Source organism: Bacillus rossius, chromosome 1 (genome assembly GCF_032445375.1).
Source record: "Bacillus rossius redtenbacheri isolate Brsri chromosome 1, Brsri_v3, whole genome shotgun sequence".
Taxonomy (NCBI): domain Eukaryota; kingdom Metazoa; phylum Arthropoda; class Insecta; order Phasmatodea; family Bacillidae; genus Bacillus; species Bacillus rossius.
This window is the reverse complement of record NC_086330.1, coordinates 366,746,907-366,891,085: the sequence shown is the minus strand read 5'-3', so window position 1 is coordinate 366,891,085 and position 144,179 is coordinate 366,746,907. Positions and strand designations below refer to the sequence as shown.

At 41.4% G+C, this 144,179-nt stretch overlaps 2 protein-coding genes across 2 annotated transcripts; one reads left to right on the top strand and one right to left on the bottom strand.

Moving 5' to 3' along the window:
- Positions 1 to 29,319: 29,319 nt before the first annotated feature.
- Positions 29,320 to 134,476, top strand: LOC134528563 (tachykinin-like peptides receptor 99D; the record flags this gene model as incomplete). Its single annotated transcript, XM_063362299.1, has 6 exons — positions 29,320 to 29,457; positions 31,705 to 31,844; positions 33,545 to 33,760; positions 83,454 to 83,604; positions 105,350 to 105,546; positions 134,323 to 134,476. Coding segments are annotated over exons 1-6 (996 nt in total), but the record flags the coding sequence as incomplete, so codon positions are not given.
- A 580-nt stretch (positions 134,477 to 135,056) lies between these two features.
- On the bottom strand, positions 135,057 to 142,141 carry LOC134528554 (fibroin heavy chain-like). Its single transcript, XM_063362287.1, has 8 exons — positions 142,137 to 142,141; positions 141,358 to 141,525; positions 139,685 to 139,769; positions 136,363 to 136,576; positions 136,267 to 136,319; positions 135,964 to 136,169; positions 135,656 to 135,773; positions 135,057 to 135,299 (listed from the first exon to the last, which is right to left on the bottom strand). The coding sequence occupies exons 1-8, from the start codon at positions 142,139 to 142,141 to the stop codon at positions 135,057 to 135,059; spliced, it is 1,092 nt and encodes a 363-aa protein (XP_063218357.1).
- Positions 142,142 to 144,179: the final 2,038 nt, after the last annotated feature.

The window sequence follows — 144,179 nt, the reverse complement described above, 5'->3', positions numbered from 1 at the left end:
GACAAAAAAAATGAAACTAAATAGATATTATGGATTCATCGATGGGTCCAATCTGTTCGACATAGGCTAATTTAGGCTTCTTCTCTGTGTGATAGTCCCTTCATTTTTTTTTTTTTTTTTCATTCTTTAAAATAGGAAACGAATGGGAGTGTTTCAAGTTTAATGTGCCTCGAAAAAGTCAAATCGATGGTTGTTCCAATCGAGTGGAAGAGAGATAGATGCGGCAAAGCGTACAATGAGCATAACGGGACAAAGTGTAACGGGACAATGAGTCATCCTTTTTCGTGCGTGCAGGCAGCGTTCATCGATTTATTAGACGTTGTCACGTCAGAAACATTTTTGCATTACAAACAGTGCAAAACTGCATCGGCGTGTGTCCAGAGAATTGTATAAAAATGCGTGTGTGTTTTCAGAAAAATTCCAGTTTGTGTTCCGCGAGTGTGGGTTGTGTTGCTGCAAATGGCCGTGCATTGTAATGGGAACCGGACCGGCGCTGGTGGTGTTGGCAGGCCTGTCTCCCCGGGCATGGTCACGTGACGCGCAGCGCCGGGTGTTGGGTTCCGCGGCGCGTCCTTCAGGGCGCGTGAAAACCCCGGTGCCTCGACCTGCACTCCACACCAGGGGATAGTAGAAGAGTCTAGCGGCAGCAATGCTACCTTCCTGCAACTGGCTGCAAATGCCGCACCGCTCACGCTCGTTCTGGGGCCGGCGGCACGATCATATAAATGTCATCTGAAACAGCTAATTATCGAAAATGGCCTTGTGGCTGAGCGCTCGGCGGCTTTTTTTCTAATCGTAAGGTTGACGGTTCAAATCTCAACAGGTGCGAAATTTTTTTAATACTTGTAAAAATAAATACGAGCACGTAAATTTTCAAAATTAATAAATATATTTGAATAATGAATGCAAATAAAAGTACATTAATCAATTAAATTGTAATTTTCAGGTAAAGACATGATAACTAATGGTCAATTAGGTTAGGTTAGCTACATTATAAATACTTTAAAAGTTTGTGGACGGTTGATTTGGTTAGGATAGTTACATTAAAAATACTTGGAAATCATGTAAACGGTTTCCTAGCGCTGGATAGCTACCGATCGGCCAACTTCGGAGAGGATCGGCATTTGCAGCCAGTTGCAGGAAGGTAGCATTGCTGCCGCTAGACTCTTGTGGGGATAGTCACTAGACAGGGCCCACGATGGCTTATTGAAGACTGTGGGAAAGACTTGTGCCAACGTGAGAAAGCTATTTTAAAATGAATAATTTTATAATTTTATGTTGAATAATTTTACTTTGATGAAGGAATCTGATTTTATTTTCGAAGTTTACTTTAGTTTACTTTGTTTTAAATCATTCATGCTAAATACATTATTTCTTTGATATTTTGAATGTAGGTGTTGGTGTCACTGTTCGTTATAGTTTGGATTTGAAACGAATGCAATTTGGTATTACTCTGAGTTATTTAAAATTTTGAGATGGAAAAAGTTAAGAAGAAAACTTTTGGAAGAAGATGTTAGGTACCGCACTGTGAAAATATTAAGCCTAGAAACGATGTGAAAATTTTTAGTTTCCCTAATGATCCTGAAAGGGTTGTTAGGTTATGTGTATTAGTTGGACTTCAGAATAAGTTATTAATTTGATGGATATATGATAACCTAAGTTATTCTCCGAACGATTCTAATTTTAAAAAATGGGGAGGGGGACTGAATAATCTGGAATAAAAATAACACCCTAGATCCTATACAATATGGCGCCCTAGATCCTGCGGTATTGGGACAAACAAAATTACCTTCTTAAACAATATTGAATTGAATTTCTGTACACACATTTAATAAATAAAAAACCGTTCGAAAACTATTTTAAAACCATAATTTAACATTATGCATTAATAAAATACGTATTTAAAATTCATTTTTGCATGGTTTATTTCACGCTGGTTGTTGGTATTAGGTATTAAATTACATAGTGGCGGTTATCCGAAAAAAAATAAGGAAAGAGGTTCAACCTGGGAGTGAAATCTCTCTCTACTTCTATACTCCTTGCTCCACACGTTAACTTTCATTTCATTTACAGATCACTCCGGATTCAACCCCAACCCCACACCCTTTTATTATCTTTCTTTCGTTTTCTCCTGGATAAAGCTAAAAACACGTCGCCTAAACGTACTAGCCAACTATTCTGTGAGTTGCAGGGGGAGTGAATGGTGGAAAATAATGTTTTGATATCTTGAATGATTTTTATAGCGAGATGAGATTTAAAATTATATGTTACGGTAATTTCTATAGCAAAAATTTGCAAGTGTATAATTATCAAATAGTTATAACCATAACTGGATTTTTTTTTATTAATTACAGTATCGTGGTATATATATATTATTTAAATGAAAAGAGTGGTTTAATTTTTGAGGTGTTATTTTATTTGAATATGTTAATATAAATGTGCGAAACGAAGGAGTGTTGAGGGTTGAGAGACATAATTTGGCCCCTGCTGTTGGAGGAACAGCTCTCCCCTCCACAACCCCCTCGTTAGCTGGTCCTGCGTTTACAACGTACGTCGGACTGGATGATGCTGTCGAGGTTGGTTTTTTTTTTTTTTTTTTTTTCCCCACTGGGAAGCTTTAAAAAAAAATGGGGTAGAGTTTATTTTCCGTTGGCCTTGTCACGGTTCAAAGGTTCAAACGCGTACCTCTTCTTTGTTGGTTCGCCGCGGAGCTTCGAGAAATTACGTTTTCCGAGAGCTGACGTGTCGTGTCTTCTGTTCTCTCTCCCCGTTTCCTCCCCGTCTTCCGGTCTTCTGTTTGTCCCCCCCCCCCCCCCCCACCCTGGTTTCCGCTTGGAAACGTGATTTCTACTTCTTTTTTTTTTTTTTTTTTGCGGGGGATCGGAGGGGGCGCGGGCAAACGGAAACCGCTATATTTCAAAAGAGGGCTGAGATAACAAGATTGTGTTGTCTACCTGGCTCGCTCCCGACCTCCGAGGAGGAGGAAAAACAATGGCGCTCCTGGTGGGGCCCGGTCAAAACAAGATTTACCGCCGCCGCGTGGGGTCATGAGACTCGGCGGATCACCAGGTCACGTGGTCGGCGGGGGGGGGGGGGAGGGGGGGGGGAGGAGCAGCACAGGCGACCAAGACTGTGAGGCCTGCGCCGACAGCGAAGTACGTGCGTCGCATCAGCTTCCAGCTTCGTCAATGTTTCCATCTGTCGTGTCAGAACCATTTTATTACAATCGAACAATAAAAATAAACGAAACGTAACTGACAAGAGTCATAAATAAAAATCCAGATAAATAAATTAAATCGAAATGTCTGACAGTGGTTTTCAAATTATTGCATATTAATTTTTTTTTTTTTTTTGCTGCTAGCAAATTACTTACCAAATTAAAATTTAACGTTAATACAAAATTTATAACGCTATTAACTTGTAATTCAAACTAGTTTTACATAGGAAACCCGGAATTAATTTAGTATATATTTTATAGAAAATACTGAAACAGTTTTGAAGATAAGATTTCAAATATATACAACAAAAGTTAATTGCCAAAAATTCCAAACATATCAATAAACTACCCTTTACTGTTAAAAATATTACATGTTACCGTTATTTATGTTTTTTCAATGACAAAGGAACTGACCAAGCGTTGTTTCAGCCATGGGCAACTGAACGTAGCATGTTTGTGTTTGCTCCTGAACCTAAAACCACAAATCTGCTGGGAACGGGCATGAGATCGTGAAGAATTATAGTGAGAAAAAAAAATTGTAAGCTAAATTCTGGATTTTGCTACAACTATATTTTTGCTTCAGCAAGTGGAAGTTCTCACGCTGACAGAATTTGTTTTGTAATTTTATTACAATTCTTCACGATATTATTCCCGCCCACAGCAGATGTCTTTAGCGTCACCCCCCTTGTGTATTTTACTTATAGATTCCTCTCGCCAGGATGAATTAAAAACTATGATTTCTCATTCATAATTCCACATCACACTAAAAAAAATTAACACTAGTGAATAACAGCGTGGAAAAAAACGTGAGCTTGATTGAGCCCTGCCACGAACGACTACTCTTATCTTGAAGGTTGAGACGAGACATAGCTGTTCTTGTAAAGTTAAGTTCACCCTTAAGACAGTGGGTGAGGATGGAGTTAAAAGGCTAAACAAGAAAATGCTACATGATGAAAAAAAAAAAATACAAGTCATAAATGTGAATATGTTAAATAGCTCTAATGATTTCGACAAAAAACTTGAATTAAAGGATACTGAAGGTTTAAGTAAGATGGAAGTGGCATCTCCACGAAAAGCGGGAATAAATTAAAGTCCTTAACAGCAACAAAGAACCGCTACCACCAGGAACGTCGGTGTGCTGACAAACAGTGTGTGCTGACCTCCAACAGTGGCAACTGCGTGACAGAATGGTCGTCCGCATAGCCTCGAGATGTAGGAACATCTTGCTTTAATGTGCCGGTGCTGCTGCTCCAACCGCTGGCAACCCACTGCATCTCCTGCTGCCGGATATGTGAGCATATCCACGATGCTGGACGTCACGAGAAATGTAACTGTGCGCTGAACCTTAATTGCAAAGTGCAGTCTTTCGAGGATTGCGTTAAGGAAATCTCCAGGGCTGACAGTTCGAGAGTCCATGAAACATGGAAATTTTACTGTTTTATTTCTAGAATATATATATAATTTCACTGCATACTCATTAAGTTTATCTATATCATAACAGTAAAATTATACTGTAAACTACCTACTGATTCAAACTAATGAAAGTGGTCGTTGTTTTGACTCACTCATTATGCCCTTAACTGTATATATTCATGGGGCGAGGCAATGCGACTCCCAGTTCGCCTGTTGCTTTGGTTTAGAGTGTAGACTACCTTTCTTCGCTACATAACCTATAATTTGGTTGGTATTAGCGAATCTACATTTTTTTTTTTTAATTTTTTGACCACGATGGACGGTGTACCATCGTCTTGCGAAGACACGTAAGGAAGCAACGACAACATCCATGCAGAACTCGATGGAAGCTGCGCCCATTTTAAATTGTTGTCGCTAAAGAACAGGTTTCCTTACATTTATATAATGCCACGTTTTAGATTTATGGTTCACAGTCTGCTATGGTATTGTCTGTGTGTGTGAGGGGGGGGGGGTTGTGGAAGCTAGTGGTTTTGGATCACAGTGGTGACATCCTAGACGACAGCTGTGACGTCATGTCCATCTACTCAACCGGATGAGAGAGCAGGAGAACTTAAGACTCCAAGATGTCGTTCGGGGAGTTGAGTGCTAGATGGTAATGATCACAATGGAAAACGCAACTCTCGGGAGTGCTTGAATGTGTTGACAGCGAGAGGTCAAGGTCATCTACCATGATTGGTGAGGTCAAGGTCATCCAATATTGTCACTGAAGTTAAGTCATCCAAGATGGTGACCGGATCCAGGATGCCAACGCCTAACCTTGGAGACTTTTTGGAGAGTTTTCAATCCTTTATAAGTGTAGCTAAATGGTAGGTACGCGGATTTACATTTTCTCTTTAAACTAAAGGCAAACATACGGTTTACCCCATGGAAAATTTTAAGACTTTCAATGTGGAAGTTTCAAGCCTTCTGGGTATTTGGAGAATAAAAAACGGAAATTTTCACTCAAAACGGGAATATTTCTCTCGAAATATGAAAATTTATGGACCTTATGGGGACTTTGGAAGTGTTTTCTGGGGTAAAATCGGGAATTTTTGAGGTCGAGATCATTCAAGATGGCCGCCGGGTCCAGGCTTCAAAGCCTGGCTTTGAACTCCCATTTCCCAACTAATCCCGACGTTTCAGCATTATTCGTTACTGCCAAATTCAAGAGTTTCGAAAAAAGCACCCCAGAAACAAAAAAAAAAAAAAAGAAGTGATTGACTGCCACGAAAACCTACGATCCAAACAGATGCAACTGTCATGAATTTAATCTTAGTCTAAGTATTGCAAAATGTTTATTTGATAATCGTATGTTATCACTGGCTGGATTTTATAACAGTAAATTTGTTCCGTGTCGTGCATTGGTTCGCTTGAAGCTAGCTCCTTTGAGCGCCGCGGTGACCTGCTTGAACTCTAATGACTAAACTTCCCTCTGAACCAAACTACAGTCACTTCTTACCTAGTTGCAGTGTCGCTCAAGTTCTGAGCAGACATTATGGATTCTCCTTTGGCGCGTCATGAAACGAACAAGCTTAAAACTTTATATTTGTATAATGTCGATATAGTTGGTTTTAAAACGAGTGAAGTCTCTAGAACTGATTCTTATAGTCAAAATTAAACTCCAAAACATGAAATAAATACATTAAACTCCCTAGGAATTACAACCAAATCATGTAGAGGCATCAATAACATTCTATATATTTGCAGCTTCTAGTGGTCATCTGAAACGAATCTCCTGAAAAACTCGACTTATGTTACACCACATATTTTTGGAAATTTAAATGTTTTAATTCTCACTGTGCAATATTCATGTGTTTGCCGTTTCATAATTAAAAGTACCAGAGTCATTTAAAATAAGGTACTGTTCGTTGTTAGGTGTTCATTGTGCATCGTTTTGAGAGAATAACACGCACTTTACCCTACGTTATAAAAAAAGTATTTTTATGACTTTAGATCTTAAGTACTTAAAACAATATATCTACATATCTTTCATGTTACTGAATACAATTTTGTTTGGCATAAAAAGGGTACTGTAGAAGATAATTTTCCTCTTAAACTGTTATGAGCTATGATTAAGTAAGCCCAAGCTTTAGTTTAACGTACAGATTATTTTTGCAACTAAAAACTAAGTCGATAAATCCAATCCAGGGATTTTGTTATATTTTCATATTTGTTCAGAAATGGTATCTGAATTCAGGGTTTGCAATACATGATTTTGCACAGAAGAGCATGAGACGAATGTATCTTTAAGACTGCATGGTCTTTACATTGAGCGGTAACACGTCCTGGAGACACCAAGAAGAGCAAAGAACTTCGGCAAATGCTGTTGCTCGAAAGTAGTCCTTAAATGCTGATCCCAGCCCAATTTATCTATCTTATATATTTGCTCACTTGGATCTAGAGAATTATTCATCTGATATTTAATCGCTAAAATTTACAAAGAAAAATTCAAAAATTATATTTCAAAATGTAAAAATTAAATTATTATATCATAATTCTCATGAAAACACATAGCCATTTAATTTACTTTTTTGTTATAAGTAAAATTAACTTGTGTTCTAATCAAATACGCGAATTAAAAAAAACATATTTGAATAATATTTTCACATCAGGATTCATAATTTATGTTTCATTATCTAAAATAAAATAAACTAGTGTACAAAATTGATTATTATTAATTTTAAGAAATATGCATTTTAAATTTTATTAATTAAAAGCTATTTATGTTTTTATCACGGAAAAGGAAATATGTTGACTAATCTTTAGATTTTATATGTAAAATGTATATTATTAATAATTGATACAAAATAATCTAAAAATAAACCCTTAATCTTTTATCTATAACTTCGGTTCTAAAAAGCACAGTTCTTAAAGGATTGCGTGGCTTTTACTCCCTGCTTGTATCTTTCTCCCTTGCGTAATCACTTGGTATAGATAATCAAACCAAAATAAATACAAAATATATACTACACAATAAATAATTTTGCAGCATTCATTCCCCAGCAGACCAAAAGAAACCAGTTAGTGCGCGTCCTATGTCATTACATGGTAAACAGTTTTGTGCAATGTAAACTACTACGCAAAAGTATGAAATTAAGACTATGACTTGTCTTCCTTGCCGTTTTTCGAGTTATTAAAACTTTCCCTATCTAGATTGCAATTTTTGCGGTATAGAGACTGAAATGTCTGTCCACGTGGAAATGGCCAGACGTGTTTATGCCTGTTCGGGGACGTCCGTGCAGAACTCTGATAGCGCCCACGGACCGTGCAAGCCAGACCGCAACACCGCCGCCTGAACCCCGCTGAGGGAATGCGGTGCCGTGTTGACATCTGAGCTGCTCCAGAGCTCCATCGCCCAGGCGACCATAGACTGTGCGTCGGCTGGCCGAGGGTCGAGAAACAGCCGGAGGGACAAACAAAAAAAAAAATTGGTTGTCTGTAAAGTCGGTTTACGGACGATAGTTTAACGTGACGTCATAAAAAAACATTGATGAAATGATTGCATACTTTTATGAATAAAATTGAATCATTTTTATTGAATTATCACTATTTTGTATGGATACAAAGGAGTGAAATGAAATATACAATTTGATTGATAAATTTACTTTTATTTGCACTCATTCATTCAAATATGTTTATTACATTAACGAAGAAATTATTTTAAGTATAACTTTTATACATGTTTGCTATTTAACTTCTTCCAATCTGTGTTATTCTGTTAAGGATAGGACGATGATAGGAAAAGTAGGAAACGAATGGGAGTGTGTCAAGGATGATGTGAAGGAAAATGGCTTACCCAACACCAAAATGCAGTCAAAAGTAATATATTTGCGCCACGGACTCTGCAGCAATGCTAGGAGGAACGGGTTAGCAAAGAGCAATGAAAATGTTACATTGAAATTCATGAAAATAGAATTACGCCACGGACTCGGTCGCAATGCTAGGAGGTTCAGGTTAGTGCAGAGCAATATAAAATGAGCGTAACGGGACACAGCGAAACGGGAATATGTGCGTAACAGGACACTTTTTCGTGCGTGCAGCCGGCGTTCATCGATTTATTAGACGTCACGTCAAAAAATATATCGGATTCGCCGGAAAAGGCGAGCAAAATTGCCAACCCGAGCATCGCGAACACACGAGCACCCGTGCGTGGTTCAGTTTAGCCACAATCGCTCCCGACTGCGGAGTCCAGAAGATCTCTCCATACACGTGGGCCTCGTGGCAGTGGTAAGCATGCTTCGCTCAAACATAGACAGACTCCTTGTTTGTTGATTCTTTGGGTTTAGTCTTACGGTCGTGCTACGTGTTACTAAAAAAATTTTAAAATATAATTTCTGATGTCTCGCCGTCTCCACGCGAGAAAGGACGTACACTGTTTCTTCGTCGGCGACACGACTCGAAACAGCGACCCTGTCGTTTCACGGCGATAAGGTAATGGTGAGTGTATATTGCGTTCCTTTATTAACGGTCAATCATTTTTTAAAGGAAGTTTTCACCTCTAAAACTAAGGAAAAGTGTTTCAAAATTTTAAAATAAGCGTGTAAATCAACAAACTATGTTTGTTAATTTCTAGAATTCTATTGGTGTCTTTTCAAGGAGCAATTTTACGGCGCGATACATATAAAAAAAAATGTGTTTATAACTGCAACTTTCATTCCTAATCGGCTAAATGTAAGAATTTTTAAATACGTTTATAACCTAAACAGTTCTGTGGGAAACTTACCACACAGACATGGTACATTTCCTACGCAGTTGACACTGCACCATAGTGATAAAACCTCGTTACGTGTTTAAAAATGTTATCAATAAATTGTTTTTAGAGTGATCGTTTACTAAGTCAATGGAAACGATTTTTGCATGGTGGCTAGCCTATAAATTAGCTGTGGTATGTAGAAATTCATTCAACCGACCAGAGGAGCGAGCAGGAGGTCCCTGAGTCTTGATGAGTGTCTTGGGCGGAGACTTCTAGGCTGGCAGGCAGGTCTTATCCGGAGACGTCTAGGCTGGCAGGCAGGTCTTATCCGGAGACGTCTAGGCTGGCAGGCAGGTCTTGGCCGGAGACATCTAGGATGACAGGCAGGTCTTATCCGGAGACATCTAGGATGACAGGCAGGTCTTATCCGGAGACGTCTAGGCTGGCAGGCATGTCTTATCCGGAGACGTCTAGGCTGGCAGGCAGGTCTTGTCCGGAGACGTCTTGGCAGGCAGGTCTTGGGCGGAGACGTCTAGGATGACAGGCAGGTCTTATCCGGAGACGTCTAGGCTGGCAGGCAGGTCTTGGCCGGAGACGTCTAGGCTGGCAGGCAGGTCTTGGCCGGAGACGTGAAGGCTGGCAGGCAGGTCTTATCCGGAGACGTCTAGGATGACAGGCAGGTCTTATCCGGAGACGTCTAGGCTGGCAGGCAGGTCTTATCCGGAGACGTCTAGGCTGGCAGGCAGGTCTTGGCCGGAGACGTCTAGGATGACAGGCAGGTCTTATCCGGAGACGTCTAGGCTGGCAGGCAGGTCTTATCCGGAGACGTCTAGGATGACAGGCAGGTCTTATCCGGAGACGTCTAGGCTGGCAGGCAGGTGTTATCCGGAGACGTCTAGGCTGGCAGGCAGGTCTTATCCGGAGACGTCTAGGATGACAGGCAGGTCTTATCCGGAGACGTCTAGGCTGGCAGGCAGGTGTTATCCGGAGACGTCTAGGCTGGCAGGCAGGTCTTGGCCGGAGACGTCTTGGCAGGCAGGTCTTGGCCGGAGACGTCTAGGCTGGAAGGTAGGTCTTGGCCGGAGACGTGAAGGCAAAGTGGCGCTGGCAGGTCTCGGATTCAGCTCGGATTGCCGATATCCCAGCAATTACCTCCGCCGGTGTCTTCTCGTGACGGATCTGCGCCGTCCCTCACCATCACCGTGTAATGGCCAGCGCCTCCGGCGGTGATTAGGAGCGCGCTCTCTCGCCACGTCAGGAGGTCGTTCAGACCGGAGCCGGGGAGCAATAAGAGTGGTATATACCCCTTTTTAAAACCAGTTATACATGCGTCCACTACTAGCCTATTTTCTCGAGAATTATGATAGCTACAGCTTCCAGATTATTAATCTGACGAGAAAAGTAATGCAGTTTTTCCAATATAGTTTTATATTTTGAAAATCGTGACGCAAAATATATTTAAAAAAATGGTAAAAACAAGCAATTCGTTGACGAATTTCTAGTTATTCGATGAGAAAAATTAAAATTTGAATCTATATTGGAAAAGATTATATTTTTCTGAACAAAATGGTATATTAAAAGTATAAGGTCACCGCATTAAATATCAGTTTATTTGGTTAGGAAAACTGGCTAATTTGGCATTTTTAGTGTCTACCTTGTGCTGCTCAACGTGAAAGTTGACGCCAAGCTCCGGGAAGACGAGCAGGGTGGGGATGACACTGACACGCCTCAACGTCGCCCGCTGTAGGGGAAGTGCTGATCTGTAACGGTGATAAACCTCCCTCCTCCCTTCAACCTCCTCCCGCTACACAGCAACACCGTTTCTCTGAAGGATTCATAGTCCAGGCATTTTATGAGAAAAAGGGGTCGATTTACGGAAAAATTGCAAGAAAAGGTTTTATTATATCAAAATTTGCAGAAAAATTTGTAGAATAACATATCCAAAATCCACCGAAATCCACTTTATTTTGGTAACGTTTTTTCCGGGATTTGTCCCGGAAAAATGCGGAATAAATTAATAACTGGAAAACGGTGCGTTCTACGAAGAAAGGTAGAGACACTAAAATTAAAGAGAGCCAAATTTACCATAACATACAAAAAATTTACAAAAATACACTAATAACTACTATTTTGTTTTCTGGAATTCGTCACGGAAAAACCTAAAATATTGAAATAAATTGAAAATAGCGCATTTTACAGCAAAATGTTTCAGGACAAAGTTAAAGTACACAACGATTTTCATAATATATTACAAATTAACAAAAATCAACACAAAATAGGTTTTTGGTTTTCCAGAAAATTTCCTGGAAAAAAAAGGACAAATCGAAAACGTATCGTACGTCAAAGAAAGTCGTGACTAAAATTAAAGACTTTTTTTTGTGTTAAATATAATTTAATTTCACCAAAATCTGCTCATATATATAAATGTATATATTTTTATATGTATAGTTTTTTTTGTGACTCGTCCTGGAAAATCTTTAAAAATTCAATAAAACGAAAACGGAACATCGTATTGAAAAAGTTTCGGTGGGACAAACAGAAGCACACAAGATTTCCTTTACCAGATCCTAAATTCACTGAAATCTGGTAAATAGATTTTATTTTGTGATCGGCCACGGAAAAAGTATTGAATATGTAGGCAAAATAACAGAAAGCATTGTATCCCATGTCAAATTGTCAGATCCGAACTATATTCATTTTCCATAATATATATTTAAAGTCACTTAAATTATATTCCTTTTTTCAGTTAGTGATGTGTTAAAACGTTTTTGAAATCTACCAAAATTATATTCCAGAAAACAAAATCAGACTCATTTCAACTGCTTATCGTTTGAAAGAAAAATTCGACACGTCCATTCTCACAAAACATACCATACAATTAAATTTACACAAGATTTCCAGTGACCTGTATCGAGAAGAAATAGAAAAATATACACACATTGGGATGCACTCTAACACACAATACTGAATAAACATGCATTAGGTAACATACATAAGTACTTTAATTTAAAATATAGGTTACCTAAACAAACATTAACGTGATTTTATATTTCTATTAATGTTAACAAACTGATCCAACAATTCGGAAAATTACCTACATATAAGCTCGAAATGTTATTTAACAGAATCATCCTGTTTAAGAGTGGTATATACCCCTTTTTAAAACCAGTTATACATGCGTCCACTACTAGCCTATTTTCTCGAGAATTATGATAGCTACAGCTTCCAGAGTATTAATCTGACGAGAAAAGTAATGCAGTTTTTCCAATATAGTTTTATATTTTGGAAATCGTGACGCAAAATGTATTTAAAAAAATGGTAAAAACAAGCAATTCATTGACGAATTTCTAGTTATTCGATGAGAAAAATGAAAATGTGTAACTATATTGGAAAAGATTATATTTTTCTGAACAAAATGGTATATTAAAAGGTCACAGCATTAAATATCTGTGTATTTGGTTAAGAAAACTGGCTAATTTGCATGGATATGTAGGAACACCCTACCTTAAAAAGCCGTCACAGTAATTGCAGTCCTCGGGAGGTAATTCACGGTTTTTACAGGTTGATCCATGACAGTTTCCACAAGCCGAAGAACATGAGATGCCGTGTTTCCTAGAACTGTAGTTGGATGCACCGCAACCATCTTCCTTGCAAGTGCACCTGATTACCTTAAAAAGGCATTCCGGAACTGTTGGCTTGTCTGTCGAAATTGGCAAGAGAAGGTAGCCACATTTTCTCCATCCCCATTCTTCTGGATTCATCTTAATTCCCTTCCATTCTTGTATCTGATAGAAAACCCTTAAGAAATGGAAACGAGCTGAAGCACTAGTTGGAGGTAATTGTTCTGGTTGTACACATTTGGAACTAGTAGCTGCATTCTCACTAAACACTTTACAACGCAAAGTGTCGAGTGTGTCACTTCTTGACCCATTGTACAGGCGTACTACAGCTGTTCTGCCGATTTTACAGTGTCTTCTTTTGACACACTGGGAATACTATCTGAAATACTTTCGCAAGTTGCCTGAAGGCACTGTCATTCTGGAGCAGATCCAATGTTTTCCCCTTTCCTATACCATAGATGTGTGATGTGTCAAATCCCATGAATGCATGACAGAAAAGAATATTACTACAAATTTCATCACCGAGCTTCAGCTTTAGCTCCTTAATGTGATATGTTTTCTTCTGCCTTTGTTCACTTTTTAAACACAAACAGTTATGTGTTTGTGAGCCAAAGTAGTAGAGTAAAAGGACAAGTAAATCTGTGTCTGTTCCTATAACTATTGTCAACTGTTATTTTGCACATTTTAAAGCTTCTTGGACAATGTAAATATCTGCATCACCTGGTGCTTCAACAACAGGACATTCTGCTTCGCGTAAATGTATTGCTAATAACCTTACAAATTGTCCTTTATTTCGCTCGTTCAAAAGAAACATATCTTTACGGAGTGATAGATGCATTTCTCCTGTGAATTCAACTACGGGTGATGCATTACCTCTTGTTCTTCTCATATGTGCTGTGTCTTTAGTACTGTGAGTTTTCCCATATCCATCAAATACAGTAGTTGCTAATCCATAATTTTTCAAGATGAAACTCACGTACAGCTGAGCGATCTCGTTGTATGTTGCAGTATGGGGCCAAGGTAACTGATGAAGTAAATATCCTCCGTCAATGACATATTTAATTTAATTTTATATATTTTATCGTTTGCAGAGTTATAACACATGGATACATAAAATCACTCAGTACAAGGGAATGGGAATTCAATCGTATAAATAGTAACTACATATACCAGCCAGGACAATAGTACACAAATTTTAAGCACAATTTGATAAAGGTCAATTATATAATGCAATTTTTTTGCCCATAATTTAATTCACGATTTATTTTGAAGTACAGTGCACGATTTCCGTTTTTTTTTGCTTTCGATAACTTTTTACCGGGACATTTCCTGAAAAACAAAAAAAAATTAAATGTTGATCTGTGTTAAATTCTCATATATTATGATAAACATTGTTTACTTTATCTTTTTCCTAAACCATTATGCTGCAAAGTGCACAATTTGCGATTTATTTCATTTTTAATATTTTTTCCGGGACTAATCCCGGAAAACGAAGCAGAATTTATAAGCTGATTTTCTTGAACTTTGGATATGTTATGGAAAAGTTAATCTTCTTTAATTTTTGCCTCTACAGGTTTTGTCGTCACATGCACCGTTTTTGAGTTATTATTTTATTTCGTGTTTTTTCCGGGACAAAACCCGGAAAAAAGTTACCAAAAGAAAGTGGATTTCGGTGGATTTTGGATATGTTATTCTACGAATTTTTCTGCGAATTTTGATGTAAAAAAAACCTTTTCTTGCAATTTGTCCATGTTTTTTTCATATCTTTCCTGGACTATCATGGGACAGACGATTTCCTTGGCGAGTAGCTTGAAAAGAATCTTCACTCGGTAGCAAACTACATTGTAAAAGATTTTTAAGTCTGCTGATTCGTTCAATGGTTCGTTAATGCTGTTTGTGAGCTTTCGCATAATATAAAAAAGACGCAATTATCTGTTAGTCGGTACGCATGGAAAAAAAGCAAGACAAATTAATCGGTAAGTTAGGGCGACTTTATTTAAGTGCGAAACGGAAGAAAAGAAGACCAACGGATCTGATTGAGTACCAGAAACAAAGGTAAGATATAGCGATACCGATATTAATTTTTCTTTTATCAATGTAAAAGAACACCGGAGAATTCCAAAACCGGCTAAAAACTATTTTAAGAAACATATTTTACAACTTAGTTTGTACAATGCATTTAATTTTTTAGAAAAATCCGAAGAGTTGAAGAATATGGTGCAGTTCAAGAGGAAGTCAACAGCACAATAACTGATCCCCAAACAGCTAACTTGACGGCTCATTTTTCTTTACCAGGATCAAGCAACGCAGGGAATGAAAATATGGTTCTGAATCCTGATGAGGAGTAAGTAGCCAGTGTTTTATACTACACAAACTGCGAACTGTATTTAACGATAACATTTATAATTAGCATTTTATTACGTTCAGAGTCTAATGAAAGGCTTAAATTTTTCATATAAATAATTTTCAGTTCAGTAATTGAACTTCTATGGATTTGTTCTTGGAAAAATATATATATAGGCCTAGTGTTACGGACAGATTAAAGAAAAGTTAGATACTCGGTATTACTGTTGTATGCAAGTCATAGGAAGTTATTATGGCTTGACGACCATACATACGTCATCGATTATCAATTTCAATTAGTAATTTTAAAAAGTGAACTAATAGGGCATTTATTCAGTCCAAGAAAAGTCCATGTGACGTGAAAAATACTAGTGCTATTATAAAACAAGCCGAAAGATAATTAAATTAATCAGTATGGGTGAAGTTATGAGGGTGGGGGAATAATTGCGAGAATGGAAGGCAAGCTATTGATAACTCACTGTGTTCGGTTCCAAAAGACAGTTTCTTCATCCCCCACCTCATTTCCCTTGTTTGAGCGTGTCTCAGTTTACAAATGCGTTCGACTATCAACAAATTATTGTGTTACTTGTGGTAGCCGCTAGCTGGAAAAACGCCAGGAATCCTTACTGCTGTATGTTGCAATATTCAAGTGCGTCATTGGGTGATTGTCCATGTTTCCTTATAAAAAATATTGAGTGCGAAAAATTTTCGCCTCGTAGGCTTTCTAGTAAAGGACGATATACAATATGGCTCTCCTGCAAACAAAAAACATTCAGTAAATATATGATGACATAAATTATTATTGTTCCACGTAGCCTTTCCTTTTTTTTGAATGTTACTTCTTTGTATGCAAGTTTGTACGTGCATGCATGTGTATGCCCGTATCTCGTGCTGTACCTACATTCTGGAATTAGACTTGTCATATTAGTGTACAATAAAACTCTCTTACATCATATCCCACATTTACTGATTAGTTTGCGAACAGTGGTAGAGTTTATAGGCAGGATTATAGAATTAACTGAATATTTCACTACCTTTAAAGAGTAATTCATCAACATTTTGAGCGGAACACACAACTATAAAATTGTACTCAAATATGAGAGCCAAAATAGGAAATTTCGTTACTTTTGGAATTTTGATACTCAACATGTCACAAATATATTTTGTTTTAATCTTTGCAGGACAGTCACCAAATCGTACGCCAAACTTCAGCCACCAATCCAACTGCTGGAAACGGAAGCCGGTGTTTTTCATTGGTCCACGGAAGTGTCTGACACCATCATCATAGAAAACATCAACATCGTTGAAAACTTAATAAAATGGCGTATGAAATGAGCAGTGTTCAACAGGAAAGAAAGGTATTTAGAACAAACATTTATTGCTGATTTAGAATTTTTGTAATAAAACGTTTGAACCTATTTGAAGCCAACAACAACCTGCTAGAACCTAGTAAGAGCCATAATATACTCTCATGACATACTTAATGTTCCAGCAGTACAACATGGCAGGCAGTCCGAAGAAATAGTCATCAAACAGCTAGAAGACCAGGAAAAAATTAATATAAGTAAAGCTGGTCTTTTTATTGACCAAGAACACCCATTTCTTGCCGCAACACCCGATGGCCTTGTTGGCGAAGGTCGTCTCGTAGAAATAGTGTCCTGCTTCGGCATATGGAATGGACATAAATGAAGCCATGCGAGAAGGCAAAATAAAGTATTTGAAATATTCTGAAGAAAGTCCTACTGTCATTTCATTTAAAAAAGATCCTGAATATTTCTACCAAGTCCAGGGTCAACTTCACATAACCAGAAGGGATATTTGCTTGTTTGGCATCTGGACTTCGAGCCAAAATAAATTAAAAGTACCTATTGGAAATTTTCAGAGACGACACATTCTGGAAAAAAAAAAAAATGGAACCAAAACTCGTTTTATTTTACACACAATGCGTTCTTCCGGAATTAGTTGATCCTAGACACACAAGAAATATGGAAATTCGGGATCCGCCGCACATAACAGAGGCTATCAGAAGTCATAAGATAAAATGCATGGGAAAACGAAGATCGTCCAAAACAAAACCGAATATTACACCCTGATTACATTAAACGTGAACATTTTTCAAGCTTTTGCAGAACTTTCAAGAAAATGTTGGTCTTGGATAATCATTCAAACTAATTTTTATAGTGACCTGTTTGATTTATCAATCTAAGTCGCCTGCTCACTTTGCTTCATAAACTATCACCTTTCATACTGGAAATTATTCTTGCTCATTGTTTCTAGAACGTTTAACCATGCCAAGCATTTTCATGAACCTTCATTTTTAGTATGCCAGCACCTACGTGTGCATTAGAAAGTATAGCCCGTGTGGTCACGTTCAGTGGATACCTAGAGAATCATTACCGTAATTATTTTGGATATGTAAAAAAATTAAATGTCTTACCTATAATGTAAATTTTAAAGCTGAGTTAAGCTTTCCAGAATGGTTAAATGCTCAAGTGAGCAATGGTGTTTAAAATTATAGAAGACATTGCTTGTTTAGGTGAATAAATACTGAGGTGTTCGTAACTGTTACTTTTGAAGGAAATTAATTCATTTGGCAGCCAATTGAGAAATTTTGTAAAATTTTTAAATGAGAAACAAGAGAATTTCATAAAAAGAGTGTTCGGTATGCATAAACTTCTTGTCTGGTAAGTCCTAACAAAAAGGAGAAACGAAATAAATGTATAATAGCGACCATAAAAATATTTTGCTTCAGTGGTAAGCTGAATTAAATTCTGTGTTTTGTTGTTTTAAAAGTGTGTGTGCATTAAATCGAATAGTATAAATGCCTGTCTAGTTAAAAATATAAAGCTTATGTACATTTTTTGTGCGTCACACGTAAAAACCAATTTGTGTGTAATTCTACTAAACTTGTTTAAATAATCTGTTGTCGTTTACTGTATCGGATTTGTAAAATTATTTCTATTTAAGCATTTGTTTCTCTTAAATACCTCTCTAAAGGCCATCTACATACTTTTAAGATTGTTGGACTTTTCTGCAAACTGTTTTGAAAAAGGTTTTTGTGATGTAAAAATATTTGTGTTTAAAATGTCTATTATACCGTACAGTTTTTTTTTTAATTTGTCTTTCTTGGAAGTAACTCGTGCCCACATTGGTTTAATTTATAGTGCTCTTTTTAAATTTATTTGTCTTTTATAACATAATGAACATTGTATATTGGTGTGAAACAAAATGTATGAATTACGTGTGAAATAAATACATGTTTTATAATGTGGAATTATGTAACGATTTTTTGTATAGTGCCTTTTTAAACCACGTCCAAATAAAATATATGCTACCTGCATGATAACTCATTGCCATGACACAAGTGAAACAATTACAAATGAGATTATTCCATGTTATAAAAACACGAACACTTTTTTTAAAAAAATAGTACATAATATGTATGTATTTCGAAAAGCTTTTACAACTATCATTGACAGATGCGAGTTATAAAAAATACATAACATCGATTCGGAAAATATATTTAACTTCGGCAAGATTTGTTTGCAGAATAAGGTAATTTCATGTTCCTTGGAGGATATGTAACGTTTAATATCCACGTGACTTCGAAAATTACGATGTAATATCACTTTTCCCACTTCATGTAAAAGTTTGTGTTTTTAGCAAAAACATAGTAATCCATTTTATCTTTTTTTTTTTTTTACTTATGAACTACTAAACACGCGTAAAAAAATGCTACCATTACGACAAACATACTTTTCGCGTTATTTGACATTTGTGTTGAATGAAACGTTGTGTGTAGCCACTAGCTCGCGCGGCGCTCCGCTCGTACGGGGAAGGCAGGCAGGCAGGTAGCAATGCTGTCGAGACATCCCGACCCGTACCGCGCCGTCATGAGGAGGGAATGACCATGGAGTGAGGGAGGGTAAACCGAGTCTATCCCCTCCACCGACATCATTTCGCCAGGACGCGCTCCTAGTAGGCCACTCCTCCAAGGCTAAACTCCGCCCAGGCTAGAAGTATTTTGTGCTGCTCGCGCCGGATTCTGAGTAGCCGCTTCTCTATATACCACTCATAAGGGCGACTGCGTCTCGTGCAGCAAGCACGCAAGCGCCTCTGATGACAGCGCATGCGCCTTTCAGGGGGTGCTATCCTGAATAATTACGCTTCTTTTATTTTGTGTTTTGCACATAACTTAAAAACTTATTGATAATATTAATGGTTTTATTTTATAAACAAATGATTATTTAACGTTTATGTCAAACTTTTGTGTCAGTCCTAGCATGTGCGGAGAGCAAAAACAAAAAAAAAACGATGGTATGCAGTTTTGTATTAACCGTTCGAATGTAGCCTTCATTTTAAAATGATTTATTTTTAGTATTACATTGAATCGATAAAAAATTTTGTTTTGGAAAAACTTAATACTAGTTGTTTATTGATGTGATAACGTCTAATAAATGGATGAACGCCGGCTGCACGCACGAAAAAGTGTCCCATTACGCACATGGTTCCGTTACGCTGTGTCCCGTTACGCTCATTTTACGCTTGCGCCCCATCTATCTCTATTCCACTCGATTGGAACAACCATCGATTTGACTTTTTCGAGGCACATTAAACTTGAAACACTCCCATTTGTTTCCTAATTTTCCTATCATCGTCCTATCCTTAAAATAATAACACAGATTGGAAGAATTTAAATAGCAAACATGTAAAAAAGTTATAGTTAAAATAATCTCTTCGTTAAAGTAATAAACATATTTGTATTAATGAGTGCAAATTAAAGCAAATTTATTAATTAAATTGTAGATTTTATTTCACACCTTTTTATATCCATACAAAATAGTGATAATTCAATAAAAATTATTCAATTTTATTCATAAAAGTATGCAATCATTTCATCAATGTTTTGTTATGACGTTGTCACCTTAAATTATCGTCCGTAAACCGACTTTACAGACAACCAATTTTTTCCCCTATAATATAGAATTGAATATTATCAGATGAAACTATTTACTAGATATAACAAGAAAATGTATTTTCATAATACTCATTCCAAAATTTCCTTTGAAATTTATTTTTTTAAGTACTTTTAAAAATATTTCTAAATCATAATGAACTTGTGTGGTGTTTGGGTGTATCTGGTAACATGGCAAGTTGAAACAAAGACAGCTCCGACGGCAGAAGAGAGACAGTAAATGCCCATGCGAACACACACTGCGCATCAAGTGTAAGACAAGCTACAGATGATCGTGGTTCCCAGACTTGAAACCAGAAGGAGCACTTTGCCCGTTGTTTGGTTTTCAAATTCTTTCAATTTGTTGGTGGGAATGATAGAATTTTCATGTGTAAAATCTTAGCTCTCGATATACAGCATTTGGTGGGAGTAATTTCGTGAATGTAACGTTAAGTGGAATGGAACGGAAATGTGTAACCACGGTGCTGCCATCTGTGGCGGATGGCACAACGAAATTTCACTAATCCAAAGAAAAACTTAAAAGTATTAACTGTTTAGTTAATTCGAACAAGATAGACAGTGTTTTTATAAGACCCCTAGTCGAAAATCAGATCCAAAGTCGGGGTTTGATATTTTTAAAAGTCTTTTTGGTTTTTATCAGAGCCGTTTAGTTTGTATTGTTTAAAATTTCGGTCTGCAAGTGGAATTATTCTATTGTCGACGTAGCTGCTCCGCACAACGAATTCTAGCGGCGGGTGCGGAAACTACGAGTGATTTGCGTCAAGCAATGTAGTTCCAAACAAAAAAATTTTCATGTATTTATCACGCTCGGCATTATTTTCAAGAATTCTGTATTATAGTCCGTCTCCGAGTTTCGTAGTAGAAGTGCATTTGCAAAATCCATGAGGTTAGATGTTACTCATGTCTGGGTAGTACTGAGATACTCGCTTTTTTTTTTGACGTGATAACGTCTTATAAATCGATGAACGCCGGCTGCACGCACGAAAAATTGTCACGTTCCGCCTGAGCGTGCAAGAACCGGCCAACCACCGTGCGAGAAAATCTTCTGTAATATCAAACAGATTAAGGCGGGCTTTTTAACTAATTGTTCGTGATTATATTTAAACAAATTATTTAAATTAAATTTGCAAAAAAATGTAAATAATATTTTAAAATTAAAAAAAAATATGCAAATTTATATCAATGTTTTCTTATGACGTTATCACGTAAAATTATCGTCCGTAAACCGACTTTACAGACAACCCCCTTTTCTTTGTTAGTATCACGGAAGGAGGGTGCGGTCCCCGATCGCCCCTGGAGACCAGCGGAGTGGGTCGTGTCGGAGACACGGGAGAGCTGGTGTGCCCTGTCTCTCGGCCTTCGCAGGGGAAGCCTTCTTTTCACAGACGAGAGAGCCACACCCGAAGTTCCCCGAAGTTCATGCTCACTTTTTTTTCCCCCGTTCTATCTCATTGTATAAACCGGTGTGGCATTAAATTTTGCTGTCGATTAGGATAGGTTAGCTACATTATAAATACATTTAAAACATTGTGGATGGTTGGTTATATTAGGTAAGTATAGCTACATTAAAAATACTGTAAAATCATTTTATGGTTGCTTAGCAAATAACTTTTTAATATGTAGCTATCCAGGGCTAGGAAACCGTTTACATGATTTCACAGTATCTTTAATGTAGCTATCCTAACCAAATCGACCGTCCTAAATGTTTAAAGTATTTATAATGTAGCTAACCTAACCTAATTGACCATTAGTTATCATGAGATACAATGAATCAAAAAAAACTGAAGATAACGATCGGTAGACACCGGAAAAATTCGCGCTTTCGGTGGCCTATAGGATAGACTCCACAATCCCCTACACACTTAGGCAAATGCCACCTGCTCATTGGCTACTGACTCGTGACACCTGCCAACTGGGACGCTTGCGATTCGATACTTTTTTTTTTGGTTGAAGGTTTTTCATTGGCTCAAAGTCCTTCAGATAAACAGTAAGCCAATCGCAGAAGCAATATAAAGGTACAGTTGTTTGGAGTCTAGCATATCGTGAAATGAATACGCGAATTTTTCCGGTCTCTAACGATCGGGAGTTTGGCTCTCTCGTCTGTGAAAAGAAGGCTTCTCCCTTCGCAGGCGATCGCAGAGTCGTTGCTCGCGTTCGACTCGCCGCCTCGGAGCGCCATCTGCCCGGGTCTAATTGCGAGTCTCACTCCGACGCTAGCTGCTCCGCGCGAGCCGGTAAGTGCGGCCAGACAAATGGGGCTGCGAGAGAGCGCGTTCAGTTTCGCCCCCGAGGCCGCGGATAGTGCAGCGCAGCCGGCGGAGTGCTTTCATAAATCTCTCCTCCGCGACCGCGGAAGAAGTGTAATGACGTCGCTCGCTGGGGAGAAGAATTGGCCTGAGGGAGTGTTGAGGGGGGGGGGGGGGCGTGGAAGCGGGCACCGTCTCATTCAGTCCCGGACACAAGAGCCGCTTTTAATCCCTCGAATTAATTAGCGGCGGTAATTGATGGGCTTATTTCTACTCCCCTTCCCCTCCCTTCCTTTGAGAGCCCCAACCCACCCACCCCTTCTTCACTTGATATCCTCTGCGCGTGACCTTCTGAATACGACCGCACTCAACTCGAGTTTCGCTTTGTGTTTTCATGTTGCGCCCTCGCAAAGTGTAGGCCCCATACATCATCAGCGCTTAAGGGGCCCGCCTCGTCAGGGGTGTATGTGTGTTAGTGAGGCGGGATGATAAGCGCGACGCTCGCTGGTGCTTCTAGCGCGGTGTCGCCTCTGGACTGGCGCGCAGTCTTCTCGTCGTCACAGGATAACTGTGAAATTTTAGCGGTGACCGTAACATTATATGCAGGAGAAATGAAGATAAAGATGTAATGCAAGACCCTTAAGTGGTTTCAAGAATTTATACCAGTTGTATTACGCCTAAAATTTACTATGAAAACATGCGTTTTAGCCATTTTGGCTCTTCTAAAAATACTGTTTAAAATCTTGACCCAAAATCAAAAGTACTTTTCGGCCCTCAGCGAACTCTTAAATGCTTTTCGTAAGCGGACCCCACTCGGATATATTGAGTAGTTTTGAAATCGCGTGGTTTTTCCTGGAGCTCTGCGCACCGTCGTGTTGAAGGTCCAGCGTCGCTTCAGAATCCCGTGTCGACTCCACGCGCCAGGCATGAACCACGTCATTGCCGCGCCCGTCATCCTGTCAACTCACACACGGGGTATCAGTTCAACCAGGTCACTTCAACATGGGCGGAATATGGTTGAACTGGTTCAAGTACCCGGAGTAGGAATATCAACTGTTCGACGAATCCAACCCCAACTGAAAGCAACCCCGATGCAATGGCCGTTGCCATGGCGACGCAGAAGGTATCAACAATGCAAAAATCCGTTACCATGGATACTTAGCATGAAGAGGTGATTACTAGAGACCTGTAAAATTCGCGATTTCAAATCCCTAAAGGATAGACTCCATGATCCTCTATGCACTCGTGCAAATTACATCTGCTGATTGGTTACCGACTCGTAACACCTGTGGACTGGAATGATCATGATTCGCTAATTCTTCTGTTAAAGATTTTTAATTGGCCCAGAGACCTTCAGATAAACTGTGGCCCAATCACTGAAGCAAAATAATGTCAAAAGTATTTGGACTCTATCCTATTGCGAAATGAATCCGCGAATTTTACAGGTTTCTAGTGATTACAGAATTACACTCCAGATCAATGCCACAGTAACCGTGTATTTTTCCGTGATAAAAAGTAGCCTATGTCACTCTCCGGCCCATATAATATCTCTATGAGAAGAAAAAATTATGTCGATCCGTTGCTCCGTTGCTGCGTGAACAACAAACCAACAAACCAACAAACACACATCAATAATATTAGTAGGATTCACAGAAGAGTTCCAGTAGGGTTAGGTTCACAACATGATATTCTTAAAATTCATAAATGGTTTTAAAACAAAAGTCACTCAAGTCTTCACATTCTATCAAAATAATTAATAAGAAAAAAATACTTTAGTTCACTTTTTATTTTCTTCTAAACATTATATGTGTATCTTTTAGTAGTATTCTTCCCATGTAGTACTCAGCCAGGGTTGACTTCAAACTCCGTCATTCTTGTTTTATATAATCAGTTACTTTGCTAGCAATCTTATAGGCGGAATGATAACAATCCAAAATATAATAAAATATTAATAGATAAATTCATCGGCCTGCGTGAAATTGTGGGACTCAGCATTTATAATTTTTTTAAGTGCGCGATTGATGACGTTTTGCTATACATATCTATAACAACAATTTGTTCTTGAATCTGATTTTTCTGATTTGCAAACCATTATGAAACCAATTGTTTTAACAATTGTTACGTTGTTTTACTACGAAATTCTTTGAAAACTAGGTACTTTTTTTAAATTCTATTTGTGCATCTTTAAATATGGCAGCGTGAACTACACACAATAAGTTCATCTGAACAAGCAGATTTGGCATTTTTCACAGTTATTATGATATGATTTACCTCTAGCACACTTTTGTTACGTCCCACATCAATCAACCTGTTTAAGAAAATGTGAAGTTTTTTTTTCCTCGCAGCGTTACTGTTGCCCGAAAAATTATCCTGTGTCCACTTGAGTGAGCATCGAAGAAACCTACACTCGTGTCAGTATATGAAACTCTTCTTGAATGTTATTTTGATCAATACACAACATCACAATGTCATGTATTTTTTCTGTTAGAGACTGATTAGTGATTGCTAAAGTTCTGCGCGTCCGTTACAACTGCCACAGCAGACGAGATAGTGGGCAGGGCATTTTAAACTATGCGCTGTACCATAAAATAATTTACGTGTGTAATATTTTGTAACTCCTGAATCGTAGTAAATATTTCGATCAGAGTCTTTATGAGAAAAACGAATTCCGTGGTACTTGGCGTAAACGAGAATTGTTCTGGTTCACAGGCAAGTGTTCTAGTTTTCCTTGAATGTTCTGCGTCGCTTCTGAGCACACTCCGCCCGGGATACTGCGACCAGGTGATGGAACCAATCACAGCGGTCATGGACGCGCAGTTGAACGCGTGAACAAGGCTGGTTCAGAGGGAGTTAGGTCTCAGAGGTTGGCAGAGAACATTCCCGCAATGCCGCGCGCGCTTGGGACGCTCGTGAGCACCACGTGACCTCCAGCCAGCGGTTGGGAGGGGAGAGGGGGCAGGCGTGCCTGTCGATACGTGTCCAGAGCGTGTGTGACAAAATGCTCGTTAAGGCCGGTCCACACGCAACGTTTTCAGCAAAGATTTACCTGCGCAGGTCACATCGTTGTAGACAAGACGTAGCGTGTAGACAGGAAAACTGCGCAGTTTTGTGAACTGCGCGGAGACGGAACACGGAGAAGGAAAACTGTGGCCAAGAGCATTTATGTCCGCGCAGTTTAGTCGACCTGCACAGACTTGTCGTAGCGTGTGGACACTTCCTCCGTCTTCTCCGCACACGGGGCTCACTTCTCCCTCGGTATTTGTGCCGGAACAGTGTAATTTGTTCAACGATGACCGATTTGCGACTGTGTTCACGTGAATTTCTAACAGAGTTCATTGTTCTGTACAAGTCCTTTCCGTGTTTGTGGCGGGTCAAATCAAAAGAAAATAGCGATAGGGACAAAAAAAGTCAAGCGTATGAAGCACTTGTGTAAAAATACAAAGAGGTTGACATCGCGGCTAACAGAGATAAAGTCACAAAAAAAAAAAACCATTAATTCTTTGAGGTCGGTATACCGGAAATAATTGGCCAAAGTAAGGAATTCTCGCAACTGATAGGATAAAACTTGGCTGCAAACTGTGTTGTGTGGACACGGCTAAACTGCAACCTTTTGTTTGCGCAGTCAAAACTGTGTACAAAAAACGTTGCGTGTGGACCGGCCTTTACAGTTGGTTCTCGTTTATCCTTTATGAGCTATTAAATCATGTCTTATGGAAAGAATAAATCCCTGCAAATGACCACCCAAAGGTTATACCTCACGCATAACATTGAAATAAAGTGACATATTTGACAATATCAATGCATTGGAAATCTTTGTATTTCTCCAGATACGTTTACTTTGCTGGAGAATTTCTATCCTGAAAATTTTATTTTAAAACATTTTATTTTATTTTTATAATCGTATGGCATGATCAAAAACAAAACTGCTTTGTTCTTTTCATGTGTTGTGAAAGCACAACATTTGTGTATGTGTGTGCATTATCACGCGTTAAATAAATAGATTACACAACGTTACCAGGTTCAGATACACCCAGTCTGTTAGGTACCAATTAAGGAATAATAGTTAAATGTTCAATCCTTTTATTCAAAGTGTAATGTTTGATTTGTTAACCTGGGGAATGGTTTTGTTTAATGTTAGCAGGGAGACTCGCGAAAATTCGGAATCTCCTGTTGACAATCTGACTCTAAATAGTATTACTTTGATTTTCATCTTTCATGTTGATAATTTTTTGGACAATATCACAGTCTGAATCGATAGTAGCGCTTTGACGGATATTTACGACCACCATCCATTTTTAAATAGTTGCAATCACCATATGACGCTTATATTTTTTATTCTATTTTTTTTTTGCATTTTTTTTATTTTAATAGAGTCTTTTATAAGAAAGTTAGCTACTGTTGTGATTTTCCTGATGTTCACCCTTGACGCCATAGTTCCAAACGTAGCTTCCATAGCAACAGAATATAGTTGCGTTGTTTTGCTGGAATTGTGTTTATCTACAGCTATAATACCACGCCGAATTCTCCACCAACTCTGCCACAGTACGTCACGCGGCATACATTGGACAGTTCAGTTATTCGTAGCATGTACTGGTTGTCGCCTACATGCAAGTGTGCAAAGGGGAATACGTGCGATTCGCTATTGGGAAAGTTTAGCGAGGCAACTGCTCTGCATATCAAGTACCAAAGCAGAACAGTGCGCTTCTCTATGCATTGTGGGTTTTCAATAAGTGTGGCTTAACAAAGGAAGGTAGGTCAAATGCTTAATGTGTAAAGGATGGGGAGAGTCTATAAATTAAAGATGATGGGAAGGGAGTCAGTGCATTCGGGTGTAAACCAGTGGAGGGAATGGTTGTGGAATATGTTTTGTGAGACGTTAGTTAAAGGAGGGCAGATGCAGAAAGAGGAGGAAGCTAAAGGAAAGAAATTGAGGTAGGAAATCCTACAGCAGAAAGAAAGGTTAGAAGAGTAGGACAGAAAGAAAAGTAATAGACAGACCTGAGGAAGTCAAGAACTTAAAAAGGGACCTGGCTGAAACGGAATGCAGGTTACAGAGGAGCAAAGTGTAGGTGTCCGAGGAAGGGTAATAGACGAGGAGGTGGTGGGACGAGTGGACAAGGATGGGGACCTACAAAACGAAGTAAGCTAGTTAAGAGCAGAGTTGAAGGTGAGTAATATGAGAGAAAATGCTAGGTTGAAGGAGAATACGGATACGGCGAGGGGGCTAGAGGAAGAGATCAGCCGATTGAAGAGACTAAATGGCATTTTAGAATATTAAGTGAAGGTATGAAAGCATTTGTGGGGAGTGATGGAACAACATTAGTCAGGAAGGAAGGGTAGACGAGACTGAAATACGCAGTAAAGTTTGCGAGAAAGTGGAGGGTAACAAGGAAAGTTGGGCTGAGGTGGCTGGTAAGGAGAGTGTAGACAGGCGAAAATAAAATGACAGGGTACAAGAAGAGACCTACAAAAGGGACGGAACTGGCAGGAAGACGTTAGCAGAGTTCGGGGACTCGATTCTACGGTACATGAAGGTTCTTGGGGCCTACAAGGAGTCATAAGTGGAGAGACAATTGCGGATGTAAAGGGAAGGATAAAGGAGTGTAGTTTGGATGAGGTGAAAAGGGTGGTGGTGGATGTAGCTACAAATGACCTCAACAGGGACACAGGGCCACAAAAATTTGGAAAATATATCAGAGAAGTGCTACATGATACCAGCCGAGTGGGGTGTTACCCAGAAGGGGAATTGATTTAGGAAAACTGAATGCTTGCGGTGGCCATCATGAAGAGACAGTGCCAGATATGGGGAGCAGGTTTTGTGAGTGCCAGGAGTAAGATAAATAGGTGGCATATGGCTGGAGACCAGGTCCATCTAAACAGAGAAGGCGTGGGAATATTAACACAGGTGCTGAGGAGGGGCTGAGAGCAAGAAGTGTAGGGCAGGGAAACTGTCAAGGAGGGGAGTAAAGATGAGGAGGCAGGAGGGAAGGGTAGTAATGAGATGGATTGGTGGAAGAGAGTAGGATATGGGGTAGAGAAGGGCCAACAAACAGAGATGCGGGAAGCTGCATGCTAGAGTCAAGAGGCTAGGAGGAGAAGGGCTAAAAGAAGAGATTAAGGAGCTGAGGGAAAAAAAACTGTATAAAAAGACAAAGGAGGCAAGGAATGCCTACATGGAAATGCTAATGAAGGGGTTAGGGGGAATTGAGTGGATAAGTATCGCTATGTCAGGAGATTAAAGGGAGAGGAGGGGCTGCCATAAATGAGGGGGAGAGTCGGGCAGGATTGTGTGGGGGATCTGGAAAAGACGGAATTACTACATAAACAATACCTGTCTGTTTTTGTGGAGGGAGATGTATGGTATGGGGCACAGGTCAAGAAGCCAAGGGGAGAGAGAGATCTAGAAAAGAGGTGATAAGGGAGGTGGGTAGGCTAAAGGGGAGGAAAGTGGCTGGTCCCAATGGGATAGGAAACAGCCACCGCAATTTAGGAGCGAAGGAGGTCTGTAGATACATACTTGCAAGTACTACACACGCAGTAACTGGAGGGGGGACAGCTGCCAAGGCAATGGAAGGAGGCAGTGTTGGTGCCTATTTTCAAGGGAGGTGGAGTTGAGGAAATACATAAAGTTATAGGCCTATCAGCCTAATATCGAGTGCAGGAAAGTGGTGGAAAAACTGATAGTGATGTATAGGGTAGGTAAAATTGAAGAACTGGAATTGATAAATGAAAGGCAACACTGCTTTAGGAAGGGTTTCTCCTGTTAGACGGAGATGGCTGGACTGCTGGAGGACTTGGCGGAGTCAGTGTATGAGGGAAAACAGGTAGACGCCATTTTTATTGATTTTGAGAAGGTGTTCGATAGGGTGCCACACAAGAAAGTGATAGAAAAGGTTGATAGTCTAATAGAGGTGAGTATATTGGTGAATTGCACAAGGGACTTCCTGAGAGATAGGAAACAGCGGGTGAAGGTGGGAATGGAATTGTCAGAAGAATGGGACGTGACATCAGGAATGCCGCAGGGGAGTGTTATGGAGTCCCTGCTGTTCCTAAACATGATGAACGATGTTGGAGAGGAATTGGATAGGAAACTGAGACTGTTCGTTGATGACTGCGTGGATCTGTGAAACTGTGGGGAAAGTTGCACACCTGCAGGAAGACTTGAAGAAGATGGAAGTTTGGTCGATGGCAAATTGAATGGGGATAAATATCAACAAAACGAAGTTGGTCAGATTCACAAGGAGAAGAAAGATTGTTTAGCAAATATATAGTTGAAAGGGGCAAAAGATTAAGGATGTAAGGTAATACAAGTACCTGGGAGTAACCTTACAGAATGACCTAGGTTGGGGAAAACAGGTGCAGCGGGTGGTGAAGAAGGGGAGGAGGAGGCTGGATCTGATTGGTCGGACACTGATGGGGACAGGATGGAGAGTAAAGAAGAAGCCATATCCAGTGTTGGTGAGGCCAATGCTTGAACATGCAGCAGTATTTTGGGAACTATACCTAGGGATGGAAATTAAGGAACTGTAAAGGGTAAAAAGTAGATCAGCTAGATGGGCGATGGGTATGTGGAGGAGGAGGGAAGGGGCGAAGGGTGAGACGCATAGGCCATCTGTGATGATGAAGGAGCTGGGGTGGAACACACTACACAGAAGGAGGAAAGTAGAGAGATTGGTGAAGTTTTGGGGGTGAAAAAGGGCGAGGGATCTGGGAGACAGGTTGAACAAAAGTGTGTATAGAGGGAGAAGGGATCTTGGGTAGAAGATTCAGAGAGAGTGGAGAAGAACGGAAAGAGGAAGACAAGTATTCCTGGTGAGGATGGGGTGGGAGTGGAATGGGATTGAGGAAAAGATACTTGATGTGAGAAGAGGAAATAACTTGAGGAAGAGGCTTCAGAAATTGGGAGAGAAGGGGTTGGGGACTCCTTGTCACCTGGCGGCAACCCAATTGCAAGTGTATCAATCATTTAAAACGTTTTTTTTTTAATTTTATATACCGCTGTCGATGCAAGAAAGCCACTGGCATTTACAAGGATGAACAAAGCTTTACTACCAAAACAAAGGAAAAAATTGGGCATTGTATTGCGTGATATAGGGTGTTAGAGGTGAAGCATTCAACATGTATAGGAATAAATATGTTCTGAGGACATTATGATTTAACACCGAGGCTAATAAGTAAGTATTTTTCCATGTAATGGAAAACTTCTATCTCGAGAGAGGCTAAAGTTTAACTGCACGGTGTGTTGGAAGCCGTTTTGGAAACCTGCTGCATTTGTAAATAAGATTAAATTAGATCTCCGTTCTTAGACAAACCACAGGAAAAAGATGCATATCCGACCAAAAGTAACAGCGAGGACAAATCAGCCCTTGCACCAGCAAACAATTTTGTGTTTCTCCAACTGAGTGTGTAAATTCGATAACTTTTCTTCACTTACTGTGAATCTTAATACTACTTCAGTGAGACATTTGATAATCGTCCATTTTATTGCATCCACAATACGGTACATAAAATTCAAAAAAGAAGGATTAAATTTTCTTGTTATTGTCATCGTCACATTAAAAAGGTGTTATTTGCCCCAGTCATTGTTTTCTGAACGAAATCCTTAAAACAGGTAATGGTTAACATGTCCTATTTGTACTATAAGTTTTTCAATCATCTGCTTGAAAAATGAAGTTCATCGCCTCGCTTCGCCACACTAGAAATTCAATCAAAATGAAACACCGAGGGTTGACGATCCCCAGTGGGAATCAAGTTAACAAGATAAGAGAATTATTGTGCCCAAACAGCTATATCTTACGGGGACGATACGCCCTGAAACACGTCCCGAGAGACATTGATGACCTTCAGCAAGACAGAAAATCCCCATTTCCATCACGTTTGGGTGATGGACAGTCAACCACTTGTGAAACCAACGTCTAAGACGAACCCGCGTGTGTGTGTGTGTGTGTGTGTGTGTGAAAAGTGGGGAAATGTGAGGGTGGAGGTAGTTGTCCGGTATTCTGGTTGTTGACCGAGAGAGAGAGAGAGAAAAGAGAATAAATACATTTTACGGGGCAACCCCCCCAAGTCACTTTGCCAATTGGTCGCCGCTGCAGGTCATCGGGAATTCCGACGCCTTACGGCCCCGCGTTAACGACAAGCGTCTCTCTTGCCGCGAGACACCGGCTCGTCTGCCGGGGGCAGTAAAGTGCGGCCGGGAGACGGCCGGCCGCCACTCCGCTGATTGGCGGCACGACGAGGCCCCGGGATCCGCCCCCCTGGTGGCCTCACCGGCCCCGCTCGCCGCTCCTGCCGCGGCGTGTGTGTTGCGTTGCAGAATCATCATTTAAACATGAATATTTCAATATAGCAGTTTTATAAAACATACTAAAAGTATAAGAAAATTCTTTTCATACCCATACAGATTTTTAACCCCATACTGATTCCTAACCCCAACCAGATTGTCCTGAAAAATTTTTGATTTTGAATTTTTAGTACTTGTAAGATTTAAACCGAAAACAACTTTGACATGTTAAATAAATAATGGATGCACGAATAGTTAATCTTAATCACTAATTATTGTATTCCACTTGAAATGATATGAACGGTGTGAATTTTCTCAACGACAGCTAATCCCTACACCTCCTCACTATTAGCTAGTGCATGTACAACACCCCTCCCTCCCCCCCCCCCATGTTTTGTGCTTCAAATCTTACAGGTAATTTCATTGATATTAGAAATACACAATCAAAAATTTTCAGGACTATCTGTATGGGGTTAGTAATCATTATGGGGCTATAAATCTGTATGGGGCTAAGAGAAATCATTTTATACTTTTAAAAATTCTTTGAAAAGTTGATATACCAAAAAAAAAATTATGTAAATAGTAATTTCATGCTTTTTTGGTTTCGTGTATGTGAAATTTTTCAATCGTTTTTAAGCATCTTGATGAGATTATGACAGAGACATTTGGCATATTTCAGGTTTATTTTTGTTTCTCTTCACCTGAACATATCTTAAATAAAAATTACACAAACAGTCATGCAAGAATGAAAGTAAATATTGCATTGTCATCCAGTCCTGAGCTATACTTAAAGTTTCAAGTCTCTAGCTCATCGGGAAGTAAGTTTAAAATCGATTGCAAAATTTGTACCGAACAACAGGCAAACAAGAAAACTAGTTAATAAAAACCTTGTTAAAAAGTTTTGACTAGTTTTTCACACAAGACTGCAAGTGAAACATCTCACTACATCCATAAAATTTCTAGCGCCACATACAAAGTTTATGCCATATCTCCGCGTTTATTACAAACATGTAAAAATTATGCTACTTACATTCTAAAATAAAGCGCTAAATTTACACCTTCCACATTTGTAAACTGAAAAACTCTACTTTAAAACCCGACAGAACTTAAAATGTAAATTTACCCAGAAATTTTATACATACAATTTTCAAAAAAAATTATATACACAGTACCATTTTTACTTTACTGAGATGCAAAATAGTGCTTCGCCAACTAAGAATGCAATTGTGTAATAAATTAAATTTATACAGTTGACTTCTTCTGGTAAGTCACGTGCACATTTAACTCTGTATGAACTTTAAACACTGCAGATAGTCAGGGAATATTAAATTTTACGAAAATAAAACGATTCCTATGATTTATAATTGACGGAAAACTAATTATTGAAAGTTTTGTCATGTTTTTTCTAACGATTATTACATTAACAAATTTGAAATAATTAATATAAAAAGTATATATTTCAAGGCACTTAAATCTAAGGAGAATTTGTCATTAAAACACGTGATAAACCTACTTTTTAAATATATTTAAGTCAAACATTAAATTATCCTTTAATAGTGTATTAAAACTGTTTTTACAAAAAGTAAAATTTCTAGAGTGCATTGAACATAAAATATATCTATGCCTAATGTACTCATAATATAGCCTAACGATATTTATGTGCAACCCTGTTAGTGAACAATAAATTCAATGTGTTGTGTGGAAATGTGTCGCAGGTACACGGCCATCATGAACCCGCTGCGGCCTAGGATGGGCCGGCGCACGACGCTGTGCATAGCCGCCGGCATCTGGGCGCTGGGCACTGTGCTGTCACTGCCCATGCTCGTCTTCTTCACCACCTACGTGCAGGAGTTCCCCAACGGCAACACCCGCGTCGTCTGCTACACCGAGTGGCCGGACGGCCCCACCACCGCCAGCTACCAGGAGTCCATGTGAGTACACGCCACCTTCTACCATACTGTATACCTCATATGTGATGGAGTCCTATTGGAAAACACCACTAGCTACAAGGAGTACATGTGAAAAAACACTACCCTCTACCATACCGTTTACCTTTTGCTGAAAGCAGGAGTTCCCCAATGGCAAAACCACCAACTACCAGGAGTATGTGTGAATAAATACCGCCCTCTTTCATACTGCATGCCTCCTACCAACAGCTGGAGTTACACAACGACAATTCCACCAGCCACTCCGAGTACCCACCAACCTTCACCATATTGCATACTTCCTGCTAAGTACAGTAATTCCCCAATTGCAATACCAATACCCACCTATACGTCCACTTTATTGCATATTTCCTGAAAAATGCAGGAACTGACCAATTGCAGTAACACCAGCTACTGGTATGTATATTTCTTGTTTCCTTGTTTGTCTTGATCACTTAGGCTTTACACCCAAAAGCAATGGTTCCATATTTTATTCCATTCTCCATCGTGAGACATATAACAAGATGGAATATGTTCAAGATTATTTTTTTTTGTATTCTTTTTCTACCCTATATGTTCAAAGTTTACGTAGCCTTGCTACTACAAGTCTTATGATCAGTGTGAGTTTATAATTACCATACTAGTTTTTATTAAATAGTTACAATATAAAATGTTCTACGACTATGTGTGTATAATATAGTTGTATAATATGTAGAGACGCACTTAAGAAGTCTTAATCTTTTTCACTAGGTGCCCTTTTTCAGCTCGGAAAACCCAATAACTTCACATTGTCAGATACTTACCTCACATTTCCTGGTGACTGTTGAGAACGTTCTAGAACATCACAGTTGAAATAAGCTTGTACTTTACCAAAGAGTAGGGACGCCTAGTTTCTCCTCGTATCTGCAACTAGCTGAACAAGACGTTGCTGCGGGAACTCTAAACCACAGGCGTAACAAACTCCCAGTTCTTCTTAACTTGCGTGTATTTGCGATATCCGTCACACCACGACATATCCGTCTCACGGATCATACCAAGTGTTTTAACCCTGCCAGAGGCAAACAATACTTTGGTTTTCATTTAATGTTATGCGAGTACCTCTGATTCAGTGATGGTCGGTAGTCGTGTTAATTACTGTTAATTCAATCATCGCTGGGTTCCGGCGGATGTTTAGCCGTACAGGATTTCTACCAACCCATAATTAATGAAACATACATATTCAGTTATATGTGGTATATTTGGACGAAGTTATGCAAAAAGGAACCAACCCACAATTTTGTTATATTTTATTTGAAAATAAATTAAAATAGTACAAGGTTGATCGTACCATCGTTGCTATTATTACATCAGTATTTATACTAGACCATTAAAATTATACCCACATTATGTTATCAATACGAGAATTACAATTTATAATTAACTTAACTTCAAAATACTCAGAATAGGTTTCATGTGGGTTGGTTCCTTTTTGCATAACTACGTCCATTTTAGACTATAAATATTTATGCACGTCACACGAGATTTATGTAGCTAACAAGCAAGATAAGTTTTAAATTTCCCTGTTTTAATTTATTCTCATAAGAGACTTCAAACATATGTGCATTATTGGTAACTTTTATATCGGTCACGTAAGTGCTTATAACATGAACAATTATTTTCAACAATATATTAAGCTAGTCAGGTACAACCTTTGATACAGAAGGAAAAATATGTACTGCTAAAGAAAACTGCATTGATTATGTAACCAAAATGGTTTTTTTTTTTGGTGATAGTACACGAATTTGAAAGTTCACGAAAATAAATTTGTTAAACTTTTTCTTTGTGTCAATAGATATAATACTGTTGCTTAACAATATTATGCTAAAAATATATTAAATATAAATAAAATCAAGACGTAATCTGAGTATTTAAGGCAAAGTTTGAACTAACTTTAGCCAAATCATCCTTTCCGGAAGCATCACTATTTTGGAATGTTTTTGTTGTCCTTGATAATAATAAAAAATCCTGTTCGTATCTATTGTCATATATTGTTATATTTCAATTAATCACATCATTTACATTATTTTATAAAAAAATTAAATCGTAAGTTTCAAATAAGTATTATCGTATATTATATTCATATGTGCATCGTTGTGCCGAAATCATGAGTACCTTATGGAGGCAAATTACACTGGTCATTTTAATTTTAAAATCTTGATGATGTTTTGGGATCTTGTTCTTCCTCCGACTCTGTTAAACTGTAGCCGGCCAAACTAGTCACGCCTTGGTCAGCGCTGACCCTGGCTCTTATGCTACAACCTTGTGGACGATAAAGACCGTGGTGTGACTCACAGACACAAAGGCAGTATATGTGTGTAGTTAAGAGACTAGGAAAAGAGACTGAGCCTCGGTGAAGTAAGCTGGTAACAAAATATGATATCGAATAATAACAACAAAAAAACATTTCTAGAGATCATTGGATTCAACACAGGAATTTACGTGGGAAAAGTCACGTGAAAACAAGCATGTGGTTTCATAGTACAGTCTGGCAGCAGGTACTGAACATGTGTACACTCAATGGCAATAACCCTCTTAACAACCACGTTGTCAACAACTCGGCCTCTATTCGTCGAATGCAGGCAACGCGTAAAATATGAATAATACACATGTAGTGGTATATCAGACATACTTTAGGGTAGGTTGTATGAATAAACATGTTTTATTAATTTTTGTATAATATTCAGAACTAGTCGACCCATGCGGAATTCAGCAGTGCGCACCAAAACGTTTATTGTGGCATTCCATTCTTTAAAAATTTGAGAGAAATTACATTTTGAAGAAGACTAGAAAAAGTAAACGGGTGTTGGTACAAAAGAAGACATGTAATTGAACACATCAGTACAAATAGCTGTTACATTTTTTTTTACTGAAGTATTATATTTAAACATACCAATAATATACGCATTTACAAAACCACTTTAAATACAATGTTGGAAGTGATGATGTGATCATCGTTCACTTTTTGGTTGTACGTATCTTCAATTCTAACTGATGCTATGAGAAGTAAATGTAAGAGGTTAAGTTTGTAGGTTATGTTCGTGATACAAAAAATCAACCGTAATTTCAAAAGTACTTATAAGAAATGTCTGACGTTCCAGAAGTTTTGGTTAAGTGGTTTTTTTGGTGGAATGTTTTGGTCAAGTTGAAGGATCCTCTAAGATTTCTTTATCATACGTTCTGTTTATTATGACGGAAGTGAAATTTTAAAAAAAAATATATGCAAACGCTGATGTTTCAAGTGGATATCCGATTCGATATTTATCGAATTCAATTTTATATATATCGAAAAATTGACACATTCATTAAAGGACCTCTTCTTAGATTACTTTATATCTCAAATTTAAGAGAAGCGGTACATTTTCAGACCGTGAGTCTATTTTTCGGCATTATCCGGCACGATAAGCTTTAAAATGAGGGGTAAATCATGGAAATAGATAAAGGAATAAGGAATATCACGCGGGCTGACAGAAAAACAGGCTAGATAAATTTATATATATATATATTGACTTGATAACGTCTTATAAATCGGTGAACGCCGGCTACACGCTCGAAAAATTGTCACGTTCCGCCCGAGCCGAGCGTGCAAGAACCGGCCAACCACCTTGCAAGAAAATCTTCCATAATATCAAACAGGATAAAGCGGGCTTTTTAACTAAGTTTTTCGTGATTATATTTAACCAAATTATTTAAATTAAATTTGCAAAAACTGTAAATAATAATTGAAAATTAAAAAGTATGCAATTTTTTCATCGATGTTTTATTATACCGTTATCACGTAAAATTATGGTCCGTAAAATGACTACAGACAACCCCCCCCTTTTTTTCAGAATATGTAAGTTCTCTCAGTGTGGTAAAGCGGTGAACGATCTGATCGACACCGTCGCAGTTGACGTGCGGGCGTCTGGCAACGTCGCTCGGAGACCTAGCGCGCAGACCTCGCGAGGCGCGTCTCTTCGTCGGGCGGAGAGTCGCGAGTGTAATCGATTCATCGTCGGGACGCACGTGGGTGTTTTCCCGGTAGGAAGGCCGTTCCTCTCCCCCGCTGGACGAACTGGCGACAGTAGCCCCCACAGCTCGCAGTCACACGCCGAGTTGTTCGGAAAGCATCCTTCCGCGAACAAAGGAAGGAGGGGGGAGGTGGGGAAATAGGAGGGGATCGATGGCCTGATGTCTATGCGCGACGCAACAACGACTATTCCCGTTCCAGTCGAAAATAGACGAGAGCTGCTTCGGCCATGCAACAAGAGATAAAAAAAATAATAAAAAATAAAAAAAGAATGAATGAATGTCCATGTCCCGGCAGACGTGGACTGTAAAAATAACTCGGTCGAGGATGCTAGCCCGCAGGGACCGCGGAACATTCTCAGGTGTCATCGCGCCGTGTAAAAACCACTCAAGAGTCTTATAAAGGGAAAAGTATTTCTCTCTTGGATTTAAATTCGTCGTTTTCCGCTCAGACGTCTCCTACCTGGCTGTCCGATACGGGTGTTTTACAAGTTTCAGATGTGGAAAAAAATGGGTATGTGGCTGTGTCATGTACACAGCCGCCGTGTGTTGTACGTGAATACGTGTACGTAACAGGTGATATTTTCTATACAAAATATAAAATACGCTATTTTTCATTTTAACATCATATATATTCACTGTAACTATTTTACACTAATGTTTTATATAGGCAATCGATAGATTTTGACGAGAGCTGACGATTGAAACCCAAATGAACGTCGTAGCTTCTCCGAGTCAAAAGTTATACTAAATGGAAATCTCTAAACGCACCAAAATGACCTCAAAATGGTGGCGCTTACCCTCTCCACCGCGCGCGATTCGTCACAGTCCTCACTTGTCGTAACGAATTCTTTGATCCTTTAGCTATCCAGTGGTGTAATTAAATTTTGTATGGAGATAATAGACATGTATGTAGCTGCAACACCAAACTGTATCCTCCGATTTTGTTATCATTCATTGTTTTGAATTGCCTCCCACTATGGAAGCAATTTGAAAGACGCATTCGCGTCAAAATATCCTTCGCGTTTTTGTGAGTGATATTGGGCCGTGCAGGGGGAGGGAAGAGTGCGTCGTCCTAGTCGCTTAGAGGCGTTGGGGCTGTAAGACGTGTGAAACGCGAGCCAATGTCGCCCTTAGCGACCCACGCTGTTAAGAGCTCATGCGTCCAGTCGGGCGGGGCTATTAAGAATACCACAAAGAAAACGATAAGCTCTTTTTATATTTACACGTTCTTGTAGATTTTTGTGAATGCATTGTTTTTTATTATTAAATAAAGTAAACGCTCTCGAATCCAGAGCGCGTGGGACCACGGACGCACTGGATCAGCGAATATTGTTGGATCGTCGAACATCAATGCAGTTCTCCCAGTAATACCAAAACAAGTTGTGATAAGCTACTCTGGCTGTACGCCTTACCAAGACAATTTTAACATTGTGTGAACGTGACATGTGCACTGTTAACACGCGTGTGGACAAAATAAGAGTGTTCTTGCCGTAGACTTCCACAATTTTAATGTTTTTGTTAACACACCCAGAACATTCTTTTTGGATTCATATTCCAAGTAAGTGAACTTGGTTTTCGTACGAAGATCCCTGGATAATTTCTAACCAATGTTCTTCGTAAATGGAATATGAAATGTTTAAAAAGGTGCAGCCCACAATAAAACCAAAATCCACAAGAAAAAAAGCTGAAGGCAAGCCGCTTGATGCGTGCCGAATTACAGAAGTGGCCGAGTAAAAGAATGCCGGATTAAAGACCACGCAAAAATTTGTATATATAGATTTTTTTAATGAAAATAACGTAATCTATAAATCTGCAAGTTGACCTCTGTCTCACGCAAATGTTAAATAATGAGTAGAAAGGTGCAGAGATCGTATTATTTTCGCGGCCACTGACTAAATCTAAGTCGCTTTTAGTTCACAGAAGGTTCTGAGTCACGGTTTCCACCGATGTCTCGGCAGACGTCTATAACGCTCGTCTATGCTTCAACGAGCAGCATTTTTAACTTCTCCTGTCGCCGTGACCTGGTTCACACGCGCCGGCATCGCACTGCACAACTACGGTTCAGTGGAAATCATTTCCGAGACCGAAGAACAACGGTAACTTGAGTTTACGCGAACGAATAAAGACACAACAGTTGCGAGAACGAAATGCCTTTGTCCTATGCAGTTTTTCCGGACATAACGATGTTATCTTCAGCGTCATGCCGACCTGGTTAAAAAAAAAAAAAAAAAACCTTTCCTATTGCAACGCGAATTTTTTTTTCACGCTATAATAACGAACTCTTCCGTTTCACAGCGGTGGGTAAAGAAAAAAAATTACGAGTGGAGGGAAAAAAAAGGTGACCCCTCGTAAAAAAAAAAAGGGGGGGGGGGAGGGTGTGTTCCGACTCCAGCCTCCACTAATTCGTCGACGGCGCCAGGCGCGCTGACAGCCACGAGTGGGGAATCGCAGCAGGTCGAGTGGTGGTGTTCTATTGGTGAAGAGAAGAGGCGGGAGAAGGGTGACAGAATGCGGTGTTGCTTCGAGGCTGGTGCTATCCCCCTACCCCCAGGGTGGGTTAGGATTGGTCAGGAGGGAGGTAGGGGGATTCCAATTATGCGAGCGGACCGCCGCGGTCGGGCGCTGATTTGTGGCGCGGTAGTTGGCCGCCCTGCGCGAGGCGGCTCTGGTCAGCACCACGCGGGCTCTTCACCGTCGGGGATGTGCGGTCTACCGGCGCGCGACACGTCCTGACCTGCTTGACCTGCAGGAGCTCTCTCTCTCTCTCTCTCTCTCTCTCTGTGTCTCCGGCTGGACCCTGCAGCGAGGTTCCAAAAGAATCCCCAAAACACCAGATAAACCACCTCCATCGACAGCTTCCAACCCTGCGTCCGAGTCGGCAAAATGATTGATTAAAATCATCAATTTTGGACTTACTCCATTGCTAGTTCGCGCTGCACGTCATAGAGAAAACCCGCGAAGAATATGCAAATAAAGATGAATACTCAGACACAAAGGGGAAAAAAATAAATCTAGAATTAACCCCACTGATGTCAAAACACACCCAGCACATAGCACATAGTATTCCGTGGAAGAATTTTGAAAAAATTTTAACACCACCGGCGATCTCGATGGACAGGCAACGACGTGACCGTTGCAATGAAAACAGTAAATGTTGATGAACAACAACTTCGAACGACACAGAGAGACACAGGAACCCAGCGGTGATGATAAACAGGATGTCTGGACCGGAATCACCGACAATGCACCGACGCATACGTGGACCCAGCTGTGAAGTTGAACGGGTATTCTGGCTTAAACAACGGCGACAGCACAGGCGGACACAAAATACTTCCTAATGCGAAACAGTTACGACGTTTCTGTAACCGAGATCTGCTCCCGTTCTCGGGCACAAACACATACGATACAGTGCAATGGGTGCAAACTAGCAGTGGCGTATGTCCGAAATAACGATTTGGATCAGTCTTCCCCGTTTCAGGAAGAACATAATATATTTCTCCGTCACTCCTCCATTCCTCCGCCCTTCACTCTGTTCAATTATTTTCATCTCTCCTGCATTCCTTTAATTTATCTGCTCTTTCCTCCCTCATCCTTCTTCTTCCTTCGGGCCTTCATCCAGTGTACTGCGTCATTTACCTAAGCAGCCTCTCGTTTCCCATTCTCTGCACACGGTCATACCACCCCATTCTTCTTTTTTTTTCCATTATCTCATTTAAGTCCTGTATTCTTGCTCTTGCTTGCACCGTCTCATACCTGAACCTGTCTCGCCTCTTGTTTTCTGGCAATATTACAAATATGTATGCATATTGTATACTTAGGAATCAATAAAAATTTTACGGTATGATGTATTCGTTTGAAAAAAAATTGTATTTATTATCCTTGACCACGCTCGACTGATGATAATTGGCAATGGCTTAAAGTCGTCTGTGGTGGACAGCTGAGGGGATAAAAAACCAATGTGGTGGTAAAACATAGCAGCCAGCAGGAAAAAAAATGGTTGTCTGTAAAGTCGGTTTGCGGACGATAGTTTAACGTGACAACGTCCTAGCAAAACATTGATGAAATCATTGCATACTTTATGAATAAAATTGAATCATTTTTATTTTAATAATAAAAGAATAAATACTTGAAATTATACTAATAATCAGATTTTTAAAATGCAAGAATAATTAACATTTATTGCCGAAATTGTTGTTGTAATAAGCAATGAAAACCACATTAACTTTTCACTTCACTTTATAAACATTCGAGTGGAAGAGATATAGATGCGGCGCAAGCCTACAATGAGCGTAACGGGACACAGCGTAACGGAACAATGTGCGTAACGAGACACTTTTTCGTGCGTGCAGCCGGCGTTCGATTTATCAGACGTCACGTCAAAAAAAAAACAGTACAGCCAAGTCTACCACGTAGTTCTTTAATACTTTCTTAATTTAATTTAATTTTTGTCCTTCAGGCAGTTAGCATAACAGCTTAGAACCTAAGTGCCACGATATTCCTGTGCCGTACAGCGTGTGTATATAATACATAGCTACAAAAAAAATTGGTTGTCTGTAAAGTCAGTTTACGGACGATAGTTTAACGTGACAACGTCATAACAAAACATTGATTGAAATGATTGCATACTTTTTAAACCCGCCTTCCGGTGAAATTGGAAGGGAGGTCCCGTCCCCGACTCACCCTGGGTAACTATCAATACAAAAAAAAGGAAAACCAAAAAAAGGTAATTCGCTCCAAAAAGTCGCACCCGGGCGGTCGAGCTATGAAAGGCATAAATACTACGAACGTATACAGCAAGACTTTGGCTCATTTCAACAATCAAAAAGATTAAGGCCACTCAAAATTTTATTATTAATACCATCTTCAAAAGATCCAAAATACCTATATAATCAGAAAATACAAATACTATAAAAATACTATATAATAAAAACAATTAATTATAAAAGTCCAAAAAGAGTCCTACTGGGAGCCGGATTTATTTACGTGCACGATCATAAATATTTGCAGGTCTTGCTTCCAAGAATCAAACAGCTGATATCCGTGACCTTCAGAAAATACGTAGATATAGTTCAGTCAAATGCGCCAGGCAAAATATCACTCAATCGCAAGGAGGCGGCTGCACTAAAAATGTTTTTAGTTCTGAGGGCAAATCTCGCAGGTAAACGTAATTTAAAGAATAAATCTCTTCAGGGCATAGCAGCAATTTCTACACTCTACCTTTATCATAGTCCAACCAAGGAGCATTGATCCATATTATAGAACGGGAAGGTCTAAACCATAAGCTCGCACCGTTATACGCAGTTCATATAAAAGTTCGCCTCACAAAACTATGCTTCTTTTTAATAATAAATCTTGATCCACAACCCGCTACTGCCAAAGCTATGTGTCGCCTCTTTACCTTAGCGTAGCTTGCGAATATCTTGCCGCTGAAAGACGCCTCTGGGTAAGGCAGCAGGCCCCGGCGAGGACTGGCCGGTGCAGAGTCGAAAAGCCGTGTTCCCTGCCTCGCGACACACGTCCGGTCGCGGCGACTCCCAAAACCAACAGCCCGCGGCGCACAGTTCAGTCCGGGCTCACCGGCACTCGAGCGCTCATGACGTCATCGGTGCATCGAACCCGCGCTCCCAGTGGCCGGCCATGAAAACACAATCAATATATATATAGAATAACAATAAAACTAGAATGACACTAAATCATAATAAAACTATAAAAGGAAAAAATCACAATAATTTAATAATTAACCAAAATAACATTAAATATGATTTAACAAAAAGAAATCATTTAAAATGGAAATAATTCGTAAAATCACTAATAACTAAAATAAAAAAATAACATAAATGTGGCCTGGGGACCACACTTTTATGAATAAAATTGAATCATTTTTATTGAATCATCACTATTTTGTATGGATACAAAGAAGGAGTGAAATTAAATCTACAATTTCATTGGTAAATTTACTTTTATTTGTACTCATTAATTCAAATATGTTTATTACTTAAACGACAGATTATTTAAACTATAACTTTTATACGTGTTTTCTATTTAACTTCTTCCAATCTGTGTTATTCTGTTAAGAATAGGACGATGATAGGAAAAGTAGGAAACGAATTGGAGTGTTTCAAGGATGATGTGAAGGAAAATGGCTTACCCAAAACCAAGATGCAGTCAAAAATAATATATTTGCGCCACGGACTCTGCAGCAATGCTAGGAGGAACGGGTTAACAAAGAGCAATGTAAATGTTACATTGAAATGCATGAAAACAGAATTACGCCACTGACTCGGTCGCAATGCTAGGAGGTTCAGGTTAACAAAGAGCAATATAAAATGAGCGTAACGGTACACAGCAAAACGGAACAATGTGCGTAACGAGACACTTTTTCGTGCGTGCAGCCGGCGTTCATCGATTTATTAAACGTCACGTCAAAAATTAAAATATTTAATTTTTACACTCTACTAAATTCTTTGTTCTTATAATACCATGGGTATATTCGCAAACTGTAATACATGTAACACATGGTTGTTGTGAAAATACCACAATCTACGTTGTGAACAGTCAAAATTTTATGAAGCACATATTATTTTCCACAGTGATCATGATTTATATAGAAGTAACCATGCCTAAAACCACCAAAATTTTTAATATGTACGTTTGTGCTATAAGGTTTTGTAGATAATAATACTACCTATACACATATATATTTAACAATTGTAGAATCGACCATTTCCTTCATTGATACGGTTTTTTTAATTCATGTTCACTACGTGCTACAGTCCCAGAATTTAATTTTCTGAACTCAAGAGTTTATTTTATTTGAGAAACAATGCAATTAGGTCCGGTACTAAAAATGGACAGCATATATACATGTATATATAAATAAACACATACACCAGGAAATGTACTTAAAAAGAACGAAAGTAAGTAACCAAAGGATAACAATAAAATATTTTAAATACTTGCAGAGTGTGTTTGGTCCCTGTGAAAGCAGCCACCTCGGTGACCGAGTACCTGATGGCCGCCAGGTGATGTCGGCTCGACGGCCGAACATGCCCGAGCGGCACTCAGGAATACTCCGGGCTCCGCGAGTGCGCTCACATTCTGTGTCCGCGGCTGTACACTCAGACTTGAAGAGAGTGTTTGTTTCCCGGGCAGGCGGCCACCTCGGTGACCGAGTGCCTGATGGCCACCAGGTGTCTGCTCGCCGGCCGAACATGCCCGAGCGGTACTCGGGAATATCCCCGCTCCGCGAGTGCGCTCACATTCTCTGTCCGCGGCTGTACGCTCAGACTTGCAGAGAGTGTTTGTTTCCCTGTGAAAGCAGCCACCTCGGTGACCGAGTGCCTGATGGCCGCCAGGTGTCGGCTCGTCTGCCGAACATGCCCGAGCGGCACTCGGGAATATCCCCGCTCCGCGAGTGCGCTCACATTCTCTGTCCGCGGCTGTACGCTCAGACTTGCAGAGAGTGTTTGTTTCCCTGTGAAAGCAGCCACCTCGGTGACCGAGTGCCTGATGGCCACCAAGTGTCGGCTCGACGGCCGAACATGCCCGAGCGACACTCGGGAATATCCCCGCTCCGCGAGTGCGCTCACATTCTCCGTACACGGCTGTACGCTCAGACTTGCAGAGAGTGTTTGTTTCCCGGGCAGGCGGCCACCTCTGTGACCGAGTGCCTCACTAGCGCAGCTTTTAGGTTGGTGGGGGGGAAGGGTAGGGGTGAGCAGCGCGGCCTGATTGGCTGGGAATCGCGCGGCGAAGCGTGCCGCGACATGGCGCGGAATGGAACAGAATGGAACGGAATGGAACGGAAGAGCTGAAGGACTGGAGTCACGAGTCCATCGACTCGCAGGCCTAGCGGATTCGGACCAGCTCGCAGAGGTAGACCACGCTGATAAAAATAAATTAGACTTTTTGTTTTCTTTCGGGAAAGCGCTTTATTGTCCTCGCGCCATTCCAGAAGGATCAGTGACCGTTCTTTTAAAACTAAAAAAATTGGTTGTCTGTAAAGTCGGTTTATAGACGATATTTTAACGTGACAACGTCATAACAAAACATTAATGAAATGATTGCATACTTTTATGAATAAAATTTAATCATTTTTATTGAATTATCACTATTTTGTATGCATACAAATAAGGAGTGAAATGAAATCTAAAATTTAATTGATAAATTTACTTTTATTTGCACTCATTAATTCAAATATGTTTACTACTTTAACGAAGAGATTATTTTAACTATAACTTTTAAACATGTTTGCTTTTTAACTTCTTCCAATCTGTGTTATTCTGTTAAGGATATGACGATGATAGGAAAAGTAGGAAACGAATGGGAGTGTTTCAAGGATGATGTGAAGGAAAATGGCTTACCCAACACTAAGATTAAGTCAAAAATAATATATTTGTGCCACGGACTCTGCAGCAATGCTAGGAGGAACGGGTTAGCAAAGAGCAATGAAAATGTTACATTGAAATGCATAAAAACAGAACTACGCCACGGACTCGGTCGTAATGCTAGGAGGTTCAGGTTAGAAAAAAGCAATATAAAATGAGCGTAACAGGACACAGCGAAACGGGACAATGTGCGAAACGGGACACTTTTTCGTGCGTGCAGCCGGCGTTCATCGATTTATTAGACGTTGTCACTTCAAAACCCTAAATAAGCCCACGCAAATGCAGTTGCACTTGAACCTACAACCCCAGATTTCGAATTCAGGTACAATAGCCTATACGAACTTGCATATATAAAAAAAAATTACTAGAATATTTCGTCCCAATATTAACACGCCAATTATTTCATGGAGTTATGTCACGAAACTAATTAACTTTATTTCCTATTTAACATAATTGTGTATTTCAATAACGGGGAAGGAAATTTGTTATTTATATTGTTTTAAAAAGTTTAATGTAAACCCGAACAATACTTGAGCGCAAGGGATCCACAGCCATTTTTAAAGGAGGGGGGGGGGGGACACATCCCGCCTCCTGCCTACAAATTACCAAAATTTAACATAGAGAATGTATTTTATGGAACTGTAAAGTGGTATGAATTCAAACTGGTGAAATGTGTGTTATTAATGATAATACACGTCAGTATTTGTTTCACTGCTGTACTACTTGAATGTTTATGCCGATAGGTAGAGACCGGAAAAATTCGCGAATTCATTTCGCGACAGGCTAAAATACATATATTTATACCTCAGTGCTGCCTCTGTCATTGGCTCACAACTCACCTGGATGACTCTTGGCCAATGAGAAACACCCGACCAAAGCTTTATCGAATCACAGGCTGCTACATTGGGACGTCGCACAAGAGACCTGCCAATGAGTGTGTGGCATTTGACTGAGTGTGCGTAGAACTATGGAGTTCATCCTACAGGTCATTCAATCCGCGAATTTTTCCGGTCTCTACCGATAGGGAAGAGGCGAAGTCTAGTGGTAAGGGTTAGCCACAGTTAGTAAGGGTGACCGAGGGTCATTCACAAAAGTACAAGTCTTTTTACTAACAATTATTTTAAAATAAAATAAATAAACTCTCGTAATCCCAAGTTATTACCAAAATGTGTATTACATAGATTGCCTCCAATTGTCACTGACAGGTACAAGTTTCAACTGTGTGTTAAAAGTTGGTATTCTTGTGTCTTGAAACTATCAAGTTTTGTTGGCAACACAACCACTCTTGTAACTAGCAAGGTTTTTTTTCACACATAACCTTATTTATTTAATGTGCTAGTAACATTATTTGTTTTTAGGTGCAGCATAAATTTGTTTATGAATCAAATTCATCTGTATTTTTTTTATTTTAACTAACTGGAGGAAGAAGTATATACCACAACATATTTGTAGGAGAATTGTTATTAAACATTTCATTTTTTTCTTACCTACATTGTGATGTAGGTAGAGAATTAGTATTAATCATCTGGTGTCAGCTACAAATTTTTTAACTTCAATTGTCATTAACCAATTTTTTTTGTAGCATACAAGTAAACAACTTGTAAACTTATGAAAACCCACTTTTCATAACAATTATACATGAGGAGTTTTTTTTGTGAAATACGTGTAACACTTTATTCTCACAAATTTGAAAAATTTTACTTTTTAGTTACAAACTTTTACTTTTGTAAGATGGGCTGCTGTAAACGGATGACTGATTAATTCAACACCTGTCCTCCCTGCCTATCTCAGCCCGGACGCATTGTAACTGCCATCTGTGGCGAAAGGCGCGAACCAGAGTTCACAAAGACAAAGAAAAACTTGGTTTTTTAACAAGCTGGGCAGCATTTTAATGAAATCCTTTGTCGAAAATAAGGTCCAAAGCCGGGGTTTAGAATTTTTGCAAGTCGTTTCAGTTTTCTGTCGGAGTCTTTACATGTTCTGCTAATCAAATGATTCGGTTTTCGACGTAGCTGCCCCGGCAAAGAATTTTAGCGGCGGGTGTGGAAACTACGTGTGATTCGCGTCCAAAAATTTAGTTCAAAGCACAATTTTCGTATGTATTTATCAAGCTCGGCATTTATTTTAAAGAATTATATTTTACATTTCGTTTCCTAGTTTCGTATTATAAGTGTATTTGCATCAAGATAACGCGTGAATTTGCTCGTTGCCGAGGTGAGATGTTACACATCTTTGGCGAGTACTAAAATACTCGACCCCCTTTTTGACGTGACAACGTCTAATAAAACGATGAACGCCGGCTGCACGCCAAAAAATTGTCCCGTTACGCACATTGTCCCGTTGCTCTGTGTCCCGTTACGCTCATTGTACGCTTGCGCCGCATATATCTCTCTTCCACTCGATTGGAACAACCATCCATTTGACTTTTTCGAGGCACATTAAACTTGAAACACTCCCATTCGTTTCCTACTTTTCCTATCATCGTCCTATCCTTAACAGAATAACACAGATTGGAAGAAGTTAAATAGCAAACATGTATAAAAGTTATAGTTAAAATAATCTCTTCGTTAAAGTAATAAACATAGGCTATTTGAATTAATGAGTGCACCATAAAAGTAAATTTATCAATTAAATTGTAGATTTCATTTCACTCCTTCTTTGTATCCATACAAAATAGTGATAATTCAATAAAAATGATTCAATTTTATTCATAAAATAATGCAATCATTTCATCAATGTTTTGTTATGACGTTGTCACGTTAAACTATCGTCCGTAAACCGACTTTACAGGCAACCAATTTTTTTTATTATTTTATTCTTTGGTCGTTTCGGTGAAATGACTAATGTATTTGACCTCTGGACAGGGGTCATCTCGGGCCAGCTCTGTAGGAATGTCACTCGGTACGACGTGTACTTCAAGCCATGTGGCACATCGTAAGGGCTCCGGTGGGTTTCGATTTGCTTGCAGAATGATAACAAGCCATCCAACAATTCAAGTGAAACGGAGATTTTTGAAGAATATTTTTGTGCGGAAACTGTATGTATGTATGTTCATCGTGATAATATTCGAGACAATATTTTTTTCTTCAAATAATAGCTAATAGATAGAGACTGGAAAAATTCGCGAATTCGATGACCTCTAGGATAGACTCCACAATCCCCTACACACTCAGACAAATGCCACCTGCTCATTGGCTACTGATTCGTAACACCTGTCAACTGGGACGCTTGTGATTCGATACTTTTTTGGTTGAAGGTTTTCCATTGGCTCCTAGTCTTTCAGATAAACTGTGAGTCAATCACAGAAGCAATATAAAGATACAGTTGTTTGGATTATACCATATCGTGAAATTAACCCGCGAATTTTTCCGGTCTCTACTAATATATTATAATGGTTTGTATTTTTAGATGGTATATTTCTGACACTTTCATCCAGGGAAATCACATTTATTCAACGTTTCACTGAGGCTAGAGTGTCTGGCGCAGATACAAATTAATAAAAAATAAAAAAAATCTCAAACAATGTACTTTTATTTCCGACAATAAACCTCTCTCTCGTGTTTCGATCCTAACAGTTGGCAAGTGTACATGCTGATGTAATTTTCACGGGAAGCCTTCATTTCACAGACGAGAAAGCCACACCCGAAGTTCCCCGAAGTTCATGCTCGCTTTTTTTCCGTTCTATCTCATTGTATAAACCTTTGTGGCATTAAATTTTTCGGTCGTTTAGGATAGGTTATCTACATTATAAATACTTAAAAACATTGTGGATGGTTGGTTATATTAGGTAAGTATAGCTACATTAAAAATACTGTAAAATCATTTTATGGTTGCTTAGCAAACAACTATTTAATATGTAGCTATCCAGGGCTAGGAAACCGTTTACATGATTTCACGGTATATTTTATGTAGCTATCCTAACCAAATCAACCGTCCACAATGTTTTAAAGTATTTATAATGTAGCTAACATAACCTTTTACAATGAACAAAAAAAACCGAAGATGCACGATCGGACGTTTGGCTCTCTCGTCTGCGAAAAGAAGGCTTCTCCAATGTTCACTGTTAAAACAGGCAGACAGCTGTGAGCCACTGCGCGTCGCGGGAAGAGCCAGTGAGTGACTAGTACTGACAGCTGCGGATCTCGCTCGTTCCGTTTCACCGGCCAGTGGATTAGCTTTGTTCGACGAGTCTCCGCTCGGGCGGAAAGGAATTGACAGTCGCCTGTTGTGCATTTCTAAGTGGCAGCGCTTGGCGTTCTGGAACACGAGCGCATTGTTCAGGCTCCATGCGGCAGCCTCTGTCTCTGACAACCGCCTGTTTGGCATTCCCAAGTGTCAGCGCCAAAAATTATATTTACATTAAACAGAGGTGCCCACCTCCCCCAAACGCTATTACTCACCCCCCCCCCCCCCCAAACCTAATGATGCGCAACCCCCCCCCCCCCCCCGGAAATTTTTTATGCCATTTTCTCAATGATTTACTCAATTATTTTATAATATTATACTTTTTTAGTATTATATTTTATCACATTTTGCATTAATTAAAACTGATTTTCTAATAATAATTTTGGTCATATCAGGTAATATTTCCATCCTGAACCGAGAGATGCCAAACAGCTTTTGTTGAGGAAAATGCGGGGTTGTCAATTTGATTTACAAGATCCCTTTCAATTATCACAGCACCAGAACGTATTTTCACATTAGAAGCTATAATTATGTAAATAATATATACATTTTTCTCGTCTTTTAACCATCCCCCCCCCTGAAATTTTAATGACGCAGTCTGCGTCGTTACCCCCCCTTGTGGGCACCCCTGCATTAAAGGGCTGAAAATAGTTCCTACTTTTTTGTACAACCTTTTATATTATTAAATATTCATAATTTTAGTTTTTATTTTTTTTAATTTTTACGCTTATAATTAATTACTTTAGTCAATCACGTATTATTTATTTGTATTGAATATAGTGTTCCCAAATAAATGTAATTTAAAGACTCATAAATTTTTTGGTAGTGCGCCGTATTGCCCAAAATGCCCATCTAGCAGACTGGCGTGACAACAAAGCCAAGCTTCCACACAAAAACACTGTAGCTGTCCGGTGTTGGTCTGTGGTGCATTTGGTAAAAATTGCCTGCGTGTGTGAATCTCAGGTGTATGGAGATGCAAGCATCGTGTGGCCTAACTGTCGCTGCGATGCCAAGCCACGGCGCTGCCACTCGCCGACGATTGATTTTTTTTCTAACCTAACTAAAACTATGTGTATTTTGGAGGGGTCCGGGTTAGGGAGGGACCTATGTGCGTCTCAGGCCGAAGCCTATATGCCTAGTCATGCTGGGATTAGCCATGCAGGGAGAGGGTCGCATGCATCATGTGCTAGGAGGAGATTGGCCAGCCATGGCAACGATTGGCTCCATGACTAACTCCCCTCACTCTTAAATCTAGACTATAAGTAGAGATAGGTTGGGCCCAGGTAAAACCTGCATAGACACAGGGAAAACCCTGGGCACATTCATACGGGATGCAAATTGGCATGCATTACGTGTAGGAATTTACAGGAGACAGAGGATGGTCTGGATGAAGTGTTGGACAGAGTAGGAAAAGAGTCTACCGTGCGGGGGTTGGGCACTTGGACTCGTGGTCCGCTTTGAATTTTATTTGTATCTGGAATATTTGACCAGGGACGCAAGCGCCCCTGGTGGTGAGTGGCCACTCGCCGACCACCAGGTGCTGGCAGGCGGAATAACCCGGTGATGAACGAGGCCGCTTGTCTGCTCCCCCGTAAACCCTTGGCGCCACACACGCAGTACCGAGCAGGTCAACTGTGCGTGTGATCCGGCTCATACACGGTAACTGCCGGTGCTCCTGCACGGGACAGCCGCGGTGTGCCGTCGCCGTGCGCGTTACGCCTCGAGTGGCGCGGCCTCGTGGGGCCAACCTCAGGGCGCGCAGTAAACATGCTCCCTCCCCCGCCGCGAGCGGCGAGTGTCTTCTGCGAGGCCCCGACAGCAGCGCCCCACGCGACAGTCGAGGACACTGCTCTCGTCTCTGCAGACCAAAGTGCTGTCTTAGTAGGTGTATTTGGTTCATCCTGGGGCGCCGGGTCTAGGGTAGGGATTCGGGGATTCACGGTGGCCATCTTGGATGACGTCATTTCCGGTGGCCATTTTGTATTTTACCTTTGACCATGACCTTTTACCCCGGCAGCCATCATGGATGACGTAATTTCCTGCGACCATCTTGTTTTCTAGAACTTCCCGCCATTTTGTTATCTAGAACATTCCAATTGAATCGGTTTTTTCAGAAACCCCATAAGTCATTAAAACTAAAATGTTCAGGAGAGCATAAAAAGTATTTGTAAGGAAAACTGTTGTAAATAGATCACTCATTATTACTTTATTGCATGAATAGGGTGAAATCAGATATGTGGCAGCAACAACATATAATGTTGTGCAAATTATGCAACAACGAATACATTTAGAATATTGTGACTAATGTGGTTTTTACACAAAATGACAGTTAAGGCAAAATTAACCTAATGAATGCATGCACGTAGTCATGTATGTTACATCTACATTTCAAATATTAGTTGCATACATATCCTACATACTACTAAACATGTGTTTTTACATGAATACTGTAAAATAAACCTCATATTTAGATTACTTTAGTGGTAAAATAACATAAAAAGAACCTTAAGTTTACTAAACAAAAAGGCACAATGTCTTCAATGGTGCACAAAAAAAATAACGTAAACATTCTATTTTCATGTAATTTTCACTGATGCGATGACAATAAATTATCTTTCACACCCTCCATATCACAAATAAAATGCTTTAATAAGACCATGTTATTTTACAGTGGTGCTGCACAATGGAATGCTCTGACCTGACATTCAAAATAAGTGTATTTTGTATGATCCATATTGAAGATTAGAAACTTTCATTCCAGCTCACTAGAATCTTTGTCAACAGTGGGCCATTCAAAGAGTTCCGAATAAAATTCTACATCATCTTTTTGGGGAATATACTGCTGTAGTTTCTGCACATCATCCATTTTTTTCTTTGGTATTGGAACACTCCCTTCAGGATACGCTTTCGTATTCGGTAGACTTGATGCTATTTCTGGAAGTCTCAAAGAAAAGATGTGGTCAACAACGCAGTCAATGAAGTCTCTTCCTGTCACAATGCCTGGATTATCCCAAGTATGGGAAATATGCATGAAGCTTGTAACCTTAAATGCCACCTTCTTGTCACGCGGTACTTTCTTCGATGACGATTCATAGACAAAGCACTTACTTTATAAAATGTATGCCATCACTTCTTGAAATCCATTATCATGTCAGTGGCTGTCATTATTACTTGAAACTTCTGTTGTGAACTAGATAACACTATCAGTTCAACATACCTACTCTTTGACAGTGTAAATTCGGTCTGATCGTCTCAGTTTCCTTTTCACAACAGCAAAATCCCTGTCATATGGCAGGAACGAATGGCCACGAACAGGGAAATACTGGTTTACAGTATGGAATCGTTTCAATTCTACGAGTGCTGAAAACAGTCTCACGTTAGTATTGTTTCTGTTTTGTGCTGAGCACCCATCAGAAAATATGTGTAAGTGTTTTGCATTCACGGAAATATATTCATCAATGTAGTGTTTTTAGAAAACTACAAACTTCTTTTGGGCCTTTACCACCTATGCCCTCGTGATAGACGTAATATATAACCTCACTGTTTTTCTTAAAATTATGTTTGCATAATACAGAAACAGTCAACTGTCTTAAAATTATTCTTGCATGAGCACTTTGGGAATGTGAACATTTTGCATGTAATCTACAGCAATGCCTACAACCTCATCATTTTTTCTAAACAATACCTTCAACATAATTCATCTTGCTGTAAAATTGCTTTGCTCGACGCAGATGTACCATCTTCTCTGCTACTGCAACTCGACGATAGTTTGCAATCAAGTAATCATTTTTAATTTTTACCTTGAGTTCTTCACATGTATTACATGTGTCCACTTGGGGTCTGCCGAATTTCAAATCAAATCTGTCGCGAAATACCTTTCTGTAGAAGCCATAAGTAACATTCAGAGCAGGATGCTTCTCAAGAAAAAGGTTATGTATTATTTTTACATTTAGAACTTCACTCAAGTACTTATGTATAATGCTTACTGGTGTAGTGAGCTGTTTTCACGGGAAATGATGAAATGTGTTCTACTATATTATTTATCAGAGATTGAGGTTTTGCATTACCTGATGTATGTTTCCCTCTCATATCTTTGGGAAATTCCCTTTTAACAAGTAACTTACATAGCCTACGTACTCTTTCATTAGTTATGGCATGCATGTTAACAAAAGCTGTCTTACAAACAGTCACTGATCCACTCGAAACAGAAACACGATGTGTAAAAGAACAATATCTCGCTGGTTTACTTGATTCTGTTGCTTCTAGTTTTCTTCGGTGTAGCTTTACTGGTTCTGCTGATATTAAGGCTGCTGGGTACGGTGGGCTAAATAGTGGGAAACACGTGTGCCGTTGTTAATCTTTTTTGGGAGAATGAATGAAGTTAAAGCTATAAACATTTTGGAAGTAAATAATAGTAAGTCTTATAATTGTCTGAGACTTTTTATATTTTTAAAAATATTTAAAATTTCTGAATAAAAAAATAAGGAAAAAAGCCATTTTAAACATTATATTCTTGATTGCAGTGAACGAATGCAGCATAAATACCAAAAAAAGCTATGTCTTAGACTCGCACCTTACCATGTTCTATAGTAATTTGCAACTTGAACATTACTTGAATAATAATCAGGCTGTAAAACTAGTAATCAAAATTAAATAATTTAAATATTTTCTCTCATGAAAACAGAACATCTATTTGTGGAGATATGTTGCTTCTATCCCCAACACCTCGAGTGAATGCGGAGCAGACATGCGAGCGATAAGAAGTGGTGACTCAAGTTTCCTGAAACCGAGACGGATTATCGGCAGTGGCCTTTTGGTTTGTTGACAGTAGCACAAATAGTTTGTTTCCTTTTCTTAATTTTTTAATTGCAAGATTATATTTAAAACATTGCGTTTTCAGGATACTTTTATCGAAGCGTGTTATTATGCAGGGCGAGAAAACCCGCGGACTAGCAACATCATCTGGCACGATTCCCACATGCAAAGGTCTGGGGATGGAACCCACCGGGGTTCGAACCCGGATAGCCGTGGTGGGAGGCTAGGGTCTTTACCAGTTGATCTCCGCGGCTCCTGCTGTTATTGAACATTGCGAATAAGTCATACAATAAAAGTAATCAAAACGGCTTGTTCTCTAAATTCCTCCTTCAATACATTATTAAGATAGCCTTTCAGGAAAAAATCATTAAACTCAAGAGAACTCAAATTCCAGAAATAAAAACACACTTCCGTTCCTTTAAACTGTTTTCGCAATTGAAAACATCAAATCTTACATATCACTTTTAATTTTCGTAAGCAAAATATTTGCTTGGAACACAACCTCAACATTCCTAATATCAGCGAATTTGTATGAATCTGGAATACTGTTTTCACTTTGATTTTTTTATATTTTTATGCTCGATTTTAAATATTGGGATGCACAAGAAATGTTTTTAAACGTTTTGAGTGTTTTGAAAAATAAATTTATTTTTGAAATTATATTAATTACATTAAAGTGGTGCAAAATACAAGTATTAAGCTGTGGTTCACTCTATATTCATTTACAGCTCCTCACAAGTCTCTCTTCTTTGGCCCTCTGGGCTTCTTGTTGGGCTGTTATTATGTATAAGGGATCCTTAATATTCATCTTGGCAAATCTTTTTGAAAACTGAGGGTTTAATATTTCCTGCAGCAGACATTCCTTGTCGAATCTGAAACAAACATAATTATAAATTCGCTTAGGTTTGTTGTATGTGTGTAACATAAACTTTAATTATATTTTTATTTTAACACTGCAAGTTCTCTGTAAATGTTAAGCTATTGATAAGAAGACATATTTGAGTCGTAAATGTGTGTGTACCAAAATAGCTTACGAAAAAACTACCAGTAATGCAATGTATATGTTGTAAATAGATATCAGTGGAATAAAAACCTTACTGCTAAAGATGTGTTACAAAAAAGAAGAACCGTAGAGCATATAAATGTAGACTTCAATTAGCACCACTGTATGAACTACACATTTTACTGCTCTACTCAATAATTGTATGTAAAATAATAAGAAAAATACCTGCACAAATATGCTTCCATTTTTTCGCACCAGAAAGCGTATTTTTCGATAATTTCATGTCATCCAGTGGGAAGTGTAAAGCACAAAGTAAATATTTTCTTCCCGTTATGTGCATCTGCCCTTGCACTCGATAAAAATAGTTTAAATCACGTCTCAGTAGCGAGTTTACGTTAATTATTGCGCAGTGAGTTATCTGAAATCAGTACATGATATGTTTTATGCCACAAATATTGTACAAAATGAATCTAAAAGTTCATTTTCAATAAGTGGTCATTGTATTTAGCAATACTAAAGAGCTAAAAGGAACACATGTATAGCTGAATAGGATAACCTGTCCATTATCGATAGCTTCTTTCGGACTTTGGTACTTATCTGCTGAAAGAGGGCACTTAATTTCCATAATGGCATCGTCACGCACCAAACCATCTGCAACAGAATTTTACATGACTTCTGTATGAGTTAATTGTAAAACCGAAATTACATTATCAAAATTTAAAAATTATAAATAATTGCATATTTTAAATGTACCTGGAGTTGCACCAAGAAAAGGATATTCAGAATCTATGAATAAGCCACGCTCTGTTGCCACTATTCCGTGATCTTCGGTCATTTTATACTTGGCTACAGGTTCGTTGGCAATACCATACTGTGTACCGTACCTTTCGTGCTGAAGTTTCCATACAATATGGAATGAACTAAGTTTCTACAAGATGTTGTACCCTCATTTTACAAACCCTGCCGAAATGGGAAGCATTTAGTAACTTCCTCCTCTCAGTATTCTACAATTGACATCTGTATTGCAACAAAGTCGTTCTCTGTAGCTCATTTCGCTATTCTTCGGTCCGCACGAGACTAGCAACGAAACTTCTTTTCTTTTCCTCAAGCTCTGATGCTGTAATCGTAATCTCTGGTTGATCTTGCTTTGCCCGTACCAAACCATAGTGCTCATCTGCCGTATAAAGTATTTTTTCGCTTTCATTTGTATCTTGATGTTGTGCAACCATTGATGTTTCCTTCTTTGTCTTGCTCGTTGTTGCTGGTCGACGAATTTTTTTTTGTGTACATTCCTTGAACAAAAAAAAAAATTGTGCATGTAATTGTAAAACAATTTCCCTTGTTAACTTCGTTATATTTTTACACTGATAATATGTTTGAAATATAGTTGATCCTACCAAAATATTTTTGTGATGTAATTATTTTTAGAAATAATTGCATATTGGCTTCAAAAGTCACTTTCATAATATTGCACACACCCCATTGGCAGTGTGTATGTCAATAAAACACTTAATGGCTGCCCCTAAATATTTCTTGTAGTGCTCAATATTGTGGTTACCTGAAATAAATTTTTCTTGATATATCACCCACAATACAGCTTTCATTACAACACGAGCCTGTATTATTTTGGCCTGGCATGGACGAGAGTGTAGCTGCAGCCAATTCATTAGCATTGCTCCTGGAAGTAAAATATAACTTTAATGTTATATTTCATACCAAGATTTTTTGTGAAATTTTGTGAATGAAGCGTATAATGGTTGGGTATTTGTATTGTTAAAATATATATACATATACACTATATGTCTGTATTCTCTTCCATGATTTCAACACACTGGCTCATGATACAGACATTTTGTGGACATGGTTACGTTATCGAATTAAAATTCATATTACTGTCCATGTTTAAGGCCATGAACGGGAGGTTTTAAAATACTGATGCAAATTATTCAAGAACTTCCTACCGAAATGCATTGAAGAAACTCAAGACAGTACGTATACACTGCAATGGCGATGTAAAAAATAGTTATTTAATTAGTAACTTGCCGCCTATTGCAAAAATCCTTTAAAAATAACAAGCAAAATGTTTCTCTTAAAAAAATTATTTCGGGAAGAACTGTAACACTTACTATTAAGGTCTTACAATGAACTTCACTTTCAACTGTTTTTACACTTTAAGAATATATATATTTCTAGTTGGATACTTTTCTATTGCTTTAGTTAACCTTTACATCATGTAAACGGACGACACAGCATTTATTATGTAATCATTTCATCTCCCTTGTTATTTATTAAATAAAACACTATACACTCATAAGCCACTCTTATTGTAAACAAGAAGTAAGAACCTAAGCTATAGAGCATCCCACTCTTAGATTGCAGTATGGAAGTAAATGGGCACATTCTCTCTCTAACACACGCCGATTGCCGTTAGCACTGTCCTTGTTTCTTCGTGTGTTGTTGCCAAATATCAAACGAAATTTAAAATTTTAATTTTTGGACCAAGCTTTTTTTCATATTGTATAGAATCAAAATACGCATCAGGCAATGCTTATTTTGAATACTTAACAATATTTTAAGTGTCCGAAAATATTAAAAAACATAACTTATTCGCTGCGAACTGTTTTGAAGTATTCCGATATGTTTCACATAAAAAAAAAACCTACATGTGTATTTCATTCAGATTTTTTTTATTAGTAAATTAATGCCTTCGGACGCCACCGAACAAATGTTAAGACAAAAACTGTACAGGTTTCACTTAAATAATTTTTTTAATATATTGAAATGCATTTTCTCACAAACTGACACATCAAAAAGTTGACCCGCGGAAATTTTTTTTTCTATTAAAGATAGATGGGGGACGAAAGCGAGAAAAATGTTCACAATGAATTGAATTAGTTTTTAAAAGCAGCGCCATCTCAATTGCTTCTACAGTTTCCGTGGAAATAGCTGTTAAAGATGTGTCTTATCAGTACAAGAGCGCGCGCTGCCGTCGTAAGAGGAAACAGGGCCGTGTGTTTAGATAAGTGGGGTTCTGTCCTACAAGCAATTTCAAATACATGGCTTCCTTAGTCAACAAAAAATATTATAATCGATTCTTGAACATAATATTTTAAATGTATGAAATAAATACGAAGGAATTTAATAGCGATCATGGTACAAAATTTTGAATTATTTTTCTATCCTTCTCACCAAGCATCTTATCAAACATTGTTTTAGACAAAGTTTTGGAAAATAATTATGATATTATTACAAAAAATTTAAACAGATTTGATAATGTGTCTACTAAGGCAGTTACGTTTTTTTGTCCGGTGAAAATTTTTTTCGAACCCATGCAGTTATGGCTGGTCGTATCAAAAATGTATTTAGAAAACATTTTTCGGCATTAGGTAATCCGAGTTATCATACGTTAAAACGGATTCGATATTATTCATATTATGGGAGTTGTTGCGATTTTTCTGTTTTTCAAAAAATCTTCCCCATTTCGAACCAATTGTTCGGATTTTTCCCATAACTTACTCGACCGAGAATTTCCATTACCGTATTTTATTTATCATTTTGGACATGACTTGTCCAAAAATACGGCATTTATCGGGCCCATGAAAATGTGATATATATATATATATATATATATATATATATATATATATATAATTATATAGGTATATATATGGGATTTTTAGAACAGAAAGGAAAACTATAAGAAAATTTCGTCTACAATAGGTAGTTTTTATTTGAAATTTACATAAAAGTGGCATTATTATAAATTTATATGTGTAATAGTATAAAATATTATAAATTACGATATGATTTCTTAAAATGCTTCTTGTTCTATCCAAATTACAAAGACACGCATCTCCTGAAATTCGTAATGTGTTAGAGATTTGGCAACAGCGCGCGTCATAAGCCGTGTACTGCAATCTAAGAGTGGGACGGGCTATAGCCATGGGTTGTTTCAGATACGTACAGCTGTTTAGCATAATTTGTTGGCAATCCGAGCTGTCTGATGCATTCTGCATTCTATGAGGGCCTTGAATTGTGTATACCAAAATAACTTATTCACTCACTCATTCACTCTCTTCATACCCTTGCTTAAATTATATATAATAATTAATACAAAATGCGTGTTTTTAAATTAAATCCTGTAAGATTTTTACTTACTGAACTAGCTGTTGCTTCCTTTTCTTCCACCAAGCACGAGAGATTTTCTTTCTTCATGATCTTCTGATACATGGTCTTACACTTAGACTTGTATTTTATTTTGAGAATAGCCAATTTTTTTCTGCAACATTCATTGCACATGAAAAAAACCTATTATTCTGTTCAACTAGCCCAGAATGTCTGCGGTACACCTTCGGAAAGCAGTTTGAGAGATGAACCGGTTATCGGCAACACAATCTTCGCGCGTATTGTGTGTCACATTTGTTGCCCTTGGACTCGCAGTGGAAGAAGGGTCTAACGATCAGGCAGGGAAATATACAAATGTTGAGCTAGATGGGCGCGTTGCCCTTGTTGTCACGGGCAGCCTTAAGCCAGAAATATGCATCTTGCTCATTTTTAGTTTCAAAATTCAGCGTGTTTCAGAAATTTCTTGTAACACTACCGTTTGCATCTGAAACAAAAAGACAAAAAATAAGTACTAATTTTACACAGCTGGAAGGATCATTGTAGAACCAAGAGTGATATTTATTACTGCTGTAATTATTAATTATATCTATAAAGATACTTCAGCTTGTCAGTTATTTTTCTACTTTATTCACATCATGAATCATCCAGACAAAAAACATATAGAAGTTGTAACTATATTATCTAATATTTCCTACTCTATTGTTTAAAGCTGTAAAAACAAAACAACTAAACACCTAATGCACGTTCAAAACGAAACTTACTTGCAGTCATCCCCAGGTTTCTTCTCAGGTACTTTGTCTCCCTTGTAATTTACATAAGGTAGGCACTTCACTCTTGCATTTCGTATAATATCACGTTTATATTTAACTTTTACGTTCACTTTTCAAACTTTCACAGACCACATCACTACTCCCTGACGCCATTTTGATAGTGTATTTATCAATAACAGGGTTACCACATCAATGAAACCTAATGACTTCTCTTACCTCCATAGAGTAATAATATCTTTGGATGCATAACTATCAGTAATATGACTTGTGTGCTTTCGGCACAAAATCGTTCGTTTCTTTCAGAAACACTATAAGTCAGTGACTTATGGTGTTTATGAAAAACAAGTCATGACATAGATGTCTACATAATATGTAGAGAGAGTTCATACTTAATGTATTTATGCACAAAAAGGTTTATTTACATGGGAATAATCAATTTCAACAAATAATTCATTTTGCCAAAAAAACATGACTTACGGGGTTTCTGAAAAAACCGATTCAATTATGATGTCATGCCCACCATCATGAAAATCTACAATTATTATCCGATTTTATTGGGAAAAAATTTAAAATTAATAAAATAAATAATAAAATTTTAATTTAAAAACTTGATGACTTGGTCATCGAGCTCCTCAATCCTGTGCGTTGCACTTTTCGTTACGATTCAATCATCAAAAAATATTCAGGCACTGTATGAGTGAACTGCTTCATGAAAAGTCCCGGTTGGCTGGAGCTTATTGCAGCGCTACTAGACGCGCAAGAGGATATAGTTAAAAATGAAAAGGAGAGGGGGTGGGTGTTTACCACCCCGATACCAGGAACTGCTGACTGCGAGTTTCGTCCCAATTACACCAACCTTTTCCCGCACCCATCCGCCGACCAGTGAGTGCCTTTATTCCTGCTGACGTGGCGCCGGCTGTCCCCAGTTGACCTCGCTCGTCGGGTTGTGATTGGCCTTCGTCACCGCAGGGCGGTCCCACTGGCGAGCGAGATGGCGTAACTGTCAACGGGGTAGTGTCCTCACTATTTTTTTTCTATAATTTTCACGCTTTTGCTTATGATTAGAGACCGGAAAAATTCGTTGGTTCATTCCACGATATGCTATCATCCAAACAACTGTACCTTTATATTGCTTCTGTGATTGACTCACAGTTTATCTGAAGGACTATGAGCCAGTGGAAAATCTTCAACCAAAAAAGTATCGAATCGCAAGCGTCCCAGTTGACAGGTGTCACGAGTCAGTAGCCAATGAGCAGGTGGCATTTGCCTGAGTGTGTAGGGGATTGTGGAGTCTATCCTAGAGGTCATCGAAATCGCGAATTTTTCCAGAGTCTACATATGATGTTCTAATAAATTAATAACTATCTTAAATTGTTCCCAAAAGTTTTATCAAATCAATAAATCTTTATTTGGCGCTTTTCACTCGTTTTAAAGGAAATAATTTTTTTACAACCCTAGAATGAATTAATATCATTAAATCATGTGCTAAACACTTTTGAATTAAACTTTTGTAGCTAGATTTTGATGTAAAGCAGTTAATTTTTATATGAAATATAATACAAAAAACAATAATAGAACCCTGAAAAACACAGGTTTGTAATATGATTTGTAAAGTCAAAGTTTTTTATTGATTAATTAGTAGATATTATAAAAACCAAAAATTTTAAGACAATTGCTACATACGAACGATTTAGTCAAAACGATATACCAAATGTTTTCATGCTTTCAATTCAGGCAATTATTGCTATATATTTACTTTAAGTGTCTAAAAAATATTATTTAAACAATAATTTAACTCGTACTTACCGATTGTTATATAAATAATTTTCAACCATGTGCAGAAACACAGAATTGTTGAAGAAAACTTCGCCTTTAAACACCGAACTCGCTACCATAGGTCTTGGTAAAACCTACCCCAAAGGTCCCGTCTGAACTCATCCCCAGAAAATTGACAAGACTAGCCCCAAATAACCTGGTTATGCTAGTCCCCAGAAGCTCTGGCTAGTTTTTCCTCAGAGGTCCTGGCTGGACTCCCCCCCCCCCCCCCCCCCCGAGGTCCTGGCTATACTCGCCCCCCAGAAGTCCTGGCTGTACTAGTTTTCAGATGTCCTGGCTGGATTCGTCCTCAGAGACCCTGACTGGACTCGTTTTCAGATGTCCTGGCTGTTCTCGTTTTCAGTGTCCTGGATAGACTCGACCCCATAGACCCTTGCTTGACTCACTCCCAAAGTCCCTGACTGGATTGTAGCTCCTGCCACACTGATGTCGGTTTTCAGTGGTCCCTGCGATGACTCCAGCAGGTTTTGGGTGGCAGGTTTATTCCCGAGTTTCCCTGACTGCAGCCTGTGTGTCAGTTCCTCCTGCCTGGTTGTCAGTCAGATCTAACACCGCACCTACGGTTTCATCAATGGTAGAGTGATGCTAAGTTAGAGGTGTGTATGTGTCGGTGAGGCGGGATGATAAGTGTGATGCCTGTTGGTGCTTATAACACATTATCGCCTTTGAACTGGCACTCAGTTTTCTCGTCGCGCAAAGCTACTATGAGGTTTGAGCGGTATGCATAAGTGCCGGGTGTGTTATAGATAAAAATCAATTTGGAAATATGCTTTTTGCCATTTTTACAAAAAAAAATGATTTTTTCGTAAACAGACGCCACTCGGATATCTTGGGCAGTTTCCAAATCGTGTAGAGTGTTTTTTTTTTAAGTCCTGCACACCGTATGCACAATTATAATTCACACTAAATTTACGGACTTTTCGACGAAGATTTCACATCAAACGAACGAAGAGTTCTTTCGTAATTTCAGATAACTGGTTTTGCGTGGAAACTACGCCGTATTTCAACTTCCGAGTTATGTTTATCGGTATAAACAGGATATACACTGATCATTTTTTGAATGCTTTGCGTCTACGCCAATATTATTCTTGTTTACTCGTATCCAAAATAAGTGAATTTCCGTAAATTTACGGAAATAACGATCATGTTTACGAAGATTCCCTGTGCAATTGGTAACCAGCGTTATTTGTAAGTTTACAGTGGAAACTTTTAACAGTGTGTGTCTTCCAGGGTCTGAAAATAAATGAACGCTTAAAGAAAAAAAAAAATATTTTTTTTTTGTGTGGAGACAGAGTTAGCAGGAGCGGCGTATACCGGGGTAGTGGGCGAACCCGAAGCCGGGGGGGGGGGGGGTTGTTTACACGCGCTGATGCCTGCTCGCGACAGCACCCCGTCGGTAACTGAATTACTCCGCGGTACGCCCGCAGGGCTGCGGTGCTTCGTCCCCCCCTCACCTACACCCCCCTCCCACCCCCCTCCAGGGACTCCGCGTGGAGAGGATGATAATGTCTGTTTTCTGCGCGAGGACTGGAAATACAGTGCGGAGGTCTGGTCTTGTCCCGGGAGAAATCTTCTTGCCCCCTTCTTTTACCTTCCCGACCCCCTGGAGGCCGCACGACCTGGGAGCAGGCTGTCCTAGGGACAAGTTATTAGTAGAGACCGGAAAAATTCGCGAATTCATTTCGCGACAGGCTAAAATACATATATTTATACCTCAGTGCTTGCCTCTGCTATTGGCTCACAACTCACTGGATGACTCTTGGCCAATGAGAAACACCCGACCAAAGCTTTATCGAATCACAGGCTGCTACATTGGGACGTCTCACAAGAGACCTGCCAATGAGTGGGTGGCATTTGACCGAGTGTACGTAGAACTACGGAGTTCATCCTACAGGTCATTCAATCCGCGAATTTTTCCGGTCTCTAGTTATTAGGCTCACACCTCATACGCATCAAAACTCCCCCAGGCAACTGAACCCGTTAGGGTGTGGTCCTGGTTAGAAGAAAAGATGGATCTTTTACGTGCCTGACACTGTTGCCAGTGTCCAACATTGGTTCCAAGAACCGGGAAATAGATTCGCCATTTCCAATCGCGGCATGTTACGGGCGAGCGCACGGCTAGGTCGAGAGGTTGAGGAGACCCATCCCAACTTCGGCCCCACCGACCCGCCCCCAGTTCCGCCGTCCACCCCCAGACCTCCTACAGAGCTAGCCCCCTCTGTGGGATCTGAGCAGCACCGACATGGAACCATACCTCTCACATCCCTGTGACCCCTCGGTCACCCAGTTCCTCTTGATCCAGCTGAGGACTATCCAACCTCTACTAGCTCAGCAGGCTAGTACCCGAGCTTGAGTAGCTCAACACTTACACTCGTCAACAGGGCGGGGACCCCTCGGAGTGTCCTAGGGACAGTCACCTCGCGGTACATCTCACCAAACAGGCTTCCCGGCAAACACCTATGTGCTTCTTCTCCTCGCGCCACTGGACCACCGTCCAGCTGACCAGCTTTAGCAGACATCTGGCCAATGGTGTCTCCCTCTTTGAGTGCCTCCCGGCACAGAGGAATACACGTTCTTTGAACGATTCTTACGACGTGGAGGATTGATTCGAAACATTATTTTCGGACACTGCTGGTTTGCATTGTATTACATAGAGAAACCCCGAAGAATGGCCAAAGAGCACACCGTAAGCAAGCCAAAAAGAAGGGAAGCCTAAGATGTACATCAAGCTCTGTCCCTGCCCGAACACGCCCGAATATTCACCTTCGGCCAACCTTGGGTTTATTTATTTAAATTTATATTTCTCTGTTTATTTTAATGTAGCTATACTAGCCTAACTAACCGTCCATAGTGTTTTAAATTGTTTTAATGTAGCTAACCTAACCGACCACTTTTAATATTTGAATTCATTTTTCCTGCGCAAAAATAAAACAAATCCCGAGGTTGGCCTAAGGTGAATATTCGGGCGTGTTCGGGCACGGACAGAGCTTGATGTACATCTTAGGCTTCTCCAAAAAGAAAGCCTACGCCAAATGTTAAATGCATAGACAGCCACAGAGAATTCCGTAGAAGGGATTAATCAGAACCATGTCACAGCACAGACATTGGGCTGACAACGTGGACACAGTGAATGCAGACAGACAACAACCTTCTAAGCACAGCGGCAAACAGATGGATCCAACGATGATAACCGAACTGGTATTCCGGAAACGCAACATCAACAGCACAGACGAACACTGGACTTCCAGATATGACGTCACACACGGACGGTAGCCAACCAACCAGTGCACCGTTATCCGAGCACGAGTAAGGCTGTGCAGTCCATCCTGGTGGAGAAGTGTACATACAGAGTCCAGGCGCGGCGCGGTGGTAAGGGCGACTCTGGCCTGCGCATCAATTGCGTAATAGCATTTACGCACAAGGCACTCAGCTGCATGCATATTCAAAGTAAAAATTTTTTTTTCTACAATTTCAAAGGGTTTTTCTTAACGCCAGTCACCAAAAGATTTCTTTGCAACGCAAACCAAAAGAGCAATGGACAGTTTACGGTAGATATATTTCTGTGCGATTTCTGCGTAATATTTGAGCAGTTACTACTGTACTCTCCACGCATAAGCATGAATATACAGCACACGATTAGTTATGTTTCATAAAAATCAAATTCGAAAAATTACTTTGCTTTACTTGTATAGTGTCTCAAAAAATATTTCGGTAGCTAGTTTAAAAATGATAATTATGTATTTATTTTTGTAAAAAGTACAATTTTGTTACCGAATAGCCTTTCCGTCAACAGGAACTCCGCGGGGCTTTAAGCATTGTTGTCTCCAACCCCCTCCCCCCTTCGCCCCCCCCCCCCCAAAAATGCATTGTCCCTTTATGGCTTTGTACATCGAGGATCAGCATTTACAAACATCTTAAAAACTATAGAAAAAATTACCCATTTAAACCACATTCAAAGGCTAGATTGACATGCATGCAAAGAAGTGAGGGAATAACATAAAAGTTTCAAAGGTTCTTAAGGTAGGTTAATTAATTATTTATTTACACAACCTTTGTTTGGTGCAGTAGGCGTGTAGGCCCACGCCTTCTCTTACCCTGGACCATGAGACATAAACAACTTTATATCTAGGGAATAAAACATGAAATTACTTACAAACAAATTATTCTATTAATGATGAATTGTGTACCAATTAAACATCCAAGATTAGCACAAACAAAAATAATATTAAATACTTTATAACAAAAAAAATTGGTTGTCTGTAAAGTCGGTTTACGGAGGATATTTAACGTGACAACGTCATAACAAAACATTGATGAAATGATTGCATACTTTTATGAATAAAATTGAATCATTTTTATATTAATAATAAAAGAATAAATACTTGAAATTATACTCGTAATCAGATTTTTAAATTTGCAAGAATAATTAACCTTTATTTCCGAAATTCTTGTTGTAATAAGCAATGAAAACCACATTATCTTTTCACTTCACTTTATAAACAGTCGAGTGGAAGAGAGATAGATGAGGCACAAGCGTACAATGAGCGTAACGGGACACAGCGTAACGGAACAATGGGCGTAACGGGACACTTTTTCGTGCGTGCAGCCGGCGTTCATCGATTTATTAGACGTTGTCAGGTCAAAAATACTATAATAACTAAATACAAACCTCAAACATATTAAATATTGTTTGAAAAAGAAAAATTATAAAATATAATTAATTTAACGTGACAACGTCTAATAAATCGATGAACGCCAGCTGCACGCACAAAAAAGTGTCCCGTTACGCACATTGTCCCACTACGATGTGTCCCGTTACGCTCGTTGTTTTCCGCGTAAACCAGGCACTCGTTAATACATATTTTCCTTTGTTTATCGCGAGGGGCGTTATTATTAATCAATTATATATAAAATTTCGTGCCCGGGGCCACAATTACATATCATTTTGAGCACTGGAAGACATAAAAACGTAAAATATTCTAGCCGAATTTTAATCTCGGCCCCTGCGCACCACAAGCGTCTGGGTTGGAGATTAAAGCCGAAATTCTTTCTTAAAATTATTAATACTTTTTTATTAACTGCAAGGGCATTTTTATTAAATTCTACGTTTAATTTCACGACAAACAAACTTCGCCGTTAAATGTGTAATTGCGAAAAAGCGTAAAACATTCTCGATGATCTTGAAGTTAGTATAAACATGGCGGCCGACTAGCATCCGACAATATATATTTAATTTCCCGCTTACCGCTATAAGAAATAAACATCGTGGACTAAATACGTTTTAAACTTCCACAACACAAAACAAATTTTTTATAAAAATATATACAACATCTGAAACTATTATTACCAATATGGCCTCGTGGCCGTGCGGTTGGCAACGCTGACTACCAATCCACCGCCGCGATACCTTTATTTTGGTACTTGTAAAAATAAATACGGTGCGCAAGATACTACAAAAGTAATAAACATATTTGAATTAATGAGTTTAAATTAAAGTAAATTTATCAATTAAATTGTAGATTTCATTTCATTCTTTCTTTGTATCCATACAAAATAGTGATCATTAAAAAAAATGATTCTATTTTATTCATAAAAGTATGCAGAGGTAGATTTTATCACACAAAAAAAATAGAAAAATTAAAAAAAGTTACTTCCTCAAAGAATAACAGTAGTATAGGATAGTATTTTCTGGCACAGGCGTCAGGCGGTGGAGCGTGGAGCCGGTCAATGACCGACCAAACTGACGTCACAGCGGCCATCTTGGATGACCTTGACCTTGACCTTTGACCTTGACCTGGAATTTGATCCTCAAAAATCGCCAAAAATGACCAAAATTGGGCAAAAATTGCCCAAAATTCCTCAAAAATCGCCAAAATTTCAATTTTTTTGAAAAATATTTCCGCCAAAAAATCTCAAATAATTCCACAGTTCAAAAATTAGGATTTCGAAATTCCTCAAAAGTCGCTTTGCCCTAGAAAAAACGAAAACTCCTAAAAGCGGCTTAAAACTCCTAAGAGCTAGCCGCTTATAAGCCGCCGACCTTGAAAATAAGGATGTCATGGCAGCCATATTGGATGATGATGTCACCGTTGCAAATTTTGTTACGGCCGCCATCTTTAACTTTTTTATTTATTATCCGATTTTAATGAAAAAAAATTTAAAAATTATAAAAAATCCATTTAATAAAATTTTAATTTTTTTTTTTTTTAAATGTACTTTACGACACGGAGCTCAGAGTCCTCGGTTCGAACCCGGTGAGGGCAAAAAATTAAAAATGACATCCGATCCTTCCCTCGTGGAGGGCGCTGGCATACTGACTCCCACCACTTTTTTCAAAGCATATATATCGTCACCTAGTATGACGTCATGTCCGCCATCTTGTCTTCGATGTTGGAAGCCATCATCATTGTATCGTCGGCTAGAGTGCGCTGACACCATGTTAGTTTAACTCTTACCCGCTAGAATGCAGTAATCATTTATTACTAAGGTGCCCGCCATCTTGAAATTTGGCCGCCATCTTGAAAATCCGTAATTATTTAGCTAGAAATTCGGGAAAAGTTCCAAAATTTATTAAATAAATTTGCAATCAATATACTGATTGACCCGGTCAGTTCCTATCCTTGGTTCGACCCCTGGCCGATACAAAAAAATTAAATATAACATCAATTTAACATAATAGTAACAGGTTCGAGGAATTAAACACCGCAAGTTCTTTTACAAACAGAATATTTATTACATAATTTCTATTCTACTACAGGATCACTTACGAAAGCTAGCAAATTTATAATCAATCATTTAGTTCCGCATCGGTGTGAAATGACTTATTCTTAGCTCCAATCGGTTTATACTAGACAGAGTCCAACCAGATCCTTTACTGACATAGTTCTCCTCTTCTTGACAGAGTTTCTGGATACCGTGTTTAACAGTTTGCTTCACATCGTTAGAACTGTAAATTACTGTAGCCGATGTCTTGAATGCACACTTTTTCACTTTGTCATCTAACGGATATGGCTTTCCATATAGACAGTCCAACCACAAGTTATATTTTAATGGTCCGTTTGTTGCTACGTCATCAGTAAGCTGATTTATTATGTCCTGTCTGATATCATCAAGAAAAGTACAAATATCCTTCGACTCACCGAACGTATTTAGATAATAGTAGTCTTTCAACGTTCCACGAAATGCAGTCTGCGCCAAGTAGAAGCCATTATCGTTCACTTGTAATGCTCCGAACACAGTCTTAGGTTTAGGTCCATGTTCAGTCGTCATAGCAATCGGTTGCTGCGCATCTGTTTTTTTGATTGTACGCTCACGAGCCTTCAATCTAAAGCGAGGAGTCGAAATGTCTGCAGGTAGTTCAGCAGTAGGCACACGAACTTCACCTTTACATATTTTCGCATGTCGTCGCAAACTATCAATTCGAGTAAACCATTCATGACAATCATCACATCGAAACTTTATACGAGAAGGATTCTTTTTGCATTTGCTCCGCTCATGTCTTCGTGCATCATGGGAAAATGTGAACGACATATCACAGTAGCTGCAAGGATACCGTGCCGATGTAGACGAACCTTTCAGACCCGATCCAGATATGGACGTTGCAACAGTAGTACCATTTCCAGGCATACTCTTATGAACATCGACGCATCGCTGTTGCACCGAAACCTTTACTTTCTGCCGCACAGCAGGACCTTTACATGTCTTCATGTGCGTTTTCATATTATCTTTTCTGGCAAACTGCTTATGACATTTCTCACAAACAAACATTTTACGATATAGGTTCTTGGCACATTCTCTCTTCTCATGCCGTCGAGCATTGCTGCTGTTTGAGAAAATCTTGTCACAGTAACAGCACCGATGTTCGTTAGTTGTTGTCGATTCGGCATCCATTGAAGTCTCCATCGAGGGCGAAACGAAGTTCGTCGAGTTTTCCTGCACAGCCAGCACTACCGGGATTAAAGTCTCTTCTGCTGGTGGTATCACGTCTGTTGAAATCTCCTCCAGTGTTGTCGACGTGGTTGTCAACGGAATCTGCTCCTTCTCCGTCGTAGCTGTCGTAAAGGTTCCCGTAGACGATGGTACAACCTCCATCGAGTTCGACGTTAAAGTCGGTAAAGATGCCATCGAGTTCGCAAGAACAGGTAATTACGTGATTAATGCACCAGAAGAAATAAACTAGGTGATCCTTACACCGCCGACGTCAGTAACAAACTGAGCGCCCTGCTGTCTAGGACTCGCTTATATACATGCACCGTATGGAATAATACGCTAGTCAAATCAAGAAACATCTACAATAATACTAGAGTCAAAACAACATTAAAAATAGAAGGACCATCAACAAAAAGGAAGCACATTCTGGAAGCACAATAAAATAAAGGCAGCACATTTGGAAGCACCGACAACGAAAAGGCAGCACATTTGGAAGCACCGACATCTAAAAGACAGCACCGCCATCGAAAAGGCAGCACATTTTGGAAGCACCGACAACGAAAAGGCAGCACCGTCATCGTAAAGGCACGGACCGCAAGTCCGGGTCATGTCAATATCAGACATATAGACCATGAACACAGTACACACAGGAAACGGATCGTACACACAGTACACACATGAAACGAAACGTACACACAGTACACACAGGAAACGGAACGTACACACAGTACACACAGGTAACGGAACGTACACACAGTACACACAGGAAACGGAACGTACACACAGTACACACAGAAAACGGAACGTACACACAGTACACACAGAAAACGGAACGTACACACAGTACACACAGAAAACGGAACGTACACACAGTACACACAGAAAACGGAATGTACACACAGTACACACAGGAAACTGAACGTACACACAGGACACACAGGAAACGGAACGTACACACAGTACACACAGAAAACGGATGGCATCAACAGTCTTTTGGCTCCAATATTCATTGTCTCCAATATTCGTAGGCTCCAATATTCGTTGGCTCCAATATTCGTTGACTACAATTTTCGTAGGCTCCAATATTCATTGTCTCCAATATTCGTTGGCTACAATTTTCGTAGGCTCCAATATTCGTTGGCTCCAATATTCGTTGACTACAATTTTCGTAGGCTCCAATATTCATTGTCTCCAATATTCGTTGGCTACAATTTTCGTAGGCTCCAATATTCGTTGGCTCCAATATTCGTTGTCTCCAATATTCGTTGTCTCCAATATTCATTAGCTCCAATTTTCGTTTGCTCCAATATTCGTTGACTCCAATATTCGTTGGCTCCAATAATCATTGGCTCCAATATTCACGGGCTCCAATATCAATTGGCTCCAATTGCTCCAAATGCTCCAACAGGCTCCAAAAGGCTCCATCAGTCTTTTGGCTCCAATTTTCATTGGCTCCAATATTCATTGACTCCAATATTTATTGGCTCCAATATTCATTGGCTCCAATTTTCATTGGCTCCAATATTCATTAACTCCAATATTCATTGACTCCAATATTTATTGGCTCCAATATTCATTGGCTCCAATTTTCATTGGCTCCAATATTCATTGACTCCAATATTTATTGGCTCCAATATTCATTGACTCCAATTTTCATTGGTTCCAATATTCATTAACTCCAATATTCATTGACTACAATATTTATTGGCTCCAATATTCATTGGCTCCAATAGTCATTGGCTCCAATAGACATTGGCTACAATAGACGTTGACTCCAATAGTCATTGGCTTCAATATTCATTGGCTCCGACAGTATTTTGACTCCAAAAGTCATTGGCTTCTAAAGTCATAGGCTCCAACTGCTTTTTGTCTCATCAGCGCCAAATATATTTGGCTAGAATGCTACGGGTCTAAGAGACTATGAACCGCAAGACTACAAGTCTAAAAGGATCTAGCTGGTTACGAGTTATACATGCCTGCGAGGCTACAGAGCTACGAAGCTTCTAGAACTCAAGTTTAAGTGACCGCGAGGATACAGGACTACAAGTCTGCATGAGTACTTGACTACGAAGCTACTCATCTACAAGGCTCCAATTGCCGCATCTGTCTTCGTCGGAATTTTCTCTTTTGATCCATCTGCTCCAACAGCATTATGTTATAAGAATTACAAGGCTACTTGATTACGTAGCATCAAGTCTACAAGGCTCCATTGCATCATTACTACGAGACTACAAGCCATGAGGTTACGAGACTATGCGATTGCAAGTCTTAAAGGTTACGTGATCGCGAGGCTATAGGACTACGAAGCTTCCAGTACGCATAGTCACGAGACTGCATGACTAATTGGCCGCGTGGCTACGAAACGTCACGTCTCTAACTGACTACAATAGCAATATTCAGTGGTGAGAGTAAATTTATCTCATGCAAAGGTACTTGGTGCAAGTAGTACCGCTTTTCAGCATCAGATGACGTCACGTGTTGCTTGCAGGTAAATAATATTTCCTTTATGCGGGATGCGGGATGCTCACTATCGATCGCATAAGAAGGATGGCTTCGATAGTCTCCAAGGAGAAGGAAGTTCATCCTTCCTGCTAGTGCTTCTCAGATTTCTCACGGTCCGCCATATTGGAATGCATCGTCACGGCGGACATATTGGATGGGTGTGACCTTGACCTTTGACCGAAACCGCAAGATTGGTCGCAAGCACACGGATTAACCATCAAAATATTGATAAGAATAATCAGGAGCACACGGAGAAAACCATCATAAAATTGGCAAGAATAATCAGGAGCACACGGAGAAAACCACCAAAATATTGTCAAGAATAATCAGAAGCACACGGAGAAAAACGACACACGTTTTCTTTGATATCATAAATTTACAGGAAAATAATATTTAATAAATAACAAATAAATTAATAAAAAATTTAAAATGACAAAAAAATACCAAAAATACATAAAATTCTGGCTTGTATTAGAACTATATCTTTGCTCAACAATGAAAAGTTCACAAGCTAGCAGAATCTGTTTACGTTCAGTTTCCTGTGTGTACTGTGTGTACATTCCGTTTTCTGTGTGTACTGTGTGTACGTTCCGTTTTCTGTGTGTACTGTGTGTACGTTCCGTTTTCTGTGTGTACTGTGTGTACGTTCCGTTTTCTGTGTGTACTGTGTGTACGTTCCGTTTCCTGTGTGTACTGTGTGTACGTTCCGTTACCTGTGTGTACTGTGTGTACGTTCCGTTTCCTGTGTGTACTGTGTGTACGTTTCGTTTCCTGTGTGTACTGTGTGTACGATCCGTTTCCTGTGTGTACTGTGTTCATGGTCTATATGTCTGATATTGACATGACCCGGACTTGCGGTCCGTGCCTTTACGATGACGGTGCTGCCTTTTCGTTGTCGGTGCTTCCAAAATGTGCTGCCTTTTCGATGGCGGTGCTGTCTTTTAGATGTCGGTGCTTCCAAATGTGCTGCCTTTTCGTTGTCGGTGCTTCCAAATGTGCTGCCTTTATTTTATTGTGCTTCCAGAATGTGCTTCCTTTTTGTTGATGGTCCTTCTATTTTTAATGTTGTTTTGACTCTAGTATTATTGTAGATGTTTCTTGATTTGACTAGCGTATTATTCCATACGGTGCATGTATATAAGCGAGTCCTAGACAGCAGGGCGCTCAGTTTGTTACTGACGTCGGCGGTGTAAGGATCACCTAGTTTATTTCTTCTGGTGCATTAATCACGTAATTACCTGTTCTTGCGAACTCGATGGCATCTTTACCGACTTTAACGTCGAACTCGATGGAGGTTGTACCATCGTCTACGGGAACCTTTACGACAGCTACGACGGAGAAGGAGCAGATTCCGTTGACAACCACGTCGACAACACTGGAGGAGATTTCAACAGACGTGATACCACCAGCAGAAGAGACTTTAATCCCGGTAGTGCTGGCTGTGCAGGAAAACTCGACGAACTTCGTTTCGCCCTCGATGGAGACTTCAATGGATGCCGAATCGACAACAACTAACGAACATCGGTGCTGTTACTGTGACAAGATTTTCTCAAACAGCAGCAATGCTCGACGGCATGAGAAGAGAGAATGTGCCAAGAACCTATATCGTAAAATGTTTGTTTGTGAGAAATGTCATAAGCAGTTTGCCAGAAAAGATAATATGAAAACGCACATGAAGACATGTAAAGGTCCTGCTGTGCGGCAGAAAGTAAAGGTTTCGGTGCAACAGCGATGCGTCGATGTTCATAAGAGTATGCCTGGAAATGGTACTACTGTTGCAACGTCCATATCTGGATCGGGTCTGAAAGGTTCGTCTACATCGGCACGGTATCCTTGCAGCTACTGTGATATGTCGTTCACATTTTCCCATGATGCACGAAGACATGAGCGGAGCAAATGCAAAAAGAATCCTTCTCGTATAAAGTTTCGATGTGATGATTGTCATGAATGGTTTACTCGAATTGATAGTTTGCGACGACATGCGAAAATATGTAAAGGTGAAGTTCGTGTGCCTACTGCTGAACTACCTGCAGACATTTCGACTCCTCGCTTTAGATTGAAGGCTCGTGAGCGTACAATCAAAAAAACAGATGCGCAGCAACCGATTGCTATGACGACTGAACATGGACCTAAACCTAAGACTGTGTTCGGAGCATTACAAGTGAACGATAATGGCTTCTACTTGGCGCAGACTGCATTTCGTGGAACGTTGAAAGACTACTATTATCTAAATACGTTCGGTGAGTCGAAGGATATTTGTACTTTTCTTGATGATATCAGACAGGACATAATCAATCAGCTTACTGATGACGTAGCAACAAACGGACCATTAAAATATAACTTGTGGTTGGACTGTCTATATGGAAAGCCATATCCGTTAGATGACAAAGTGAAAAAGTGTGCATTCAAGACATCGGCTACAGTAATTTACAGTTCTAACGATGTGAAGCAAACTGTTAAACACGGTATCCAGAAACTCTGTCAAGAAGAGGAGAACTATGTCAGTAAAGGATCTGGTTGGACTCTGTCTAGTATAAACCGATTGGAGCTAAGAATAAGTCATTTCACACCGATGCGGAACTAAATGATTGATTATAAATTTGCTAGCTTTCGTAAGTGATCCTGTAGTAGAATAGAAATTATGTAATAAATATTCTGTTTGTAAAAGAACTTGCGGTGTTTAATTCCTCGAACCTGTTACTATTATGTTAAATTGATGTTATATTTAATTTTTTTGTATCGGCCAGGGGTCGAACCAAGGATAGGAACTGACCGGGTCAATCAGTATATTGATTGCAAATTTATTTAATAAATTTTGGAACTTTTCCCGAATTTCTAGCTAAATAATTACGGATTTTCAAGATGGCGGCCAAATTTCAAGATGGCGGGCACCTTAGTAATAAATGATTACTGCATTCTAGCGGGTAAGAGTTAAACTAACATGGTGTCAGCGCACTCTAGCCGACGATACAATGATGATGGCTTCCAACATCGAAGACAAGATGGCGGACATGACGTCATACTAGGTGACGATATATATGCTTTGAAAAAAGTGGTGGGAGTCAGTATGCCAGCGCCCTCCACGAGGGAAGGATCGGATGTCATTTTTAATTTTTTGCCCTCACCGGGTTCGAACCGAGGACTCTGAGCTCCGTGTCGTAAAGTACATTTTTTAAAAAAAAAATTAAAATTTTATTAAATGGATTTTTTATAATTTTTAAATTTTTTTTCATTAAAATCGGATAATAAATAAAAAAGTTAAAGATGGCGGCCGTAACAAAATTTGCAACGGTGACATCATCATCCAATATGGCTGCCATGACATCCTTATTTTCAAGGTCGGCGGCTTATAAGCGGCTAGCTCTTAGGAGTTTTAAGCCGCTTTTAGGAGTTTTCGTTTTTTCTAGGGCAAAGCGACTTTTGAGGAATTTCGAAATCCTAATTTTTGAACTGTGGAATTATTTGAGATTTTTTGGCGGAAATTTTTTTCAAAAAAATTGAAATTTTGGCGATTTTTGAGGAATTTTGGGCAATTTTTGCCCAATTTTGGTCATTTTTGGCGATTTTTGAGGATCAAATTCCAGGTCAAGGTCAAAGGTCAAGGTCAAGGTCATCCAAGATGGCCGCTGTGACGTCAGTTTGGTTGGTCATTGACCGGCTCCACGCTCCACCGCCTGACGCCTGTGCCAGAAAATACTATCCTATACTACTAATAACATATTTTTAATGTCTAAATGGTTTGGTTGCAAAAACCTATTACGGCTGAGTCTCAGGCCGAATTGAATATTTCATTTTCTTCTGGATCAATCATTTCATCAATGTTTTGTTTTGACGTTGTCACGTTAAACTATCATCAGTAAACCGACTTTACAGACATCCAATTTTTTTAATACATACAAATACTATGCAATGCTTTTTTATAGTAATTTAGGAGTTATTTTACTAACGTAATAAAACAAATTTTTGTGTGATAATATTTTTATTATTATTGTTACGATACTTTCATCGTGTCACACACTCACACAAACATTCATTCATGATTCCCTTGGTTACGTTTAAGTGAATTTAGAGGATCAATTTGTTTAGTAAGAATTTTTTAATGTCTTGGTAGACCGTTGTTGTCTAGCATTTTAGTCGAGGCTGTTCCCCGTCATTTTATGTTTTTGACGTGACAACGTCTAATAAATCGATGAACGCCGGCTGCACGCACGAAATCGGATGACTCATTGTCCCGTTACGCACATTGTCCCGTTACGCTCATTGTACATTTGCGCCGCATCTATCTCTCTTCCACTCGATTGGAACAACCATCGATTTGACTTTTTCGTGGCACATTAAACTTGAAATACTCCCATTCGTTTCCTACTTTTTCTATAAACTATCATTGCCCTATCCTTAACAGAATAACACAGATTGGAAGAAGTTAAATAGCAAACATGTATAAAAGTTATATTTAAAATAATCTCTTCGTTAAAGTAATAAACATATTTGAATTAATGAGTGTAAGTAAAAGTAAATTTATCAATTAAATTGTAGAATTCATTTCACTCCTTCTTTGTATCCATACAAAATAGTGATAATGCAATAAAAATGATTCAATTTTATTCATAAAAGTATGCAATCATTTCATCAATGTTTTGTTATGACGTTGTCACGTTAAACTATCGTCCGTAAACCGACTTTACAGACAACCAATTTTTTTTATATCTGACTACAGCTTGCAGTGCAACTTCCGTATTACATTCCATGGCTTGGCAGGGCTTATTGCCTAGCACATGACTAAAATCCGCATGAATAACTCAACATTTAAATTTTTTGCAAAAAATTCGAATAATTCAAGGTCAAGCTATGCAGTGATATTTTCCTTCTCTCCAAGTCAAGGCTGTGTTCGTTGCCAAAAATATATGTTACAATAAATCATTGGAACCAACATACAACAAAGACAGAACAAGAAAACACACACTCTCCACGTTGGAGAAAACAAAATATATATTATGTACTGTGGAAATTCAAAATAATTTGGTAAGTATATACTAACCTGTTTCCGACTGCATTGTTTTTTCCTCCACGAAATTATTTTATATTTTCCATAGTAGTTATAGTTTTGCTAAAATTACGAGTAAGATTTTAAAGCTTCTGAGGGAACTATTTAAGAAGCTCACAAACAGTAGTATCGTCATTGGTACCTTTACACACAAAAGCTGCCGTAGGTTGTGGAAAGTGGCGACCGAGCGTGTTGGTTATTTTCATGTTTCCCGTGCCTACATCGGCCCGATTGCTGGAATAGCAAACGCGTGAAATTATTTGGGGCTCGCCCTGTTGCCAGACAGAATCGTGAAATGTGGCGGCAGGAATCGAGGGCGCGGATAAATCTGCGAAACTCACATTAAATCGCGCGGCGACGCTTGCGCTCGTTATTTGCAGCGCGCTATGGATTCCAGGAGCAACACGGCCGACTGCATAGTGTTCGGGCGCGTCCCTGCGACCACGGGGGAGGGCGAAGTCCGGGGAAAATGTGGCCCTGCGTAATAACATTCCCGGGGCGTAGCCCCCCCCCCCCCGGGGGGGGGGGGGGAGATGTTAGTGGAGACCTTTGTCCCGAAGTTTCGGGATTGCTCCGAGGACAAGCTACGGCCTGAGTTCGTCCGAGGAGCGTTTACGACCGTCGGACTTTCTTCCGATCCCATTGGGCGTATTTCACCAGCCGCCCCCACCCTGTCTTCCAACCCTCCGACCTCGATGACTGTGGGTTTGCCAGAGACAGCAACAGCGTTATTACTTTGTTGAAATTTAACGATAAAAGAGATATCTACGTCTTCAGTATTGCCGCGAGTGGGGATAGCCCAATTAATTTTATAGTGTTACTTGATACTAATATTTGCATTACAACACTTAATGTCTGTTCACAAATCACTAAGTATCTGTCAAGTACACAGTCCGCACTCCTCACTGGAGCCTTTGAATATATATACTGTATAGAAGTCGCCAGCCCAGGTTAAAATTTCTAATACGGTTTTGAGGTAGTTGGTTAATTCACCGCCGCAATCGCCACCATCTCTAGGGCATCGACTTGTGGTGGTCCCTAGCGGACAAGTGCCGAACTCTTCAAACACCCCTTCCCCCTCCCGTTGAACGACCTCGAGCTGCAGTGATTGATAGATGAGGGGTGCGGGGAATGACAGCGGGCGACAGCGCTGCGCTCTAACGTGTTAATAACAACTAAGACGATACAGGGCGTTACGGCAGCGCACTGCAGCGGTGAAGTTCCCAAGCTGCTCATCATACGCTTCTGAAAGACGTAGAGTAAATCCTATCCACTCGCGACTTCTATACAGTATATATATTCAAAGCTGGAGCTAGGCTCAGCAGTGGTGCTCCTCTTACCTCGCGCCTGTCCGCACACACACAGTCTCGCGCCACTCGGTCGCACTCGCACTTCTCTCAGCTCGCCGGTCGGAACTGTCGCGGAGACCGGCGTCGCCGCTTTTATGCCCATGGCCGTCTTTCCGGAACCGACTGGAGCCGACCCGACGCTCGAGGCATCCAGAATAACGGCACGTATTCTCGCCACTCCACGTGGTGGCCTCAGTAAGCCCAAGAAACTCTCAGGCCGCTAAGGGATAACAGCTCCGTGGGAGGAGGGCGTGAGGGCAGGTGGCGGGTGGCGATGCCCAGCCGCTCTGAAGCTCGAAGGAATGCGCGCATGATGTAACCTTTTTTTGGTTTTTTTCCTCACACTATACTGTAAGGACCCTAAAACTATCAGCTGAATTCCAATTAAGGCAATATAAGTTACATACATACACAAACGCGAAGAGAGAACTTATAAAGACACGACATTGTAATGGAAAGCCTGCTTACAAAGATAGAGGACAGTGATGGAGCTACTATTCTAAAGATGAGTATTCTGCATTACGTTAAATATTTCTTTGTCTTGAACGAGATTATGTTCATAGCTCTTCTGATCTCGACAAAGAACTTAAATTGAAGGATGTTGAGTATTTAGGGAAGACTGAAGACAATGTAAGTATATTTAACATGAAAAATGAGAATACATACTTTCAAGACTAATTCAGGTAGATCCTCCGTACTTTGTAAAAATGATGGACTCTTAAAAATGAAGCTTGAAGACGATGAAAAAGCTTCGTCGTCAACGATTTCGAATTCTTACAGTAATCTGGGTGAAGACGCTGACTTCTACGATGATGACGCCAGTGCCTCTGAAGCTAGTGACAGTACCAAAGACTGTGATGAAGCACCTAAAGCTGGCAAGATCGAAAGATGTGATGAAGCCCTGAGACCGGAACGATGGAAACTGCGTGATAAAATAAATTATTCTGATCCAGCTTATGATGAACACTGGGACGATAGCGATCTTAAAAAAATTAATAGCAGACTTTTCAGGCAGATTTCTATCGCAGAAGAGATTGAATATATGTTATTGGACGATCCTAACATATTGGTTGATCGCCTGAGACTATAGATTCGTGGAAGAAATAATTCGCACATAGACGAAGTCACCTTCATACTTAAAGAACTTCTGAAGCTGGCTACATGCAATAATCACTTGTTTAACTTGCATGTGTATAATATTAAAAAATCAATCAATTATTTAAATTTCAAAAATTTATGTATTTATTTATTGTAATCTGATTTCTAACTAAGACTGAGTTCTCGTAATATGGTTTCCTTTTTTTATTGTGCTTCCAAATTTGCTTCCTTTTCGTTGATTGTGCTTCCCCTTTGTCGAATATGCTTCCGATTGTGCTTCCTTTTCGTTGATTGTGCTTCCTTTTCATTGATTGTGGATCGTTAAGTCTGTACTCAGGACATGATTGCGGTCATGGTTCGAAGATGTCTGGTCTAAACTCCTGTCATTTGACATTGTCTGTTTAAAAAAAATTTTTGAGTATCATTGAAAAATGCTTTTTGGTTCGGAGATGCTTGGTTTATACGCCTAACATTAAACAATACATATTTGGAACTTATTCCAAGTATCGAAAAATTAAACTTCCATGTTAGGCAGCGCGTCAACATAATATTTAATTCGTCGGACATATATCTTGTCCAGGGCTGTTTTTCGTTGAGTGAATGATTAATAAACTCCACAAAAGGTAACGGGAAAAGAATTTGAAATTTATTTTAAGCTTTAGTTACCCTTATCACTGACCGGGAATCAAACCAAGGACGGAAATCTATAAAGACAATCATTATTTTAATTTTTTCAAGATGGCATCCAAATCTCAAGATGGTGGGTGCCACAGTGACTGCACTCTAGTGTGTAAAAATCCAACTAACATGGCAGCAGTGCACTAAACGAAAACAATGTGGTGGCCCCCAGCAGAATAAAACAAGATGGCGGATGTGACGTCATACTGGCTGGCGATATAAATACCTTGGCATTAGTGGTGGGGAGTAAGTCTGTCGATGGCTTCCGTGAAGTAAGGATCGGTCGCCATGACTTTGCCGGGTTTGAACCGAGGACTCCATGATGTAAGTGCGTTTTTTAAATAATATTTTATTAAAATTTGGTTCGTTAATTTTGTTATTATTATTTTTATATATTTCCCGATTTCCTAGCATAATAATTGCGGATTTTCAAGATGGTGACCATAATAAAAATTGTAACAGTGTTTTTAAATAATATTTTATTAAATTTTGAAAAAAACAAATTTTATAATTTTTTTATTTTCCCTCAATTTTCTGATAATTGCGGATTTTCAAGATTGCACCATAAAGAAAATTGTAATGGTAATGTCCTAATTTAAAATGGTGGAATTCAAAATGTCGGGAAAGTTATAGAAAACAAAATGGCGGATCCAATATGGCCACCGAGGTCCAGGTCAAAGGTCAAGGTCCTCCAAGATGGCCGACGTGACGTCACAACCCAAGCTGCTACGACAATCCACAACCCTCAGCATGGGGCCTGGACTATGAAATACATTCATAAACTATTTACGTGTAAATTTATTCTTGAGAGCTGTCTGACATTTTATCTTTCGTGACAAAATTTATCGCCGGAAACTTAGCAATTGCAGTAAAATGGCGCCCAAGTAATTGTTCTAGTAATTGCTTACGTGACATTTTACAACTGGCAAATAACACTCAGTGAATTTCCAACGGAACATGAAATATAAGAGCACTTTCGAGATAAATATACAGGAATAGCCCTGAAATAATTATGACAAAAAATAAAATTACCAACTATGCGTGTGATACGGAGCCTTCAGAATGTTTCTGGTGAGATACTCGTAAATGATACACGTAAACAACCTACAAGGATGTGTGCACTTTGTAGTTTTTTTTCTTTTTCTTTTTTGTAAATGGAACTAAGATAATCATGTAAATTACAGGTATTTGTATATTTGAATTTATACTGAAAGCAACTGTATCTTTACAAAAACAGGTTGCAGTAACACTGGGTTAGGATTCTTACACGGTCATTTACGAAATGTGTTGCCCCAAATCCCTAATTAGTTAAATTTATTGTAAAAACCACCCCTTCATTGGCTTTTCATTTTTATTAAGCATTAATAAACAATTATAAAACAAAATAAAGTGCAAACAAAATATCCCCTTCGTTTAAAAAAAATATGCTTTTTTAAAAAATCAATTAAAATTTAAAATAATGCGACAATGTATTAAGCGCGTGAAGAAACATTCATCATTGTTTCCAAAAAAAAAAAACATTTACTATATGCAAAAAAAAATAGAAACATGTTAATAAAGTTCACAGGCTTTCACGGCAATTGTCTGATGTAGCTTGGCTTCTGGGTTGTAGCTGCGTCCTTGGCAAATAATTCACCAACGTTTCGGTCGACATTGAGTCGCCATCATCAGGGAGCAGATACCTACTGCTCCCTGTAGTAGGTATCTGCTCCCTGATGAGGGCGACTGCAATGTCGACCGAAACGTTGGTGAATTATTTGCCAAGGACACGGCTACAACCCAGAAGCCAAGTTACTTCATAGCAATATGTTGTACCTACAAATATGCAATACTTTAAATTAAATGGAAAATGGTTTCCAAAAATATTATTTTGTAAAAATTCAATTTTTTCCCCCGGTGTGTGTATGAAGTGCAGGGTGCGCGTGTTCCAGATACAACGTGCTGTTCATGATCCTGACCTACTTCCTGCCCATCGGGTCGATGACCTTCACGTACGCGCGGGTGGGGCTGGAGCTGTGGGGCAGCCAGAGCATCGGCGAGTGCACTCAGCGCCAGCTGGAGAACATCAAGGCCAAGCGCCGGGTGAGTGGTGGACCCCTCTGGTGCGCGGGGTGAGTGGTGGACCCCTCTGGTGCGCGGGGTGAGTGCTGGACCCCTCTGGTGCGCGGGGTGAGTGGCGGACCCCTCTGGTGCGCGGGGTGAGTGGTGGACCCCTCTGGTGCGCGGGGTGAGTGGTGGACCCCTCTGGTGCGCGGGGTGAGTGGTGGACCCCTCTGGTGCGCGGGGTGAGTGGTGGACCCCTCTGGTGCGCGGGGTGAGTGGTGGACCCCTCTGGTGCGCGGGGTGAGTGGTGGACCCCTCTGGTGCGCGGGGTGAGTGGTGGACCCCTCTGGTGCGCGGGGTGAGTGGTGGACCCCTCTGGTGCGCGGGGTGAGTGGTGGACCCCTCTGGTGCGCGGGGTGAGTGGTGGACCCCTCTGGTGCGCGGGGTGAGTGGTGGACCCCTCTGGTGCGCGGGGTGAGTGGTGGACCCCTCTGGTGCGCGGGGTGAGTGGTGGACCCCTCTGGTGCGCGGGGTGAGTGGTGGACCCCTCTGGTGCGCGGGGTGAGTGGTGGACCCCTCTGGTGCGCGGGGTGAGTGGTGGACCCCTCTGGTGCGCGGGGTGAGTGGTGGACCCCTCTGGTGCGCGGGGTGAGTGGTGGACCCCTCTGGTGCGCGGGGTGAGTGGTGGACCCCTCTGGTGCGCGGGGTGAGTGTTGGACCTCTCTGGTGCGCGGGGTGAGTGGTGGACCCCTCTGGTGCGCGGGGTGAGTGGTGGACCCCTCTGGTGCGCTGTGTGAGTGGTGCAACCCTCTGGTGCGCGGGGTGAGTGGTGCACCCCTCTGGTGCGCTGTGTGAGTGGTGCAACCCTCTGGTGCGCTGTGTGAGTGGTGCAACCCTCTGGTGCGCGGGGTGAGTGGTAACCTTTTTTGGGTCTGCTCTGTTGCCAGATGCAATTCGTAGAGCACAGTCGTTTTACACACGTCTTTATAATGTCAGGAAAAATTTTAATCACTTAAAAAAAAATATTTTTCTAAGACCATTTGGAATGAGAACTTTGGAATTATAATTTCCTGCTGTATTCCATCAGAGGCATCATCTGATAATATTCGGTTCTTACTTCTCAGAACACGTAACTGACAGACTCTATCGCGGTTTCAAGACGTTTTTTTCCCTTCGAATTTTTTTATGATGTTAGCTCTACTCGACTTTTTGTTTTATTGTAACGGACTGCTACAAATAGTGGTTTTCTTTTTCTGTGCGATAATAATTGTTGTTTATAGTTAATATTTTTTGTCTTTAATAACATATATAACTTTTATAATGCTATAAAAATACGTTGATAGTGCGGTGATTCTAGTTTTATCTCGTTTACAAATGCAATTTTCAAAGTCGAATGTAGAGGAAGAATGAGACTGGTGACACGTTAAGTAAATGTCTGAAATAAGGGCAAACCAACTTCAAGGCAGGTGACCGGGATATAACTTGGGACGACCTGTATGCTTGCTTGCAAGGTATACTAGCCACGTGACCAAAGCCACTCAGCAAGTGTGGGGCCGAAATATTTATGCAAAGGACAAAAATAATATATTAACGCTTGGAGTTTGAAAACACTCATTGGACTACAAATCCAAATTATAATTTTTTTCCCCTTCCTCAGGGAAACAGCTGTGTGTCCTCGTTATTTCTATTTTAAACTGGAAATAAAATGCAAATTGGCCAACTTTATAAAGTGAACTTCCACAGCTGGATCGTGGTTGTGGAGTGAAAAATATGGGAGGAGGGAATTACGTCTCAGACCTTAATTACAGACCTTTCAGAATCACGCAACTTTGGAGGTATCTGCAGCGAGCTCCTATAAACCTGTGATACTTAACAATGAAACATGCGTAAATGGCTTCTCATGCCGGGCAGTAATAAACTTCCTGCGACGTGGGTAGCGGCCCAGGATAGGAGATTTGTGTTTGTACCGGCGTCACATCTCCATTCGCCCTACATTCTCGCCGGGTTCTTGCTGTGAATTCCCCGAGTGTAAGTGGCCACGTGGCAGAAAGTCACTGCAGTGATATTCTAGTAGGCACTTCATCATGCCATATTATCTCTGACGTACACTAGTCTCTATGGAAAAACTCTTTCGTCCTAAAATACCCACATAGGTTCGTAGTAACATACCTTTGAAGCTCGCACATCAACGGTGTTTTAGAAAGTTATTTTTTGCAGCAATCATAATCCTTGGATGGCAGATGGGTTGTTCCGCTTCCGTATTTATTTTTTGGACTGTATTTTCAGAATACCTATATTTTAACCATGAAACTCCCGGTACAGGTTCTTGACATCACTCAAGGGACTTGCATTACACCTTCATCTTAATTTCTCCGCAATATTATGTTATGAATACCGCTCGGATCTCACAGCTGCCCTATGCACTGGGAGAAGACCGCGCGCTAGACCAGAGGAGACGCCGCGCTAGAAGCAATCAGCGAGCGTCGCGCTTACCAACACAGATGCAGCCCTCGCTGGGTATTTGTAGTAAAACCCATGGATTTACCAGTCAGCAAACACTCGTTTGCAGAAAATGCAGTCACTATAATTTTTCACCGATTCAGGTTCATGGCGTGACTCAGCGGTTGGGCAGCCTTCTTTTCACAGATGAGAGAGCCAAACGCCCGATCGTGCATCTTCGGGTTTTTTTTTCTTCATTGTAAATAAATATGGCGGTGTTGATAAAAGGATACTAATGGTCAATTAGGTTAGGTTAGCTACATGATAAATACTTTAAAACATTGTGGACGGTTGATTTGGTTTGGATAGCTACATTAAAGATACGGGGAAAAAACATGAATTTCGGGGAACTTCGGGTTTGGGCTCTCTCGTCTGTGAAAAGAAGACTGCCCTCAGCGGTTGCGTCCAGCGACCCAGCATGACGTCGCCAGTTTCTAGGGAGTCGGTGTTGCCAAGTGTGGCGAGGCAGGAGGCTTACATTGTAAAAACAATATAGATTGCACTATTACAAGGAAAATCCTTGGAAGCTCAGTTGCCAACGATATCACTTGTAAATTGCAAGACGTGTTTTTTTTTAATTACGAAGACACTTCTTGTTAGTTAAAGTCCAAATTAATATATATATTGTACAGAGTTTGCTTCACTCCCAGACACTAGCGAAACTCTTGTTAATTCTGAGGTTGTCCTCAGACCATAATTAACATAGTGCTCTCATCCTCTGCAGAATGTGTCCTTCACTTCTTCGCGTCACTCAAAGCCACCACGACGTCATCACTTCCATCTAACTCTCAAAGTAAACTCTTCAGGAGGACCTGAGTTACGAATCGCCTAAGTTTCTGTTGGCAGTCCTGAGCGAGAGTAACCGTGAGTCATCTCAGCTGCAGGGAACTTGGCTAAGTGAACCTGGACGAATTTGAATGACGTGGCACTCGGAAGAAAACATTTTAAAAACGAATTATTCTTTGGAAAGAAAGCAAATACGTAAATTATGATGCGAGAAAAATCTAGTAGCCAGCGGCATGTAAATAAAAAAGAACATACGGATCAAAGTACTTTACAAGTTGAGGAGTTATATTTAGCTCGCGAAGAGATAAAAAAAGAAAAAAAGAAAGACTTGTGAAGTAGATAACGAAAATAAAGTTCAGCATGTGAAAGTTGGTAAAAAATATTTATGTATAAGCCAGGAGAAATAGACTTGGGAAACTTTTGCACAGGGCAAAGTAAACGAGAACGCAATCCAAGATTAGAAAACGTAAGCACAAGAGAAAGACAGATTATCCAGGTTAGGAAATGACGAACTTCTTGAAGGAAAAGGCAAGGCACTGAATAAAGAATGAGCTGCGAAAATGTTTCAGTGAAATATACGAGATAGAACTCGTAAAAGGATTGTCACAGGGAATATATAATTGTCTTCAGTCAAAGTGGCTCGGATTAGTAAAACGCCAAGTAAGTCCCGTCATGCACTGCATAAAAAGAAAATTAAAGCTAATAATTATAAATAAAATAAGAATCAGACTGGCCTCGGGAAAAAAAACAAATGAATGGTGTAAGTTACTGCTAGAGTAATCATTATACTGCGGGCGAGGCGAAAAAAAAAAATAATTTGTGTAAAGCGTATTCATCCTAATCGGAAAACTTTTGAAAAAAATATTTTAAAATTGATCTGACGTTACTGCGTTATGAAATAAGTTTTTGGAATGTTTTGGCGAGGCCAGGTAACACAGTGAAGATGTGTCCAAGTTTGTTGCTCAGTATTAATGACCCAAAATTTTCTTCTATTTAAAGTTTAACGAGTGATTTAAATAAGCAAAATAAGAGTAATCGGAAATTATGTGAAATTTATTTCAACAACTAGAGAATATGTGGGAATACAGGAGAAATCTGTGATCAAGGAAAAAAATTCACTGAAGAAAAAAAACTGAGAGAAAAATCTTCGATGAATCAACTTCGGTCGCTGAAAAAAAATTTGTATAAATTCGCAGATTTGAGAAGAGCTGTTTCTACAGATTTGCAATAAACTCCAGTGAGGTGCAGTTGACGCCATTGGGTCAGATTCAGAGCGTCTGACGCGGGGAGCAGGAAACACAACTATCGCTCGTGAGGTTTTGGACTCGTGTCTGCTTCTCGCTGTCTTCTTTGTGACGTCCTTTTGTGAGAACTCGTGTCTGCTTCTCGCTATCTTCTATGTGACGTCCTTTTGTGAGAACTCGTGTCTGCTTCTCGCTGTCTTCTTTGTGGCGTCCTTTTGTGAGAACTCGTGTCTGCTTCTCGCTATCTTCTTTGTGGCGTCCTTTTGTGAGAACTCGTGTCTGCTTCTCGCTATCTTCTTTGTGACGTCCGTTTGTGAGAACTCGTGTCTGCTTCTCGCTATCTTCTTTGTGACGTCATTTTGTGAGAACTCGTGTCTGCTTCTCACTGTCTTCTTTGTGGCGTCCTTTTGTGAGAACTCGTGTCTGCTTCTCGCTATCTTCTTTGTGACGTCATTTTGTGAGAACTCGTGTCTGCTTCTCGCTGTCTTCTTTGTGGTTTCATTTTGTGTGTACTGGTGTCTGTTTCTCGCTGTCTTCTTTGTGATGTCATTTTGTGTGTACTGGTGTCTGCTTCTCGCTGTATTATTTGTGACATCCTTTTGTGTGCAACACACGCGGTTTGTAACAGAGAATTAACCGAATGTCGAGTTTCAAGACATTTCATACTACTTTATAATTATTTATTTATCTATGTATTTAGAACCAGCCAACAGGTGTAATCCAAAATAGGCCGGCACTATACAAACTCAAAAAAGGGAAAAAAACATACAAAAACAAATATGAACTGACGCGTAGGTCCAAACAGTCAGTCACGTTACCGAGTAAGTAAAAAACTACTACTAAATGAATGATATGCAATAAATAATTTAAGAATTACGTTGACTTCATGGTGATCATCGAAATTACCATAAGTCGGTGTCATTAATGATAATTTTGATAGTTTAATACTTGTAATTGTAATAATAATCACCTCAAGCTGTATTGATGGCTGAAATCTTCGACAAGTACGGTATTTCCATGTTGTTTTATTTTTAAACCATCCCAAGTGGTCGACATTGAACGTAGTCATACACTTTCCAACTATTCAATAACAGAGACAATACAAGTACTTTAAGTTTTTCCGCGACCTAATACAATCCACTGTCCAACAGCAATAATATACTTAACTCCGCAGAGAATATTGTTTCATTGCAGAAGCTTCGTCTCCTAGAAAGAAAACTGAATTTCATTCTAACATTTATCACAGCAAATGATAATTATAATATTAACGTTTATGTTATTATTCAACCATAAATTGGTATCAAGTTGTAAATTAAAAAATAGCATAATTATTAAAGATTTATTTAGCCAATTTTAAACTTTTTAAACATTTTGAAATAACCAGTAAAGATAAAAAAGCTTAAGAATTCTAAACCAGCAAGGACACTCATAACTTGTTAAACCAAGCTAGGAACAGAGCGAAGATACTGAGGCTGAGAAATTAAAAATGCACCACTTTGCTTCATTTGTTTGTTGGTTAAAAAAAAAAATCTTGCTCCACGGAAGTTTGGGAGCAAAGGAATGAAAGTGCTCGAAGTTGAAAGAAAACGGGGCGAAAGGAGTGAATATAACAGCACATCTCTGAAGTCCCCCCACCATCCGGTTTCCAAAAAATCTGTTCAAGGCACCGAACTATCGCAACACCCACCAGACCTCACGCCTGCGTTCAAGCGAGTGACGTCACCAAGAGTGGACATTCGCTTCGCTCAACCTTTTTTGACGTGACAACGTCTAATAAATCGATGAACGCCGGCTGCACGCACGAAAAAGGATGACTCATTGTCCCGTTACGCACATTGTCCCATTACGCTCATTGTACGCTTGCGCCGCATCTATCTCTCTTCCACTCGATTGGAACAACCATCGATTTGACTTTTTCGTGGCACATTAAACTTGAAATACTCCCATTCGTTTCCTACTTTTTCTATAAACTATCAGTGCCCTATCCTTAACAGAATAACACAGATTGGAAGAAGTTAAATAGCAAACATGTATGAAAGTTATTGTTCAAATAATCTGTTCGTTAAAGTAATAAACATATTTGAATTAATGAGTGCAAATAAAAGTTAATTTACCAATTAAATTGTAGATTTCATTTCACTCCTTCTTTGTATCCATACAAAATAGTGATAATTCAATAAAAATGATCTAATTTTATTAATAAAAGTATGCAATCATTTCATCAATATTTTATTATGACGTCACGTTAAACTATCGTCCGTAAACCGATTTTACAGACAACCAATTTTTTTTTATTATGTGTAAACATCGTAGCTCTCGGCACACGGTATATTTTGTAGGAGAAATTTCGTGTGATGGTAACGGATATTGATGTGACACAAAGATGGCGGACACAACGTGTGTCAACATTAACCCGTAAATAGTCACTTTCGTGAACATTAGGGTACATACCAGACGTATTGGCGTTGTCAAATGAAACTTCATAATAGTGAAACTACCCCGGAATATATTTGGTAAACTAAAATGTTCATATTAAAAAAAATGGTTGTCTGTAAAGTCGGTTTACGGACGATAGTTTAACGTGACAACGTCATAACAAAACATTGATGAAATGATTGCATACTTTTATGAATAAAATTGAATCATTTTTATTTAATTATCACTATTTTGTATGGACACAAAGAAGGACGATGATAGGAAAAGTAGGAAACGAATGGGAGTGTTTCAAGTTTAATGTGCCTCGAAAAAGTCAAATCGATGGTTGTTCCAATCGAGTGGAAGAGAGATAGATGCGGCGCAAGCGTACAATGAGCGTAACGGGACAAAACGTAACGGGACAATATGCGTAACGGGACAATGAGTCATCCTTTTTCGTGCGTGCAGCCGACGTTCATCGATTTATTAGACGTTGACACGTCAAAATTAATCTCAAGTATTAAAATACCGAAGAACACTGACATTGCAATGATTATAATATACATTAGCCTTCTGAAATCTTATTTGCCTTAATAGCACAGTGGTAGGACGCATTTTCGTTAATCTCAAGGGATGTGGTTCAAATATCGTCTCTGGACATTGTTCTTTACTTTTATCATAATCCTTACTAATATCATAAGTGCGAGTGTGAGTTGGTTTGTTTGTTTGTTTGTTACGCTTTCACGCGGAAACTACCCAACCGATCATCATGAAATTTTGTATACATATTTTCAAGGGTATAGTAAAGGACATACGACACGTTTTATAGAAAAATTAAAAAATTAAAAAAATATTTTTTTTCTGAAGGGCAAAAATATTGATATTGGTCTGTATAATCGTCCGACTGAGAGTTTGAGTAATGTGAATGAAATTTAACGCCATCTACAAATTTCAATAAGTAAATTAAATAATTCGCCATTCTAATAGTGTAATACCGGTGGACAATACCCAATAAATTTTATTTTTCTGTCATAGCCAAGCAATACTTAAACATTTTTTTTTTTTTTTAATTTTTGAGGTTAGGTGTCTGTTCATTTTCTTCATTGATGGTTGTTTGGACGTTAATGCTGAAGATTATATTTTACTTTCAAGAGAATTTTATAATTTAGTAGAAAATGATGTGTACCTTATTACTCAAGTTTTCCCGGACTTGCAACAAAATTTGAATAGTGATCAGTGGTTGTACGCAAGAGCAATATTGGCGCCAAAAAATTATATCGTTAATATAAACAAAACACTTATATTTTTAAAGAGTGTTGCAAGCGGAAATGAAGGAGTATTTGTCAATAGATACAATCATGAATACAGAACAAAGCACTTCATATCCTGCGGAGTTTATTAATTCACTTGAACTTTCGGGTGTATCCTCACATAAACTTCAAATGAAACTAAATTTACAAGTTATGCTTATGCGAAATCTAAATGCTCCTCGACTATGTAATGGAACGTGGATTCGGATCACACAATTGGGGCAGGAGAAAGTAAAGGAGAAAGTGTTTTCATACCTCGAATTCCCATTATCCCCACGGATTTACCGTTCCAATTCAAAAGAGTTCAGTTTCCCGTCAGGCTTAGTTTTGCTGTTATCATCAACAAAGCGCAAGGGCAAACATTGCAGGTAGCAGGAGTGCATTTGGAAAAGCCATACTTTTCCCATGGCCAACTATATGTAGCCTGTTCGCGTGTGTCCAATGCCCGAAATCTGCACATATATGCACCGGACAGAAAAATATATAACAAAGTATTCAGGAGCATCCTAGAATAATACTTTGATTTAAGCTTTTTTAAAGAAAAATTAATTTATTATACGTTAATACTTTTAACTTTTTAAAATGTTAGTATTTAAAATTATTTATGTTTTGTAATAGTGAAACATATTTCAATAAAGCATGTTTTCAGTTTTTTTAAGCTAAATTGTATGTTAGAATTTTTAATACTGATGATCCTAGTCACACAATAAAAAACCAATTACCATATTATTATTTTTTCTTTGCAATGGTCTTTGATACTTATTTAAAAACGTCAACGCGAGCGAAGCCGCGCGTAAAAGCTAGTAATATTATAATAAAAATAATAAAGTTGAATCAGCTCAATAAGGTTAATGTTTGTTTGTAGTAATTATTTACATTCTGATTACAGTCGTTTAAGCAATGAAAAGTATACAATCTTAGAGTTATAATACTTATTTTAAAATGTTTCAAGTTAGTAATTTAGTAACACCATAACAGTATAAATTCTAAAGTGTACGGAAACTTTATAGCCTTAGCTGATTAGTGAATTTTAACAAAATGGGCAAGTTACGCGGAATATGAGCTTAATCATATCGAACGTGTCATTCATTCAGTTAGTAGAAATTTCTTCGTAATTATGTGAATAAATAAGGTTCTTGGATGAAATTATACATAATTACATCTGCAACCGCGACTAAATATTCTTTACTTTTGAATGAAAAAAAAAATCAGAATTGCAATGCCATTTTTTAACATCATGCCATAATTTTGATTGCAGTCGCTCTTTGCAATCGTAATAGCGGATGATTGAAAGCAGACCTACGTGCCCAATAACCGATTACGTTAACCATCTAAATAACCAGTTATTCAATCAGAATGGCCACAACTGTGACGACATTGTCAATTTAAGGGTGTAAGGAAAATCAACCGATAGTAAAAATATATGTCTTAAAGCTCATAGTTAGAGACCGGAAAAATTCGCGGATTCATTTCACGATTTGCTATAATCCAAACAACTGAACCTTTATATTGCTTCTGTGATTGACTTACAGTTTATATGAAGGACTTTGAGCCAATGGAAAACCTTCAATCAAAAAAGTATCGAATCGCAAGCGTCCCAGTTGACAGGTGTCACGAGTCAATAGCCAATGAGCAGGTGGCATTTGCCCGGGTGTGTAGGGGATTGTGGAGTCTATCCTAGAGGTCATCCAAAGCGCGAATTTTCCCAGTCTCTACTCATAGTTAAAGACGGCGGACACAATGATGATTGTGACGTTGAGAAGCAGTGGGTGCAGTTGACATCCAAGGGCGAGACAGACAGTAGCAGGGCCACCGCCTGGCCTCGTGGACATCCCAGGGTGCGCCGCTGAGCCGATGCAGAGGGCAGAGCCGCGGACACTTGCTCCCAGGGGGCGGGCGGCCCCAGTCGAGGCATCAAAAGGGGCGCAGGCCCCGGCCCCAATTACCGTCGCTGAGGAAGTTGCGCGAGTCAGACCTCTCTGGAGTCGGCAAGTCTGCGTCGGCTCTTTCTCGCTCCTCCTTTAGTTATTCTCACAATAGAGAGCACTATTCTACATAACCAGTAGGGACCAGAAACATTCGCGAGTTCCATGACCTCCACGATCCTCTGCGTACCCGGGCAAAAGAACATTGACAGTCCCCACTGCCTGCTGGAGGCAGAATCAAACCTCTGCGGCATCAACACCATCAAAAAAAATTGTTTTTCTGTAAATTCGCTTTACGGACGATAGTTTAACGTGACAACGTCATAACAAAACATTGATGAAATGATTGCATACTTTTATGAATAAAATTGAATCATTTTTATTGAATTATCACTATTTTCTATGGATACAAAGAAGGAGTGACATGAAATCTACAATTTAATTGATAAATTTACTTTTATTTGCACTCATTAATTCAAATATGTTTGTTACTTTAACGAAGATATTATTTTAACTATAACTTTTATACATGTTTGCTATTTAACTTCTTCCAATTTGTGTTATTCTGTTAGTAAGGATTGGACGATGATAGGAAAAGAAGGAAACGAATGGGAGTGTTTCAAGTTTAATGTGCCTCGAAAAAGTCAAATCGATGGTTGTTCCAATCGAGTGGAAGAGAGATAGATGCGGCGCAAGCGTACAATGAGCGTAACGGGACACAGCGTAACGGGACAATGTGCGCAACGGGACTCTTTTTCGTGCGTGCAGCCGGCGTTCATCGATTTATTAGACGTTTTCACATCAAAAAAACGTTAAATTTAAGCCGCAGTAGTCTTTCGACCTGCTCTTTTACCAGCAGGGGCTGTGAGCCCAAACAAATAATGTTTTCCAAAAGAAACACCACCCAAAAAAATTATCATGAGGGACCTTTCGTAATTAGTAGTAGTTAATAAAAATTATTAAATTCGTGTAATTTTAATGCAAGAAAAATACTTCGAAAATGGCATAAGAAGATGGTTCTTAGAAAGTTCTGAATTGGTTATATATTTATATATAAACACGAGAATATAATATGATATAACACTAAAATTCTATTTACTCTGTGAGCACGGGAAATCAAAATACCATTATAATTAGGGGCCTATCCTTTTAACTCATTACTAGCATGATATACATTTAAATACTATGTACTACAAAACAATTATTATAATATATTGTCCATATTTTATACAAGCTAGCATAAAAAAATGCAAATAGAGTTCCAAAACAAGTACGTTGCGGTGTCTGTGGCAATATAATAATACTATATCTCCGAAGTCTTGAAATCACTTGCAAGCTTGCACAGTTTAAATTTGAATTTTAAAAGTTTATCGCAGTTAACTAGGGCTCGCGATTTTTTGTCTGCATGCCGAGGGAAATTTCACATGTCACATACGTCACAGCCATTCCTGCACTGTGTTGGGAGCGTAAATATATTATTCTATATTGTATATTGTATATTCTATATTGTAGGTTCAATATAGGGGCAGGGGCGACTCTTACTTCCATATATTCCGTGTCGGCTGCCATCTTTCACCAAAAACACGAGGCCACAAGTTAAAACTTAAACTAAAAATTAAATCCTCCTACGTTCTGGTCCTTTCTGGAGTTCATCACTCGTGTTGCCAACCTCACTCGTTCTTCCAACAAAATTTACCAGTTGATAAAAAATTTACCTCATTTTTTTTTAATATTAAAAAAATAATTTACTGTGACCAAAGCGTGGCTTAAAAACGGAAACTTTTAAAAATCAAACACGTAAAATTAAAATTAAAACATTACCCAAAATGTGGCAACCGTCACAATGGTTACTGACTTCTGCGGCATCTTAACTGAGTTAACTTATGATTCGATACTTTTTTTGTAGACATTTGCTATTTCAGTTGTATATTTTTCATTTATGTTCAAGTTACGGTGCTATTTACCTTACGTTTTTCAATCATGACACTCACATTTTAATATTTTTTATTTTAAAAATATATTTTTTGACGTGATAACGTTTTATAAATCGATGAACGCCGGCTGCACGCACGAAAAATTGTCATGCTCCCCCTGAGCCGAGCGTGTGAGAACCGGCCAACCACCGTGCGAGAAAATCTTCTATAATATCAAACAGGTTAAGGCGGGCTTGTTAACTAATTGTTCGTGAACAAATTATTTAAATTAAATTTGCAAAACTGTAAACAAATTTTGAAAATTAAAAAATATGCCATTTTATCACGTGAAATGATCGTCCGTAAACCGACTTTACAGACAACCCCCTTTTTAAACAGAAGATTTTATTTTTCTATCAAACGTTGGCTTTACTAGCGCTTTTTGTCTCTAAACCTGACTTAAATACCTATAAACTTAAAAACGGAATAATATTTTTTTTCCACCTTACTATAAATATCTTTAGGCATGTTAAAACAAAATGAATGCCGTCTGTAAATTATTATACCTGGAATAAGTGAATAGTGTGCAGAGCATTCATTTCATCATGCAACATTTAATAATATTATTCAAAATAAGAATTTGGTTTTTTAAAGTAGAAACGCATACAAATCAAAAGTCCAAGCAAAATTTTCTGTCCAGCACTAATAATTTATCTTTTATTTTTAAAACAAATTCAAATTCAAATGTTGGCGCTAGCTGAGTCAAACAATAAACTTTTAAAGAGTGAAACGATTTGCATTGTATTTGAAATGACCTATCCAACTTCATGTCAAGTAAATTTGGAGGCCAAGTTTCGACAGAGTGACAGAGGCACAGGGCCTTTGCAAAAGCGATGCTCGGATGTGCTTCCAGGAAAAGGGGGCGAGAAACTTGGGCGGTTGAGGGGTTCTTCTTCGGAGGAAAAGACGTGACGTGGGAGGTTGCCGCCGCCCCGAACAAGAGTGACCTCTGGCTACACCCGGAGGGGGTGCTGCCATAACTTAGAAACACACAGGATAGAATTTTTAAGTTGTGACCACTCTAAGCAACGGCTTTCTAAGTTATGATTAGGGACACCTGTATTTCGCGATTTCATTTCTTGTCAAGGTATTTCACAAAACACTGTAGCTTTTTCTAAGAGTCATGGCAAATTGTGAGGGTGCAGCAGTACGGTGACCACATTCTCATTGGCCCCATCAAGAGCGGGACGACACCTCTCACCGACCTCAGCCAATAACCACAGGAGAAAAGCTACAGTATTTTGTGAAATACCTTGACACGAAATGTATTCGCGAAATACAGGTGTCCCTGGCTTATGATGTGTCTAATTTGTGTGTTTCAAAGGTGTTGTATTTCTAAGTTATCACAGTTCTAAGTTATATGTTTCTACGTTGTGTTGTTCTACGTTATGGCATGTTTCTAAGTTACGGCGGTTCTAAGTCTAAGTTGTGTGTTTCTAAATTATAATTGTTCTAAGTTATGATTTTTCTAAGTTGTTTATAAGTGACTTGTGGCTAAGTTGTGACAGTTCTAAGTTATGATTTTCTAAGTTACTATGTTACTAAGTTATGATGTTTCTAAGTGGCGTGTTTCTAAGTTTGGTAGTTTTAAGTTTTGTGTTTCTACGTTGTGATAGTTCTAAGTTATGACTAGAGACCGGAAAAATTCGCGGGTTCAATGACCTCCAGGATAGACTCCAATTTCCTCTACACACTCGGGCAAATGCCAACTGTTCGTTGGCTGTTGACTTGTGAGTCGTCTCGACTGGGTGGCCTGTGATTCGACACTTCTATGAGTGGGGGTCTCAGTCCTCCAGATTAACAGTGAACCAATGACAGAAGCAGCACTAAAGTATAATTATTTGAATTTTAGCATAAACACGAAATGAACCCGCGAATTTTTCATGTCTCTAGTTATGACTTTCTAAGTTTTTTTTTTTCTAAGTTAGGTGGCTTTTTTTTCTAAGAGTTCTAAGTTGTGAGTTTCTAAGCGGTGCGGGGATCCCACCCGTAGGCGCTGTGCCGGCGCGATCAATGCCTCGGCGCGCTGCTTGCGGGCGCGCGGCGGTGCGAGCGGCGGCAATCAATCCCCGAGTGCCCGAGGACAGCTCTCTGTCGCTGTCGTCACCCTTCCCCCTCCCCCTACAACCCCTCTGATCATCCCCCGGCGGGCAGTGCTGCCAACAGGTTGCCGCGAAAACACCCCTCCGCGGACACCGCAGCCCCCGTTTAAATGGCAGCCCGTTAGGGCCGGTCCACACGCAACGTTTTGTACACAGTTTTGACCGCGCAGGCATAACTGTGCAAACAAAAGGTTGCAGTTCAGCCGTGTCCACACAACACAGTTTGCAGCCAAGTTTTATCCTATCAGTTGCAAGAATTCCTTACTTTGGCCAATTCTTTCCGGTATACCGACCTCAAAGAATTAATGTTTTTTTTTTTTTTTTTTTTTGTGATTTTATCTCTGTTAGCCGCGATGTCAACCTCTTTGTATTTTTGCACAAGTGCTTCATACGCTTGACTTTTTTTGTCCCTATCGCTATATTATTTTCGTTTGACCCGCCACAAACACGGAAAGGACTCGTACAGACCAATGAACTCTGTTAGAAATTCACGCGAACACTGTCGCAAATCGGTCATCGTTGAACAAATTACACTGTTCCGGCACAAATACCGAGGGAGAAGTGAGCCCCGTGTACGGAGAAGACGGAGGAAGTGTCCACACGCTACGACAAGTCTGTGCAGGTGGGGACTAAACTGCGCGGACATAAGTGCTCTTGGCCACAGTTTTCCTTCTCCGTGTTCCGTCTACACACAGTTCACAAAACTGCGCAGTTTTCCTGTCTACACGCTACGTCTTGTCTACAACGATGTGACCTGCGCAGGTAAATCGTTGCTGAAAACGTTGCGTGTGGACCGGCCTTTAGACTAGACCTACAAGACTTCGTGGCGTCTCTATCTGGATTTGCGGTTAAGTTATTAAGTTACGGCATTCAAACGCTCTATTAAATCTGCTTTTTTTTTTTTTTTGTTCTCTTAAACTGACGTTCCTGTTGATTCAAGTAATTATTAGTAGCGACCCAAAAAATTCGCGGTTTCGATGGCCTTCACATACCCCTGTACACTCGGGCAAATAACGCCAGTTCATTGGCTGCCAACTTGTAAGTCGTCTCAGCTGGTTTGTCTGTGATTCGATCCTTCTTTGGTTCAGGGTTTATAACTGGTTGAGATTCGTCCAGATGAACAGTAAGCCAATAGCAAAATTTTCTACGTAAGAGTTATATGTGTTTGAATTCTATCCTGTCACCGAATGAATCCGAGAATTTTGCAGGTCTCTAATTATTAGGTATAAATTATTCAGATGTTTTAAATTTTGAAGGCTATAGCACGTCGGAAGTTACTCTGCCAACCCACTCCGCCGTGGACTGCAAGCACTCGCCGTGGTCGCTCCGCCCGCCGAGCTGTCCTCCCGTCGTCGGGTCAGAACCCGGGTCCTCTTGGCGCGCGCGAGACGTGGCGGACGTCGCCGCTAGTCGGCCTTGTGTTTCCTCGAGCCGCTGCGTCGCCGCGTCTCGTGTCATCCATCTTGAACAATAGGAAAATATTTCTCGAATGTAAAGATATCGTGGCAAAGAACATACGATTATCTGTAGGGACCGGAAAAATTCGCGGTTTCGATGACCTCCAGGATGAACTCCATAGTTCTACGTACACTCGTTCAAATGCCACCCACTCATTGGCTGCTGTCTTGTGAGACGTCCCAACGTAGCAGCCTGTGATTCGATAAAGCTTTGGTCGGGCGTTTCTCACTGGCCCAGAGTCATCCAGGTGAGTTGTGAGCCAATGGCAGATGCAGCACTGAGGTATAACTATTTGTATTCTAGCCTGTCACGAAATGAATTCGCGAATTTTTCCGGTCTCTACTTATAATCCATACAACATACGTAGAGACCCGGAAAATTCGCGTGTTCATTTCGTGTTATGCTAAAATTCAAATAATTATACCTTAGTGCTGCTTCTGTCATTGGTTCACTGTTAATCTGGAGGACTGAGACCCCCCACTCATAGAAGGGTCGAATCACAGGCCACCCAGTCGAGACGACTCACAAGTCAGCAGCCAATGAACATTTGGCATTTGCCCGAGTGTGTAGAGGATATTGGAGTCTATCCTGGAGGTCATTGAACCCGCGAATTTTCCGGGTCTCTAACCATACGTAATATAATTTTTGTCTTAGTGAACTGTTGGCGAAAGAAAACCTTTTTCAACGAAGATGTTATCTAAAAATGAACGATGAGTTCTTCGTAGTTGCAGCTATATGGATCTTTGTAAAAAAAAATATACGCCGCATTCTGACTCCGGAGTTGTGTGTTTCGTTGAAAAGTAAAAGGTAGACGCTTGGCGTGAGAGAAAGAAGTTGTCTGAGAGTCCAGTTCATTCACCCACTCTGGCTTGCAGCACGGCAATGATGCTGGGGAGCCCCTCATGATCCTTCAAGATCCTGCAAGATCCTGCCATTCTCCGACCAACTGGATGGCCCCATCGTGCCTGAAAATAGGATCATCTATTTTAGTCACGGCTAGGCCTCGCGCGCCATGTTTTGAGACCTGTAAAACTCGCGATTTCAAATCCCTAAAGGATAGACTCCATGATACTCTATGCACTCGTGCAAATTACAGTACATCTGCTGATTGGTTACCGACTCGTAACACCTGTTGACTGGAATGATCGTGATTCGCTAATTCTTCTGTTAAAGATTTTTCATTGGCCCAGAGTCCTTCAGATAAACTGTGGCCCAATCACTGAAGCAAAATAATGTCAAAAGTATTTGGACTCTATCCTATCGCGAAATGAATCCGCGAAATTTACAGGTCTAGCGCGCCATGTTGGATTTTTTTTCATTTTCTCGTCGTGACTATTATTTAAGAGCTAAAAATTGAAATCTTAACTTGATACCTCCCTTGCATTTTTTTTGACACCAATATCTTCAACATATATTCACTAACTCTTATATAATGGGTGTAAAAAGTGGCGCATTAAAGATAATCATTTCGGACACCTGCGCAACTTTTTACACATATTAAATTACACTTAGTGAATAAGTGTGGACAATACTTGTGGCAGACCAGAAATTCAAGAGAGGCGTCGTGTTTAAATTTTCGTTTTAGCTATGGACACCTGTATTTCGCGAATACATTTCGTGTCAAGGGAATTCACAAAATACTGTAGCTTTTCTCCTGTGGTTATTGGCTGAGGTCGGTGAGAGGTGTTGTCCCGCTCTTGACGGGGCCAATGAGAAAGTGGTCACCGTACTGTTGCACCCTTTCAATTTGCCATGACTCTTAGAAAAAGCTACAGTGTTTGGTGAAATACCTTGACATGAAATGAAATCGCGAAATACAGGTGTCCCTAGTTTTAGCACTTGTGGGCCTCGCTTGCCCGGGCACACACACGGTGTTCAGAGCTCCTGAAGAAAATGCTGATAGTGACACCTGTGTGTTGTCTGTTCACGGGAAAGCATTTAGGTATCCGCAGCGGGCATATGGATAGTTAGAGACCGGAAAAATTCGCGGATTCATTCGGCGATAGGCTAGAAGTCAAATACATACTTATACCTTTTAGATGATTTTGCTATTGGTTTACTGTTCATCTGGACGACTCTCAACCAATTACCAAAGAAGGATAGAATCACAGACAAACCAGCTGAGACGACTTAAAAGTCTGCAGCCAATTAACAGGCGTTATTTGCCCGTGTGTACAGGGGAATGTGCAGTCTATCCTGAAGGCCATTGATACCGCGAATGTTTCCGGTCCCTTGGGATAGTTCTGTTCCAGTATTTAGTTTCTAAACTGAATTTTTAGGACAGCGAGAAGGGCTAAAAACGCGTGTTTGGATAAAAAAAATTAGACGTGAAACGACCGATAAAGATTCTTGACCTTGCGTTACACCTTTATTGAAAACGTACAGAAAATATAAAAAAAAGAGCGGACTTAATTAATACATAAAAACCTTCAGTATACCAAAATAGTAGGGCCAGGAAAACTTTTGGGGTTTCTATGACCTTCAGGATATACTACGCAGTCCTCTGTATACTCGAGATAACGCAAGTTCCATTGGCTGCTGACCTGTCAGTCGTCTCAGCTGGTTTGTCTGTGATTCGATACTTCTTCGGCTGATGGTTTCTCGTTGGCCCAGAGTCTTCCGGATAAACTGTGAGCCAATAAAAAAAGCAGCTTGAATATTAGGCTATCGCGAAATCAATCCGCGAACCTTTTTCCGGTCCCCACCAAATAGTGTTCGCATCTAAGTGGTGTAGAGATTCGTTGCCTTAATTATTGTAATAAGGGGGTGCCTCCCATTACAGGTCAAGATTTTATATTTACAGTAACTAAAGATAAACTTGTATATTTTTTCAATTGTTTAACTTTCGCGAAATGAAAAATACATACAGCGCATACGTTTTGCATAATTAGCTGCCAAAGTTGCATTTTTTTTACGTTTTTGGGTTGTACAAATAAGGAGAATTTAATTTATTGCAGAAATGAAACTTTTTAGGTTTAACTGCAATGCCACTGGCTACTTCAAAAAAAAATTTGAATTTCTTTCAGAAAATATTAATTAATTTTACCTGGCATTTCAAGATTCTCAAATTTGTTGTGATTTTGACAGCCAATGAACTTGAAATGATTTTTTTGTGATAGAAATGCAAACCATGTCATGAAGTAGCCAGTGGCATCGCACTTAAACATAAAAAAAGTTTCAGTTCTACATTAAATGAAATTCTCCCTATTTGTACAACCCAAAAACGTTATAAATGTAACTTTGGCAGCTAATTATGCAAAACGTATGCGCTGTATATACTTTTCATTTAGTGAAAGTTAAACAATGGAAAAGTCTAAACGTTTATCAGTAGGGGCAGGCATTTTTCGCGAAAAAATCTGAACGCCTATTAGACTGCAACATGGTAGGCCTATACCAGCACCAACAGTTTCTTCCTTGTGATTGGCGGCCGTCTGCGAGAGAAGTCTTTGCCTTGTTTGATCAAGTCATTCAAGACGCGTTTGCTTACGCACTGAATTACTGTGATTGGTTTTGTTACAATCGACATGTACCTGGAAGAAACTCACCCAATCACGAAACACAGACGATGCTACAGTGTTTTAACTTTCAGCTGGTCTCAAAATCTTTTCGCGAAATCTGCATGCCCCTATTGATCAGTGATTAATATACATCTATACTAATATTATAAAGCTGAAGAGTTTGTTTGTTTGTTTGTTTGAACGTGCTAATCTCAGGAACCACTGGTCCGATTTGAAAAATTATTTCAGTGTTGGATAGTACATTTATCGAGGAAGGCTATAGACTATATTATATTATCAATAACATTAAGGATCCTTACTAAAAGTCCAATTTAGAATCAAATGCGTTACAGGGGGTTAGATACAACATGCAGTACACGTACGAAGTGTGTGTTGACAATGCCGCAGGCGCTAGAAGTTTATTTCCTATTGCCTATTAACATTGTTGCCACGCACTAGATGCCTTATCATTCTTAATTTTCCCATACAAGTAAAAAACACCCGTGTGATATTAAAAACGAAGCAATCAGTACCCTCATAAGAGTTTAATTAATATTTAAATACTTTTTATCACTTTAAATCGCAAACCTAAACTATTGTTTTTTTCCCTCTCTCTGTGTTTAATTTGTTTTTTTATTGCCCTTTTTTTCAAGTATATATATTTTACAGACTTGAAACTTCACCGTAATATTCCTTATGTTACGCATGATGACATTTTCCGAAAATTAGATCCCATGGGTGGTTAAAAACAGGCAACAGTGGGTACTTTGTCTGCATGAGAATATGATTTTGCATTGTTCATGCCTTCTGCGTCTCCATGGCAACGGGCATCGCGCGGCAGTGGCGTACCCACAAGGAGGGGCATGTATAATGAGCGGCGCAAGACTGCCGTAGCGAAGTACGGGTACATCAGTTGTACGTTGCGTGCACGAGTCGGGAAACCATCGGTGCTATTCATTTTCTCTCCGGTACATTATACAGCATTGTAATAAATTTTCACTGATTTTTTTTTATTTACCATTACTGTAAATGGGAGATGTGGCTTAATATTTTTTTCCATTAGTATAGCCGTGCGAAGCCGGGTCGGGCAGCTAGTGAATATATAAAATCATGACCTGAAATGGGAGGCACCCCGTTAACCTGCGTGGTGAGAGCGCATGCCCCTAGGGAACTGCGGGCAGAGCAACTGGAGCCGCTGAAGCGAACCCCGAGGTGCCCCAGGCGACCGCGAGTGTCACGTGAGGGGTGCCTGTGGAGGGGGAAACACGGCCCGCGGAATTATAGGTTAAGGGCCGACAATGACAATGGCTTGGGACGAACAATATTCTGTTTCCCGAGCGGCAACAAAAACTATTCACATGCTGGTGACTTTATAAAACCTATATATATATATATATATATATAATCACGCGCTTTCATTAACCCGGTTCATCATGTTTCGCTTCTTTTTTTTCCCTCCGATTTTGAACACGCATATAAAATATACACGTACTATCAATTTCAGTCTTAAGAAATGTACGTGAAAAATAAAGAAAAAGATTTTGGGTATACAAAATAAATTTTATTGCTAACTTGCTACCAAAAACACATATATAATTTAAATAATTTTTCAAAAAAAATATCCTAGCATTTTTATAGAGCAGAATTTTTTTGATATCCTTTTTAAAATAGATACGTTTTAAATAACATTAAATCATGTTAATTTATGTGCTACTTTAATTAATGTTTTTATATTTGCTAGTGATTTGTTAATTTAGTTTAAATTTTATTGTATTTTTTGGGCTGTACTTTTATTAGCCTTATCTTACATGTTTCTACATTGTTAATGTTTATTTGGTGTTGTGTGAGAGAAGATGTAACTACACGCCTTAATTTCGTCAAATAAAATAATCCGAAAAATAAAATATAAAAAAAAATTGGTTTTCTGTAAAGTCGGTTTACGGACGATAGTTTAACGTGGCGTCATAACAAAACATTGATGAAATGATTGCATACTTTTATGAATAAAATTGAATCTTTTTATTGAATTATCAGTATTTTGTATGCATACAAAGAAGGAGTGAAATTAAATCTACAATTTAATTGACAAATTTACTTTTATTTGCAATCATTAATTCAAATATGTTTATTACTTAAACGAACAAAATATTTTAACTATAACTTTTGTACATGTTTGCTATTTAACTTCTTCCAATCTGTGTTATTCTGTTAAGGATAGGACAATGATAGGAAAAGTAGGAAACGAATGGGAGTGTTTCAAGTTTAATGTGCCTCGAAAAAGTCAAATCGATGGTTGTTCCAATCGAGTGGAAGAGAGATAGATGCGGCGCAAGCGTACAATGAGCATAACGGGACAATGAGCGTAACGGGACAATTTTTCGTGCGTGCAGCCGGCGTTCATCTATTTATTAGACGTTGTCACGTAAAAATTTGATTGGATCTTCAAAACACGGCTCTGGAGGCCAGTCACTAGTCGGGCGCCTCAACACATCAGCGCACGTGGCCCCGCCTGTAAGCCGAGCAGTGGTGGATCTCCGAGCGATGCGGACAGTGTGTGGACCGCTGCTCTGTGCAGGTGGTGAAGATGATGATCGTGGTGGTGGTGATCTTCGCCGTGTGCTGGCTGCCCTTCCACATGTACTTCATCATCACGTCCGTCATACCGGAGATCATCAACGCCAACTACATCCAGGAGGTGTACCTGGGCATCTACTGGCTCGCCATGTCCAACTCCATGTACAACCCCATCATCTACTTCTGGATGAACGCCAGGTGAGCGAACCCTCTGCGATCGGCGGGGGGCGTGCGTTTTTTTTCCTGCCAGTTAATCTGATCTCATTTTTCCAGCCCCTACTCAGTCGCACCTGTGTTTTTCTTCGTACCATGTGCGTCTCTGCCTGAGGACGGGAGCAGATAGCAGTTCCCGAAACGTTGCTTGTTTCTGTTTTGGAAAACTATTGTGTTTGTTTCGTCTTTTCGTTTTGTTGTGTTTTTGTCTCGTTTCAACTGTTGTGCTGTTTTTTTTTTGGGTTCAATTCATCATTTGTGGGGGCTTTTTCGTTCTCTTAGTCCATTTTTCTTTGTTTTTTTTTTGTTTGTTGACCATATTCCTGTTATGGAATATTATGTGGTGTATACATCCTGTTGACAACAGCAATTTTTGCTTAATTTGTGGTTTTTTGTCTTTTAGTTTTTTGTAGTTTTCTTCTACATACATACATGTGCTTAGCAATGGCGTATGTCCAAAAGCTTACATCAAGTCAATTAATCTGATCGCCCATTAAAGCCTGCGCCAGCGAGTGATCCCTTGTGATTGGCGGTCGTCTTTCAGAGAAGACACTGCCCTGTCCGTCCGGGCCATTCCGGACGCGTTTGTTTCCTCACTGGACGGCTGAGATCGGTGTGCTGACTGTATACATGTACCTGAAATAAACCCAGCCAACCACGAAAACACGGAAAATGCTACAAGTTAAACGCACAGCTGGTCTGGAAATATTTTACAGAAATTTACACGACACTTGTAATCGGTTATGTCCGAACTGTGGCCTCAAGTGGGAACACTCCTGGCTGACGAATTGCATATTACCGCTATGTATTTTTTTTAACCTAAAATAACGGGGATATCTCATGCATAAAGGCTGTATTACACTAGGATAGTGACAAGTGGTGAGTTCTGTAGATGTTCGAGAGTCGATCTGCGAGTGTTATGTCCACAAATGAACTCCAGTAGAGGGCGAGTGGTTAGTGAGGGGGGTGGGGGGTAGCTACTGGCTCGGGCTTCCAGACACGCTTTACTTAAGAGTCCTGGTTGCACACGACGCTAAGGTCACCGGCATGATGGCGCAAGCCAGCCACGAGCGGTGGTCGCATCTGCGCCAGTAGTCCGGGGAAAGACGACGGTAACCCACCAGGAGCGCCGAACGGCAAGCAGACCTCCTGGTTTCAACGCGCCGTTTACTAACCGTTCAACATTTCTCGAAAGTGTCTGTTGATGAATAACATTATACTTGCTCTTGCAATTTTTGTTTGGGTGCTTTCTAGGGACTGGAAAAATTGGCAGTTTCAATGACCTTCAGGATAGACTACACAGTCCTCTGCATACTCGGGCAGATAACGCCAGTTCATTGGCTGCCGACTTGTGAATCGTCTGAACTGATTTGCCTGTGATTTGGCACTTCCTTGGTTGAGGATTTCTCAATGGCCCGTAGTCGTCAAAATTAACAGTAAGCCAATAGTAAATGCAGCTTAAAGGTATGTGTATTTAAATTCTAGCCTGTCGCGAAATGAATCCGCAAATTTTTCCGGTCTCTAGTGCTTTCGTCTTCAAAGTGTTTTTTTTTTTTTTGGCTGGGAAAATGACTAAAAATCGGTGTTTTCACAGTTTATGGTATGAAAAATTTTAAACCTAGTATTTCAAGTGCAAGGAGCCTTTATCTTTAATATTCCAGCATGATATTGCAGTGTTAGCGCTTGAAGTCCCACAGAGGGGCGTTACGGACGTGAAGACTGGACCCCAGTTCTGTGCCTGGCGCTTAGAGGCGAAGATGAGTGAGAAGCGCGGGCCAGTGTCGCCCTTAGCGTCCCCGCGCCTTTACAGCCGACTTAAGAATGTAGTGTCCTAAATTATTTTGGTTCTTTTATTTCGTGTTTCTGCTCATGATTCCAAATAAATGCGTAATGTAACCATATTTGTTTATAATTTTTTTTTCAATAAACGAGTCCTTTTTTAAAATTTTCTTCTCCCAAAACCATAGAAACCTGTGTTTTTCAAGGTTTTGAGATAACCTAATTATTATTTATTTATGAATGATCTACTAAAATAAGGAGTTTTAAGATGAAAGCTACAAACGAACACTTAATCCAAAACTATATACCACATGAGTTCATGTTTTCAGTACATTCTAGCCCTAACATAAAAATTAGTCTTTAAGTTTATTAAAACTAATAATTAGGGGCTTGTTAATTAGAAAAAAACTTCTATAAACAATTATATATGTTTGTATTATGAGATAGTTTAAAACAATGTGCAAAATCACGAAATATTTTAAGCAAAATAATACAGAACATTCCCCCGAGGGTAGACAGGAAATAACATTTTCTGTACATTTACCAGCGAATCCTTTGGAAATAGTTTGCAGAAATATACTGTAACTTTGTGCATAACATGGCTATGGTTATTTTTGCATGTATGAAATACTGAATATTTCTTAAGAAAAATAGACGCACAGTTGTATGTTTTAATTGATGTTTCGTTGAAGCGTGATTGTTCTTTTAAGCATGGAAAATATAATCGAATATTCATTAATTAGACTTTATTTTATTTCACTGCGCTTATTAATGTGCGCAGTTGATACTGGAAAGTTATTCAGAGGGAACTGTTTACAAACAACTTTTTTTTAATTATTGGAAGTGCTGGGACAACACAAAGCATAAACGGCCGGGTAAAAATCTGAACCCCCAGTATTACTGCGAACAGCGTTTTGTTTTCATGTGAATGTGCAAATTTCCAAACATCTGTAGTTTTGCATGAATATTTGTGTTCCATTATCAAAAACAACTGAGAGAGTAGCGCGGCCCTGGTGCCTGCTCGTTGGGCCGTGACGTGTGCGCCGACTGGCCGCTCCCCACGGGTCAGGGGTCACGTGGTGTGCTGGTGCGAGGCGGTCACGGCTGGAGAGACACCGCGCTCCGCAGCGGTCTCCGCCTGGCCGCCGAGCTAACTGGCCGTGACGTTGCACTCCCACTCTTTCCATACCTTCACCCTCCTTCCCCTCCTTCGCCATCCTTCCCCTCCTTCACCCTCCTTCCCCTCCTTCACCATCCTTCCCCTCCTTCACCATCCTTCCCCTCCTTCAACCCTCCTTCAACCCTCCTTCAACCCTCCTTCAACCCTCCTTCACCATCCTTCAACCCTCCTTCAACCCTCCTTCAACCCTCCTTCAACCCTCCTTCAACCCTCCTTCACCATCCTTCAACCCTCCTTCACCATCCTTCACAATCCTTCACCCTCCTTCCCCTCCTTCACCATCCTTCCCCTCCTTCACCATCCTTCCCCTCCTTCAACCCTCCTTCAACCCTCCTTCAACCCTCCTTCAACCCTCCAACCCTCCTTCACCATCCTTCACAATCCTTCACCCTCCTTCCCCTCCTTCACCATCCTTCACCCTCTTCAACCCTTCTTCCCCTTCTTCACCATCCTTCCCCTCCTTCATCATCCTTCACCATCCTTCAATTCTCCTTCACCTTCCTTCACCATCCTTCACCATCCTTCATCCTCCTTTATCCTCCTTCACCCTCCTACACCGTCCTTTACCCTCCTTCACCCTCCTTCACCATCCTTCACAATCCTTCACCCTTCTTCAAACATCCTTCACCCTCCTTCACCATCCTTCAATCCTCCTTCACCATCCTTCACCATCCTTCATCCTCCTGTATCCTCCTTCACCCTCCTACACCGTCCTTTACCCTCCTTCACCCTCCTTCATCCTCCTTTATCCTCCTTCACCCTCCTACACTGTCCTTCACCCTCCTTTACCCTCCTTCACCCTATTTTCTAATTCTTTCCATGGATTTCTCTGTGCTGTTTATTTATTTAATATTGTACGTGGTCTGATTTTGGCTTGTTTTTTTTTTGTATATTTGTGTATTCATTTTTCTTGTATATTCCTGTGACTCCCTATGAAATACAGCGAAAACCAACAAAGGTGTATGAGATCAGCAAACAACATTCCCTTTGACCAAATCAAGTGCGGAAAGAATTCGTCTCCCTGACTGTGGACAATAAATGAAGACATTTTGCAAATATCAACGCATTACATTTAATTCCAACAAAATTGCAAACTATCCCACGAAATATAACTGTCTTTTTTGTGATTCATGAAGGGTATTTGTATAAAAATTAAGTTTTGTAAGGAATTTCCATTTTACTGTGAACAAACAAATTAGATAGACAAATTGAATTGGCTTTCACTAGGGCCATGCATTTTTCGCCAAAATATTTCCAGAACAGCTAAGTGTTAAAACCTTGGAGCATTGTGTATGTTTCGTGGTTGGCTGTGTTTATTTCAACTACATGTCTACCGTCAGCACACCAATCACAGCCGTCCAGTGCGGAAGAAAACGCGCCCTAAGTGGCCCAGCCAAACAGGGCAACGACTTATCTTGCAGACGGCCGCCAATTACAAGGAAGCAATCGCTAACACAGATATGCCTAATTGAAGTCTAATGAGCAATCAGATTTTTTTTCGCGGAAAAATGCATGCCCATAGTTATCACTAAGACCATGAATATTTCGCAAAAAGATACCGATGCCAGCTGAAAGTGAAAACACTGTAGCATCGTCTGTATTCTGTGATTAGGTGAGTTTCTTTCAAGTACACGTCGATACAACACCAGTCACAGTAAGTAAGTGCGGAAGCTAACACGTCCTGAGTGGCTCGGGCAAACAAGGTAACGACTTCTCTCGCAGATAGCCGCCAATCTCAAGGAAAATAAATGTTGGTGCTGTTATACCTTGTTGCAGTCTAATAGGCGTTCGGATTTTTTTCGCGAAAAATGCCTGCCTCTATTTATCACTCGTCACATGACTCTAAGGGAATCGCGTACAGAAAAATTGTATAATAATTGTTATTGAAATTCCTGGGATTCACGAATATTATTTTAAGACTACAGTAATATCGAGGACTGAACCAGTCACTCCTCTGTGCTGCCGGCCGGGTGTTGCAGGCTCAGGGCCGAAAAGCCTACAGTTCACAGGGATCACAGCCACACCCGAACAGTTCCGGAGTTCTCCGAAGTTTCCCGACCGTTCGTGAAAAACCTCAAGGATTTATAATTTTTTTTTACGGACGAAGAATATCTTAAATAACGTTAATCTAACCTTACAAAATATTCATTTTAATTACAGTAACCTAACTTTAACGTAACCTACCCTTCCAGAAAACAATAAAGAACTGTTATTTTTTATTACACAGACCGAACCTAACCTAACTTTCGGTAAACTTCGGAACTGTACGGGTATTGTTTGTGGCTTAATCCATGTGAACAGTAGGCTATTCCTCAGGGCCGTGTAGGCGTGTCCGCGGAACTGAAGTCGAGTCATTGAAGCGACGCATTGAAGTGTCATTGAAGCAACTCATTGAAGTGGCGTTCACCTGACGAAGAGAAAACAAAAATTGTTCCGTCTCCCGGTTCTCTAAGCTGATAACTAGAGACACCTGTATTTCGCGATTTCATTTCATGTCAAGGTATTTCACAAAACACTGTAGCTTCTTCTTAGAGTCGTGGCAAATTGTGAGGGTGCAGCAGTACGGTGACCACATTCTCATTGGCCCCGTCAAGAGCGGGACGACACCTCTCACCGACCTCAGCCAATAACCACAGGAGAAAAGCTACAGTATTTTGTGAAATACCTTGACACGAAATGTATTCGCGAAATACACGTGTCCCAATTGATAACAAATACGAGGGTACAGACGACTATCCAGTTAAAAGGGTGGTGTCATACATTATTTTTCTTCTAATATTTTGTGTTTTGCAAATGATTTTAATAAATTGATACTATAACCACTTTTAATTACAAACAAATTCATACAAAATAAGACGCTTATTAATGGTTTTTTTTCATGAACTTAAAGGCATTTTTTATGTCCATCCCAGGAAGTAAAGTTTGGGTTTAACCGTTTTTATGTAGCATTAGTCTTTAAATACTTTATTTTTTAGTGCATTATTCATAAATCAATAGAAGTTCGGTTTTCCAAAAACCCTGTCAAACTTAAGATTCTGTGGTTTTGAGAAACCCTAATTTTTATTGATTCAATATTTAATATACAGACGACGGTTACATACGAATATTCAATCGAAAACTGTCTGCCAAATGTCAATAAATGCTAGTACTGACATGAAAGAAAGCCTTTAATTTCATTAAAAAAATAATTTAAAAAAAATATATAATTTTTTTAGTACTTTGAAAAAACTTGAGTAAACAACTAAAAAGGGTTAAAATAGGGATTTGTTTAAAATGATGTACAAAAACCACGAAACATTAGAAGCAGAATGGTTCAGGATTCTACCACAATTTGAGTGAGATGCAGCTCGAAGCGGTGAGAGGTTATCTGCGAATGTGCCGTCAATTTGTCATTCGTGCGCGATCTTCGGTGGATCCGCCATCTCCCGACGTTGCCTCCCCGACTATATATATATTTTTTTTCCCTTCTTTCTTCTCCTTCTTCTTCTTCCTCCAGCCCCGGGCCATTGAAATATTCGTCGCACCGCGCTTCTTTAGAAGTTGGCCGTCCTCTCCTCCTGTCAGCTCCTGTCCTGTCGCTTGGGAGACGGGCACATCCACAAGTTATTGACTGCATTTCGCACCTCTTCGGAGGCGAAATTGTTGTACTTTTCCGCGCTGCCCACCCCCCCTACACCCGCAACCTAAGGTGCCTCTCTTCCCGCCTGTCGTCGAGTTTTTTTTTTATGGGTTGGCATCACGTGCCGCGCGCTCCGTGCAGAGAGCACTTTCCTGGGACCTCTCGCAGGCTTGCCAACCGGCAGATATTTCCCTCTCCGCAACCAGAACAACGTGCCCAGTCTACGGCAGACTGAGAGGTTTAATGAAAACGAACAGGAGGCTTCTCATGCCGTGCGCAACTATCCGCAAACTATTTTTTTTTTGTCATGGAAATATAATCATTATTTCCTTTATAATTTATGTAATGCATTCTCAATAATTTCACAATTCTGACTATCGTCGTTTTCCGGTTGTATCTATCACAACATAAAATATAAAATTGTCCAAAATGATGATTGCTAGGGACCGGAAAAATTCGCGGGTTCGATGACCTCCAGGATGAACTCCATAGTTATACGTACACTCGGTCAAATGTCACCCACTCATTGGCTACTGTCTTGTGAGACGTCCCAACGTAGCAGCCTGTGATTCGATAAAGCTTTGGTCGTGTGTTTCTCATTTGCCCAGAGTCATCCAGGTAGTTGTGAGCCAATAGCAGATGCAGGACTGAGGTATAACTATTTGTATTCTAGCCTGTCACGAAATGAATTCGCGAATTTTTCCGGTCTCTAATGATTGCTCGAGTCTATAGCTCGCCTTTAAAAATTTCAAAACATGGAATTGATCTATTTAAAAATCTTTACAAACATATCAAAAAAACAGTCGACTAACTTTTTGCATGTCTAGATTACATCTTGTAAGTTATAAATAAATGTGCTATCGGTAGGGACCGGAAAAATTCGCGGGTTCAGTGACCTGTAGGATGAACTCCATAGTTCTACGTACACTCAGTCAAATGCCACCCACTCATTGGCTGCTGTTTTGTGAGACGTTCCAGCGTAGCAGCCTGTGATTCGATAAAGCTTTGGTCGGGTGTTTCTCATTGGCCCAGAGTCATCCAGGTGAGTTGTGAGCCAATAGCACAGACAGCACTGAGGTATAACTATTTGTATTTTAGCCTATCGCGAAATGAATTCGCGAATTTTTCCGGTCTCTAATTATTAGAAATTGTACGCCCGAATGTCAGTGTTGGCTCTGCACATCCTAGGTAACTGACAACCACTAGTCTAGCGCGACAACTGTGTGGGCGAGGTTCGTGGATCAGACTGTAGGTAGCGCTGGCGTAGAGCCCGGCCACGCGCAAGGGCACTATCGATATCTCTATCGATATCGCTATCGATATCGCTATCGAGATCAACCTCTGACGACCACGCCGCTGCATGTTGCTACGAATTTATGTTCGAATTCATTGGCCGTCACAACACGATGCATCATCAAAGTACAATTTCCAGTTGTAGGCCTGTGATATACGTGTTTCCCCCCCCCCCCCCCCGAGGGGAACAGCAAGGGATTTAAACCAAACGAACTCAAAAACTGTGCTGAGTCGGATTTTTTCATAAATAAATCAAACACACAAAATTCACAATAGGTGTTTGAAACAACATATGCTCTCTTGTTCTTATATATTTTCTTCCTGTTATGATCAGGACTCTATCGAATTAATAACTGTTGATAAACGAAAAGTAAAACAATTACTAATTAGCATATTAAATTTAAAGCATTCTTTTTAAAATATCTGGTAAATATTTAGCTTCAGCCACAGAAAAATATTATAAAAACGCTTTGAAACAGTTATTCAGTTAATAATTCTCTCCTAAAATATATACCAGAGAAAACAGTTAGCTGCACTGGAAACTTATCACGAGGCAGCGAGTGAAAATATATCACACAATGTTGTGCAATAGCCTTTTCAAAAAAATTAAAAAATTAACGTAAATAACCTTTAAATTTTGCTACAATCTTTAATCCCCCTCCAGAGCTAAAGATTCTCTAAGGTGGTCACTAGACTCAATGTTGTACCACCAATTAGTATTTTTGGCACAATTTTAAATTTGAATTTTTGAAAAATAATGTCATTAGTCATTTTTTGCTGCAAGAACTTAAACTTTTATCCACCTTCTGTACACGCCCGTTTAATCTTTGTCAGACCTGTCTCCCCAATCGTTCCCAGCACAAATATAAATTTGCCTGCCATCTGATTACCCAGCAAGTGCTACCGTGTTATCCCCGCTTTACTCTGTTATTGCTGATGTGTAGAGACTGGAAAAATTCGCGATTTCGATGACCTCTAGGATAGACTCCACAACCATCTACACACTCAGGCAAATGCCACCTGTTCATTGGCTGCTGACTTGTGAGTCGTCTCGACCGAGTGTCTGTGATTCGACACTTCTATTAGTGAGGGTCTCTAATTGGCCCTCATTAATCCAGATTAGCAGTGAACCAGTGGTAGAAGCAGCGCTAAGGTATAATTATTTGAATTTTAGCATAACACGAAATGAACCCGCGAATTTTGCAGGTCTCTACTCATGTGTTACACTGGTCTTCCCACCGAGTAGCAGACTCCTTGTCCCGCAAGGCTCAGCTCGTGCTTCGCTGGAGGGAGCAGCCAGCAGGAGCTCCTCAGGGAAACTCCTTCTGGAGTCGTCCACTTGTGCGACTCTTCTTCCGTGACTCCCCCTGCACACTAGCTCACAACTGTCCTACCACGCGAGCGTAGCAACACCGCTGCAAGATTCAACACGCGACTCGTCGATCGATATTTATTGTCTGTCTGTAGCCCGCCAGGCCTTGAAGCCTGCCATGCAGCCGGCTCGTCACCGCTGCTGATGTACTTAGCCCCTTTATGCACCAACACTCTTGGCTTACTCGCTCGACGCGTAAAAAAAAATCGGGTGTGGCTGTTTCATGGACACGGCCGTGTGTTGTACGTGAATACGTGTACGTAACAAGTAATATTTTCTATACAAAATATAAAATACGCTATATTTTATTTTAACACTATATATATATATACTCACTGTAACTTATGTTTTATATATGGAATCGATGGATTTTGACGAGAGCTGACGATTGAAACCTTAAACGAACGTCGTTGCTTCTCCGAGTCAAAATTTGTACTAAATGTAAATCTCGAAACGCAGCACAACGACCTCAAAATGGCGGTGCTTCCCCCTCCACCGCGCGCGATGCGTCACAGTCCTCACTTAGCGTAACGAATTCTTTGATCATTTAGCTATCCAGGGGTGTAATTAAATTTTGGATGGAGATGATAGACATGTAGCTGCAACACCAAACTGTATCCCCCGAATTTGTTATCATTCGTTTTTTTTTTTAATTTCCTCCCACTATGAAAGCGATTTTAAAGACGTATTCATGTCGAAAGTGTCACAACGTCGGCGAGTCTTTTAGAGTACCGATTGCTGTCCGTGCAACTTACTCGCTCAGCAAGAACCAACTTGCTTCTGTCCTCGAGCGAGTTACCTTCGTGCAATACAGCACTCTCTCTGTCAGACGGCAGTCGCTTCTTTCGTCGTGGCCGCTGGCGCTAAGGCCGGACACACGCCAGTGGGTAAAGTCTCCCTTGCCCCAGTCTGCGGCTAAGTCCAGCACCGGGCATCGTGGAGGATTCCGCCGGCATGGCCGCGGCCTGCTCCTGTCGCTCTGCTCCTCTGTCGGCGCCCGGAACCAACCAGAACGATCGCGCACCGGGCGGAAGTATCACTCCGCGTCCCAGAGCCGGGCGGAGGGATCGCGAATATTCTCGCGCCGGGGATCACTCGTCGCGTCACCTCTTTACCTGGTAGTTAGGCAACTGGAAATGCTTCCATGTTTGGCGGGTCGTAAGCACTCAGGGGTTAAAAACGCCGGGAAGTACAAATGAGTAGAGACCGGAAAAATTCGCGGATTCATTTCACTGTATGCTAGAATCCAAACAACTGTACCTTCATATTGCTAATGTGATTGACTTTCAGTTTATCTGAATGACTTTGAGCCAATGGGATACCTTCAACCAAAAAAGTATCGAATCGCAAGCGTCCCAGTTGACGGGTATCACGAGTCAGTAGCCAATGAGCAGGTGGCATTTGCCCGAGTGTGTAGGGGATTGTGGAGTCTATCCTAGAGGTCATCGAAATCGCGAATTTTTCCAGTCTCTACAAATGAGACTTGCGGGCGGCAAAAACACACCCGGAACATACGTTGTTCATTGCTTCGAACATTGCATATTTATGTTTCCCCTCCTTAAACACAAGTTTCAGCTCACCGACATAATACATGAGGCCCACGTGAATGTAACTATGTAGTTTTTATCGTGCGGCGGAATGATATCACAATGGGGAGGAAGTAGTTCTTGAGCAGGAAATCCCAAAATTGCTCATGTTAACGCGAATCGACCATGGCTCTGCCCACTTTCCAGCTATGATTGTCCCTTCTCGCGTTTTAAAGCGTCCTTGCCCGTCTCTTGTTTCCCCATTGTTGCCTCGGCGCGTGAGGAGGTTGTTTGCTTCCACCGCCAGGGGCGCTGCGGCGCGCGCTTAAAAGCATTTGAGCGCCAGCCTCCCGCTATTACACACAAAAAATATATACATCCCAGGGACTAGAAGAACAGTTCATTCACACGTGGAGCGTCACTTTTGCTAGCGCCATGTTTTCTAATAAGTTTTCTTCCATTACTGTGATGTATGTGTTCAATATTTGCCGTGCTTGTGTTCAATATTTGCTGCGGACAAAAAGCTGTAGTTTCTCGGATATGGTTTAATTTTGTGCACTGAGGCCAATCTTCTCAAAATATATTCAAGCTTCCTCTAAAACAGCTGCAATATTTATTGCATAATGAGTAGAACTTAGCGAGAAAAAAATTTATGTATCGTTCTACCTTTTTGATGTTATACTTCTAATGCGACTTCCAACAAGGCTGCGTTAAACGTTTAACGCTCCTGGGAAGGGGAATAGAAAGAGAGAGAGAGCGAGAGTGAATGCTATTGTAAGGAACTAGTAGAGAGTAAGAAAAAATAAAGATCCTGACAGTTTGTAGTGTCGCCATATTTGTTTCAATTTTCAATGCCCTTTTTTTATATTACAATTTAAAATGCAGAAAAAAAAATCATGATTCATAGACACATAAATAGTCAGTGTGTGTCTATTCTCTATGTCCACGAGGTCTCGCCGCGTCAATTATCTCCTTGGGGCGAACCCGTCCGCTTAATTAAATAAACAGCTTTTATCGTTGAATGATATCATGATTTATTTCATGAAAATCTGCTCTCATAAAAAAGTTAGTATTATAGACATTCAATAGGTGTCTCTCTCTCTTCTCTCTCTCTCTTTTCTCTCTCTCTCTTTTCTCTCTCTCTCTCTCTCTTTTCTCTCTCTCTCTTCTCTCTCTCTCTCTCTCTCTCTCTCTGAAAATCAACCTATGAATCGTTACAAATTTATTTCCTTTATTTTTTTAGTTTGATTTGATTCAATATGATTTCACTAAAAATCAATTTCTACACCTTCCTATTTTCATTTCCACATTACAACGTTTCACTTCTTCCGCGCGGAGGGACTCCACGCACTATTTTTGCACGCAATTAAAAACTATTTTTTAATGATGCCAAAGAAGTATAATTTCTCACGCGCGTACCTAATCACACGCACCCATTTTGTTACTTATTATTTTTTCACATCGATTACTTTAGTGCATTGTGTTTTAAAGGGAATAAACACTCACAAAATCAAGCTTGTGTGTGAGTGATATTAGACTGCATTATGTTTACTTGCAGTATTTTAATATGCGCTTTTAATATTTTATAAAAAAAATTGCTTGGTTGTTGAACTGCTTTACACTCTATATAGTATTCTGTACAATTTGTTAGACTGTTGGCTATGGTAGGCGAGAGGTGTTGCTTCATCTCCTCGTTGCGCTAGTTAAAATACGTTTACTATACTAGTGACCATCTATGATTCACCATGACAATAAGTTATAGCTACAGTGTTTTGAGGTACATTCTGACACGAAAAGTTCTTACGAAGCACAAGTTTCTCTAGATATGAGTAGAGCCACGATTACTTCGCGAATTCATTTCGTTACAGGTTGGAATCAACTTGCTTATATACGTAATGAAGCCTTTTTAGACTGCTCATTATTCGATAACCATGTCGCGTCCTTTGTTGGCTTACAACTTCACCTCCTTGTTCATAGCTTGCTCAGGGTCGTGAAGATCGCTGTGGTCCAATCTTCAAAGTGAGGGAGGGAGATGTATATGTGCTACAAGTATATTTTGCTACACAATGAGTTCGCAAATAATCGTGGCCTTTTTTATGAGGTAGCAAACATCAACAAACATTCCAATTCAATATTTATATTTTTAATTCATCCGTAATTTTATGTGTGTGTGTGTATGCTGGGAAAATTTAGTTTTACTAATTTATTTTGTTTATAATCAGGGTCATGTATTAAACGTGCGTTATACTGCAATAAGGTATGCCTGTGCCAATTGGGATATTAATGTTGGACACAATCCAATGCTCGTTTGCACTGCATATCTTAGAGAAAACCCTAAGAACGGACAAAAAAAATGTATACACAAACATTTTGAATATATAGACAGTACGGAGAATTCCGTGGAAGAAATTAGTCAGTTGAAACAAAAACAGTAAAAAAAATACAGGGGAAAAAAGCTTGGGCAACACAGCGACCAACAGACTAACTCAACGATGATACTAAACATATAATCTGGACAACATGCCGACAATCCTGTGACAGACATGCAAAACCAGCGATGACAACGCAACGAGGACAGCACATACAAAACAGAACCCCCTCCACATCAAATGTAGCGCTTCAATCGGCATCAGTCGGGTGTTCTTGCGAAGCGAGAGTAGCGCGAACATTGAAGTGACTTGTTTATCTCATGTTTACAAGATGTTTACGTGCACGCCTCACGCTGGGTAGACTTGGCGCAGAACGGTTTACACAACTGTCCATCCTCACAACACGGCAGCGTATTTCCAAACCCTAGCTTGACTCGCCGACGCGTGCCTGAACTGCGCTCTCGTTGGCAGCGCCTTGGGTGGAGAGGGGAGGGAGACGGCCGCGTGGAGGGGGAACCGCGCGAAGAAATGGAAGGGGGTCGCGTAGAAGGAATCCGGCATGGCGACGAAAATATAACTATTTTTAAAGATTTAAAAAACCTAACAATCTTCCGTCAGGCTTCGTAACGTGTTGTTTATAGTGCGCAGTTAATAAGCTATAGGAACGTGGTTGATAACTTGGAATTTTTTTTTTCATTGCAGATTACTACTGGAACATATAAAGTGTGCTTTAAGAATGTACTTTTTATTTGTTTATCATATTTCAATATTATTAAATACCTAGCTCAGTTCATTACGTAAAGTAATATTAATTACGTTACGCATAGGTAATAATAAAATTTGATAAAAATACAACTATCCTGTTGGAAGGTTTTAAAGTATGTTAAATTGTTAATCTGCTTAGGTAATTACTTTTTAAGTTACGTTTTAACACATTGCAAGCGCGTATTTTGTAATCTATTTATGTTCGGGAAAGCTGGTAATTTTTAAATTAATGCAAAAATAAAAAAATGAGTTTTAATGAGTTATAAATGCATAACTTTCATGAATATTAAACTAATCTAATTACACAAAATAAATTTTCTCCAAAATTAAAGTTTTATAAACAGTTGGCAGCGTTGAAATGGAAAACTATGATGACGGACAAGCGGAGAGTTGTGGTCAAAGTGCCGTCGGTGTTCGAACCCGGGGGCTGGTTTGCTAGGCTGGAACCACGATGCAAGTCCACAATTGATCCAGGTCGTTCCAGGCTAGATCTCACGGAAGAAACCCATGCTTAGATGCGCTGGGTTTATTTTTCCGCGAAAAATATTTCATGACCATCGTATGGAAGAGTGTCTTTCGCAAAAATGTCTTGTGTCGACACATGAACCCATGTCCTCCTACCCCGCAAGACCTCTTGCTCCATATGTGGGTACACACATATATTTAATTAATGGAAATAATGTTCGCAGGCTTTCACGGCCATTGTCTGAAGTTAGCTTGGCTTCTGGGTCGTAGCCGCGTCCTTGGCGAATAATTCACCGACGTTTCTGTCGACATTACAGTCACCATCATCAGGATGCAGTTACCTACTGTAACTGTAGGTAACTGCGCCCTGATGATGGCGACAGCAATGTCGACCGAAACGTCGGTAATTGAGGGGAAATGTTCGCTCACGTTAATTTGTTAAAAAAAATTTCTTGATGCGCCTAGTGAGCAGGGACGAAATAGTCGACGCAATCACTACCATGGCTCATGTGAGTCTCACACAACAGGAAGCCGTTGGAACAACATGTGACGAGGTGAGCCCCAACCCCTTCCTCCCCTTCTTCACTCCCCCTACCTTAACAGTAACTACAGGGACAAACAGACCCAATAACTCAACGATGATACTAAACATATAATCAGGACAACATGCCGACAATCCAGCGACGGAAATGTAAACCCAGCGATGACAACACAGCGAGGACAGCACAGACAAAACAGAACCCCTTCCACATCAAATGTAGCGCTTCAATCGGCATCAGTCGGGTGTTCTTGCGAAGCGAGAGTAGCGCGAACATTGCTTATACGCAATGAAGGCTTTTTAGACTGCTCATTATTCGATAACAATGTCGCGTCCTTTGGTGGCTTACAGGTGAATGGGTAACCACTTCTCCTCCTTGCTCATAGCTTGCTCAGGGTCGTGAAGATCACTGTGGTCCAATCTTCAAAGTGAGGGAGATGTATATGTGTTACAAGTATATTTTGCTGCACAATGAGTTCGCAAATAATCGGGGCCTTTTTTATGAGGTAGCAAACATCAACAAACATTCCGATTCAATATTTCTACTTTTAGTTCACCCGTAATTTTATGTGTGTATGTGTGTATGCACAACAGAGTGAAAGTTGTATTTTTTTACCCACCGTTCTGAGGTCGTCCATCGCGCGCGACGTAGTTGATCGTTAATTTGGGAAGTTTTGAGGGGGAGGCAGGGGTGTTCTGTTCTTCTTCACCCCCGCAGCGGGAAAGGGGGGGGGGTTGATTTAGCGTCGCTATTTGTTCGTAGCGGGGCGAAGCCGGGGCAGATTAATGCAGTCTTCGGGCTGCATAACGAATGCTCGGGCCGCCACGTTCTGCCTTTGTGCCGAGGAGGAAGCGACGGCGGCGGATTTATGAACAAGGCCTCGGTGAAGCATTGCCCCGCGCAGCCATTCCAGAAGGAAAACACGTCAGTCCTTTTGCATCCAGAGGCTATGCGCAGAAATGCTTCTGTGTATCGATAGGGGCGTGTATATTTTGCGAGGAAAAAAATGTTCAAACTAGATTGTTTTAAAACTTTTGTAGCATTATCTGTGTTTCATGGCTGTCTAGGTTTTTTTTTTCTGGTACATGTCTACAGTCCCACCCAGCGAGGCCCGGCCATACAGGGCAATCGTCTTTCTTGCAGACAACGGAAAAATCTCTATCACGGGTAAACCTTGCTGCAGTTTAATGAGCGATCATATTATTTCGCGATTAATACATGTCCCTAGGCAAAAAAAAAGTTTGGGATTGGAGTCAGCGTACGAAACTCCTTTCTTATTGAGTAAATATAGAAATGAATTATTTACATTTTAAATCGCACTATTTACATAAAAATGAATCATACTTACAAAGTTAATTGCACAAATCAATAACTCTTTTCCACACGAATAAATCAATCATATGTACTTTAAATAAAATGAAAGTAATGTGGTAGCGTCAATCTTTAGCCGTTACCAAAACTGAGGAGTAGATAAACACAAGCAGCGTTACGGAGATTCTGTACCATCACTGCTTTGTCATTTCTATATCTACCCTTACTGCCGTTACAATTAGCATATAGCATGCTACGCTACGTAGGTATGCCTCCCCCCCCCCCCCCCAACACACTTTTTCCGTACCATCCATTCGACCGCTAGCGCATGCGTTGGAGTGGCGTCGCCGCTGACGCACTCTCCTCCTCTACCGGTTCCCCCACCACGTACCTAGCTATTCCCCTCATGCGAACGGAAGTTCCGTAACGCTCGAAAATTGTAGCCCCCTCAGCAAGAAGTTTTACTTCAAAAATCATAATTTGGAAATCCATAACTCGGGTCTTTGTGTGTCGACAAGCTGAAATTTCCACTCTTGTACGTACAAGTACATTGATTCTTGTCAGTGGATCGTGGGTTCTTTCTTCGACCTGCCCCTGAACACTGGAAGCCAGCAACAAACCCTGGAAGATCGCACGGCCGATTCGACTCGCAAATCGGACAAAAGTTGGACTGTGAAAGCGGCCAGTGAATAATGTCGTGGATTCGAAGGAGTAGACAGCAATATCTAGAGACTGGAAAAAATCGCGCTTTGGATGACCTCTAGGATAGACTGCACATACCCCTGTACACTCGGGCAAATAACGCAAGTTCATTGGCTGTCGACTTGTAAGTCGTCTCAGCTGTCTGTGATTCGATCCTTCTTTCGTTGAGGGTTTATAACTGGTTGAGATTCGTCCAGATGAACAGTAAGCCAATAGCAAAATTATCTAAGAGGTAGGGCCTATATGTGTTTGAATTCTAGCCTATCACAGATACAAGATTCAAATGACCCAGTCGCGCGCAACCCGGTCGGAAGGAAACGTGTGGCGGCGGCCGGTGGACGATACACGGCGAGAGACACGTGTGCCAAGAATAACGCCAAAATTTGCAAGTGATTATGCACTACGTGTACGGTAACACGGGAAGCCTAAGATGTACATCAAGCTCTGTCCCTGCCCGAAGAAGCCCGAATATTCACCTTCGGCCAACCTCGGGTTTATTTATATATATTTATATTTCTCTGTTTATTTTAATGTAGCTATACTAACCTTACTAACCGTTCATAGTGTTTTAAAGTGTTTTAATGTAGCTAACCTAACCCACCACTTTTAATATTTGAATTCATTTTTCCTGCGCAAAAATAAAACAAATCCCGAGGTTGGCCGAAGGTGAATATTCGGGCTTGTTCGGGCAGGGACAGAACTTGATGTACATCTTAGGCTTCTCACGATAACACTGCTAACAATTTATGTTATCTTTGAAAGATTTGTGCAATGGGAGTGCATGACTTGATGTAGGCTTTTGGACATACGCCATTGCTTAGCACCTGCTGTCGCACCTGTGTTTCCGTACCATGTGCGTCTCTGCCTGAGGACGGGAGCAGATAGCAGTTCCCGAAACGTCGCTTGTTTCTGTTTTAGAAAACTGTTGTGTTTGTTTCGTCTTTTCGTTTGGTCGTGTTTTTGTCTCGTTTTTACTGTTGTGCTGAATTTTTTGGGTTCAATATTTTTTGTGCTGTCATCATTTGTGGGGGTTTATTCGTTTCTCTTTTTGTTTTTGTTTTTTTGGAAAACTATTGTGTTTGTTTCGTTTTTTCGTTTTGCTGTGTTTTTTGTCTCGTTTCAACTGTTGTGTTGAATTTTTTGGCTTCGGAATTTTTGTGCTGTCATCATTTGTGGGGGTTTTTTCGTTCTGTTAGTCCATTTTTCTTTGTTTTTTTCCTTGTTTGTTGACCATATTCCTGTTGTGGAATATTGTGTGGCGTTAAATCCTGACAACAGCAATTTTTGCTTAATTTGTGTTTTTTGTAATTTGTGTTTTTTTTTTTTTTGTAGTTTTCTTCTGCAGACATACATGTACTAAGCAATGGCGTATGTCCAAAAGCCTTCATCATGCTGACAATTTATCTCGGTGTAGGTACAACATCGACGAGGGAAAGGGCCGCAAATCTGCAGAATTCTCAAAGGGAGCCCACGCAGCTAACAGACACGTCATGTCTGACACTGTGCTTGTATGTTGTACCCAACATACACGTGTTGGCCTACGTGTGTGCATGCATAGGCTACATGCACAGAAAGTTTTCCATAAGACGTAGTTTTGATGTCAAAATCCGATTCACAGTCACGCTTTTGCAACTGCAGGCATGCGGCTTCACATCTCCCCCCCTTCCCCTGGGCCCTACGACAAATGGCCTAGACCAGTGGTTCCCAAACTTTTTCAGCTGGCGACCTACCTTTCCTAATAGGAATACCTTCATGGTCTATCGGTCCATGGTGGAGTAGAAAAAAAAACCTTATTTTTATCGTATCCCTTCCTTATGTGTGTATAATTTACCATCAAATATTTCAAATATATATATATATATATATATGAATTTTTTTAATATACCGATTGATTATTGATAAACAATTTGTGTTCTGATTTGAAAATGGTTGACAAAATATTAAGCACTTTGTAACAAAACAGTTATTTATTTAACAATAGAAATGTGTTTGCACACAATTCGATTTGTTTCGATTTTTCTTATCTTTTCTGGTGGTTTATTCGATGGATTTTTGATAAGTTTCAGGATCGAGTCACGAACCCACCTGTAACCCTTCCGCGACCCACCGTTTGGGAACCACTGACCTAGGAGATACTGTACATAGGTCTCTAACTGTCGTCCGCACCGACGCAGCGGCGCGGTCCGCGGCCCTGGACGCTCGGAGCTGGACAGAAAGTTTTCCCTGGCCGGTGCGGGGAGCCTATCCCGCCCGCATTACCGACCCGCGCGCTGATAGCACGTGATTAGCGCGCGCTGCAGGCCGCCGGCGCTCTGATTGCTTCCTGTTCATTTCTGCGTTTCAATTGGCCGGGCCGGGCTCGGCCGAGGGGGCAGGGGTGGCCGCGCTAAAGCGATTATCCCCGCGCGCGGACAGAAAATGGACGGTCCCCGCCGTGATCCGAACAGCTCTTTGAGCGCCCCCTGAGAGGGTCTGCGCCGCCGTCATTCCCGTCTGCGCCGCCGTCATTCCCGTCTGCGCCGCCGTCATCCCCACCTGATCCGCCGTCATTCCCGTCTGCGCCGCCGTTATCCCCACCTGCTCCGCCGTCATTCCCGTCTGCGCCGCCGTTAACCCCACCTGCTCCGCCGTCATTCCCGTCTGCGCCGCCGTCATTCCCGTCTGCGCCGCCGTCATTCCCGTCTGCGCCGCCGTTAACCCCACCTGCTCCGCCGTCATTCCCGTCTGCGCCGCCGTCATTCCCGTCTGCGCCGCCGTTAACCCCACCTGCTCCGCCGTCATTCCCGTCTGCGCCGCCGTCATTCCCGTCTGCGCCGCCGTTATCCCCACCTGCTCCGCCGTCATTCCCGTCTGCGCCGCCGTTAACCCCACCTGCTCCGCCGTCATTCCCGTCTGCGCCGCCGTCATTCCCGTCTGCGCCGCCGTTAACCCCACCTGCTCCGCCGTCATTCCCGTCTGCGCCGCCGTCATTCCCGTCTGCGCCGCCCTTATCCCCACCTGCTCCGCCGTTATACCCACCTGTTCCGCCGTTATCCCCACCTGCTCCGCCGTCATTCCCGTCTGCGCAGCCGTCATTCCCGTCTGCGCCGCCGTCATTCCCGTCTGCGCCGCCGTCATTCCCGTCTGCGCCGCCGTCATTCCCGTCTGCGCCGCCGTCATTCCCGTCTGCGCCGCCGTTATCCCCGCTTGCAGCACGCGTCTGCCAGTGTCTCCCCCAGGTAGACCACTCTTGGCTGGTCTTAGTTCGGCGTGGACCATCCGTAGGGAGACAGGTACTCCCGCGAAAACACCTGGACGATCGCTTCCACTGCGACACGCCGGTTTGTTCTTTCTCCTGCGATTGGCAGCCGTCTGCAACACTGTGAGAGAAATCACACCCGATTAACGGAATTTTCAAAGAATATTTGAACTCAAAGAGTTTTTACGTTAAGCTCAAATAACTGAATCCGAGTAGAATCCGCGCCGTGTTTCGACTTCCTAGTTGTGTGTTTAGTTCTAAACGAAGGTAAACACTCAAAGGTGGACAAAAATAAGAGTGTTTTTGACATAAAATTAACCAGATTTTTTTAAATATTTTGTCAATATGCCAAGAATATATTTTTGGATTCATGCCCAAAGTAAGTGAACTCAGTTTTTGTAAATTCACGAATATCCGCCGGATAATTCGTGATCAGCGTTCTTCGTAAACAGAAGGTGAACATTTTTTAAACAGTTAAGGGAAGTCATTGCCTTATTCGGCGTTCAGGACGAGTTTGCTTCTGCGCTGATTCACGTGCTGACAGTAAACCTGTGTCTGAGATACACTCATCCCAATCACGGAACATAGACGATTCCACAATGTTTAAACATACGGGTGTACAGTCTCGAAATACTTTCACGAAAATTACATGCCGTTCACAAGGCGTCTATCAGAAAAAAAAATATGAGCTAGTTTTTTCAGTAGGTACTCACCAGTGATGTTGAAACATCTAACACCTAACCTCGGTAACGAGCAAATTCGTGCGTTCTGGTGGTATTCATGTTGCAAATAAACTTGTAATACGAAACTCAGGTACGAAATTTAACGTAAAATTATTTTTAAAAAATAACCAAAAAAAATTGGTTGTCTGTAAAGTCGGTTTACGGACGATAGTTTAACGTGACAACGTCATAACAAAACATTGATGAAATGATTGCATACTTTTATGAATAAAATTGAATCATTTTTATTGAATTATCACTATTTTATATGGATACAAAGAAGGAGTGAAATGAAATCTACAATTTAATTGATAAATTTACTTTTATTTGCACTCATTAATTCAAATATGTTTATTACTTTAACGAACAGATTATTTTAACTGTAACTTTTATACATGTTTGCTAATCTGTGTTATTCTGTTAAGGAAAGGACGATGATAGGAAAAGTAGGAAACGAATGGGAGTGTTTAAAGTTTAATGTGCCTCGAAAAAGTCAAATCGATGGTTGTTCTAATCGAGAGGAAGAGAGCTAGATGCGGCGCAAGCGTACAATGAGCGTAACGGGACACAGCATGCGTGCAGCCGGCGTTCATCGATTTATTAGACGTCACGTCAAAAAATAACGCAGAGCGTAATAATTGGGAAGCCCGGTTCTTTTCTAGGGCTCCCCATGCGGAGGCCATCCGGGAGTTTCTCAGGGGTCGCGGAGTTTTCATTCATTCATGTTAGAGATAAAGCTCAAACGAAAAGGTTTCGTAAAAGGTTTTGATAAGGGTTGTGTTTATAATACATATGGAAATACAAATGTCACGCTGACCACCCAGTGCTAATAAATGAGTCATGCAATGCTGTTTGGATCTATCTCACTAATCAGTGCTCATTCATGAGTCACGCCGGTCTGTGGGGATATAGCTCACGACCCAGTGCTCATACATGAGTCACATCGGGCTGTGGGGATCTAGCACACGACCCAGTGCTTATACATGAGTAACGCTTGGCTGTGGGAATCTAGCACACGACCCAGTGCTTATACATGAGCCACATCGGGCTGTGGGGATCTAGCTCACGACCAAGTGCTCATACATGAGTCACGCCTGGCTGTGGGGATCTAGCTCACGACCCAGTGCTCATACATAAGTCACGCCGGGCTGTGGGATCTATCTCACTATTCAGTGCTCATACATGAGTCACGCCGGGCTGTTTGAATCTAGACTAGCTCAAACCCTCGCTCATGGTAACGATCCTGCCACAGAGGGTTATAACTAGGAAATTGAATAATTCGCGTTTTCAATAGCCTTCCGGATAGACTACTCATTCCCCTGTACACTCGGGCAAATAACGCCAGTTTATTGGCTGCTGACTTGTGAGTCGAAATTGAGGTTCCTGTGATTCAATACTTCTTTAGCTGAGGGTTTCTCATTGACCCTCAGTCGTGCAGATCAACAGTGAGCCAATAGCTAAAGCAGGTTAAAGGTATATGTATTTTAATTTTAGCCTATCGCAAAATTAACCCGCGAATTTTAGACGTTTACTCAATACCCAGAACAAATTCCATAGATAATGTTTTTATTTGAAATAAACGTTTTTTTATTTCTGATTAAAGTTTTATGTGAGAGAAATATTAAACGTTAATTGAGTCTTCTTTCATTATTTTTTTACGATTTAATAAACCTGGGTTTTTAAATTAAACATCTATTACAAAATAGCGAGTGCCTCAGAAGTCTCGAGGAAGAGGTTTCGTCTTTAAGAGACGCGGGTGTTTGTTCGGGATGCAGCCTGCCAGTTCAAGATAAATGAGGCAGGATGAAGGAACAAATTAAGTCCTCGAACCCAAGGAGGAGAAGGGAAGGGGGTGTTCGGGGCCGAATGAAGGACAGGAGACTAAAAATAGACCACCACCAAACCCCTTTAACACAAACTGTAAATTAAAGAGGCAGAGGAGGGCTTATTAACCAGGGGTTGGGCTGGGGATCTTCTCTGTCCGCCGGCTCGCGCCTCTAAGGGGGTGCCTCCCTTTTCAGGTCATGATTTTATATTTATATTAGTCACTGATCAACTTAAAGACTTTTCCAATTTTTTAACTTTTACGAAATGAAAAATATATACAGCGCATACGTTTTGCATAAATAACTGCCAAAGTTACATTTTTAACTTTTTTGGGTTGTACAAATAAGGAGAATTTCATTTATTGCAGAACTGAAACTTTTTAGGTTTAACTGCAGTCCCACTGGCTACTTCATGATATGGTTTGCATTTCTATCACAAAAACTCGTTTCATGTTTCTTGGCTGTCCAAATCGTAACAAATTTGAGGATTTTGAAATGCCAGGTAAAATTGAATAATATTTTCTGAAAGAAAATCAAACAATTTCTTGAAGAAGCCAGTGGCATTGCAGTTAAGCCTAAAAAGTTTCAGTTCTCCTATAAATTAAATTCTCTTTATTTGTACAACCCAAAAACGTTAAAAATTTAACTTTGGCAGCTAATTATGCAAAAAGTATGAGCTGTATTTCTTTTTAATTTCATGAAATTTAAACAATTTAAAAAGTCTACAAGTTTATCTGTAATTAATTTAAATATAAAATCTTGATCTGAAATGGGAGGCACCCCCTTAAGGAGCAAGCAGTCAGGCAAAGGGCCTGTGTCTCTTTTGGGAGAATTACGCTGTTTGCTAGACTTCGGCATACTGTATCAACAGTAGCTTGGCTTCTGGGTTGTAGCCGTGTCCTTGGCGAATAAATCACCGAAGTTTCGGTCGGCATTGCATTCGCCATCATCAGGGAGCAGTTAGCAGTCCAGTAGGTAACTGCTCCCTGATGATGGCGACTGCAATTTCTACCGAACCTTTCGGTGAATTATTCGCCAAGGGACGCGGCTACAACCAAGAAGCCAAGCTACTTCAGACAACGGCCGTGAAAGCCTGCGAACATTATGCTGTATCAATGTTTAGCACAATTCGCCGAATACAGTATGTCCATGAAATAATGTCCTAGTTTTCAATAATGTGTTATAACGTATTAATGTTTTACCATTTACAACAAAGCATACATCAAATTGCAGGTGAACTAACCTAGCTTTTCTTGCAAATCTTAGTTGCACGACACACATTCAAACCTGAATTCCAATTCTCCTCACACTTTGGTTAAAAATTCCGGAGTAATAGTGTGTCTCAACTCTGTCAAATCATTAGGTAGCGGCGGAACGTAGAGACGATCTTTTATAAAGCCCCCAAGGGAAAAAAATTGGTTGTCTGTAAAGTCGGTTTACGGACGATAGTTTAACGTGACAACGTCATAACATAACTTTGATGAAACGATTGCATACTTTTATGAAAAAATTGAATCATTTTTATTTAATTATCACTATTTTGTATGGATACAAAGAAGGAGTGAAATGAAATCTACAATTTAATAGATGAATTTACTTTTATTTGCACTCATGAATTCGAATATGTTTATTACTTTAACGATGATATTATTTTAACTATAACTTTTATACATATTTGCTATTTAACTTCTTCCAATCTGTGTTATTCTGTTAAGGATAGGACGATGATAGGAAAAGTAGGAAACGAATGGGAGTTTTTCAAGTTTAATGTGCCTCGAAAAAGTCAAATCGATGGTTGTTCCAATCGAGTGGAAAAAAGATATATGCGGCGCAAGCGTACAATGAGCGTAACGGGACACAGCATAACGGGACAATGTGCGTAATGGGTACTTTTTCGTGCGTGCAGCCGGTGTTCATCGATTTGTTAGACGTTGTCACGTCATAAAACCGCTTGGCGTTATGTTTAGGTGAACGTGCAGGCCAGAGAAAAGCTCTGTCCTCTCGACCATTGCGACCAATCCAATGGTTAGGTATTTGGACGTTCAACCACTCTCGTACAAAGAGATTCCAATCAGAGAAGGTCTCCGCCATGTTGCCAGATAAAGTTCACAGGTTCACCTTTTACTAATTGGCGGAAAGAGCCATTCTTTCGCGCTGCAAGCGAGAAAAACAACAAAGCATTATTCGCGCATACGCTTGTTTAAAACCTTTTTTGAGTTACTCTTTAAATTGTAACCTTGAACCAACACTCTGCAACGCTTACAGTTGATACTATTAAAATAAATTTTATAACTGTGACATTATTTTATGAACAAACTGTGATTGGCCTTGGTTCTGTATGACTGTGTGACTTCCAAACCGTTCAACCGATCGCCGTGGGTAAACAGAAAATCACAGCAATTTCGTGTCATTTCTCTACATCCAACACACTGTCTTAAAGCGCTATCCGTTTTGCTTTAACTCGCGGACAATGTATCAGAGTGTGTTCAGCCCGGAAACACCGGGTACTGCAGCTAGTATATGTAATTTGTGTATATGTACATGATTATGTATATATATACGCTGTTTGATCTAAGGATGAGTGGAAGAGATGGGGAGGGTATTTTCTAGATGTTTGCTCCCAGAAACGATGAAACGACAGGAGGGAGTAGTTGTTTGCAAGTCAGGAGAGCAACTGAAGTCACGACTGCCTCCCTTATCTGCCTCTCTTTCCCCGTCTTCCCCGGACCAGCTCTTCCATTACCCCTTGAATAGATGTTTATGTCAAACTATATGTGAATATCCCGTCTAGGGATTAAAACTTTTCCTACTTCTTTTATATTTATTATAGCCTGCACGTAAAACTGGATTTTTCATGTCGTTTATCAGAACGGCGGATACTGTATTTTCCGTGCGGGAATTGGTAAATGCTGACGGGACAGGAAACTTCCCGCGCGTGTCGAAAGAAGACGCGCTCAGCGGGCTCCGGCGGGAGGGCGATGCCAAGTCCCGCCACGAGCTACGAGTCACGAGCCACGAGCTGCGAGCTACATGCTACGAGACACGAGCCACGACCTACGAGCCACAAGCCACGAGCTACGAGACACGAGCCACGAGCCACGAGCCACGAGCCACGAGCCACGAGCCACTAGCCACGAGCCACGAGCCACAAGCCACGAGCTACATGCTACGAGCCACGAGCTGCGAGCCACAAGCCACGAACTACGAGCTACGAGCCACGAGCTACGAGACACGAGCCACGAGCCACGAGCTACGAGACACGAGCCACGAGTCACGAGCCACGAGCCATTAGCCACGAGCCACAAGCCACGAGCTACATGCTACGAGCCACGAGCTGCGAGCCACAAGCCACGAACTACGAGCCACGAGCTACGAGACACGAGCCACGAGCTACGAGCCACGAGCTACGAGACACGAGCCACGAGTCACGAGTCACGAGCCACGAGCCACTAGCCACGAGCCACGAGCCACAAGCCACGAGCTACATGCTACGAGCCACGAGCTGCGAGCCACAAGCCACGAACTACGAGCTACGAGCCACGAGCTACGAGACACGAGCCACGAGCTACGAGCCACGAGCTACGAGACACGAGCCACGAGTCACGAGCCACGAGCCACGAGCCACGAGACACGAGCCACAAGCCACGAGCTACATGCTACGAGCCACGAGCTGCGAGCCACAAGCCACGAACTACGAGCTAAGAGACATGAGCTACGAGACACGAGCCACGAGCCAGGCGCGCTGCGCGAGCAGCCGTGCGTGTGGCGGCTGCGCGGAGCAGCTCAAGGATTTTTTTTTTTTTTCGACGATTATCGGTTTCCCATAATGAAAGTAGCTCCCCGTGCGGCGAGAGGAGAGTAGCCCGATGCTGTTTCGGAACACATGTTACCTTCTCTCTGGCGCCACGAAGTTTGTTCGAGTCGATAATGCAAAAAAGGCTTCGCTGTCTTCAAGGTGCATGTACGAGGGCTTTTATTTTCCAACTTCCGATGGGCTATACGAAAAGAAAAATTTACATAACATAGTAATTTTACTACCGAAAGTACAGCAGGGTCTTACTTATTTTACTACATAATCGCCAAAAAATATCGAGGTATTTTTAATATCTTAACACACACAAGCTTCTCGATGCCTTCTTGGAAGAAAGCCACTACCGAATAGAGAAACAGGGCCAGCGCCTGAATCTCTATTTCCCTCAAGACGCCGCTGTGAGGCAGGTGGACTAATAGTGCGGCGCCTTCTGCAGCACTATTCGCAAATCTTATACGTCTTGACGCGGGAGTCAGTGCGCCGCGTGATTAGTCTACCCGCCTCACAGCGGCGTCGTGAGGGAGAGAGAGATTCAGGCGCTGGCCTTGTTTCCCTATTCACTGGCGGCCAACTTAATCCAATAAGGTAAATGCCTCGATCGTTTTGGCGATTATGTAGAAGAATAAGTAAGACCCTGCTGTACTTTTGGTAAGTTTTTTATATAGAACATCGGAGACTTAAAAACAACAGCTCTCGTATTTCTCCAGTTCGTGGGCACCATATCACTGTAAGATATTGTACCAATGTTGTTTCACTTAAAGGAGTTCCCCCTTATAGATCGAAGAATTTTTTTTCTTTCTGGATAGTCCAAAACTGTCTAAGATAAGATAAATTTCGACGATTTTAGGACAAAATACCCATACCAGTTCATAATTTAAAAAAAAAGTTTTCATTATTTCTGTAGCTTATAAAGACTTTACCTCTGAAGCTTAAACTGTTAAATTTTAAGACCTTTGCTACTTCCCCAGGCAAGTGCTTGACTACATCATACAGGAAATAACGTCAATTATAATTACAATTTATTAACGCAATTAATTCAAACCTTACTTACTAAAAAAATTCTTGTAATTTTCACAACATATATTTTATTTGAACATTGTCCTTATATAAAATGTTATTTCACTTCATCGATGATTTTTGCCGCATGGGTGTTTTCGAACAGGGTTGTTATGGAGCTGCCGCTCAACTTTAAGTTAGTTGAGAATGAATCATACATGCTTCTTTTTGCGATATTAGCATAATACGGCCCAGAAATAAGGAGAAAATGGATAAAAATGATGGCTTACATTATTTCAAAAGTCAATAGATAAAAGTTTGAAAATATTTAACTTTATTTTGGTATCAAAATTATCTAAAAAATTAAATTAATTAAAAAAATATATGTATAAAATGTGCGCTAGTGTAAGACGGAGTCTGCATGTATAAACATTCGAATTTTTGCCTATCGCGAAAAATGAAAACTACGAAAATTTTTCCGTCTCTACTAATGCGTAATGCATATCACTAGGAACCTTCAACATACGTGTTATCATTTGGAGACAGACTAGAATCATGATATATGTTAATTTATAGTAATTTAACGTTTCAAAAAGTATACAAAACAAAAAAAAAATTTGTCTGTAAAGTCGGTTTAAGAACGATAGTTTAACGTGACGTCATAACAAAACATTGATGAAATTATTGCATACTTTTATGAATAAAATTGAATCATTTTTATTGAATTATCACTAATTCGAATGGATACAAAGGAGTGAAATGAAATCTACAATTTAATTGATAAATTTACTTTTATTTGCACTCATTAACTCAAATATGTTTATTACTTTAACAAAGAGATAATTTAACTATAACTTTTATACATGTTTGCTATTTAACTTCTTCCAATATGTGTTATTCTGTTAAGGATAGGACGATGATAGGAAAAATAGGAAACGAATGGGAGTGTTTCAAGTTTAAAGTGCCTCGAAAAAGTCAAATCGATGGTTTTCCAGTCGAGTGGAAGAGAGATAGATGCGGCGCAAGCGTACAATGAGCGTAACTGGACACATCGTAACGGGACAATGTGTGTAATGGGACACTGAGTCATCCTTTTTCGTGCGTGCAGCCGGCGTTCATCGATTTATTAGAAGTTGTCACGTCAAAAAAGTTACAGGGTGTATCTGCAGTCCGAGCAGAAAGACGAAGTGTAGCAGCAGCCGAGTTGCGGACTGGCGGTGGACTGGAGACGTAATGGCGGTGTTGCAGGTTCCGGCGCGGCTTCAAGCAGTTCTTCTCGTGCTGCCCCGGCGTGCAGCTGAGCCCCGAGGTGCTGGCGCGGCGCGAGGCCGTGCACAGCCGCTACTACAGCGTGTCCGGCTCGCCCGAAGCCGGCTGCCGCGTCGTGCGCAACGGTGAGCCGCCTGCTCTCCCGGCTCGCGCTCCCGCTGCCACTCTCGCTGCCACTGCCGCTGCCACTGCCACTGCCGCTGCCACTGCCGCTCCCGCTGCCACTGCCACTGCCAGTCCCGCTGCCACTGCCACTGCCACTGCCACTGCCACTGCCGCTGCCACTGCCAATGCCGCTGCCACTGCCACTGCCGCTGCCACTGCCTCTCCCGCTGCTACTGCCTCTCCCGCTGCCACTGCCACTGCCGCTGCCACTGCCACTGCCACTCCCACTGCCTCTCCCGCTGCCACTGCCACTGCCGCTGCCACTGCCACTGCCGCTGCCACTGCCACTGCCACTCCCACTGCCACTGCCGCTGCCACTGCCACTGCCGCTGCCACTGCCACTGCCACTGCCACTGCCACTCCCACTGCCTCTCCCGCTGCCACTGCCACTGCCGCTGCCACTGCCACTGCCACTCCCACTGCCTCTCCCGCTGCCACTGCCACTGCCACTCCCACTGCCTCTCCCGCTGCCACTGCCACTGCCGCTGCCACTGCCACTGCCCCTGCCGCTCCCGCTGCCACTGCCACTGCCGCTGCCACTGCCACTGTCACTGCCACTGCCACTCCCACTGCCTCTCCCACTGCCACTGCCACTGCCGCTGCCACTGCCACTCCCACTGCCTCTCCCGCTGCCACTGCCACTGCCGCTGCCACTGCCACTGCCCCTGCCGCTCCCGCTGCCACTGCCACTGCCGCTGCCACTGCCACTGCCACTCCCACTGCCTCTCCCGCTGCCACTGCCACTGCCGCTGCCACTGCCACTGCCCCTGCCGCTCCCGCTGCCACTGCCACTGCCGCTGCCACTGCCACTGTCACTGCCACTGCCACTCCCACTGCCTCTCCCGCTGCCACTGCCACTGCCGCTGCCACTGCCACTGCCACTCCCACTGCCTCTCCCGCTGCCGCTGCCACTGCCACTGCCACTGCCCCTGCCGCTCCCGCTGCCACTGTCACTGCCACTGCCACTCCCACTGCCTCTCCCGCTGCCACTGCCACTGCCGCTGCCACTGCCGCTGCCACTGCCACTGCCTCTCCCGCTGCCACTGCCACTGCCACTGCCACTGCCTCTCCCGCTGCCACTGCCACTGCCTCTCCCGCTGCCACTGCCTCTGCCTCTCCCGCTGCCACTGCCACTGCCACTGCCACTGCCACTGCCTCTCCCGCTGCCACTGCCACTGCCTCTCCCGCTGCCACTGCCACTGCCACTGCCACTGCCTCTCCCGCTGCCACTGCCGCTGCCTCTCCCGCTGCCACTGCCACTGCCACTGCCACTGCCACTGCCTCTCCCGCTGCCACTGCCACTGCCGCTGCCACTGCCACTCCCACTGCCACTGCCGCTGCCACTGCCACTGCCGCTGCCACTGCCACTGCCGCTGCCACTGCCACTGCCACTCCCACTGCCTCTCCCGCTGCCACTACCACTGCCGCTGCCACTGCCACTGCCACTGCCGCTACCACTGCCTCTCCCGCTGCCACTGCCACTGCCACTGCCACTGCCACTCCCACTGCCTCTCCCGCTGCCACTGCCACTGCCGCTGCCACTGCCACTGCCACTCCCACTGCCTCTCCCGCTGCCACTGCCACTGCCACTCCCACTGCCTCTCCCGCTGCCACTGCCACTGCCGCTGCCACTGCCGCTGCCCCTGCCGCTGCCACTGCCACTGCCGCTGCCACTGCCACTGTCACTGCCACTGCCACTCCCACTGCCTTTCCCGCTGCCACTGCCACTGCCGCTGCCACTGCCACTCCCACTCCCACTGCCTCTCCCGCTGCCACTGCCGCTGCCACTGCCACTGCCCCTGCCGCTCCCGCTGCCACTGCCACTGCCGCTGCCACTGCCACTGCCACTCCCACTGCCTCTCCCGCTGCCACTGCCACTGCCGCTGCCACTGCCCCTGCCGCTCCCGCTGCCACTGCCACTGCCGCTGCCACTGCCACTGTCACTGCCACTGCCACTCCCACTGCCTCTCCCGCTGCCACTGCCACTGCCGCTGCCACTGCCACTGCCACTCCCACTGCCTCTCCCGCTGCCGCTGCCACTGCACTGCCACTGCCCCTGCCGCTCCCGCTGCCACTGTCACTGCCACTGCCACTCCCACTGCCTCTCCCGCTGCCACTGCCACTGCCGCTGCCACTGCCGCTGCCACTGCCACTGCCTCTCCCGCTGCCACTGCCACTGCCACTGCCACTGCCACTGCCTCTCCCGCTGCCACTGCTTCTGCCTCTCCCGCTGCCAATGGCCGCTGCCTCTCCCGCTGCCACTGCCACTGCCACTGCCACTGCCACTGCCTCTCCCGCTGCCACTGCCACTGCCTCTCCCGCTGCCACTGCCACTGCCACTGCCACTGCCACTGCCTCTCCCGCTGCCACTGCCGCTGCCTCTCCCGCTGCCACTGCCACTGCCACTGCCACTGCCTCTCCCGCTGCCACTGCCACTGCCTCTCCCGCTGCCACTGCCACTGCCACTGCCGCTGCCACTGCCACTGCCTCTCCCGCTGCCACTGCCACTGCCGCTGCCACTGCCACTGCCACTCCCACTTCCTCTCCCGCTGCCGCTGCCACTGCCACTGCCACTGTCACTGCCACTGCCACTCCCACTGCCTCTCCCGCTGCCACTGCCACTGCCACTGCCGCTGCCACTGCCACTGCCTCTCCCGCTGCCACTGCCACTGCCACTGCCGCTGCCACTGCCTCTCCCGCTGCCACTGCCACTGCCTCTCCCGCTGCCACTGCCGCTGCCACTGCCACTGCCACTGCCACTCCCGCTGCCACTGTCACTGTCACAGTCACTGTCACTGCCACTGCCTTCCTGACTGTCTACTTCCCGGCTCTAACTCTGTTCACGACCGCATTCCTGACACTGACCCCATTCCTGACACTGACCCCGTTCCTTACACTGGCCCCGTTCCTTATACTGGCCCCATTCCTGATACTGATCCCATTCCTGACACTGACCCCGTTCCTGACACTGACCGCATTCCGACACTTACCCCATTCCTGACACTGGACCCATTCCTGACACTGGCCCCATTCCTGACACTGGCCTCATTCCTGACACTGAGCTCATTCCTGACACTGGCCCCATTCCTGACACTGGCCCCATTCCTGACACTGATCTCATTCCTGACACTGGCCCCATTCCTGACACTGACCGCATTACGACACTTACCCCATTCCTGACACTAGAACCCATTCCTGACACTGGCCCCATTCCTGACACTGGCCTCATTCCTGACACTGATCTCATTCCTGACACTGACACCGTTCCTGACACTGACCGCATTCCGACACTTACCCCATTCCTGACACTGGACCCATTCCTGACACTGGCCCCATTCCTGACACTGGACCCATTCCTGACACTGGCCCCATTCCTGACACTGATCTCATTCCTGACACTGACCCCGTTCCTGACACTGAACGCATTCCGACACTTACCCCATTCCTGACACTGGACCCATTCCTGACACTGGCCCCATTCCTGACACTGGCCCCATTCCTGACACTGATCTCATTCCTGACACTGACCCCGTTCCTGACACTGACCGCATTCCGACACTTACCCCATTCCTGACACTGACCCCGTTCCTGACACTGACCGCATTCCGACACTTACCCCATTCCTGACACTGGACCCATTCCTGACACTGGCCCCATTCCTGACACTGGCCTCATTCCTGACACTGATCTCATTCCTGACACTGACCCCGTTCCTGACACTGACCGCATTCCGACACTTACCACATTCCTGACACTGGCCCCATTCCTGACACTGGCCCCATTCCTGACACTGGACCCATTCCTGACACTGGCCCCATTCCTGACACTGGCCTCATTCCTGACACTGATCTCATTCCTGACACTGACCCCGTTCCTGACACTGACCGCATTCCGACACTTACCCCATTCCTGACACTGGACCCATTCCTGACACTGGCCCCATTCCTGACACTGGCCCCATTCCTGACACTGATCTCATTCCTGACACTGACCCCGTTCCTGACACTGACCGCATTCCGACACTTACCCCATTCCTGACACTGGACCCATTCCTGACACTGGCCCCATTCCTGACACTGATCCCATTCCTGACACTGGCCCCATTCTTGACACTGATCCCATTCCTGACACTGATCCCATTCCTGACATTGATCCCATTCCTGACACTGGCCCCATTCCTGACACTGGCCCCATTCCTGACACTGATCCCATTCCTGACACTGATCACATTTCTGACACTGATCCCATTCCTGAAACTGATCCCATTCCTGACACTGGCCCCATTCCTGACACTGATCCCATTCCTGACACTGGTCCCATTCCTCACACTGGCCCCATTCCTGACACTGATCCCATTCCTGACACTGATCTCATTCCTGACATATTTCCCATTCCTGACACTGATCCCATTCCTGACACTGATCCCATTCCTGACACTGATCCCATTCCTGACATTGATCCCATTCCTGACACTGTCCCCATTCCTGACACTGGCCCCATTCCTGACACTGATCTCATTCCTGACACTGGCCCCATTCCTCACATTGGCCCCATTCCTGACACTGGCCCCATTCCTGACACTGATCTCATTCCTGACACAGACCCCATTCCTCACACTGGCCCCATTCCTGACACTGGCCTCATTCCTGACACTGATCTCATTCCTGACACTGACCCCGTTCCTGACACTGAACGCATTCCGACACTTACCCCATTCCTGACACTGGACCCATTCCTGACACTGGCCCCATTCCTGACACTGGCCCCATTCCTGACACTGATCTCATTCCTGACACTGACCCCGTTCCTGACACTGACCGCATTCCGACACTTACCCCAGTCCTGACACTGACCCCGTTCCTGACACTGACCGCATTCCGACACTTACCCCATTCCTGACACTGGACCCATTCCTGAAACTGGCCCCATTCCTGACACTGGCCTCATTCCTGACACTGATCTCATTCCTGACACTGACCCCATTCCTGACACTGATCCCATTCCTGACACTGATCCCATTCCTGACATTGATCCCATTCCTGACACTGTCCCCATTCCTGACACTGGCCCCATTCCTGACACTGATCTCATTCCTGACACTGGCCCCATTCCTCATATTGGCCCCATTCCTGACACTGGCCCCACTCCTGACACTGATCTCATTCCTGACACTGACCCCATTCCTCACACTGGCCCCATTCCTGACACTGTCCTCATTCCTGACACTGATCTCATTCCTGACACTGACCCCGTTCCTGACACTGAACGCATTCCGACACTTACCCCATTCCTGACACTGGACCCATTCCTGACACTGGCCCCATTCCTGACACTGGCCCCATTCCTGACACTGATCTCATTCCTGACACTGACCCCGTTCCTGACACTGACCGCATTCCGACACTTACCCCATTCCTGACACTGACCCCGTTCCTGACACTGACCGCATTCCGACACTTACCCCATTCCTGACACTGGACCCATTCCTGACACTGGCCCCATTCCTGACACTGGCCTCATTCCTGACACTGATCTCATTCCTGACACTGACCCCGTTCCTGACACTGACCGCATTCCGACACTTACCCCATTCCTGACACTGGACCCATTCCTGACACTGGCCCCATTCTTGACACTGGACCCATTCCTGACACTGGCCCCATTCCTGACACTGGCCTCATTCCTGACACTGATCTCATTCCTGACACTGACCCCGTTCCTGACACTGACCGCATTCCGACACTTACCCCATTCCTGACACTGGACCCATTCCTGACACTGGCCCCATTCCTGACACTGATCCCATTCCTGACACTGGCCTCATTCCTGACACTGATCCCATTCCTGACACTGGCCCCATTCCTGACACTGATCCCATTCCTGACACTGATCCCATTCCTGACATTGATCCCATTCCTGACACTGGCCCCATTCCTGACACTGGCCCCATTCCTGACACTGATCCCATTCCTGACACTGATCACATTTCTGACACTGATCCCATTCCTGAAACTGATCCCATTCCTGACACTGGCCCCATTCCTGACACTGATCCCATTCCTGACACTGGCCCCATTCCTCACACTGGCCCCATTCCTGACACTGATCCCATTCCTGACACTGATCTCATTCCTGACATCTTTCCCATTCCTGACACTGATCCCATTCCTGACACTGATCCCATTCCTGACACTGATCCCATTCCTGACATTGATCCCATTCCTTACACTGTCCCCATTCCTGACACTGGCCCCATTCCTGACACTGATCTAATTCCTGATACTGGCCCCATTCCTCACATTGGCCCCATTCCTGACACTGGCCCCATTCCTGACACTGATCTCATTCCTGACACTGACCCCATTCCTCACACTGGCCCCATTCCTGACACTGGCCTCATTCCTGACACTGATCTCATTCCTGATACTGACCCCGTTCCTGACACTGAACGCATTCCGACACTTACCCCATTCCTGACACTGGACCCATTCCTGACACTGGCCCCATTCCTGACACTGGCCCCATTCCTGACACTGATCTCATTCCTGACACTGACCCCGTTCCTGACACTGACCGCATTCCGACACTTACCCCATTCCTGACACTGACCCCGTTCCTGACACTGACCGCATTCCGACACTTACCCCATTCCTGACACTGGACCCATTCCTGACACTGGCCCCATTCCTGACACTGGCCTCATTCCTGACACTGATCTCATTCCTGACACTGACCCCGTTCCTGACACTGATCCCATTCCTGACACTGATCCCATTCCTGACATTGATCCCATTCCTGACACTGTCCCCATTCCTGACACTGGCCCCATTCCTGACACTGATCTCATACCTGACACTGGCCCCATTCCTCACGTTGGCCCCATTCCTGACACTGGCCCCATTCCTGACACTGATCTCATTCCTGACACTGACCCCATTCCTCACACTGGCCCCATTCCTGACACTGGCCTCATTCCTGACACTGATCTCATTCCTGACACTGACCCCGTTCCTGACACTGAACGCATTCCGACACTTACCCCATTCCTGACACTGGACCCATTCCTGACACTGGCCCCATTCCTGACACTGGCCCCATTCCTGACACTGATCTCATTCCTGACACTGACTTCGTTCCTGACACTGACCGCATTCCGACACTTACCCCATTCCTGACACTGACCCCGTTCCTGACACTGACCGCATTCCGACACTTACCCCATTCCTGACACTGGACCCATTCCTGACACTGGCCCCATTCCTGACACTGGCATCATTCCTGACACTGATCTCATTCCTGACACTGACCCCGTTCCTGACACTGACCGCATTCCGACACTTACCCCATTCCTGACACTGGACCCATTCCTGACACTGGCCCCATTCCTGACACTGGACCCATTCCTGACACTGGCCCCATTCCTGACACTGGCCTCATTCCTGACACTGATCTCATTCCTGACACTGACCCCGTTCCTGACACTGACCGCATTCCGACACTTACCCCATTCCTGACACTGGACCCATTCCTGACACTGGCCCCACTCCTGACACTGGCCCCATTCCTGACACTGATCTCATTCCTGACACTGACCCCGTTCCTGACAGTGACCGCATTCCGACACTTACCCCATTCCTGACACTGGACCCATTCCTGACACTGGCCTCATTCCTGACACTGATCCCATTCCTGACACTGGCCCCATTCGTGACACTGATCCCATTCCTGACACTGATCCCATTCCTGACATTGATCCCATTCCTGACACTGGCCCCATTCCTGACACTGGCCCCATTCCTTACACTGATCCCATTCCTGACACTGATCACATTTCTGACACTGATCCCATTCCTGAAACTGATCCCATTCCTGACACTGGCCCCATTCCTGACACTGATCCCATTCCTGACACTGGCCCCATTCCTCACACTGGCCCCATTCCTGACACTGATCCCATTCCTGACACTGATCTCATTCCTGACATCTTTCCCATTCCTGACACTGATCCCATTCCTGACACTGATCCCATTCCTGACACTGATCCCATTCCTGACATTGATTTCATTCCTGACACTGTCCCCATTCCTGACACTGGCCCCATTCCTGACACTGATCTCATTCCTGACACTGGCCCCATTCCTCACATTGGCCCCATTCCTGACACTGGCCCCATTCCTGACACTGATCTCATTCCTGACACTGGCCCCATTCCTCACACTGGCCCCATTCCTGACACTGATCCCATTCCTGACACTGATCCCATTCCTGACACTGATCCCATTCCTCACACTGGCCCCATTCCTGACACTGATCCCATTCCTGACACTGGCCCCATTCCTCACACTGGCCCCATTCCTGACACTGATCCCATTCCTGACACTGATCTCATTCCTGACACTATTCCCATTCCTGACACTGTCCCCATTCCTGACACTGGCCCCATTCCTGACACTGATCCCATCCCTGACACTGGCCCCATTCCTCACATTGGCCCCATTCCTGACACTGATCCCATTCCTGACACTGATCCCATTCCTCACACTGGCCCCATTCCTGACACTGGCCCCATTCCTGACACTGGCCCCATTTCTGACACTGATCCCATCCCTGACACTGGCCCCATTCCTCACACTGGCCTCATTCCTGACACTGATCCCATTCCTGACACTGATCTCAATCCTGACACTGATCCCATTCCTGACACTGATCCCATTCCTTAAACTGATCCTATTCCTGACACTGGCACCATTCCTGACACTGATCCCATTCCTGACACTGGCCCCATTCCTCACACTGGCCCCATTCCTAACACTGATCCCATTCCTGACACTGATCCCATTCATGACACTATTCCCATTCCTGACACTGATCCCATTCCTGACACTGATCCCATTCCTGACACTGATCCCATTCCTGACATTGATCCCATTCCTGACACTGGCCCCATTCCTGACACTGGCCCCATTCCTGACACTGATCCCATTCCTGACACTGATCCCATTCCTGAAACTGATCCCATTTCTGACACTGATCCCATTCCTGACACTGATTCCATTCCTGACACTTACCCCATTCCTGACACTTACCCCATTCCTGATAATGACTACATTCCTGACACTGACCCCATTCCTGACACTGACCGCATTCCTGACACTGATCCCATTCCTGACAATCACAGGTAAACTCCTGACAAAACATACATGTACAATTTACAAAAAAAAAGGCGGCAGAAGGGTTAGCCAGTGCGAACAAAAGAAGTCACAGAACACAGAACGAGTAATAAAAATTAGCGACAAGTATCACCTACATAGATACATGAGAACAACTCTGGATAGCACCAAAAACCGCGAATACAGACACAGACGAACACATTGGCGAGAACAGACTTGCAGAAAATAGGAAGGACAGCATATTAAAATAGAACCAAAGAACGACGAAACAATAAAGCGATAGTTAGGGACCTATGGTTCATCTCAGTCTTGAGGCATACCAGTCTTCAGGATTCTTAATAGGTACGTTGTTTACATACATAATGTATCATCAACTTTCTATAGTTGCAAGTTTCCTTCAGTAATTTTTTTCCCTTTTTCACCTGCCTCTTCAACCTCCAAAAAATATAATTTATCTTAGATCGTCAATCATCTTAATGATTCACACAATTTTCTTAAGTT

What these genes read in the sequence shown, in the direction of transcription:
- LOC134528554 (XM_063362287.1), bottom strand. An exon ending in AGGAATGGGGCCAGTGTCAG is followed by an intron (nt 139,770 to 141,357) that starts GTATGAGATCAG and finishes GAATGCGTTCAG; the next exon opens with TGTCAGGAACGGGGTCAGTG. An exon ending in CAGTGGCAGCGGGAGAGGCA is followed by an intron (nt 136,170 to 136,266) that starts GTGGGAGTGGGA and finishes TGGCAGCGGCAG; the next exon opens with TGGCAGTGGCAGCGGCAGGG.